Below are 144,179 nucleotides of genomic sequence, written 5' to 3' on the forward strand. Positions count from 1 at the left end.
CATTCTCCCTATCCCCGGAGTACTCTCTATCATTCCCACTCCTCCACCTAGGGGTACCGCATCGCTGAAACCCTCGTCCCACTCCTTCACCCTCGCATTCTTGGGAGTCGGAGGCCGAGGTGTCGTAGCCAACACCACCTTCGCGTGACTTCCCATAACAGATATCTTGTGGGACCCGACGCTGCACGGAATGGTGACTATTCACTGCGGCGCGCGCCTGACCGACCTGGGAAGAAGTGGTCTTCCCTGGCTGTCCCTCCCTGAGGGGAGGATATACATAAGGGTATGGGGAAGTCCCCCGAGACTGGACTACTCCCCTTGATGTCTCAATGGGATCAGCAGTCGCAGTGTCTGAAGGTAAGGACTCTTCGGCCTCTAACTGCGGACAGAACACAAATTTCGGGATGAGATCCTCGATCCCTGGGATGTCAGAGGACTCCAACAAGTCCTGAGTGACATTTCCATGCTCATTCCGGAGCTTCAAAATGTCATTGACTTGGGTTAATGACAATCCAAGACGTACAAACTCACTACAGGATAAATAATTAATGGGCATCGCCATGACTAGCACCCATGCAAACAACCTATTCACTCAGCGAATATGTTTAAAACAGGTACCAATAACTAAACTAAATCAACATGTACTAATGAAGAAAGGATCTTAAACATATACTCACTAATACTGACCAATGATATGCCAATTACCCCAATCTGTAATTATCATAATCAGCAACACATCATTTGACACACAAACTATTACTCACTTCAGATTTGCTACTCAAACACTCACAAAATACTATTCAAAACAAACACCAGATACAATTGTAAACATATATGGCTACTAATTACGAACCTAAAATGGGAAATTACAATTCGTTTCTATTGCCTGATGTCACTTGAAAAATAATCACAGCTGTTCCGATCTCACTCCTCCCTTATCACAAAAATAGGGAGGTCACAGTAACAACTCAACTTGGGTAAGAGTCAGGAGTCTAGGACCTACAAATATAAAACCAGAATAGAATATGGCAATGCTAGAGAAATAAATCTGTGCTTGCAGGAAAACAGATATTTATGAAAACACAATCTCTTTACGCTTTAAGTTACCGCACAAACACAAAAGCAGAAGCAAAACAATCAGTCACAATTAACTTTACCACCAGCACAAGTGAAAAGGGCAACACGCAATCAATGTATGCGACACACAGCAGCAATCCAGCACATGAGCAGTAAGCCTAAGCCAGATGCGGTTACGGATACAAAACTATTTTCGTATCTGCAAAGCAATCCAAAATGACAGTAACAGCATGAAGGTTTATACACTACAGATACTCAAAACAAGTAGTAATAATTTATAGTCCAAACAAACAAATCGAAAGTTAACGGAGTAATGTATCAGATACAGTGTACTCACCGGAATGATGTCCTTCAACACCGCAAAATGATACAGAATGAATGAGCCAAATTGTACACCAGTCAAAGGACAGTCACACAAACAATTAAAAATTATTGTATAGACGGTTGCAATTCCGCACAGCGAAAGGAGAAATGCAATCCAATCCTCCTAAGTAAAGGAGAAAATAATGACAGGCCCTCCTCACCAAAGAGGAGTGAATGGTGCCCACCAACTTCCTCCCTCCTTCCCAATCGAAAAGAAGGACGTAGCACTCCCTCACGTAAGGGGGGGGATACCTCCCACAAAAGGTGGGGAAATGCACAGACTTCCGCTGCCACTAACTAATCGCGGGGCAAAATACTCCCGCGAAAATAGAAAAACACGAACGTTCCACGAGTAAAGCAGCTTACAGAGAGGAGAGCACTGGAAAGGGCAAAATAGAGGTAGCAAGGAAAGTCAGAATGACAGTAGAAAATGAAAATGTCGACGCAACGAACAAAGAGAGAGTGAGCGCGACAATAGAAAACGCGATCGAGAAAGAAAGGAGATCGCGCTTCGAATCTCGCAGGTTGCGAAAAGTAGGTGAGACTAGAGAGCGCAACAGGGGAAACACGAAGAAGAACACGAATAGCCGCTCTATACGAATACACACTGAAAGGGGAACGCGATGCCAGAGAGGTCCAGCACAACAGGCGCGCAGCTCACCGCAGGGAAATACCCTCCCTCCTTACACACGATGGACGTGGAGAACTGTGCACGCCAGAGCCTGAACACAATGGAAGCTTTGACAGAACGGCTAGCGAGTGCAGTGAATACACACCGCACACACGAGCTATCCGGCAACGCTATCGCGCGAAATATCAGGCAAGTAAAAACTCGCCTGAACTGGGACACACAGGTATACACAGGGATACAACACGCAACGAATACAGTGATATCACGCAACGAATGGGGCAAGGGAGGTCCACCTACCCAAGCCACCGAGACACACGTGTGGAACGAAACACGTGAAACAAATAATGACAAATGTAGATCTAGCACGCAGACGACCACCACGCAAATACACGTAACGCGTATATAGGGCTAGACCGAGATCTAGACCTGGACCACGTTTAAAAAGAAAAACGCACCACGCAAACAATGACAATCGCACTCACAAACTGAAATCACGCCAAAGAATAATTTCAGCAAACACCATCGACAATCAAACTAACAAACGAAACACGCTTGCAACTAGAACAATCAGAAAAGATGATATTTCAATGAATTTGGAGCTCCCTGAATACAGGTGGGCCTGGTCTAGTGCAAGATGTTACAAATCACACACTGTCACTCAAACAATCGGCACACTCCTCCTCCCCAACAAACAAAATTACTAATGAAAACGATTACACCAAGACAATTAGACAAAACAAGCACAAAACAAATTACACTACAGGAACACTCGACAAACGTGGACACCGCCAAGCTCCCTCGCGCTGCCAAGAGCTCTCGCCTTGGCTCCGTCGCATGTGCTCCACCCTTCGCGTATCGGTGCGGTATAGGAGTGCAACGCCTGTTGGCGAAAATAATAGCGGCAGCGGAGTCAGCTTAAATTGCGGCTCTATGTCCACGAAAACAATGGCACAGGAAGTAGGACAATTGTCCGTGACGCCACTGTTGTAGTAACGGTATTACTTACCGGCACTACTGGTGAGTTGCAACTGTAACTTGTCTTGTAGCTCAGTCAGTATGTCTTTCAATCAGGTTCCAGGTCACAACTGAGGGATGCGCGTACAGGCAATCCCTTTTATACCTCCCCTGTGTAGACAGGGGGGTTAGGGTGAAACCGCTAGGGGGCGCTACTACTACAGTACGGTATCGGTATAGAGGTTCTAAACGTTAGATCAATTTTTACGAACTTAGCATATTGAAAGTTGATTTCATTGAATTCCCCTGCTAACTCTAATTTTCATGTATGTTTCTGCTGCTTGTTTAACTTAAAAATACCAGTCCTGATCTAGAGACAGTAACTGTACGTGTAACACTCACAGTAACACAGCTAGATAGGGCACCAACTGCACACTTTACAGTGAGTAAATAAGCCACCCAGGCTCTAACCCATGCCATTATGGGCATGCATTTTCCCTATTCTGGTCCCATAACTGGTTCTGTAGCGTAGGGGCCCACTTTTTTTTTTCAGTTGGCCTTGACAATGTTATATTTGTTGTTTTTACGTGGGCATTATTCCATTCCATTCACCATTCATTTCGTCAAAGCCGGGGACTTCTTTCTTGTAGACTTTGCACATACAATTGTATAATTATGAACACACACACAGAACGAGAGGGGACGGATATCACGATTTGGCCTTTACCTGTCATGTCAGACGAGAAATTTAACAATCTCTGAAAATTTGCTCGTGCAACCGTGGTTTTTAGGGCCTACTTATGTTCTGGGACCGTCAGACCAATGCCAGTGCAGTGTTTGCTGCGTTGTGATGTAAATGCAGCGTGTCTATGGCCATGGCTTTTTTTGGCATGCTGTCACTGTAAATGGAATTTTGGAGTAGGTGAAGTAAAGCAGATGATGGGTCTACCAATTTTGGTCATGTGGCAGTAACAACAATGAATTGTTGTCACTACTAATTTGACTTAGGTCAGGACAAGGGTGACGAGCTGGCTGATTGTCATTTAGCATTGCGCACCAAGTCACACAGTCTAGCCTCAACCAGTTCTCTATGACAGGTATATGACAAGTAGGGTTACTAATAGACAATTTATATATCACCGGAGTCTAATAGTGTAGATTAAGTGAGTTTGATTGATGAATGTTACATTCTGTCCTTTGTCTCATTATAATGACGACAGAGGAGGAGAGCTGGGTCTGGGACCCTGGCTGGAGAAACTACCGAACAGATTAAGAACAGTAGTTAAAGGGAAATGTTATCACTAATAACAGAAATGCAGCAGAGAGAAGAACATTGGTGAAGAGAATTATGGTTGAGATGAAACAAGGGAAATGTTAACAGAAATAGGAAGGATGATGAGGTAAAGGAAGTTTTTAGCCAAGTGGTGATCCCTTACAGTGTCAAAATCAAATTGTTGTCACTTCAAATTTGACTTGGGTCAGGTTGAGGATGGTAAGCTGGCTGATAGTCATCTGTCACCCAAAGTCTTACAATCTAGCCTCTACTAGTTCTCTCTGTATGTTGTGTAGTCTGTCTACACAAGTTATTGTCAACACAGTTCTTTTCAAATACAGTTTAACATCAATGTTCTGTTCTGTGTAAGGTAAACTTTCATTTCAGCATACCTTCTACATTGTATGTTTCTTATTCTCTAGTCTTATTTTTTTTGTTTGGTATCTCCTATAAGTCCTGTGTTGTTCTTTGTTTCTGGTCTAGTCCCTCTCTCTCATGCCATGAATAGTAATAACAATGATGACGACGGTGATGATAACGATAACAATAAGTTGTTATAACTATTATTATTGAATTCATTTAATTGATTGAGGCCAATTTAGGCTATTTATTCAGCAAAATAAAACACAAAAACATACAGTATAATAATAGTGGCGTTTACGATGAGAGCCAGGCAGCCTTGAAAGCATCTTGTGCTTGTACAGTAGGATGCCTACACAGGAAAATATTTGGCAACATTACAAATAATTCTGTGTGAAATCGAGTAGATAAACAAGACACCATCACATACACTCACACACACAACACATACACTCACATGCAGTATACATTAAGATAGAAGACAGGATAAAAAGTATGTTGTCTACTCAATCATGGGAAACTGTTAAAAAAAGGAGCACTTCAGTAAGCACTGAAATGTAGAAAGTACAGAGTTGTGCTATATTTCAAAGCAGTACTTTTACACCCCCCCCCCTTTACGGAATTCCTGGATCCGCTCCTGATTAACTCAGGACAGTATATTAAGTATGCTATTAAAAAGTCACACCTTCTACTGTTTTCCCTTCTGTTGTCTACAGACTTCTACAGTTCATCAGCATGCAAAATGACAAAGACTGGGAAGCTGTACAGCTATTGGGACCATATGTGACAGTGCACCTCAAAACAAACAAAAAGTCGCCAGATATGAATTTTTAGTTAAGACCATATTCTGAAAGACCAGACTCTAAGCTTCAAAATGATGTATAACTCAAATCAAATGGACTCTCCTAACCTATCTAAATATTTGAAAGAAAGCACAAACTCGGGAAAAGTGTGAACTGAGAAAAGAGGCTCTGAAGTACAGTGTCTATTCAAGCGCTTAATCTTTACCAAACCGCGCTGGCTGTGCGATGAATGGGACAAAAAACAGGAAGTAAACCACCAGAGTAACAACAATGAAGGGATTATCAGATTAAATTGAAATTAAGCATGCCTCATTAACACATTCTGTCCATAATTAATGCTAACTTTTAAAGCAGTGGCACTATTTTTTCAAAAGTTATTAGAGTTGAAAGTGAAGAGTGTGAACAAGGTTTTTCAGAAATGAAAAAGGGATTCGAAAGACGCACCTAATCACACTATTCTGCCAAAAATGTTCGAGATAAACTGCTAAAAAAGCACACTTTCCTGCCCGTTTTATGATACCAAATTTTAGCATAATGTAAAAGAAGACCCGCTCTTTCAGAAAATATGAAAAAGTCAAGTTCGGCTAGGTTGACCCATTTCACTTATATTCAGTCCTCACACAAAATCAGTGTGTGCGACTTTATGTTCGTTTTGAGGTGCACGGTCACATATTATGAGATTGTGTGCAAGAGGACAATATCGGTTTGGTGTAGGCCAATCACCAGGTGGAAAAAAAAGTGGAAGGAGGTGAAAAAGAGGATTGACGCCTGCCACCTTCATGGTTCCATCTGAAGAAGCATGCTGTTGGTGTGTTTGGAGCTGTGCTGGCCTGCAAACATCAATAGGCCCTACCACGAGGTAAGTTTTTGTTTTGTTTTGTTGTGTTTTGTTTTGTTACCTACACCAAGGGAGGAGGTTATGTTTTTGTTATGGTTTGTTTGTTTGTTAGTTTGTCAGTGTGCAACGTAACTCAAAAAGTAGTTAACGGTTTGGATGAAACTTGCAGGAAAGGTTTAGAATGACACAAGTAATAAACGATTAACTTTTGGTAGTGATCCGAGAATTATTGGGGGAATTTGTGAAGGATTTTTGATATTTTGGCAGGTACTCTGTAATTGCTACGGAGCTAATTCTAGCTCTATTTCCCGCTCCTTAGGGAGCGTGATTAGGGACCAGTCCATTTGGAGTGAAATTTGGAGCGAAAAATGTTCACTCTACCAGAGAGTGAAAATATTTCGTTTTTTAAGAGCGAAATCTACATCTTGTAAGAGTGACTTTTAGCTCCTCATTCGAGTGAAATGATTCTGATTTACAGTGGAAATTCTCACTCTTTTCAGAGTGAATTTTAGCTCTTCAAGCGACGGGTGCTAGTCTTGGTTCAAGGGCTAGGGAAATTATTTTGATTTACAGGGGAAATCCTCACTCTTTTCAGAGTGGATTTTCGCTCTTTGAAAGAGGGGTGCTAGTCTTGGTTCCAGGGGATTTTTGTTTTTATTTGTCGTACTGGTATTTACACACATCACAGCGTGCACACACACACACACACACACACACACGCATTCACGCATTCACACACACATATGCATATTCCAACGTACAGGTACATGCAAATATACATACACTCTGTCACTAACACATGTACATGAATAATACACTGCATGTACTGCATTATTTCGGTTTTGCTTTTGTTTGCTTTTTTTCATATTCAGGATTCTATACATATCATTTCAACAAAAATTAATCTTGACAAACTGATATATTCAAAGCTTGTCTGATGCTTGTTGTAGGACAACTTGTTTGTATGTCAGGGATATTGTTCAAAGTTCCTATAAGTTCCTGGAAATAAAACAGCCATAAACAATGTGAATATATTTCCAGAGTGGCCTTTTGACCAAATATGTAACTGCATGTATTTCATCTAATTTCGCCAAATATTAGACAATTGAACATGTGAAATATTGTACAATATTTAACAAATTTAATAAGATTCTGTTTTTAAGGGCAATTCCAAATTAAGAGAATAACAAATCAGATTTGATGACATTAAAGCCTGAAATGCAAATAGGATGCAGGTATATCTATGAACACACTTAAAAGCAGATCATTCGTCTTTACAAGTGCAGTATTTTAAACCCCGGAACTTTGAATACAAGTGCATGTACAAATGAATGAGTCGCTGAGTATAATAGTGACAACTGTCGAAGAGACATGGGTAAATTTCTTCCTGGCAATGATACAATACTTTAGCGAAAACTCTAATTATCATGTGAGGGGGGGGGGGTGGTGTACAAACACTAAAATTTAGCTGCTGTTTCAAAAGCCTTGTGCAAACCCTGATTTAAAAGAGCTGAAATATGTGTATGTTTTGGATCATACTATCTCTCTGATAGACAAGACTGAATTGCACAAAATGCACATTCACGAACAAGACAATTATTTTTACAGCAACAGTAACGTGTCAAATTGCCACCATTCCTCCATTGAAGCATAGGACTATATCATCTTGACTATAGCAATTAGAATAATTAATGTACACAATGTACAGGTTTTGAACTTTTTAAACAGTTTCATTTTATTTTTGTTTAACTATTTTATTTTTCTTTGGTTAGCTTAGTGGGAAATACAGAATTGAGGAAAATTTCATTAGTTCTCGTCTAGAAAGTTACCAGTAACTGTCTAAATTTATTGAACCATTATTTTGTATGATTATCCTACGGAAAAAAGTACATGAATATTCTATTTTTCCCCCTTGTATAAAAAAAAGATCATTTGCCTAAGTCAATCATATCATCCTACGAGAAGAACTTTGCCAATTTGCTGGAATTTGCAAAGGAAATCTGAAAGAAACGTTAGATTTCAAATTGATAATGACATATAAATCCATGTGAACATTATTCAAGGAATGCAATATCCTAACATTCATGTGTACAAAAATACAACAGCATACTGTAAAAATGTATAAAAATTGTACATTTTGTAAAGCATTGAGATCATCTATCTAAACATTCAGTGATCAAGGTTGAAAACCACTTTCAGAATACATATTCAGATATAAGTAAATACATGTTTGTCATCACACATTTTGTGAGTTGTCAAGTCAACTGGAAAAGAGAAATTCCAAGTAAGAAAGTCACAAGACATACATGATTATGATTACTAGTACGTGCCTTTGTTAACCTCCATTATCTGGCCGATCTGGCAGAGGCACGTTCTCAGCGGTGGCTTGATATCAGCGGGGACTCATAGCTCAAGGATATAAAAATGTCAAGAGTCTGTGATCGACAAGTCTATTGTTGGGAATTCCATATTGACAGTGAAGAAGACTTTGTGAACAGGTGATCCAAAGCCTGAAAGATGTCTTCCTCTCCAAGAAGGGTCGTATCATCAACAAAAAATAAATACCGTTGTTGTTCCCGCCCCACCAGCGAAAAAACAGCAAGAAGGGCTGGCTAAACTTTTGGTCCTCTTCTTGTGCTGCTGCATCATTATCTGTACCAGAGAAAATAATAGAGTACAACAATATAAATGAAAACATGTGAATATGCAACTCCAGAGTATGTGTTCTGATTTTTTTTTTCTCTTTCTCGTCTAAGTGTATGACAGTGGATCATCACAAGAAAGCGTACATTGTTGGATGATATTTACTTGTGTACCGGGTAATCTAAATTTAAAACACAAGCTGGGAAATTTAGTGGGCATATTCCCATGTCTTGTAAACAAACTTTTAATATTATAATTGTCTCTACCACCACGAAGAAATGTGTATAGGTAAAGATGCATTTACATTCTTACGTATCGTGCCATGACTTCACGGTATAGAAAGGTGTAACTAGAACATAATTGTAAAAACATAGAATGTGCTAATGATGTACAGTCGTCAATGTGCCTGTGAGACAGTATACTTTAAAACATCTGTAAAAATAATAGGATATTGTTAAAGAACCATACGTTTCTCATTACTTAGATCAACAGGTTAAATTTCACGGGTATTAATGTCACAGGGAAGACAGTAAATTAACTCACAGATCTTTCTTCAAAGAGTTGCAGGAGAGCACTGTCAGTTGTTGGCTCCTTACTCTTTCCTTCCTGTCTTGATGCAGGATGTTGGCAGAAATTTTGTCGACAGCACCAAGGCTCCTTGGTCTCCTAAAATTCACATAGAATGCAAAGCCTGCCAAACATTCTACTGTAATGGGTAACAGTCAATGTCGGAAGCACAATAATTTGAGAGAGGGAGATAGAAAGAAAGGCATTCATAAGATCATTTCCATGGCAAATGGACTGTGGCGGATCTAGAGGGGGGGGGGGGGGCGCAAGAGTCGCACGCCCCCCTTTATTTATCGTTAAAAACAAAAGAAATAAAAAGAAAAATGAAATGAAACCCGGAAGTGGCACCAGAAATATTAGTTACGGCCCCCCTTTACAGAATTCCTGGATCCGCCCATGGAGGAAATTTCTAATCTCCACATGAACAGAATTTGTACAGTAGAGAGGAAAGATAATAGGCAACAAGGTCAGTGTACAGTTTTCCTTGCAATAAATCATGTGGGATATTCTCTGTTTTCGTGCACATTTTTTGCTTTAGTGCATTTTTCCATGTACATGAACTCATATACACATAATGTGTTTTATCCAACAAAATAAATAGAAGTTGAACAACTCAGGTCACATTCTGCAAGAGAAGAACAAGTAGAATCTTGTATATGGGTAAGGGTGGGAAACTGATTTTCAGAATCCTCTTTCTCTTATTAAGTAAAAGTGGTTCAATAAGTTAGTTGTTTTTGTTGTGATGTTAGTGACTAAATCATATCATTTTAATTTGCCATTAGGCTACACTCACCTAGATCCATGGCATAATCAGTGAGACGAGGCCCTCAGACTGGGCTACCTGCTGGGAAGGATTCTTCAGCAATGTTAGATTCCCTGAAAGGAATTTTGAGCTGTTTCCGGGATAATCAATTCAAACTCCATACAGATCTGTGTAGCGGCACATCAGTAGACCTGTATGAAATCAAAGCTGAAGTGAAACATAAGAATATATTAAATCAATCTTTATTGTACATCACTACCCTAAATGAAATGGGTTGTCAAATGGTTGCAATCAGCAACACAGATTCAGTCAATGGGTCAATTTTGGGAAAAGTGGGTGTTTTTATCTAGGACTTTGCATTATTCCTCCTTCATTTTCAATTCCAATTACACTTTATTTTCATCAAACAAAAAGTAACACATCATACAGAGTATTTTGTCAATTCATACTGTTGAACAAATTGAAAATACAAGTCATAAAACATAATACGAAATGAATACACATATGTGACCGTGCACCTCAAAACGAACAAAAAGTCGCACACACTGATTTTGCGTGAGGACTGAAAATAACTGAAATGGGTCAACCTAGTCGAGCTTGACTTTTTCATATTTTCTGAAAGAGCGGGTCTTCTTTTACATTATGCTAAAATGTGGTAACATAAAACGGGCAGGAAAGTGTGTGTTTTTTTAGCAGTTTATCTCGAACATTTTTGGTAGAATAGTGTGATTAGGTGCGTCTATAGAATCCCTTTTTCATTTCTGAAAAACCTTGTCCTCACTCTTCACTTTAAGCTCAAATAACTTGTGAAAAGATATTGCTACTGCTTTGAAAGTTGGCATTTATTATGAACAGAATGTGTTAATGAGGCATGCTTAATTTCAGTTTAATCTGATAATCCCTTCATTGTTGTTACTCTGGTGGTTTACTTCCTGTTTTTTGTCCCATGCATCGCACAGCCAGCACGGTTTGGTAAAGATTAAGCGCTTGAATAGACACTGTACTTCAGAGCCTCTTTTCTCAGTTCACACATTTCCTGAATTTGTGCTTTCTTTCCAATAGTTAGATAGGTTAGGAGAGTCCATTTGATTTGAGTTATACATCATTTTAAAGCTTAAAGTCTGCTCTTTCAGGATATGGTCTTAACTAAAAATTCATGTCTGGCGACTTTTTGTTTGTTTTGAGGTGCAGTGTCACATATAATTCAATTCATACTGTTGAAAATTTGAAAATACAAGTAAAGCCATAAAATATAATACAAAATAAACACATAGTTAATTACATAACGAGAAAGCATAATGCAATAGTAACTAGTAATAGATAACATGATAGAGTACTGAGTATAGTGATTTTCTAAAAAGGGCCTCCTGTTAAACGATTACTTGAAAGCACGAAAAAGATCCTATAATCTGTATCATAATACCAATAAGAAAATGTACCGTATAAGCATCTGATAATTGAGATACATGTATAATTGACAACTTACCCTCTAGAATATAGATTAACTAGATCTGTACCAGAGCAGTCAGAACCAACTTTGCCGAGAAATGGCCAACACCCAATCACAAGAGGCAAAAACAAAACAATACAAAAAATATATATTTTGAGCACACGAGCACCTTGACACACACACACACAAATGGACGGGCACACACACACACACACACATGGACGGGCACACACACACATACACACAGCAGCTTCACACACAAGCAGAAGCCTACATACAGTACCCAGGTTCTATGCATCCACGGATACACATGAGTAGGTATCTAAAAATACGCACGCGGGCTGGAGCCCGTCCTGGGCCCTATGCCTTTAGGGTCCGGTAAGGCAGTCCCCTTGCAAACTACTGAGACAAGACACTCAACTGTAGGCCTAACCCTGTATTCTTGAAAGATTCGACTATTCCAAATGAGGTCTATTTTATCACTCTGAAAAAGCCCACAGTCTGTTTGAATTACACTATTCCGGTACTGGCGGTAGACTACATGTTACATGGGTCTATCATTGTAGCGATCGTGTCCAGGATCATGAACCAGGCCCGCGTAGCCGGCTGTAGGGATAAACTACGCAGACTTTATTGCGATTTTAAAGCATGACTATCTTAGTGTCTCAGAATAACGTGGCACAAAGGGGGTTTCCACCATGGCACATAAAGAGTTAAACAGAATGTATCATTTACATTATAGAAAAAAAATCAGGCAGCGGGTACTGCTTTTATTATTTTCAAATTAGGAAATTCTTCCGTCGAGATGTTTTCATTGCAAGTGATTGAAAAATTGCCCAACATCGACGTAAATAAGTACTGAATTGATCAGTGTTTTGATAGTAGCCATGATTAAAAAAAATCATAGGCGTAAATACTCGAGCAGGATCCGAACATACGACCTCATGATCTCCGGACAGGCGTGCGGAGTTGTTGGGGAATATGTCAATCATTTGCAACAAAAAAATAAATGAAAAAATCTGGTTTCGAATTTCACTCGAGAATCTTTTTTGTTGCAGTTCCTAACTTATGCAATCTTCAATCTTCCTAAAACTTGAACTTGAATATACCCTTTTTGATTATGAACTCAAGGGTATAAGTAAGAAAGTAAAGTAATTTTGATACAATACAGCCCTTGGGTTTGAATCACTTTGTAATGCTTCTGACGGACTGGACTCATAGGCATACAGAAAAAAAAAATCAGACATGATAAACATTCATCTTTTGATTGATAAAATGATAGTGACATTGTCCAATCATTACCACTTGCTCACGAGAAATGATTACTAAATTTAACTGTGTATATAGGTAGACTGTCAAGAGATTTGATATCAGGAGCAGTGAGTGTTTCGATGTATTTGCCCAACTGTCCTGGTGTGCTGTCATTTGTCACTGAAAACTGTCTTCTCAAGTGGATAATAGTTTGCGCCACTATTCACATGGATATATTAATTTGAATCACTAATTTAATGCTTCTGACGGAAATTAATGTGATGAAGTTTATTTATTTTGTTTATGGTACATCAGTCGTTGATTCATTGTTGTTGCATGGGCAATTTAAATTAAAAAATGAAAAATCATTTTCCCTGTTGACTATGTATGATGATAACCACGGGAAGCAATATACAAAATACACCATCAACATTCTTTGGACTTTCACGTTGATCGAGTCGTCACTGTATATCAAATCGTGTTGTTTCTCAATGGATAACGTTCTTGAAGGTAAAATTAAGTTAAGATATTTTTTCTAGCGATATATTGATTTTGTGGAATAACACACTAAATGCACATTACGATCGTTACTCTGTGCTTCATGAAATAAAACTGCATAAACAGTTATTGATAGATATTTTTCAACGTATTGTTTCACATTCTTGTAAAAATGCTCTTAGACACTGTTAAATTGATACTTCATATATATGTGACCTGCTACAACAAAATGATCCTAAAGTCGGGCGAGGTCGATTGTTTTGAAATTGCATGATTTAATCCCATAATCTTTCTGCTTTAAATTGATACATAACACATTTTATAAAAACAATCGGCTGCGGAGATATCGATGTTTAAAAGAGAGCATGTCGAGACGTCTGGAAAATCACTGTTTCGAGAAAAGCGCCCTAAAAGTCTTCCATTCGACGCAATCGCGATCAAGGGACACGCAAGTCAGTTTTCACCGCACGCACAAGTCGACTGGGCAGTGTGCGAGCTTCACGCTTCGGTTAGCAGCAAGCAGCAAACTGACCAATGAGATCACTCTGGTCGTTGTTAGGGGCGGAACCTATCTGTGGCGCTCAATCCAAATTTTCGAACCAGTTTCTGCTTCGTTGAAACGCCAAAAAAAAAAAAAAAAAACATGGCTCAGAAAAACGCTATTTTTTGGTGTTTCCTTTCACCATTTTGCTTCAAAATTTCAAAAGATGATAGAAGACATGTTAGACTCCAATAACAAATCAAAATCAGAAAATCGTCAGTTATGACCAATTTTAATGCTCTGACTTCAAACTCGATTTTCACGGCTTCGACCGTGCGCGACTTTAGGACCTTTTTGTTGTCACATATGGCTGAAAACGTCGAACGATGTACAATTGGCTATTTTCGGGCTTTTCGATATTCAGACCCTTGTAAAATTGTCACCTTGGGGTGCTTTTCATGGTTTTAGGTATCATTTGGTAGGGGAGGGTTGTACCTTTCAGAAAATATATACTTTGTAGTGTTCTTACTGCATTTTCTTTTAAAAAATAATGCCTCGAAGCTGAAAAAATGACAAAAATGCATATTTTGGGAAAAAATCCCAGAATCACACGTCTTAATTTTTGTTCTAATGCAATTCTACAGCTTTGTTTTTCCTTGTGAGTAAGCCCACACACTTCAACTATTTAATCAAGTACTTCTGCCATGAACGTGTGTATTATTTATCTTCTCAGGAAACGTTGTATTCGCTTATGTCTGAAAAAGAACGTCTCTGAATGAATTATCTTTTCCTTGACGCCAAAAATTCAGAATGACTATGAAAACATTTAAGGCCATATTTATTTAGCGTCTTATCCATACTACCATTCCATCAAAATTTGTGAGTGAGCTGTGTGAAATAATCGTGTGGTGGCTCATTAAAGAAAATTATACTGAATAACCATCAGAGATGTTCAATTGTTTAATGGTGTCATTAATGAAAGTGGATTATGCTTGAGATAAAAAGTGGTTATCAGTATGTCAGTGTGAGCCAGGCGACTATGATGATTGGCAACTTTAGTAGCATACTGTCCACAAAAATGAGTTCTGGTTGAAAACCCGAATTGGCTAATGTCTCTGATCAAAACGAATGTCCCTGATTGAAAGTCTCTGAAGGGATATTCCCTCATCTGACACTTTCGCACTGCATGATACTTTCTTTGCGTGCTTATTTTACGCACTGACGAGCCATCCTGGAATCGAGTCAGCACAGTTCAACGACAGATATGCCCACAAATCTTGAAAATGTGAGTAATAACAAAAACTTTCCTGGTGTTTGTGCCGATTTATTAGAATTACTATTCCGTAGATTTGCCAATCAGTATCATTTGTGAAATTATGTATTTTAATCTTTGGATTAGAGGTAAATTAAAAAAGGATAGACAGTAAATATGTAAGAATCTGCACGAAAATCAAAGACCGCACGTCTCTGGGCAAAATGAAAAACGTCTCTGAAAATTACTGTTTCATGAAATAAAGACATCCACTATACAAATTATGAGAACATTAAAGTAAATTTATGTCTGGATGGGCTCAGTTAGTACAAAAGGAACAGGTAGAACCAAGTTAACACGGACATGTTGTAATATTAAGAAAAATGAAGCTTCCTGAAAGATGTTGAAAATATGTGACCGGCGACAACGGTTTCAGGCAAAAGTCGGGCATTTTGAAAATTCATTTTTTCACTGAATCACATTGCCCATTTCCTAAGCTTTGCATTGATATAAGACACTTGCATTCTCCGGCACCATAAGTGGGCATGGAAAGCAAAATAAAATGCACTTTTTAAGTTGTTAGCCTGACAAAATTGCGAGAAAACCCTCTTTGAAGATTCACCTCTTTCTCAAGACAATCTCCGAGCGGCGATGCGAGGTGAGAATCACCCATCCGTACAATGGTGCCAATCGATGTTAAGCTCCGCCTCTAGTAACCACATCGCCTTCTGATTGGCTCACTGAGAGAGTCAAATTTCCCGGGCATCCTTCCTAGTAGCTCAGCGTATGGAGCCAAGAAAAAATGCTGTTCGCTCGGGTTTGTTTTACCATTACGTCTTTCAAGATGGCGGATACGATAATTGCACGTTATGGTGTACATGTGTATGGTGCACGCATTACGCAATGGCATCCACACGCCATGACCATGCGCATGTAACAGGGAGCGGGTGGCGCATCCAACATTTACAAATCGCGTTTTCATTGTTGATTTGATTTTATCATTGCCGACCCTTTTGAAGACAGATAAATGACAAGTTGGCAAAGGTCACGCTTCCTGTTTCTTTTGCTTTTACAAGCCATGCATATGTTGCCTTGTTTGGTGGTGTTAATTATATCAAAACAAACAAACAAACACGACTCGTTAGTTTCGTGCGATCTTGATGTGTAGTATTTGGATATAATTGGTCACATCGTTGACCGCTCCTTTCCTCTCATCTACCTTCCATTGAGTCAGTCTGCTGTCATAATTTTTACTACATGTACAAGTAGACTATTGGGTTTTTTTTTTTCTTTTCACACGATTACGTACATGATATTTGTTTCACTTCCGTTGTCGAACATTGCGGTAGAATAGTTTAAATAGAAAGGCAAACGAAGAGCACGCACTACAGCGTATAAACCACTATAGCAAGAACAACGGAGCATGAAATCACATGCACGCGTGGACAAAGCATTCCCCAAACGCTGCATGTGGTGTCTCCGAAAGCCGAATTATGTAAATGTGCGTGACGCACCAGCCAATCGCATGCGAGACCTTGCGCCGTAGCAACGCTTGGGATATTGGCGCGGCGTTCGAAAGAAGCTCGAAACTGACGAGTGCGATCCAACATAGAGTGCTTAAAATTCCATTTTCGATAGGAAAAACGTAGTCTTATGCTACGAAATTTAGTGTAGATGTAGAAAACATATGAAAGATTCGATTTCTGCAAAAAACCCAAATCGACAAAAATAATGGTAAAGATCTTTGTACCCCGCCTAGGAGGAAATTTGCTATTGCGACTTTTGCCTGAAACCGTTGTCGCGGGTCACATATGTAAAAGAGTTTCAAATATAAGATTTTCTGTTAATTGGGCAAGTGTAAACACATTGCCAGGACAGAAAATCTGTTTTATGACTAGTAGCAGGTCAATAGTCTATGATTATTATGTAGTAGTCACTTTAGTTTACGTATTTTTTGTGAGAGAGGCAAAAATGTAAGAAAAATAGGTTTAGGTCAGAGACGTGCTCTGAACAAATAGGATCTGCTCTCAAACCAATATCAATGACCCACCATGGCGAATTGGTGCCTATGTTTGTAGCACATTGGTTCCTCAATCCAAATATAATGCCAATATCTTGTAAAAATCAAACCCATTAAGTACTGATAAGCAAAGATGTTTACGTCAGAGACGTTACATTGAACGTTTTACACATTTTCAACTACTACAATATAAGGAGTAGATCTTTCATTATTCCACAGTATATGGCCCTCGTATACATACATCGTTCTAGGTAATTTACGCAATCTAAAAACAATGTTGATTTTATAATTATGATCAGAGACGTTCATTTGTGCGTACATTGTTCTTCCAGTGCATGATAGATTCATTTTAATATCATTTTAACTCTATCTTTTTTTTTTTCTTACAGCAAGATGGGAAGACCGGAAGGATTTCAAATGCTCCGAATATTAGAATTTCGTCCTGCTCAGGATCTTTAGGCTCAGTCACGTTCATGGAGCCTACAAGTTCCGGACAACGGCCGTGGTACTGTCAAGACCGGATGGACATCTTGGAGGTGCCATCTGTTTATAAAATAATGACTATCCCAACCCCTGTTTCAGGTAGCAAGCGACGCAGTGGGTACCATGCACTGATTGAGGACATGGAATACCAAGTGGAGGGGAAATACAATTCAATGTTTTAATGTGGACTCTGTATTTAAAGCACATCACTACGTTTGCTTTTGATACTGTAAAATCTGAGGCTTACACGCTAAGAGATAAATGTTCAAATTTGCACCTAATTTGTAACAATAGCAGCACACCTGTGGTGCATACTTGCACCCTTAATTGTGCTGAATTGCACCCTTAATTAACTGCCTTTTTGAAGTTTTGCTAATTTCTGCAAACATGTTCTCGTACAGTTGATAAGAATATATATGCAAATGAGTGAGCTAACCATGTCATAACCTCACAATTTTCCATTGATCGTGTACAAAAAATAAAGAAACTTCATTTTTTCTGTCTTTGAAATCTGAAACATGATGCTATTCCTGGTTGATTACCTTCGGAATAGTAATCAGATATACCCGGATTAAAGCCTCGGGCATAATTATGTCTGAATGAAAAACTGAAAATTTCAAAAGTTTATGTGCAAACATTATGGCAAGTTGTGAGGGAATGACAAGCTCAATTTTCCATTAGCATATTCATAATGACCGTTCAAAAACTGTTTCCTGAAAAATTAGCAAAACTTCAAAACGTCATAACTTCATTATTTTTTTCTTCACCCCTTAAGATTTTATTCTTTCTTATTAGCGGCTAGCTCATATTTGGGCTGAATTTCCCCTGTAATGACTCCTTTTCTCTTAGAAGTAAGGTGAGATGTTCTAGGGGTATCATTTTTGAGGTTTGTAAGCCAAATACATGAGAAAAGGAAAAATACTAACATCTATGATGAAACAAGAAAATGTCTATTAAGAATGTCCCTTTACTTAGTTTCCTCTACAACACTATATACTTATGTATCGCCTTCGAATAGAAACATGACGCAAATCTCTCGTTTGAAGAGGCTACACCCCAGTAAATAATGCCAGTGCATATCTTGGCAATCAATGACTTAAAGTCAAAGATATAAAACACCTGTTTCTTGACCCTGGCCTAATCTAAGCATCAGTCATCGCCACAGCGCCACAGGAGGGGGGGGGGGGGGCACCGCGAGAGGATGTGTGTGTGTGTGAGTGTAGACATTCAGCGTATGCAGACAGAGCATGCCTGTACTGTAGTGACCGGAACTATTGTCATTCCATTTCGCTCTCCCCTTCTCCCTCCCCCATCTCTCCCCCCTCTCCCTCCCTCTCTCCCCCTCGCTCTCCCTCTCTCTCTCTCTCTCTCCCTCTCTCTCTCTTTCTCAATGATCCAGTCAGCAGGCTGATTGTAACCAGGGAGGTAGTCTCACCTCCCCGTTGTAACTCACTGCCAAATAGCACATTGTCAGCACCGGCAAACTGGCAATGCTCTCCTTCTTATTCCTGTATTTTCGTTATTTACGGGTCGATTTTTTTTCGTTCGAAATGTAAAATGGATGACCATAGAATTTCTCAATAGAATATAGAATTGAAAACTTTAGAAAGGATAGAGAAAATTGAGTTCACTTTGAATGGTCTGCCACAGGCAGATATCCTTATCATGCTCTTACGTAATACGACAGCTGCTTTCTCAATGATCCAGTCAGCAGGCTGATTGTAACCAGGGAGGTAGTCTCACCTCCCCGTTGTAACTCACTGCCAAATAGCACATTGTCAGCACCGGCAAACTGGCAATGCTCTTCTTCTTATTCCTGTATTTTCGTTATTTACGGGTCGATTTTTTTTCGTTCGAAATGTAAAATGGATGACCATAGAATTTCTCAATAGAATATAAAATTGAAAACTTTAGAAAGGATAGAGAAAATTGAGTTCACTTTGAATGGTCTGCCACAGGCAGATATCCTTATCATGCTCTTACGTAATACGACAGCTGCTTTCTCAACGATCCAGTCAGCAGGCTGATTGTAACCAGGGAGTAGTCTCACCTCCCCGTTGTAACTCACTGCCAAATAGCACCGGCAAACTGGCAATGCTCTCCTTCTTATTCCTATATTTTCGTTATTTACGGGTCATTTTTTTTCGTTCGAAATGTAAAATGGATGACCATAGAATTTCTCAATAGAATATAAAATTGAAAACTTTAGAAAGGATAGAGAAAATTGAGTTCACTTTGAATGGTCTGCCACAGGCAGATATCCTTATCATGCTCTTACGTAATACGACAGCTGCTGGAGTCATCAAACCCTGGCTTGGCCTCCAGGTTTGTCACGCCTGAGCAGAAAGTTTATTTGCAATGGACAAGTACTTCGACTCCCAACTCCCAAACGACAAATATACGCACCCCATTTTGGGTAAACCCAGTTGGGGACTCGCCTCAAACGAGGAATTGACGGCATGGAAGGATCGATAATCCCCTACCGATGTGACAGGTAAAATGTGGTATTGTAATGTTATCATTGTCAACCTCTTGAAAGAGGTTTTCAGATCATTTTTGGTCAAGCGTTTGCTGTACCACACCGTTGATATTCTTTTTAGTTTGGCGTTTACAATTTATATCTGCCATAGTATACAAAAAAAGCACAGCGGAATTTGATGCTTCTAGGATGAGTATAGGTTAATTACAGCTTTCTGAGACGACATCATAACAGTGGCCCAGGTACGGTCCCTAATAAAAATCCGAACTGGCCTGACAAAAACATACAATCATATTTGAGGTATAGTGGTCAAATTGAAATAGTATTAGTAAATTCGTGTTTACCTTTGTTATAGATTTGGACTACATTTTAAAGACTAGAAATGTCGCTACGGCGACTGATGCCTCCGCCATAATGCATGATTCTCCCAATAGGCGTATAGTACAATGTCTTCACAATGTATGATGACAGTTTCACATAACTGGCAAAATATCGAAATAACAAGTTTGTCAGAAATATCTTGAATGTTCACTTTCCACGAATTGGGTTTGCTATAATTGTCTATTAAAGAGTGCAGGTACACATATTTGGGGAATTGAAAATTTTTACTTGACTTCTGACCGACCTTATTATAAGTTTATGCATTGAGTATAATTTTCAAGGTATGAAGAAAGAGTGTAATTACAGTACAAAACATATCTTTTTTTTCATTTAAACCTGACCTTTGACCCTTAACCTTTGACCTTTGACCTTCTGGCTGGAAATTTCCAAGAGAATCTCCATTCAGTAATACATGTACATATATTAAATTTTAAAACTAATAATGCAATCATTGCATATCCATACTAGTACATGAGGGAAATAGTAACATTTTGAGGAGTTGACTTTGACCTTTGACCCCCTGACTATTGACCCATGACCTCTAAATTCCCTAGATAATCCCTGCCAGTCAGTACATGCATATGTACCAAGTTCCATGAAGATACATTGAACCATTTGCGAGAAAAGTGATATTGCAACATTTTCACCTAACCTTTGACCTTTTGACCTTCGACCTTATGACATGGAACTCTCTCTGGAGAATCTTTATGCAGTAGTACATGTCTACACTAAGTTTCAAGAAAAGAACTGCGGGCATCGCACAGATATGGGGAAATAGCAACATTTTTAGCATTTGACCTTGACCTTTTGACCTTTGACCTCTTGTCAATGTCACTAAAATCTACTCAACTAATTGTCCCATCATACATCATCCTTGGACCAAGTTTGGTGAAAGCTGCTTCATCCAGTTTTGAGTTATCACGTAAACAGATAAATTTTAGGATTTGACCTTGATCTTTGACCTTTGACCTCTGTCCGATTTCACTGAAAAACTAATCAAGTACTTGTCCTATCATACTTCATCCTCCAACAAAGTTTGGTGAAATTTGCTCCATCCAGTCTTGAGTTATCGCGTAAACGGATACAATTTCATGATTTGACCTTGACCTTTGACCTTTGACCTTCAGCCGATTTCGCCCAAAATCTAACCAAATCATTGCCCCATCATATTTCATACTTGGACCAAGTTTGGTAAAATTCCAGCAAATATTACTCAAGTTATCGCGTAAACGAAAGCGGACGGACGTACGGACGGACGGACGTACGGACGGACGGACGGACGGACAACCCGAAAACATAATGCCTCCGGCACCACTTCGTGGCGGAGGCATAAAAACATATACAATATTGATAGCATGTGGGCACACCTTCGCATACACCGGAAGGTGAAATACAAAGTAGTGGTTATCATATAAACAAAAACATTTCTTGACATATGCCTCCGTAAATGATTTCTCAATGAATGTGGAATGTTGAGTTACGAGCATCTTTTAAAATATGGAGTTTGGTGTTTAATTCTAGTGATAACTTACAGCCGAAACGTCCCTGATGGAAAAGCAGATGTCTCTGATATAAACAAATAATTTAGGTAAGGTAGTCAAAATTGCAAGTATTTCATGTAATTTTTATTTGTCTGTCATTCAAAAGTATTGTAAGATATGAATAATATAACAAGGACAGGTTTGTTGTTGATTTTGGTGTAGAAATCGAAATTCCTCTTACAATTTGGAGGTTTGTAGTTACAATCGGTTATTATGAAAAATAATTCAAGTTGAAATAACCATTCTGAATTGTTCACAAAAGATAAACATGTGTTTAATAAAAGAATAATGTTGTTTGTTCACAAACCTCGTAATTATGGATTAAAGGACATCGTTTTTATTGTCTATGTCTGAGGAACGTCTATGAGTGAAACCTGAACGTCTCTGATCAAAACATGGCTTTCTTTCAGCATCTGTAAAGGGCTTTTATGGGGATTTGACCAAGCGAAATGCACTAAATTCATTATTAGTATCTAGCGAACATTAACATTTAAACAAATGAGACCCCTGCTATATGTTTTGTTCAAATGAGATGAAAGTGAAGATAAGAATATAAAAATCTCTGCTTACATGACAAAAACTCCACTTTACTTTAACTTCCGTGTGTATTAGCTTTTGTAAACTTCACAGGAGGTAAACAATATTTTAGGAACAAATTAACACAGTCTTCAAAAGCATGAACAAGATGAAAATATATTAATTTGAATGTTTTTCTACCCTTCATTTGAATTTTCACTAAAACGATGTTTATTTTAGTCAGAGACGTTCGCCAATATGTCGCAGTTCTATCTAATCTTGAATAAAAACAACACCCTTGGAGATATCCCAGTATAATCGGGTTTCCAAGAAAGTTGATATCAATGACATTTGACTGAGATATATTTATATCAGTGAGTGACGTTTTTTAATTTTGACCCCTGATTTGCCCAATTGTACATCGTTCAACGTTTTCGCCCATATATGTGTGGCGCTCCGTCGGAATGAGTCAAAAGTCGCAAAAAATGAAATCGAAGTTATGCCTATAAGTGAATTCTACAGACTCTAAGCTTTACACTGATATGTAATACAACTCATTTCGACATCCCTATAGATCATAAAAACGAATATTAACCACGTTTGTTATGTCAGTTGATTTTCTAAATAACGGAGAAAATCGCTCTCAAAGTTCAGGCTATGTTCATGCTCACAACCTGTTTCTTTCACGGGACGAAACAATACAACTGTCCTGCTTAGCGACGGCGTTTACGCTCCATCGCACGCACTACCGTATAAGGCGATAGCTTGGGTATGTAAGATGATCAACCAATCGCAGGACAGGTCTATCATTAACGATTCTGACCAATACGGCAGCCCGAATGTAAACTTCGGCGCGTTTGTGTCCGTGCCGCTGCCGCCGCATGAATGAGTCGGTACGCGTTGTGTGTCGGCTGCGTTGTGGTTTGCCGCAATTTTTAACTCACAAACAATAGGGAACAGTAGAAAGAAAAGAAGGCACGCAATGCGTCTTACGAGAAGCGTCTTTTAGCGAGGGCGTTGATCGCTTCCATTCTCCTCCCATACATGTTGTTGTCAATGGAAACTAAAGAGGATGCGTTTAGCAAGTACCAATACCTAAATAGAACCTGAGAACCTATTGTAGGCGGGCACGCAATGCGTCTTACGAGAAGCGTCTTTTAGCGAGGGCGTGCATCGCTTCCATTCTCCTCCCATGTTGTTGTCAATGGAAACTAAAGAGGATGCGTTTAGCAAGTACCAATACCTATTAAATAGAACCTGAGAACCTATTCTAAGCGGGGGTTCAAAAGACAGCATCGGTAGAAAAAGTCAATGAAGTTGATTAACGATAGTCGTCTTTTGAGATCGTATTCTTTGCGTGTACTTAAAACCCTCAAATTACGCACATGGTCGTAATGTTGCAGAGCATCAAAAACTGCTTTCGCGTCTTTTCTGCTGCAGCTGTATACAGCCGTAACATTATGAATTCCCGCCATATTAAAGGCACATTTCCTTTATAGGCGTTGCGTGCACAGTAATTATCGCTTATCAGAAGTATCAGAAGTATCAGAAGCAAAGGTTGATGTAGGCTTGACAGCTTCACGTTGGGTTTACAATGATTCTCAGTCACTTTTCTAATAGCATAGCATATAAAAAACAATTAACTTGTAGCTTAAGCGGAATTTTTTTTTTACATCACATGTGCAGTTACAATCTTTCTGCGTTTGAGAAGTGGATCATAAATAATAATACTGAAAAATATTCGGAATTAATACTTAGGCCTTCTTCACTTCGTTTTGTATTCACAAACCTTATCAGAAAAAAAAAAATGATTGCTTGATTACTTTCGGGTAAAGGAACTACCGGAAAGGAACCGCATTTAATTTTCTTGTTAACGAACCTAAGCTAATAGCAAACCATATTTCATTGTGTGATTAACGAACCTTCAGAATAATCAATTGTATTACCCCCCGCCTCCCCCAAGGAAAAAAAAAAAGCATTTCAATGTCATGCGTTGTCAATAGCGATAAAAGGCCCGTTTTTATTTCGTAGTGTGTCTCAGTACTCCTGTGCTTATTTCTAAGGATGTGCCTCTCTTAATGATTGCGATTGATGTTCAACTATTTCTTTCACGCGAGCTTGAACAGGAAGAAGCTAAAATTCAGGCAAGGAGACGAGTTTTCTTCCATGAGATGCAATCATTAAGACACATCTATTCACGAAAGTTGTGTGATTGCTTATGTGCTAAAGAATTGTGTCCATTACATGAATCAGGCACTATACAAAACGGTTGAAATCTACTGAAAGTCAAACTTCGTTTTGTTTTTTGTTTTTTGTTCAATTTCATTTCAATTTTAAGCGGGGATAGACTAGAAATTAGTTTGTCTATACTTGCAGGAGACATTACAGTTTTCCAGTACATGCTCCGCATTTAAACAGTCGCCATATTTTCGTGGTCAGAATCAGATAATGGACACGTGATATATTATAAAAATGAAAATAGAAAACAACGAACACGCCATATGTACAAACATTATGAACTTCATTGAATTAAACTTACCTGTGATATTCTGCATAAAAAACAAGCACGCCGATTAAATGATTTAATATAATTAATAGAGCACACAGCGATATCATGCATGGCAGATCAAATCAAGTTCAATTGGTGAGAAAGCTAAATGAAGTTAAAAAGTTGACTTCTTTTCGTTTCTCTTTCAATTCATGAAAACAGAATTACATTGTATATCTATTGAAGAGGATTGTCTCTGTTGCGAACGATCGCCATATATAGCACTGTTAGTCTCCTGCGCAAATCCGAATCCCTAAATACTTTAATTTTTGCTTGATAATGTAATAACCCTGCTCATAATTTCATAAAGGACTCGCAAATTCAAAGTTTCAAACCGTATACTAAAACATTATATTGTATACGGTGTATTTCAAAAAACATTTTGAATGCGTTGCGTGTTAGCATGTTAATAGCACCAATCTGCCTTTTATTTTCCGTATACGTAAAGCGCACAGAAACGTAACCAAATGTTACAAAATACAGTGAAATGCATTGTACGGCGTGGTACTATCATTAGAAGTATATCCCATTCCTTTTTACTTTTATTTGCTTGAACCAAACCATGTGTCATTTTCGTAGCGACATCACTAGGAATTAGAATGTATGAAGATAATCGTTACTCATTTTTTTTTTTTTGCGCTACTATTATAGCATTTACATTTTTCAACTTTTATTGACATGCAGTACTATGTTACTGTATTGTTACGATTACGAATGTTGGTTATGAATTCAAAAGACTGGTTTATTAATCGAACTACACAGGTAATAGCTGTTTCGAAAGTAGTTCGATACAAGTTCAAAACGCGATCGAAGTCATTGTCATAGGGGGAACTGATAGCTCTAGAAAACTTGTTTAGGCTAGTAGAGATTGCCGTATAGGCAATCTTTGTAGAAAGTTTTGACTTAGGCCGTCTATTGAGTATTTTGAGAAATTTAATAAAGAATTATTTGTTTTGATTATGTCAAGAATTAGTTTGAACTATGAGAATAAAAAGGCGCGGTTACCCAAACAATGTCGTAGTTCGATTAGACAGTCATGATGGGTAAAGTGAATTCATGACTTGACTAATCCTTACTGAATTGATGATCACTTCTGTAAACCATCAGTTATGTCTTGTAATCGTAGTCAAAATTCTTTTGAGCGATGAGACGAAAACCAACAAACAAAATGCCGAGTATCATCGCTCGAGATTCCAACATTTGGCGTCACCCGACCAACAATAAGTGACAAATCAAATGGAATATTATGTTGTGGGATAGCAGACTGTGTTACGATTTTTAAATGTTTCGAGCAATTGTTTAAAAAAAAAAGAGAGAAAATGAGGCAAAGTTCAAGAAATTAGAAAAAAGCACGTAAATGCAGGCGATCATGTTTGATAATCATAGTAAGAGATTACAATCGGCCGTGCGGATGTATATGATTGCCTTATTTACATGTCTGATTTCTGTAAACTATGTGATATTTAAATTTAAGTTCCCTTCCCTCCTTGATAGAAGTTTTGTTGGGTTTTCGCTATAGGCATTTATTAGGAAACGCTGTAAAAACGACAACAAATGCCTACTATACATCAAGAGATGACCTATACATACATGAAACACAAAAAAAAATCTCTACGTTCTGATATAAATCAACTGCTTGTTTGTTTGTTTGTTTGTTTATTTGTTTGTTTGTTTTGAATTACCATGGTCTTTGTCGGGGGAAAGATGAAGAAAAGTAGTAGAGTGTATCACTCTCAAATCCGGATGATTGCGATAAGTGTGTATCCCCGCCCTTTCTATACAGGTAAACGATTTAAGCTTGGTATGCTCTTATAAAAGCCTGCATGTGTCACGCGGAAGAACTGATTCCGTGATCACTTTTAGCCTTTCATAAAATTCACGTTTTAAGATGGTAACGATAGCTTGTAGGAGATAGAGTAAGTTAGCGTCACTGACTGTGGTTCTGAACACAAAAGGAGACTGAAAAATTCCTTTACAAATTAGCAGACATAATGCCGATCCTCTAACACTGTTGCTCCATTCCGTCATTGATTCTGCTATCAATGGCGAAGAAAGAATACTGGTTGCGTGATTATCCACCCCTTGATAGCAGGAAGTTTACCTTTCATTGTTTAAGGCTTCGTTGATGCGGGGTTTACTCGGATGCAAGGCGTGAACATTGCCGTCCGAGTTCTTTCATTCGAAATTCCTCAGAATACGCAATTCAATGGGCAATTAGCGCTACTACTCGGCAAAGCTGTTAGCCAACCCAATTGTCCCAATTCTTTGCAGACTTGACCTCTCACATGTCAGCTACACGCAATACACGGCAAACAGCTTTCATTACAAACATTCTGATTAAAAAACAAAACAAAATGAAGAAGCACACTTTTGAGTAGCGACACAGCTTTCTGTCCCTTTCTCAAATAGGTCCTACTTCTAAAAAAATACACAGATGACTAGAGTCAGAATATCCTCCAAAGGGAACACGAGCTATCTGGGCATTAATGTCTTCCTATTTCTCTCCATGCCGTCACGGCCCAAACCATCATAAGTAATAAGGCAATAAGTTTCATTAACCAGGGAAACAATAGTACGCATTACATACATTTGGCGAATTATCACACAAATTGTCGACTTTATAAAAACGAGAATAATTGACAACTTAGGCCCTACTATATCTCCAGAGATGAACTTTAAACAGCAAGTCACATACCAGGGAACGAAAGTTATGATTATTTGAACAAATTCATTAATGAGGCCAATTAATAACCGTTGTAAAAGTACACACACGCATAAAAAAGGTTTCGAGTTCGATATGTGATCATTGTATTAGCTCATAGATAAAGTATCATAAATTTTGCGTGATCGTTCGTTGGAATTATTTTTTTCAGTGCGATTTGTGCGTCATGTCAATCACCACTCATTGAAATGGAGTGCATGTATCAAACGAAACTCGCTGGTCATGCAATCAATAGCCTTGGTCAGCTCACTATTATTGCGTAATTCTATAGCCCTCGCCGCTTGGCCGCCGACGCCGCCGCGCGCACCATGCTTTGTTTTGTCTTCAAAGGGGTCAAGAGCAATGCCTCATTAGCATACACCCTAGCAACGGAGGCGGAGTCTCGATCTGGCAAGAACAATAGGTGCGAAACGCAACGCAAAGGCGAGCGTTCGAAAAAAATGTAACCGAAAAAAATTGTCTCAGAAAAACGGTGATTTGGGACACTTGTACTCATTTTCACACGCTGAAATTTTCTGTACAAACAGATAAAACATAAAGGAATCAAAATCCGTCATAAAAAAATTTCGACCCGAGTAATGCTTCCCCTTCATTTTCGGCTCATTACGGGAAAACTCCCCGTGCGACTTATGACTCATTTTGTCGGAGCGCCACACATATACATATTCATAAACGGACAGCAAATCACAAGTCTTGCTTATCAGTAGTTCCTCCATTTCGAACAGTTTTCTGGCGGCAGTGCCATGGCAGCCACTGTATATGCTGTTGAATAATATCCGTTCAGAGTATTTCCTTTATTACAATGTTGTCTTGATTTTGCACTACAATGTAAAGATTTGTAAATGTTTCAAAGTAATTATATTCTTATGAAGTCTAAGAAAAATAACAAATATGCGTAAATTAATAAATACACTATGTATGTAAATTTAGAATATATGAAGGGTTTGTTTGCAAAAACCGATAAGTCCATTTTTGAAGATTTTGAAGTAAGATCTCTGTCATAAAGTACAAAATAATACCTTTTAAATGATATATTGGTCACTACATATAAAGGTATATATGTATGCATATACGTATATACATTTATGTATAATTATATATAAATATATATACATATATATACGTATATACATATATACAGTATGCCCAAAAAAATTACAACGGGGCCCTCCGCAATGATATGTTTAAAAATAGTCAATAAATCTATATACAAATTCAGGGTATAAAACTATAACTCATTGCCCACATCTTACAGAAAACCCTATTCGATTTGCTTCAGTGGTCAAAGAGAAATGAGGAATTTTGTAGAGGATGTCGGATATGTCTTCTGTCCAAGTTCTGTCTATTATTCACACACAAGAGCATTGAATTGCTAAAATTGGAAGAATCAAACTCATGACATGCTTTACAACAATCCACATTTCTCTGTGACCGCATAACCAAATTGAATGGGGTTTTCTGCAAAATAGAGCTAAGATGTTATATTTTACGGCCCTGAAATACCACTTAGACGGATTGATCATATCCGGTGTTATCAATTCGAAAATTTGATTGTAATTTTTTTGGGGACTTACTGCAGTATGTCCCCCCCCAAAAAAAAAAAAAAACAAAAAACAAAACAAAACAAAACAAAAAAACAAAACTCGATTTTAGCATTGATAACGCTCAATATGATACATTTTTTTTTAAATGCTACTTCAGGGCATTGAAACATCATATTTTAGCTATATTTTGCAGAAATACCCATTCGATTTGGTTAAGCGGTCACAGTGAAATGTGCATTGTGCAATTTGGAAAATTTTTTTGTTTGTTTTTCAGTTTTTGTTCTGTACGTATATTTTGTTATGAAAACAAAAATGGTTTGTATGATATCTGAAATGAAGTATTAACAGAAATGTGTGTTTTTTTTTTTTTTTAATTCGTTTTGGAAATATCCCGTGATTCCTCACAGTGTATCGGAAAAAGACACATTTGATTCATAATGATGTAAATGTATGTATGGATTTTTTTTCGTATGTTAACGTGCAATAATTGTTTGATTGTGCACATCAGGCGTTTCAGGGCATCAGTGAAAGGAAGCAAATTTTAACTGTGTGTATGAGGGGAGGTGTGTAAGGAATACGTGCAATATGTGTTATAATTTATGGATTATGATGTTGAGATAGTTTGTATAAAGTAAGGTGTTTCAGAATTAGTGGTTATATATACCTCTTGCAGAAATTGACTCTTCCATAGTTTTCTGTGAATGTACACAAATATATTTATTTTTCCCCTCTTTGCAAGTTCAACACAGTCTGTGTCGTGATGTATTTTTAGTTCCCTGAATTTTTTGAGTATTCATTTGATGTTTCATATGTAATGTAATTTGCTATTTATCTGTTGTCAATAAATGCATTATGAATGTGTGACAAAATCAAATTTCCATGTGATGATTTTGTACATAATTTGGACAAAAAAGAAATGAAATGAAATGAAATGAAAATTGTTGTTTAGCATGTCATGAATCGGATTCTTCCGAGTTTAGCACTTCGATGATCTTGTGTGTGAATATTAGACAGAACTTCGACAGAAGAGATTCCCGACATCCTCTACAAAATTCCGTATTCTCTTTGACCACTGACGCAAATCAAATGGGATTTTCTGTAAGATGTGGGCAATGAGTTATAGTTTCATACCCTGAATTTGTCTTTATATTGATTCACTATTTCTAAAGATATCATTGCAAAGGGCCCCGTTGTAATTTTTGGGGGGACATACTGTATAACGTCAATGGCATTTAAACGCTTTATCCTCGTCAGGATAAAGCGTTTTAATGCCATTTTAGGTTTTTATCATATATTATACATGTTGAGATTTTACGTATTAGCTCAAAAAATAAAAGAGCTCAAAATTATTTACCAAAAAAAAAAATATACGTAACCGTGCATCACAAAAAGAACAAAAAGTCGCACACGCTGATTTTTGCGAGGACTGAAAATAGGTGAAATGGGTCAACCGAGCCGATCTTGAGTGTTCAATATTTTCTGGAAGAAAAGGTCTTCTTCTACATTATGCTAAAATTTAGGATCATAAAGCGGGCAGAAAAGTATGTTTTTTAGCAGTTTATCTCGAATATTTTTTTTGGCAGAATAGTGTGATTAAGTGTGTCTTTGGAGTCCTCTTTTCATTTCTTAAAAACCTTGTACATACTCTCCACTTTCCATCCTTTAACTTTGAAAAGATGAAGCTGCTGCTTTGAAAGTTGGCATTAATTAAGGACAGAGTGCGTTAAAAAGGCATGCCTAATTTCACTTAAATCTGATAATCCCTTCATTGTTGTTACTCTGGTGGTTTACTTCCTGTATTTTGTCCCATTCATCGCACAGCCAGCTCGGTTTGGTAAAGATTAAGCGCTTGAATAGACACTGTACTTCAGAGCCTCTTTTCTCAGTTCACACTTTTCCTGAGTTTGTGCTTTCTTTCCAATATTTAGATAGGTTAGGAGAGTCCATTTGATTTGATGTATACATCATTTTAAAGCTTAAAGTCTGCTCTTTCAGAATATGGTCTTAACTAAAATATCATGTCTGGCGACTTTATCTTTGTTTTGTGGTGCAGGGTCACATATGTTTATTCAAATACAATTTTCGGAATTCCAGTGATTTGTCAAGTCTTTCTGACTGTTTTAAAATACACGCTTATTTTTCTTATAATCATTCCTTTCAGTTTATTAGACTTTGAACTCCATCACGTATTTGGAAACAACTGAAACTTGAATTGGAATTTGTCAACACTGACAAATTAGGTGATCCGATGTATTTGGAAATAAATGTTATGACCTTTGCCCCTAATTTATTAACACAAGATGGTGTCCGATCAAGTGGTTGTTATTTTATGAAACAATGTACTTGAGATGAACTGAACATGTGTAAAATATTGGGTTGATAGGGCTTGTTTTTCTTGAGTTATTGCAAAGAAAGTTGCAAAAAGAAAGAAATATCTGAATATATCGTAGCTAAGCTTTGATCTTAGCGAGGTTTTTTAATGTTATTTCGACGTCGTATGAAAAAATGAAGGGGAAGTTATCGATAGCGCAAAGTCTCAGATACAACATATCAACATCTGAGGGAAATTCACCGAAGGGTAAGTGAGCTAATGCTCGATAAAGACAATGATGTCAATTTTTATATCTAGAAAAATTCCCTCCCATAGAGTTAACACGTCATAACGAAGATAAAGAAAGAAGTACATAATGATATGACCTTTGACCCAACTTTGCACAGACAAGATGGCATCTGAGCAAAAAAAGTGGTTATTTTGTGAAATGATCCTTGTAACATGGTCTTTAGGTGTGCAAAATATGGGAAAGCTAGGACATGTATTCACCAAGATACAGGATGAAACATTTGTGGCCTTGGACCCTAATTTACATACCCCAAGATGGTGTCCGATCAAGTAGTTCTTACTTTATGAAATAATGTACGTAACATGAACTAAACATGTGCAAAATATGGGGGTGATAGGGTATGTTCTTTTTTAGTAATTGCAAAGAAAGTTGCAGAAAGAAAGAAATATCTCAATACATCGAAGATAAGCTTTAAATTCAACAACGTTTTTTGACGTGATCCCGACACCGTATGCAAAACAGAGGGCTTATTTGCAATAGCGCGTAGTCTAAGCTACAACATATTAAAATCTGGGAGAAATTCACCAAAGGGTAAGTGAGCTAGTGCTCGATAAAGACAATCATGTCAATTTTCACATCTGGAAAAATTCCCTCCCATAGAGATAACACGTCATAACGAAGATACAGAAAGAAGTACATATGACCTTTCGCCCCACTTTGCACAGACAAGATGGCATCTGAGCAGAAAGTGGTTATTTTGTGAAATGATTCTTGTAACATGGTCTTCACGTGTGCAAAATATGGGAGAGATGAGATATGTATTCACCAAGATACAGGATGAAACATTTATGACCTTTGACCCTAATTTACATACTCAAGATGGCGTCTGATCAAGTAGTTGTTACTTCATGAAATAATGTACGTGACTTGAACTAAACATGTGCAAAATGTGGTGACAGGGTATGTTTTTCTTGAGTTATTGGAAAGAAAGTTGCAGAAAGAAAGAAATATTTCAATACATCGAAGATAAGCTTTAATTTTAACCAAGTTTTTTTGACGTAATTCCGACATCGTATGAAAAAACGAAGGGCATATGAACGATAGCCCCCAGTCTCAGCTACAACATATTAAAATCTGGGAGAAATTCACCGAAGCATAAGTGAGCTAATGCTCGATAAAGATAGTCATTTTACTGTTCACATCTAGAAACCATAGAGATAACACGTCATAACGAACATAAAGAAAGAAGTACATATGACCTTTGACTCCACTTTGCACAGACAAGATGGCATCTGAGCAAAAAGTGATTATTTTGTGAAATGATCCTTGTAACATGGTCTTTACGTGTGCAAAATATGGGAAAGATAGAACATGTATTCACCAAGATACAGGACGAAACATTTGTGGCCTTGGACCCTAATTTACATACCCCAAGATGGTGTCCGATCAAGTAGTTCTTACTTTATGAAATAATGTACGTGACATGAACTAAACATGTGCAAAATATGGGGGTGATAGGGTATGTTCTTTTTTAGTTATTGCAAAGAAAGTTGCAGAAAGAAAGAAATATCTCAATACATCGAAGATAAGCTTTAATTTCAACCACGTTTTTTGGCGTGATCCCGACACCGTATGCAAAACAGAGGGCTTATTTGCAATAGCGCGTAGTCTAAGCTACAACATATTAAAATCTGGAAGAAATTCACCGAAGGGTAAGTGAGCTAGTGCTCGATAAAGACAATCATGTCAATTTTCACATCTAGAAAAATTCCCTCCCATAGAGATAACACGTCATAACGAAGATACAGAAAGAAGTACATATGACCTTTCGCCCCACTTTGCACAGACAAGATGGCATCTGAGCAGAAAGTGGTTATTTTGTGAAATGATCCTTGTAACATGGTCTTTACGTGTGCAAAATATGGGAGAGATGAGATATGTATTCACCAAGATACAGGATGAAACATTTATGACCTTTGACCCTAATTTACATACCCAAGATGGCGTCTGATCAAGTAGTTGTTATTTCATGAAATAATGTACGTGACTTGAATTAAACATGTGCAAAATGTGGTGACAGGGTATGTTTTTCTTGAGTTATTGGAAAGAAAGTTGCAGAAAGAAAGAAATATTTCAATACATCGAAGATAAGCTTTAATTTCAACCAAGTTTTTTTGACGTAATCCCGAAATCGTATGAAAAAACGAAGGGCATATTAACGATAGCCCCAAGTCTCAGCTACAACATATTAAAATCTGGGAGAAATTCACCGAAGCATAAGTGAGCTAATGCTCGATAAAGATAGTCATTTTACTGTTCACATCTAGAAACCATAGAGATAACACGTCATAACGAACATAAAGAAAGAAGTACATATGACCTTTGACTCCACTTTGCACAGACAAGATGGCATCTGAGCAAAAAGTGATTATTTTGCGAAATGATCCTTGCAACATGGTCTTTACGTGTGCAAAATATGGGAAAGATAGAACATGTATTCACCAAGATACAGGATGAAACATTTGTGGCCTTGGACCCTAATTTACATACCCCAAGATGGTGTCCGATCAAGTAGTTGTTATTTCATGAAATAATGTACGTGACTTGAACTAAACATGTGCAAAATGTGGTGACAGGGTATGTTTTTCTTGAGTTATTGGAAAGAAAGTTGCAGAAAGAAAGAAATATTTCAATACATCGAAGATAAGCTTTAATTTCAACCAAGTTTTTTTGACGTAATCCCGAAATCGTATGAAAAAACGAAGGGCATATTAACGATAGCCCCAAGTCTCAGCTACAACATATTAAAATCTGGGAGAAATTCACCGAAGCATAAGTGAGCTAATGCTCGATAAAGATAGCCATTTTACTGTTCACATCTAGAAACCATAGAGATAACACGTCATAACGAACAAAAAGAAAGAAGTACATATGACCTTTGACTCCACTTTGGACAGACAAGATGGCATCTGAGCAAAAAGTGATTATTATTTTTTGTGAAATGATCCTTGTAGCATGGTCTTTACGTGTGCAAAATATGGGAAAGATAGAACATGTATTCACCAAGATACAGGATGAAACATTTGTGGCCTTGGACCCTAATTTACATACCCCAAGATGGTGTCCGATCAAGTAGTTCTTACTTTATGAAATAATGTACGTGACATGAACTAAACATGTGCAAAATATGGGGGTGATAGGGTATGTTCTTTTGTAGTTATTGCAAAGAAAGTTGCAGAAAGAAAGAAATATCTCAATACATCGAAGATAAGCTTTAAATTCAACCACGTTTTTTGACGTGATCCCGACACCGTATGCAAAACAGAGGGCTTATTTGCAATAGCGCGTAGTCTAAGCTACAACATATTAAAATCTGGGAGAAATTCACCAAAGGGTAAGTGAGCTAGTGCTCGATAAAGACAATCATGTCAATTTTCACATCTAGAAAAATTCCCTCCCATAGAGATAACACGTCATAACGAAGATACAGAAAGAAGTACATATGACCTTTCGCCCCACTTTGCACAGACAAGATGGCATCTGAGCAGAAAGTGGTTATTTTGTGAAATGATTCTTGTAACATGGTCTTTACGTGTGCAAAATATGGGAGAGATGAGATATGTATTCACCAAGATACAGGATGAAACATTTATGACCTTTGACCCTAATTTACATACTCAAGATGGCGTCTGATCAAGTAGTTGTTATTTCATGAAATAATGTACGTGACTTGAACTAAACATGTGCAAAATGTGGTGACAGGGTATGTTTTTCTTGAGTTATTGGAAAGAAAGTTGAAGAAAGAAAGAAATATTTCAATACATCGAAGATAAGCTTTAATTTCAACCAAGTTTTTTTTTTTTGACGTAATCCCGAAATCGTATGAAAAAACGAAGGGCATATTAACGATAGCCCCAAGTCTCAGCTACAACATATTAAAATCTGGGAGAAATTCACCGAAGCATAAGTGAGCTAATGCTCGATAAAGATAGTCATTTTACTGTTCACATCTAGAAACCATAGCGATAACACGTCATAACGAACATAAAGAAAGAAGTACATATGACCTTTGACTCCACTTTGCACAGACAAGATGGCATCTGAGCAAAAAGTGATTATTTTGTGAAATGATCCTTGTAACATGGTCTTTACGTGTGCAAAATATGGGAAAGATAGAACATGTATTCACCAAGATACAGGATGAAACATTTGTGGCCTTGGACCCTAATTTATATACCCCAAGATGGTGTCCGATCAAGTAGTTCTTACTTTATGAAATAATGTACGTGACATGAACTAAACATGTGCAAAATACGGGGGTGATAGGGTATGTTCTTTTTTAGTTATTGCAAAGAAAGTTGCAGAAAGAAAGAAATATCTCAATACATCGAAGATAAGCTTTAATTTCAACCACGTTTTTTGGCGTGATCCCGACACCGTATGCAATACAGAGGGCTTATTTGCAATAGCGCGTAGTCTAAGCTACAACATATTAAAATCTGGGAGAAATTCACCGAAGGGTAAGTGAGCTAGTGCTCGATAAAGACAATCATGTCAATTTTCACATCTAGAAAAATTCCCTCCCATAGAGATAACACGTCATAACGAAGATACAGAAAGAAGTACATATGACCTTTCGCCCCACTTTGCACAGACAAGATGGCATCTGAGCAGAAAGTGGTTATTTTGTGAAATGATTCTTGTAACATGGTCTTTACGTGTGCAAAATATGGGAGAGATGAGATATGTATTCACCAAGATACAGGATGAAACATTTATGACCTTTGACCCTAATTTACATACTCAAGATGGCGTCTGATCAAGTAGTTGTTATTTCATGAAATAATGTACGTGACTTGAACTAAACATGTGCAAAATGTGGTGACAGGGTATGTTTTTCTTGAGTTATTGGAAAGAAAGTTGAAGAAAGAAAGAAATATTTCAATACATCGAAGATAAGCTTTAATTTCAACCAAGTTTTTTTTTTGACGTAATCCCGAAATCGTATGAAAAAACGAAGGGCATATTAACGATAGCCCCAAGTCTCAGCTACAACATATTAAAATCTGGGAGAAATTCACCGAAGCATAAGTGAGCTAATGCTCGATAAAGATAGTCATTTTACTGTTCACATCTAGAAACCATAGCGATAACACGTCATAACGAACATAAAGAAAGAAGTACATATGACCTTTGACTCCACTTTGCACAGACAAGATGGCATCTGAGCAAAAAGTGATTATTTTGTGAAATGATCCTTGTAACATGGTCTTTACGTGTGCAAAATATGGGAAAGATAGAACATGTATTCACCAAGATACAGGATGAAACATTTGTGGCCTTGGACCCTAATTTATATACCCCAAGATGGTGTCCGATCAAGTAGTTCTTACTTTATGAAATAATGTACGTGACATGAACTAAACATGTGCAAAATACGGGGGTGATAGGGTATGTTCTTTTTTAGTTATTGCAAAGAAAGTTGCAGAAAGAAAGAAATATCTCAATACATCGAAGATAAGCTTTAATTTCAACCACGTTTTTTGGCGTGATCCCGACACCGTATGCAATACAGAGGGCTTATTTGCAATAGCGCGTAGTCTAAGCTACAACATATTAAAATCTGGGAGAAATTCACCGAAGGGTAAGTGAGCTAGTGCTCGATAAAGACAATCATGTCAATTTTCACATCTAGAAAAATTCCCTCCCATAGAGATAACACGTCATAACGAAGATACAGAAAGAAGTACATATGACCTTTCGCCCCACTTTGCACAGACAAGATGGCATCTGAGCAGAAAGTGGTTATTTTGTGAAATGATTCTTGTAACATGGTCTTTACGTGTGCAAAATATGGGAGAGATGAGATATGTATTCACCAAGATACAGGATGAAACATTTATGACCTTTGACCCTAATTTACATACTCAAGATGGGTCTGATCAAGTAGTTGTTATTTCATGAAATAATGTACGTGACTTGAACTAAACATGTGCAAAATGTGGTGACAGGGTATGTTTTTCTTGAGTTATTGGAAAGAAAGTTGCAGAAAGAAAGAAATATTTCAATACATCGAAGATAAGCTTTAATTTCAACCAAGTTTTTTTGACGTAATCCCGACATCGTATGAAAAAACGAAGGGCATATTAACGATAGCCCCAAGTCTCAGCTACAACATATTAAAATCTGGGAGAAATTCACCGAAGCATAAGTGAGCTAATGCTCGATAAAGATAGTCATTTTACTGTTCACATCTAGAAACCATAGAGATAACACGTCATAACGAACATAAAGAAAGAAGTACATATGACCTTTGACTCCACTTTGCACAGACAAGATGGCATCTGAGCAAAAAGTGATTATTTTGTGAAATGATCCTTGTAACATGGTCTTTACGTGTGCAAAATATGGGAAAGATAGAACATGTATTCACCAAGATACAGGATGAAACATTTGTGGCCTTGGACCCTAATTTACATACCCCAAGATGGTGTTCGATCAAGTAGTTCTTACTTTATGAAATAATGTACGTGACATGAACTAAACATGTGCAAAATATGGGGGTGATAGGGTATGTTCTTTTTTAGTTATTGCAAAGAAAGTTGCAGAAAGAAAGAAATATCTCAATACATTGAAGATAAGCTTTAATTTCAACCACGTTTTTTTGGCGTGATCCCGACACCGTATGCAAAACAGAGGGCTTATTTGCAATAGCGCGTAGTCTAAGCTACAACATATTAAAATCTGGAAGAAATTCACCGAAGGGTAAGTGAGCTAGTGCTCGATAAAGACAATCATGTCAATTTTCACATCTAGAAAAATTCCCTCCCATAGAGATAACACGTCATAACGAAGATACAGAAAGAAGTACATATGACCTTTCGCCCCACTTTGCACAGACAAGATGGCATCTGAGCAGAAAGTGGTTATTTTGTGAAATGATCCTTGTAACATGGTCTTTACGTGTGCAAAATATGGGAGAGATGAGATATGTATTCACCAAGATACAGGATGAAACATTTAAGACCTTTGACCCTAATTTACATACCCAAGATGGCGTCTGATCAAGTAGTTGTTATTTCATGAAATAATGTACGTGACTTGAACTAAACATGTGCAAAATGTGGTGGTGACAGGGTATGTTTTTCTTGAGTTATTGGAAAGAAAGTTGCAGAAAGAAAGAAATATTTCAATACATCGAAGATAAGCTTTAATTTCAACCAAGTTTTTTTGACGTAATCCCGAAATCGTATGAAAAAACGAAGGGCATATTAACGATAGCCCCAAGTCTCAGCTACAACATATTAAAATCTGGGAGAAATTCACCGAAGCATAAGTGAGCTAATGCTCGATAAAGATAGCCATTTTACTGTTCACATCTAGAAACCATAGAGATAACACGTCATAACGAACAAAAAGAAAGAAGTACATATGACCTTTGACTCCACTTTGCACAGACAAGATGGCATCTGAGCAAAAAGTGATTATTAATTTTTGTGAAATGATCCTTGTAGCATGGTCTTTACGTGTGCAAAATATGGGAAAGATAGAACATGTATTCACCAAGATACAGGATGAAACATTTGTGGCCTTGGACCCTAATTTACATACCCCAAGATGGTGTCCGATCAAGTAGTTCTTACTTTATGAAATAATGTACGTGACATGAACTAAACATGTGCAAAATATGGGGGTGATAGGGTATGTTCTTTTGTAGTTATTGCAAAGAAAGTTGCAGAAAGAAAGAAATATCTCAATACATCGAAGATAAGCTTTAAATTCAACCACGTTTTTTGACGTGATCCCGACACCGTATGCAAAACAGAGGGCTTATTTGCAATAGCGCGTAGTCTAAGCTACAACATATTAAAATCTGGGAGAAATTCAACAAAGGGTAAGTGAGCTAGTGCTCGATAAAGACAATCATGTCAATTTCACATCTAGAAAAATTCCCTCCCATAGAGATAACACGTCATAACGAAGATACAGAAAGAAGTACATATGTGTGGCGCTCCGACAAAATGAGTCATAAGTCGCACGGGGACTTTTCCCGTAATGAGCCGAAAATGAAGGGGAAGCACTACTCGGGTCGAAAATTTTTTATGACGGATTTTGATTCCTTGACGTTTTATCTATTTGTACAGAAAATTTCAGCGTGTAAAAATGAGGACAAGTGTCCCAAATCACAGTTTTTCTGAGACAATTTTTTTCGGTTACATTTTTTTCGAACGCTCGCCTTTGCGCTGCGTTTCGCACCTATTGTTCTTGCCCGATTGAGACTCCGCCTCCGTTGCTAGGGCGTATGCTAATGAAGCATTGCTCTTGACCCCATTGAAGACAAAGCAAAGCATGGTGCGCGCGGCGGCGTCGGCAGCGGCGAGGGCTTAATTACGCAATAACAGTGAGCTGACCAAGGCTATCGATTGCATGACCAGCGAGTTGTGTTTGATACATGCACCACATTTCATGAAGTGGTGACTGATATAACGCACAAATGGCGCTGAAAAAAAAAAAATTCCCACGAATGATCACGCAAAATTTATGATACTTTATCAATGAGTTAATACATGATCACATACTCGAACTTGAAACCTCTCCCTATGTGTGTGTGTACTTTTACAACTTTTATTGGCCTCATTAATGAATTCATTCAAATAATTATGCATAACTGTTGTTCCCTGGTATGTGACTTGCTGTTTAAAGTTCATCTTTGGAGATATAGCATGGCATAAGTTGTCAATTATTCTCGTCTTTATAAAGTCGACAATTCGCATGATAATTTAAGCCAAATGTGTGTAATGCGTAATTTTATTTCCCCGGTTAATAAAACTTATTGCCCTATTTTCTTATGATGGTTTGGGCCGCAACGGCATGGAGAGAAATCGGACGACAAACATTATCAATGCCCAAATAGCTCGTGTTCCCTTTGGAGGATATTCTGACTCTTGCCATTTGTGTACTTTTTAGAAGTAGGACCTATGTGAAAGTGACAGAAAGTTGTGTCGCTACTCAAAAGTGTTTTTCTTCATTTTTTTTTAAAAATCAGAATGTGTGTAATGATAGTTGTTTGTCGTGTCTTACGTGTAGCTGACATGTGAGAGGTCAAGTCTGCAAAGAATTTGGCTAACAGCTTTGCGAAGTAGCAGCGCTAATTGCCTATTGAATTGTGTATCGTGAGGAATTCCGAATGAAAGAACTCGGGCGACACTGTTCACGCCTTGTATCCGAGTAAACCCGGCATCAACGAAGCCTTAAACAATGAAAGGTAAACTTCCTGCTATCACGGGGTGGATAATCACGCAACCAGTTTTCTTTTTTTTTTTTTCGTCATTGATAGCAGAATTAGTGACGTAACGGAGCGACAGTGTTGGAGGATCGGCATTATGTGTGCTAATTTGTAAAAGATTTTTTCAGTCCCCTTTTGTGTTCAGAACCACAGCCAGGGACGCCAACTTACTTTATCTCCTACAAGCTATCGTTACTATCTTAAAACGTGAATTTTATGAAAGGTTGAAAGTGAACGTGGAATCAGTTCTTCTGCGTGACACAAGGCTTTTATAATAGCATACCAAGCTTAAATCGTTTACCTGTATAGAAAGGGCGGGAATACACACTTATCGCAATCATCCGGATTTGAGAATGATACACTCTACTATTTTTCTTCATCTTTCCCCCGACAAAGACCATGGTAATTCAAAACAAACAAGCAAACAAACAAACAAACAGACAAACAAGCAGTTGCATTATATCAGAACGTACAGAATTATTGTGGTTCATGCATAGGTCATCTTTTGATGTATAGTAGTCATTTGTTGTCGTTTTTATAGCGTGTCCTAATAAATGCCTTTAGCGAAAACCCAACATAACTTTTATCAAGGAGGGAAGGGAACTTAAATTTAAATATAACATAGTTTATAGAAATCAGACATGTAAATAAGGCAATCATATACATCCGCATGGCCGATTGTAATCTCTTACTTTGACTATTAAACATGATCGCCTGCATTTACGTGCTTTTTCTAATTTCTTGAACTTTGCCTCATTTTCTCTTTTTTTTTTAAAGAATTGCTCGCAACGTTTAAAAATCGTAACGCAGTCCGCTTTCCCACAATTAAATGTTCCATTTGATTCGTCACTTATTGTTGGTCGGGTGACGACAAATGTTGGAAACTCGAGCGATGATACATGGCATTTTGTTTTGTTGGTTTTCGTCTCATTGCTCAAACGAATTTTGACTACGATTACAGAGGTATCATCTACGAGACTTATCTGATGGTTTTTAATACAGAAATGATCATCAATCAGCAAGGATTAATTAACAAGTCATGAATTCACTTTACCCATCATGTCTAATCGAACTACGACATTGTTGAGGTAACCGCGCCTTTTTATTTTCATAATTCAAACTAATTCTTGGCATAATCCAAACAAATAATTCTTTATATAATTTCCCAAAATGCTCAAAAGATGGCCATAGTCAAAACTTTCTACAAAGATTGCATACGGCAATCTTTACGGGCCTAAACAAGTTTTCTAGAGCTATCAGTTCCCCCTATGACGATGATTTCGTTTGCGTTTCGAACTTGTACCGAACTACTTTCAAAACAGCTATTACCTTTATGGTTCGATTAATGAACCAGTCTTTTGAATTCATAACCAACATTCGTAATCGTAACCATACAGTACCATAATACTGTCAATAACAGTTGGAAAATGTAAATGCTATAATAATAGCATGAAATAAATGAGTAACGATTATCTTCATACATTCTAATTCCTAAGTGATGCCGCTGCGATAATGACACATGGTTTGACTACTGCTTCAAGCAAATAAAAGGAAAAAGGAATGAGATATACTTCTAATGATGATACCACCCCGTACAATGCATTCCACTGTATTTGGTAACATTTGGTTACGTTTCTGAGCGCTTTACGTACGGAAAATAAAAGGCAGATTGATTCCATTAACATGCTAACACACAACGCATTCAAAATGTTTTTTGAAATACACCGTGTACAATGTAATGTTTTAGTATACGTTTTGAAACTTTGAATTTGCGAGTCCTTTGTAAAGTTATAAGGGTTGTTACATTATCAAGCAAAAATTAAAGTGTATAGGGATTCGGATTTGCTCAGAAGACTAAAAATGCTTTATATGGCGATCGCTCGCAACAGAGACAATCCGTTTCAGTAGATATACAATGTAATTCTGTTTTCATAAAATGAAAGAGAAACGTAAAGAAGTCAACTTTTTAACTTCATTTAGCTTTCTCACCAATTGAACTTGATTTGATCTGCCACGCATGATATCGCTGTATGTTCTATTAATTCTATCAAATTATTTGATTGGCGTGCTTGTTTTTTATACGGACAATTACAGGTAAGTATTGTCACTAACTCATTGAAGTTCATAATATTTGTACGATTATGGCGTGTTAGTTGTTTTGTATTTTCATTTTTTATGATAATATCACGTGTGTATCTGATTCTGACCACGAAAATATGGCGACTATCTAAATGCGGAGTATGTACTGTAAAAGTAATGTCTCCTGCCAGTATAGACAAACTAATTTCTAGTCTATCCCCGCTTGAAATGGAATAAAAAAAAAAAAAAAAACCGAAGTTCGACTTTCAGCAGATTTCAACCGTTTTGTATAGTGCCTGATACAATAATGATTGTATCTCATGGAAGAAAACTAGTCTCCTTGCCTGAATTTTAGCTGCTTCCTTTTCAAGCTTGCGGGAAAGAAATAGCTGAACATCAATCGCAATCATAAGGAGAGGCACATCCTTAAAAATAAACACAGGAGTACTGAGACATACTACTAAATAAAAACGGGCCTTTCATCACTATTGACAACACATGACACTGAAATGTTTGTTTGTTTGTTTGGTTTTTTTTTTTTTTGGGGGGGGGGGGTAATACAATTGATTATTCTGAAGGTTCGTTAATCATACAATGAAATACATTGTATGGTTCGCTATTAGCTTAGGTTAGTTAAAAAACAACAACAAACAACACACACACATTAAATGCGGTTCCTTTTCCGGTGTTTCCTTTACCCGAAAGTAATCCAGCAATCATTTATTTTAGTAAGGTTTGTGAATACAAAACGAAATGAGGAAGGCCTAACTATCAATTTAGAATGTATGTCATTATAATTATCTATACTCAGCTTCACAAATGCAGAAAGATTGTAACTGTAAATGTGATGTTAAAAAAAAAGATAAGCTTAAGCTACAAGTTAACGAGTCTTTATATGCTATGGTATTACAAAAGTGACCGAGAATAAGAAGTATATCCATGATACAGTCATAATTATAAACCCAACGTGAAGCTGTCAGGCCTTCATCAACCTTTGCTTCTGATACGTATAGTACGTGCAACATTGGCAAGCTTGATAAGCGATAATTCTGTGGACGCAACGCCTATAAAGGATATGTGCCTAATATGGCGGGAATTCAGAATGTTACGGCTGTATACAGCTGCAGCAGAACAGACGCGAAAGCAGTCTTTGATGTTCTGCAACATTACGACCATGTGCGTAATTTGAGGGTTTTTAGTACACGCAAAGAATACGATCCCCCGCCTACAATGGGTTCTCAGGTTCTATCTAGGTATTGGTACTTGCTAAACGCATCATCTTTAGTTTCCATTGACAACAACTACATGGGAGGAGAATGGAAGCAATCAACGCCCTCGCTAAAAGACGCTTCTCATAAGACGCATTGCGTGTCCGTCTATGCTACAATAGGTACTCAGGTTCGATTTAGGTATTGGTACTTGCTAAACGCATCCTCTATAGTTTCCATTGACAACAACATGGGAGGAGAATGGAAGCGATCAACGCTCTCGCTATAGACGCTTTTCGTAATACGCATTGCGTGCCTTTTTTCTTTCTACTGTTTCCTATTGTTTGTGAGTTAAAAACTTGCGGCAAACTACACCGCAGCCGACACACAACGCGTACCGACTCATTCATGCGGCAGCAGCGGCACGGACACAAACGCACCGAAGTTTACATTGGACGACCGTATTGGTCAGAATCGTTAATGATAGACCTGTCCTGCGATTGGTTAATTATCTTACACATCCAAGCTATCGCCTTATACGGTAGTGCGTGCGATGGAGCGTAAACGCCGTCGCTAAGCAGGACTGTTGTATTGTTTCGTCCCGCGAAAGAAACAGGTTGTGAGCTTGAACCTAACCTGAACTTTGAGAGCGATTTTCTCCGTTATTTAGAAAAAGGACTGACATCGTAAGCGTAGTTAATATTCGTTTTTATGATCTACAGGGATGTCGAAATGAGTTGTATTACATATCAGTGTAAAGCTTAGAGTCTGTAGAATTCACATATAGGCATAACTACGATTTCATTTTTTGCGACTTTTGACTCATTCCGACGGAGCGCCACACATATGACCTTTCGCCCCACTTTGCACAGACAAGATGGCATCTGAGCAGAAAGTGGTTATTTTGTGAAATGATTCTTGTAACATGGTCTTTACGTGTGCAAAATATGGGAGAGATGAGATATGTATTCACCAAGATACAGGATAAAACATTTATGACCTTTGACCCTAATTTACATACTCAAGATGGCGTCTGATCAAGTAGTTGTTATTTCATGAAATAATGTACGTGACTTGAACTAAACATGTGCAAAATGTGGTGACAGGGTATGTTTTTCTTGAGTTATTGGAAAGAAAGTTGCAGAAAGAAAGAAATATTTCAATACATCGAAGATAAGCTTTAATTTCAACCAAGTTTTTTTGACGTAATCCCGACATCGTATGAAAATCGAAGGGCATACTAACGATAGCCCCAAGTCTCAGCTACAACATATTAAAATCCGGGAGAAATTCACCGAAGCATAAGTGAGCTAATGCTCGATAAAGATAGTCATTTTACTGTTCACATCTAGAAACCATAGAGATAACACGTCATAACGAACATAAAGAAAGAAGTACATATTACCTTTGACTCCACTTTGCACAGACAAGATGGCATCTGAGCAAAAAGTGATTATTTTGCGAAATGATCCTTGTAACATGGTCTTTACGTGTGCAAAATATGGGAAAGATAGAACATGTATTCACCAAGATACAGGATGAAACATTTGTGGCCTTGGACCCTCATTTACATACCCCAAGATGGTGTCCGATCAAGTAGTTCTTACTTTATGAAATAATGTACGTGACATGAACTAAACATGTGCAAAATATGGGGGTGATAGGGTATGTTCTTTTTTAGTTATTGCAAAGAAAGTTGCAGAAAGAAAGAAATATCTCAATACATCGAAGATAAGCTTTAATTTCAACCACGTTTTTTTGACGTGATCCCGACACCGTATGCAAAACAGAGGGCTTATTTGCAATAGCGCGTAGTCTAAGCTACAACATATTAAAATCTGGGAGAAATTCACCGAAGGGTAAGTGAGCTAGTGCTCGATAAAGGCAATCATGTCAATTTTCACATCTAGAAAAATTCCCTCCCATAGAGATAACACGTCATAACGAAGATACAGAAAGAAGTACATATGACCTTTCGCCCCACTTTGCACAGACAAGATGGCATCTGAGCAGAAAGTGGTTATTTTGTGAAATGATTCTTGTAACATGGTCTTTACGTGTGCAAAATATGGGAGAGATGAGATATGTATTCACCAAGATACAGGATGAAACATTTATGACCTTTGACCCAAATTTACATACTCAAGATGGCGTCTGATCAAGTAGTTGTTATTTCATGAAATAATGTACGTGACTTGAACTAAACATGTGCAAAATGTGGTGACAGGGTATGTTTTTCTTGAGTTATTGGAAAGAAAGTTGAAGAAAGAAAGAAATATTTCAATACATCGAAGATAAGCTTTAATTTCAACCAAGTTTTTTTTTGACGTAATCCCGAAATCGTATGAAAATCGAAGGGCATATTAACGATAGCCCCAAGTCTCAGCTACAACATATTAAAATCTGGGAGAAATTCACCGAAGCATAAGTGAGCTAATGCTCGATAAAGATAGTCATTTTACTGTTCACATCTAGAAACCATAGAGATAACACGTCATAACGAACATAAAGAAAGAAGTACATATGACCTTTGACTCCACTTTGCACAGACAAGATGGCATCTGAGCAAAAAGTGATTATTTTGCGAAATGATCCTTGTAACATGGTCTTTACGTGTGCAAAATATGGGAAAGATAGAACATGTATTCACCAAGATACAGGATGAAACATTTGTGGCCTTGGACCCTCATTTACATACCCCAAGATGGTGTCCGATCAAGTAGTTCTTACTTTATGAAATAATGTACGTGACATGAACTAAACATGTGCAAAATATGGGGGTGATAGGGTATGTTCTTTTTTAGTTATTGCAAAGAAAGTTGCAGAAAGAAAGAAATATCTCAATACATCGAAGATAAGCTTTAATTTCAACCACGTTTTTTTGACGTGATCCCGACACCGTATGCAAAACAGAGGGCTTATTTGCAATAGCGCGTAGTCTAAGCTACAACATATTAAAATCTGGGAGAAATTCACCGAAGGGTAAGTGAGCTAGTGCTCGATAAAGGCAATCATGTCAATTTTCACATCTAGAAAAATTCCCTCCCATAGAGATAACACGTCATAACGAAGATACAGAAAGAAGTACATATGACCTTTCGCCCCACTTTGCACAGACAAGATGGCATCTGAGCAGAAAGTGGTTATTTTGTGAAATGATTCTTGTAACATGGTCTTTACGTGTGCAAAATATGGGAGAGATGAGATATGTATTCACCAAGATACAGGATGAAACATTTATGACCTTTGACCCAAATTTACATACTCAAGATGGCGTCTGATCAAGTAGTTGTTATTTCATGAAATAATGTACGTGACTTGAACTAAACATGTGCAAAATGTGGTGACAGGGTATGTTTTTCTTGAGTTATTGGAAAGAAAGTTGAAGAAAGAAAGAAATATTTCAATACATCGAAGATAAGCTTTAATTTCAACCAAGTTTTTTTTTTTTTGACGTAATCCCGAAATCGTATGAAAAAACGAAGGGCATATTAACGATAGCCCCAAGTCTCAGCTACAACATATTAAAATCTGGGAGAAATTCACCGAAGCATAAGTGAGCTAATGCTCGATAAAGATAGTCATTTTACTGTTCACATCTAGAAACCATAGAGATAACACGTCATAACGAACATAAAGAAAGAAGTACATATGACCTTTGACTCCACTTTGCACAGACAAGATGGCATCTGAGCAAAAAGTGATTATTTTGCGAAATGATCCTTGTAACATGGTCTTTACGTGTGCAAAATATGGGAAAGATAGAACATGTATTCACCAAGATACAGGATGAAACATTTGTGGCCTTGGACCCTAATTTACATACCCCAAGATGGTGTCCGATCAAGTAGTTCTTACTTTATGAAATAATGTACGTGACATGAACTAAACATGTGCAAAATATGGGGGTGATAGGGTATGTTCTTTTTTAGTTATTGCAAAGAAAGTTGCAGAAAGAAAGAAATATCTCAATACATCGAAGATAAGCTTTAATTTCAACCACGTTTTTTGACGTGATCCCGACACCGTATGCAAAACAGAGGGCTTATTTGCAATAGCGCGTAGTCTAAGCTACAACATATTAAAATCTGGGAGAAATTCACCGAAGGGTAAGTGAGCTAGTGCTCGATAAAGACAATCATGTCAATTTTCACATCTAGAAAAATTCCCTCCCATAGAGATAACACGTCATAACGAAGATACAGAAAGAAGGGCATATGACCTTTCACCCCACTTTGCACAGACAAGATGGCATCTGAGCCAAAAGCTGTTGTTTTGTGAAATGATCCTTGTAACATGGTCTTTACGTGTGCAAAATATGGGAATTATAGGACATGTATTCACCAAGATACAGGATGAAACATTTATGACCTTTGACCCTAATTTACATACCCAAGATGGCGTCTGATCAAGTAGTTGTTATTTCATGAAATAATGTACGTGACTTGAACTAAACATGTGCAAAATGTGGTGACAGGGTATGTTTTTCTTGAGTTATTGGAAAGAAAGTTGCAGAAAGAAAGAAATATTTCAATACATCGAAGATAAGCTTTGATTTCAACCAAGTTTTTTTGACGTAATCCCGACATCGTATGAAAATCGAAGGGCATACTAACGATAGCCCCAAGTCTCAGCTACAACATATTAAAATCTGGGAGAAATTCACCGAAGCATAAGTGAGCTAATGCTCGATAAAGATAGTCATTTTACTGTTCACATCTAGAAACCATAGAGATAACACGTCATAACGAACATAAAGAAAGAAGTACATATTACCTTTGACTCCACTTTGCACAGACAAGATGGCATCTGAGCAAAAAGTGATTATTTTGCGAAATGATCCTTGTAACATGGTCTTTACGTGTGCAAAATATGGGAAAGATAGAACATGTATTCACCAAGATACAGGATGAAACATTTGTGGCCTTGGACCCTCATTTACATACCCCAAGATGGTGTCCGATCAAGTAGTTCTTACTTTATGAAATAATGTACGTGACATGAACTAAACATGTGCAAAATATGGGGGTGATAGGGTATGTTCTTTTTTAGTTATTGCGAAGAAAGTTGCAGAAAGAAAGAAATATCTCAATACATCGAAGATAAGCTTTAATTTCAACCACGTTTTTTTTTTTGACGTGATCCCGACACCGTATGCAAAACAGAGGGCTTATTTGCAATAGCGCGTAGTCTAAACTACAACATATTAAAATCTGGGAGAAATTCACCGAAGGGTAAGTGAGCTAGTGCTCGATAAAGGCAATCATGTCAATTTTCACATCTAGAAAAATTCCCTCCCATAGAGATAACACGTCATAACGAAGATACAGAAAGAAGTACATATGACCTTTCGCCCCACTTTGCACAGACAAGATGGCATCTGAGCAGAAAGTGGTTATTTTGTGAAATGATTCTTGTAACATGGTCTTTACGTGTGCAAAATATGGGAGAGATGAGATATGTATTCACCAAGATACAGGATGAAACATTTATGACCTTTGACCCTAATTTACATACTCAAGATGGCGTCTGATCAAGTAGTTGTTATTTCATGAAATAATGTACGTGACTTGAACTAAACATGTGCAAAATGTGGTGACAGGGTATGTTTTTCTTGAGTTATTGGAAAGAAAGTTGAAGAAAGAAAGAAATATTTCAATACATCGAAGATAAGCTTTAATTTCAACCAAGTTTTTTTTTGACGTAATCCCGAAATCGTATGAAAATCGAAGGGCATATTAACGATAGCCCCAAGTCTCAGCTACAACATATTAAAATCTGGGAGAAATTCACCGAAGCATAAGTGAGCTAATGCTCGATAAAGATAGTCATTTTACTGTTCACATCTAGAAACCATAGAGATAACACGTCATAACGAACATAAAGAAAGAAGTACATATGACCTTTGACTCCACTTTGCACAGACAAGATGGCATCTGAGCAAAAAGTGATTATTTTGCGAAATGATCCTTGTAACATGGTCTTTACGTGTGCAAAATATGGGAAAGATAGAACATGTATTCACCAAGATACAGGATGAAACATTTGTGGCCTTGGACCCTCATTTACATACCCCAAGATGGTGTCCGATCAAGTAGTTCTTACTTTATGAAATAATGTACGTGACATGAACTAAACATGTGCAAAATATGGGGGTGATAGGGTATGTTCTTTTTTAGTTATTGCAAAGAAAGTTGCAGAAAGAAAGAAATATCTCAATACATCGAAGATAAGCTTTAATTTCAACCACGTTTTTTTGACGTGATCCCGACACCGTATGCAAAACAGAGGGCTTATTTGCAATAGCGCGTAGTCTAAGCTACAACATATTAAAATCTGGGAGAAATTCACCGAAGGGTAAGTGAGCTAGTGCTCGATAAAGGCAATCATGTCAATTTTCACATCTAGAAAAATTCCCTCCCATAGAGATAACACGTCATAACGAAGATACAGAAAGAAGTACATATGACCTTTCGCCCCACTTTGCACAGACAAGATGGCATCTGAGCAGAAAGTGGTTATTTTGTGAAATGATTCTTGTAACATGGTCTTTACGTGTGCAAAATATGGGAGAGATGAGATATGTATTCACCAAGATACAGGATGAAACATTTATGACCTTTGACCCAAATTTACATACTCAAGATGGCGTCTGATCAAGTAGTTGTTATTTCATGAAATAATGTACGTGACTTGAACTAAACATGTGCAAAATGTGGTGACAGGGTATGTTTTTCTTGAGTTATTGGAAAGAAAGTTGAAGAAAGAAAGAAATATTTCAATACATCGAAGATAAGCTTTAATTTCAACCAAGTTTTTTTTTTTTTGACGTAATCCCGAAATCGTATGAAAAAACGAAGGGCATATTAACGATAGCCCCAAGTCTCAGCTACAACATATTAAAATCTGGGAGAAATTCACCGAAGCATAAGTGAGCTAATGCTCGATAAAGATAGTCATTTTACTGTTCACATCTAGAAACCATAGAGATAACACGTCATAACGAACATAAAGAAAGAAGTACATATGACCTTTGACTCCACTTTGCACAGACAAGATGGCATCTGAGCAAAAAGTGATTATTTTGCGAAATGATCCTTGTAACATGGTCTTTACGTGTGCAAAATATGGGAAAGATAGAACATGTATTCACCAAGATACAGGATGAAACATTTGTGGCCTTGGACCCTAATTTACATACCCCAAGATGGTGTCCGATCAAGTAGTTCTTACTTTATGAAATAATGTACGTGACATGAACTAAACATGTGCAAAATATGGGGGTGATAGGGTATGTTCTTTTTTAGTTATTGCAAAGAAAGTTGCAGAAAGAAAGAAATATCTCAATACATCGAAGATAAGCTTTAATTTCAACCACGTTTTTTGACGTGATCCCGACACCGTATGCAAAACAGAGGGCTTATTTGCAATAGAGCGTAGTCTAAGCTACAACATATTAAAATCTGGGAGAAATTCACCGAAGGGTAAGTGAGCTAGTGCTCGATAAAGACAATCATGTCAATTTTCACATCTAGAAAAATTCCCTCCCATAGAGATAACACGTCATAACGAAGATACAGAAAGAAGGGCATATGACCTTTCACCCCACTTTGCACAGACAAGATGGCATCTGAGCCAAAAGCTGTTGTTTTGTGAAATGATCCTTGTAACATGGTCTTTACGTGTGCAAAATATGGGAATTATAGGACATGTATTCACCAAGATACAGGATGAAACATTTATGACCTTTGACCCTAATTTACATACCCAAGATGGCGTCTGATCAAGTAGTTGTTATTTCATGAAATAATGTACGTGACTTGAACTAAACATGTGCAAAATGTGGTGACAGGGTATGTTTTTCTTGAGTTATTGGAAAGAAAGTTGCAGAAAGAAAGAAATATTTCAATACATCGAAGATAAGCTTTGATTTCAACCAAGTTTTTTTGACGTAATCCCGACATCGTATGAAAATCGAAGGGCATACTAACGATAGCCCCAAGTCTCAGCTACAACATATTAAAATCTGGGAGAAATTCACCGAAGCATAAGTGAGCTAATGCTCGATAAAGATAGTCATTTTACTGTTCACATCTAGAAACCATAGAGATAACACGTCATAACGAACATAAAGAAAGAAGTACATATTACCTTTGACTCCACTTTGCACAGACAAGATGGCATCTGAGCAAAAAGTGATTATTTTGCGAAATGATCCTTGTAACATGGTCTTTACGTGTGCAAAATATGGGAAAGATAGAACATGTATTCACCAAGATACAGGATGAAACATTTGTGGCCTTGGACCCTCATTTACATACCCCAAGATGGTGTCCGATCAAGTAGTTCTTACTTTATGAAATAATGTACGTGACATGAACTAAACATGTGCAAAATATGGGGGTGATAGGGTATGTTCTTTTTTAGTTATTGCGAAGAAAGTTGCAGAAAGAAAGAAATATCTCAATACATCGAAGATAAGCTTTAATTTCAACCACGTTTTTTTTTTGACGTGATCCCGACACCGTATGCAAAACAGAGGGCTTATTTGCAATAGCGCGTAGTCTAAACTACAACATATTAAAATCTGGGAGAAATTCACCGAAGGGTAAGTGAGCTAGTGCTCGATAAAGGCAATCATGTCAATTTTCACATCTAGAAAAATTCCCTCCCATAGAGATAACACGTCATAACGAAGATACAGAAAGAAGTACATATGACCTTTCGCCCCACTTTGCACAGACAAGATGGCATCTGAGCAGAAAGTGGTTATTTTGTGAAATGATTCTTGTAACATGGTCTTTACGTGTGCAAAATATGGGAGAGATGAGATATGTATTCACCAAGATACAGGATGAAACATTTATGACCTTTGACCCTAATTTACATACTCAAGATGGCGTCTGATCAAGTAGTTGTTATTTCATGAAATAATGTACGTGACTTGAACTAAACATGTGCAAAATGTGGTGACAGGGTATGTTTTTCTTGAGTTATTGGAAAGAAAGTTGAAGAAAGAAAGAAATATTTCAATACATCGAAGATAAGCTTTAATTTCAACCAAGTTTTTTTTTGACGTAATCCCGAAATCGTATGAAAATCGAAGGGCATATTAACGATAGCCCCAAGTCTCAGCTACAACATATTAAGACTGGGAGAAATTCACCGAAGCATAAGTGAGCTAATGCTCGATAAAGATAGTCATTTTACTGTTCACATCTAGAAACCATAGAGATAACACGTCATAACGAACATAAAGAAAGAAGTACATATGACCTTTGACTCCACTTTGCACAGACAAGATGGCATCTGAGCAAAAAGTGATTATTTTGCGAAATGATCCTTGTAACATGGTCTTTACGTGTGCAAAATATGGGAAAGATAGAACATGTATTCACCAAGATACAGGATGAAACATTTGTGGCCTTGGACCCTAATTTACATACCCCAAGATGGTGTCCGATCAAGTAGTTCTTACTTTATGAAATAATGTACGTGACATGAACTAAACATGTGCAAAATATGGGGGTGATAGGGTATGTTCTTTTGTAGTTATTGCAAAGAAAGTTGCAGAAAGAAAGAAATATCTCAATACATCGAAGATAAGCTTTAATTTCAACCACGTTTTTTTGACGTGATCCCGACACCGTATGCAAAACAGAGGGCTTATTTGCAATAGCGCGTAGTCTAAGCTACAACATATTAAAATCTGGGAGAAATTCACCGAAGGGTAAGTGAGCTAGTGCTCGATAAAGGCAATCATGTCAATTTTCACATCTAGAAAAATTCCCTCCCATAGAGATAACACGTCATAACGAAGATACAGAAAGAAGTACATATGACCTTTCGCCCCACTTTGCACAGACAAGATGGCATCTGAGCAGAAAGTGGTTATTTTGTGAAATGATTCTTGTAACATGGTCTTTACGTGTGCAAAATATGGGAGAGATGAGATATGTATTCACCAAGATACAGGATGAAACATTTATGACCTTTGACCCTAATTTACATACTCAAGATGGCGTCTGATCAAGTAGTTGTTATTTCATGAAATAATGTACGTGACTTGAACTAAACATGTGCAAAATGTGGTGACAGGGTATGTTTTTCTTGAGTTATTGGAAAGAAAGTTGCAGAAAGAAAGAAATATTTCAATACATCGAAGATAAGCTTTAATTTCAACCAAGTTTTTTTGACGTAATCCCGACATCGTATGAAAATCAAAGGGCATATTAACGATAGCCCCAAGTCTCAGCTACAACATATTAAAATCTGGGAGAAATTCACCGAAGCATAAGTGAGCTAATGCTCGATAAAGATAGTCATTTTACTGTTCACATCTAGAAACCATAGAGATAACACGTCATAACGAACATAAAGAAAGAAGTACATATGACCTTTGACTCCACTTTGCACAGACAAGATGGCATCTGAGCAAAAAGTGATTATTTTGCGAAATGATCCTTGTAACATGGTCTTTACGTGTGCAAAATATGGGAAAGATAGAACATGTATTCACCAAGATACAGGATGAAACATTTGTGGCCTTGGACCCTAATTTACATACCCCAAGATGGTGTCCGATCAAGTAGTTCTTACTTTATGAAATAATGTACGTGACATGAACTAAACATGTGCAAAATATGGGGGTGATAGGGTATGTTCTTTTTTAGTTATTGCAAAGAAAGTTGCAGAAAGAAAGAAATATCTCAATACATCGAAGATAAGCTTTAATTTCAACCACGTTTTTTGACGTGATCCCGACACCGTATGCAAAACAGAGGGCTTATTTGCAATAGCGCGTAGTCTAAGCTACAACATATTAAAATCTGGGAGAAATTCACCGAAGGGTAAGTGAGCTAGTGCTCGATAAAGGCAATCATGTCAATTTTCACATCTAGAAAAATTCCCTCCCATAGAGATAACACGTCATAACGAAGATACAGAAAGAAGGGCATATGACCTTTCACCCCACTTTGCACAGACAAGATGGCATCTGAGCCAAAAGCTGTTGTTTTGTGAAATGATCCTTGTAACATGGTCTTTACGTGTGCAAAATATGGGAATTATAGGACATGTATTCACCAAGATACAGGATGAAACATTTATGACCTTTGACCCTAATTTACATACTCAAGATGGCGTCTGATCAAGTAGTTGTTATTTCATGAAATAATGTACGTGACTTGAACTAAACATGTGCAAAATGTGGTGACAGGGTATGTTTTTCTTGAGTTATTGGAAAGAAAGTTGAAGAAAGAAAGAAATATTTCAATACATCGAAGATAAGCTTTAATTTCAACCAAGTTTTTTTTTGACGTAATCCCGAAATCGTATGAAAATCGAAGGGCATATTAACGATAGCCCCAAGTCTCAGCTACAACATATTAAGACTGGGAGAAATTCACCGAAGCATAAGTGAGCTAATGCTCGATAAAGATAGTCATTTTACTGTTCACATCTAGAGACCATAGAGATAACACGTCATAACGAACATAAAGAAAGAAGTACATATTACCTTTGACTCCACTTTGCACAGACAAGATGGCATCTGAGCAAAAAGTGATTATTTTGCGAAATGATCCTTGTAACATGGTCTTTACGTGTGCAAAATATGGGAAAGATAGAACATGTATTCACCAAGATACAGGATGAAACATTTGTGGCCTTGGACCCTCATTTACATACCCCAAGATGGTGTCCGATCAAGTAGTTCTTACTTTATGAAATAATGTACGTGACATGAACTAAACATGTGCAAAATATGGGGGTGATAGGGTATGTTCTTTTTTAGTTATTGCGAAGAAAGTTGCAGAAAGAAAGAAATATCTCAATACATCGAAGATAAGCTTTAATTTCAACCACGTTTTTTTTTGACGTGATCCCGACACCGTATGCAAAACAGAGGGCTTATTTGCAATAGCGCGTAGTCTAAACTACAACATATTAAAATCTGGGAGAAATTCACCGAAGGGTAAGTGAGCTAGTGCTCGATAAAGGCAATCATGTCAATTTTCACATCTAGAAAAATTCCCTCCCATAGAGATAACACGTCATAACGAAGATACAGAAAGAAATACATATGACCTTTCGCCCCACTTTGCACAGACAAGATGGCATCTGAGCAGAAAGTGGTTATTTTGTGAAATGATTCTTGTAACATGGTCTTTACGTGTGCAAAATATGGGAGAGATGAGATATGTATTCACCAAGATACAGGATGAAACATTTATGACCTTTGACCCTAATTTACATACTCAAGATGGCGTCTGATCAAGTAGTTGTTATTTCATGAAATAATGTACGTGACTTGAACTAAACATGTGCAAAATGTGGTGACAGGGTATGTTTTTCTTGAGTTATTGGAAAGAAAGTTGAAGAAAGAAAGAAATATTTCAATACATCGAAGATAAGCTTTAATTTCAACCAAGTTTTTTTTTGACGTAATCCCGAAATCGTATGAAAATCGAAGGGCATATTAACGATAGCCCCAAGTCTCAGCTACAACATATTAAGACTGGGAGAAATTCACCGAAGCATAAGTGAGCTAATGCTCGATAAAGATAGTCATTTTACTGTTCACATCTAGAAACCATAGAGATAACACGTCATAACGAACATAAAGAAAGAAGTACATATGACCTTTGACTCCACTTTGCACAGACAAGATGGCATCTGAGCAAAAAGTGATTATTTTGCGAAATGATCCTTGTAACATGGTCTTTACGTGTGCAAAATATGGGAAAGATAGAACATGTATTCACCAAGATACAGGATGAAACATTTGTGGCCTTGGACCCTAATTTACATACCCCAAGATGGTGTCCGATCAAGTAGTTCTTACTTTATGAAATAATGTACGTGACATGAACTAAACATGTGCAAAATATGGGGGTGATAGGGTATGTTCTTTTGTAGTTATTGCAAAGAAAGTTGCAGAAAGAAAGAAATATCTCAATACATCGAAGATAAGCTTTAATTTCAACCACGTTTTTTTGACGTGATCCCGACACCGTATGCAAAACAGAGGGCTTATTTGCAATAGCGCGTAGTCTAAGCTACAACATATTAAAATCTGGGAGAAATTCACCGAAGGGTAAGTGAGCTAGTGCTCGATAAAGGCAATCATGTCAATTTTCACATCTAGAAAAATTCCCTCCCATAGAGATAACACGTCATAACGAAGATACAGAAAGAAGTACATATGACCTTTCGCCCCACTTTGCACAGACAAGATGGCATCTGAGCAGAAAGTGGTTATTTTGTGAAATGATTCTTGTAACATGGTCTTTACGTGTGCAAAATATGGGAGAGATGAGATATGTATTCACCAAGATACAGGATGAAACATTTATGACCTTTGACCCTAATTTACATACTCAAGATGGCGTCTGATCAAGTAGTTGTTATTTCATGAAATAATGTACGTGACTTGAACTAAACATGTGCAAAATGTGGTGACAGGGTATGTTTTTCTTGAGTTATTGGAAAGAAAGTTGCAGAAAGAAAGAAATATTTCAATACATCGAAGATAAGCTTTAATTTCAACCAAGTTTTTTTGACGTAATCCCGACATCGTATGAAAATCAAAGGGCATATTAACGATAGCCCCAAGTCTCAGCTACAACATATTAAAATCTGGGAGAAATTCACCGAAGCATAAGTGAGCTAATGCTCGATAAAGATAGTCATTTTACTGTTCACATCTAGAAACCATAGAGATAACACGTCATAACGAACATAAAGAAAGAAGTACATATGACCTTTGACTCCACTTTGCACAGACAAGATGGCATCTGAGCAAAAAGTGATTATTTTGCGAAATGATCCTTGTAACATGGTCTTTACGTGTGCAAAATATGGGAAAGATAGAACATGTATTCACCAAGATACAGGATGAAACATTTGTGGCCTTGGACCCTCATTTACATACCCCAAGATGGTGTCCGATCAAGTAGTTCTTACTTTATGAAATAATGTACGTGACATGAACTAAACATGTGCAAAATATGGGGGTGATAGGGTATGTTCTTTTTTAGTTATTGCAAAGAAAGTTGCAGAAAGAAAGAAATATCTCAATACATCGAAGATAAGCTTTAATTTCAACCACGTTTTTTTGACGTGATCCCGACACCGTATGCAAAACAGAGGGCTTATTTGCAATAGCGCGTAGTCTAAGCTACAACATATTAAAATCTGGGAGAAATTCACCGAAGGGTAAGTGAGCTAGTGCTCGATAAAGGCAATCATGTCAATTTTCACATCTAGAAAAATTCCCTCCCATAGAGATAACACGTCATAACGAAGATACAGAAAGAAGTACATATGACCTTTCGCCCCACTTTGCACAGACAAGATGGCATCTGAGCAGAAAGTGGTTATTTTGTGAAATGATTCTTGTAACATGGTCTTTACGTGTGCAAAATATGGGAGAGATGAGATATGTATTCACCAAGATACAGGATGAAACATTTATGACCTTTGACCCTAATTTACATACTCAAGATGGCGTCTGATCAAGTAGTTGTTATTTCATGAAATAATGTACGTGACTTGAACTAAACATGTGCAAAATGTGGTGACAGGGTATGTTTTTCTTGAGTTATTGGAAAGAAAGTTGCAGAAAGAAAGAAATATTTCAATACATCGAAGATAAGCTTTAATTTCAACCAAGTTTTTTTGACGTAATCCCGACATCGTATGAAAATCAAAGGGCATATTAACGATAGCCCCAAGTCTCAGCTACAACATATTAAAATCTGGGAGAAATTCACCGAAGCATAAGTGAGCTAATGCTCGATAAAGATAGTCATTTTACTGTTCACATCTAGAAACCATAGAGATAACACGTCATAACGAACATAAAGAAAGAAGTACATATGACCTTTGACTCCACTTTGCACAGACAAGATGGCATCTGAGCAAAAAGTGATTATTTTGCGAAATGATCCTTGTAACATGGTCTTTACGTGTGCAAAATATGGGAAAGATAGAACATGTATTCACCAAGATACAGGATGAAACATTTGTGGCCTTGGACCCTCATTTACATACCCCAAGATGGTGTTCGATCAAGTAGTTCTTACTTTATGAAATAATGTACGTGACATGAGCTAAACATGTGCAAAATATGGGGGTGATAGGGTATGTTCTTTTTTAGTTATTGCAAAGAAAGTTGCAGAAAGAAAGAAATATCTCAATACATCGAAGATAAGCTTTAATTTCAACCACGTTTTTTTGACGTGATCCCGACACCGTATGCAAAACAGAGGGCTTATTTGCAATAGCGCGTAGTCTAAGCTACAACATATTAAAATCTGGGAGAAATTCACCGAAGGGTAAGTGAGCTAGTGCTCGATAAAGACAATCATGTCAATTTTCAAATCTAGAAAAATTCCCTCCCATAGAGATAACACGTCATAACGAAGATACAGAAAGAAGTACATATGACCTTTCGCCCCACTTTGCACAGACAAGATGGCATCTGAGCAGAAAGTGGTTATTTTGTGAAATGATTCTTGTAACATGGTCTTTACGTGTGCAAAATATGGGAGAGATGAGATATGTATTCACCAAGATACAGGATGAAACATTTATGACCTTTGACCCTAATTTACATACTCAAGATGGCGTCTGATCAAGTAGTTGTTATTTCATGAAATAATGTACGTGACTTGAACTAAACATGTGCAAAATGTGGTGACAGGGTATGTTTTTCTTGAGTTATTGGAAAGAAAGTTGAAGAAAGAAAGAAATATTTCAATACATCGAAGATAAGCTTTAATTTCAACCAAGTTTTTTTTTGACGTAATCCCGAAATCGTATGAAAATCGAAGGGCATATTAACGATAGCCCTAAGTCTCAGCTACAACATATTAAGACTGGGAGAAATTCACCGAAGCATAAGTGAGCTAATGCTCGATAAAGATAGTCATTTTACTGTTCACATCTAGAAACCATAGAGATAACACGTCATAACGAACATAAAGAAAGAAGTACATATGACCTTTGACTCCACTTTGCACAGACAACATGGCATCTGAGCAAAAAGTGATTATTTTGCGAAATGATCCTTGTAACATGGTCTTTACGTGTGCAAAATATGGGAAAGATAGAACATGTATTCACCAAGATACAGGATGAAACATTTGTGGCCTTGGACCCTAATTTACATACCCCAAGATGGTGTCCGATCAAGTAGTTCTTACTTTATGAAATAATGTACGTGACATGAACTAAACATGTGCAAAATATGGGGGTGATAGGGTATGTTCTTTTGTAGTTATTGCAAAGAAAGTTGCAGAAAGAAAGAAATATCTCAATACATCGAAGATAAGCTTTAATTTCAACCACGTTTTTTTGACGTGATCCCGACACCGTATGCAAAACAGAGGGCTTATTTGCAATAGCGCGTAGTCTAAGCTACAACATATTAAAATCTGGGAGAAATTCACCGAAGGGTAAGTGAGCTAGTGCTCGATAAAGGCAATCATGTCAATTTTCACATCTAGAAAAATTCCCTCCCATAGAGATAACACGTCATAACGAAGATACAGAAAGAAGTACATATGACCTTTCGCCCCACTTTGCACAGACAAGATGGCATCTGAGCAGAAAGTGGTTATTTTGTGAAATGATTCTTGTAACATGGTCTTTACGTGTGCAAAATATGGGAGAGATGAGATATGTATTCACCAAGATACAGGATGAAACATTTATGACCTTTGACCCTAATTTACATACTCAAGATGGCGTCTGATCAAGTAGTTGTTATTTCATGAAATAATGTACGTGACTTGAACTAAACATGTGCAAAATGTGGTGACAGGGTATGTTTTTCTTGAGTTATTGGAAAGAAAGTTGCAGAAAGAAAGAAATATTTCAATACATCGAAGATAAGCTTTAATTTCAACCAAGTTTTTTTGACGTAATCCCGACATCGTATGAAAATCAAAGGGCATATTAACGATAGCCCCAAGTCTGAGCTACAACATATTAAAATCTGGGAGAAATTCACCGAAGGGTAAGTGAGCTAGTGCTCGATAAAGACAATCATGTCAATTTTCACATCTAGAAAAATTCCCTCCCGTAGAGATAACACGTCATAACGAAGATACAGAAAGAAGGGCATATGACCTTTCACCCCACTTTGCACAGACAAGATGGCATCTGAGCCAAAAGCTGTTGTTTTGTGAAATGATCCTTGTAACATGGTCTTTACGTGTGCAAAATATGGGAATTATAGGACATGTATTCACCAAGATACAGGATGAAACATTTATGACCTTTGACCCTAATTTACATACCCAAGATGGCGTCTGATCAAGTAGTTGTTATTTCATGAAATAATGTACGTGACTTGAACTAAACATGTGCAAAATGTGGTGACAGGGTATGTTTTTCTTGAGTTATTGGAAAGAAAGTTGCAGAAAGAAAGAAATATTTCAATACATCGAAGATAAGCTTTGATTTCAACCAAGTTTTTTTGACGTAATCCCGACATCGTATGAAAATCGAAGGGCATACTAACGATAGCCCCAAGTCTCAGCTACAACATATTAAAATCTGGGAGAAATTCACCGAAGCATAAGTGAGCTAATGCTCGATAAAGATAGTCATTTTACTGTTCACATCTAGAAACCATAGAGATAACACGTCATAACGAACATAAAGAAAGAAGTACATATTACCTTTGACTCCACTTTGCACAGACAAGATGGCATCTGAGCAAAAAGTGATTATTTTGCGAAATGATCCTTGTAACATGGTCTTTACGTGTGCAAAATATGGGAAAGATAGAACATGTATTCACCAAGATACAGGATGAAACATTTGTGGCCTTGGACCCTCATTTACATACCCCAAGATGGTGTCCGATCAAGTGGTTCTTACTTTATGAAATAATGTACGTGACATGAACTAAACATGTGCAAAATATGGGGGTGATAGGGTATGTTCTTTTTTAGTTATTGCGAAGAAAGTTGCAGAAAGAAAGAAATATCTCAATACATCGAAGATAAGCTTTAATTTCAACCACGTTTTTTTTTGACGTGATCCCGACACCGTATGCAAAACAGAGGGCTTATTTGCAATAGCGCGTAGTCTAAACTACAACATATTAAAATCTGGGAGAAATTCACCGAAGGGTAAGTGAGCTAGTGCTCGATAAAGGCAATCATGTCAATTTTCACATCTAGAAAAATTCCCTCCCATAGAGATAACACGTCATAACGAAGATACAGAAAGAAGTACATATGACCTTTCGCCCCACTTTGCACAGACAAGATGGCATCTGAGCAGAAAGTGGTTATTTTGTGAAATGATTCTTGTAACATGGTCTTTACGTGTGCAAAATATGGGAGAGATGAGATATGTATTCACCAAGATACAGGATGAAACATTTATGACCTTTGACCCTAATTTACATACTCAAGATGGCGTCTGATCAAGTAGTTGTTATTTCATGAAATAATGTACGTGACTTGAACTAAACATGTGCAAAATGTGGTGACAGGGTATGTTTTTCTTGAGTTATTGGAAAGAAAGTTGAAGAAAGAAAGAAATATTTCAATACATCGAAGATAAGCTTTAATTTCAACCAAGTTTTTTTTTGACGTAATCCCGAAATCGTATGAAAATCGAAGGGCATATTAACGATAGCCCCAAGTCTCAGCTACAACATATTAAGACTGGGAGAAATTCACCGAAGCATAAGTGAGCTAATGCTCGATAAAGATAGTCATTTTACTGTTCACATCTAGAAACCATAGAGATAACACGTCATAACGAACATAAAGAAAGAAGTACATATGACCTTTGACTCCACTTTGCACAGACAAGATGGCATCTGAGCAAAAAGTGATTATTTTGCGAAATGATCCTTGTAACATGGTCTTTACGTGTGCAAAATATGGGAAAGATAGAACATGTATTCACCAAGATACAGGATGAAACATTTGTGGCCTTGGACCCTAATTTACATACCCCAAGATGGTGTCCGATCAAGTAGTTCTTACTTTATGAAATAATGTACGTGACATGAACTAAACATGTGCAAAATATGGGGGTGATAGGGTATGTTCTTTTGTAGTTATTGCAAAGAAAGTTGCAGAAAGAAAGAAATATCTCAATACATCGAAGATAAGCTTTAATTTCAACCACGTTTTTTTGACGTGATCCCGACACCGTATGCAAAACAGAGGGCTTATTTGCAATAGCGCGTAGTCTAAGCTACAACATATTAAAATCTGGGAGAAATTCACCGAAGGGTAAGTGAGCTAGTGCTCGATAAAGGCAATCATGTCAATTTTCACATCTAGAAAAATTCCCTCCCATAGAGATAACACGTCATAACGAAGATACAGAAAGAAGTACATATGACCTTTCGCCCCACTTTGCACAGACAAGATGGCATCTGAGCAGAAAGTGGTTATTTTGTGAAATGATTCTTGTAACATGGTCTTTACGTGTGCAAAATATGGGAGAGATGAGATATGTATTCACCAAGATACAGGATGAAACATTTATGACCTTTGACCCTAATTTACATACTCAAGATGGCGTCTGATCAAGTAGTTGTTATTTCATGAAATAATGTACGTGACTTGAACTAAACATGTGCAAAATGTGGTGACAGGGTATGTTTTTCTTGAGTTATTGGAAAGAAAGTTGCAGAAAGAAAGAAATATTTCAATACATCGAAGATAAGCTTTAATTTCAACCAAGTTTTTTTGACGTAATCCCGACATCGTATGAAAATCAAAGGGCATATTAACGATAGCCCCAAGTCTCAGCTACAACATATTAAAATCTGGGAGAAATTCACCGAAGCATAAGTGAGCTAATGCTCGATAAAGATAGTCATTTTACTGTTCACATCTAGAAACCATAGAGATAACACGTCATAACGAACATAAAGAAAGAAGTACATATGACCTTTGACTCCACTTTGCACAGACAAGATGGCATCTGAGCAAAAAGTGATTATTTTGCGAAATGATCCTTGTAACATGGTCTTTACGTGTGCAAAATATGGGAAAGATAGAACATGTATTCACCAAGATACAGGATGAAACATTTGTGGCCTTGGACCCTAATTTACATACCCCAAGATGGTGTCCGATCAAGTAGTTCTTACTTTATGAAATAATGTACGTGACATGAGCTAAACATGTGCAAAATATGGGGGTGATAGGGTATGTTCTTTTTTAGTTATTGCAAAGAAAGTTGCAGAAAGAAAGAAATATCTCAATACATCGAAGATAAGCTTTAATTTCAACCACGTTTTTTTTTGACGTGATCCCGACACCGTATGCAAAACAGAGGGCTTATTTGCAATAGCGCGTAGTCTAAACTACAACATATTAAAATCTGGGAGAAATTCACCGAAGGGTAAGTGAGCTAGTGCTCGATAAAGGCAATCATGTCAATTTTCACATCTAGAAAAATTCCCTCCCATAGAGATAACACGTCATAACGAAGATACAGAAAGAAGTACATATGACCTTTCGCCCCACTTTGCACAGACAAGATGGCATCTGAGCAGAAAGTGGTTATTTTGTGAAATGATTCTTGTAACATGGTCTTTACGTGTGCAAAATATGGGAGAGATGAGATATGTATTCACCAAGATACAGGATGAAACATTTATGACCTTTGACCCTAATTTACATACTGAAGATGGCGTCTGATCAAGTAGTTGTTATTTCATGAAATAATGTACGTGACTTGAACTAAACATGTGCAAAATGTGGTGACAGGGTATGTTTTTCTTGAGTTATTGGAAAGAAAGTTGAAGAAAGAAAGAAATATTTCAATACATCGAAGATAAGCTTTAATTTCAACCAAGTTTTTTTTTTGACGTAATCCCGAAATCGTATGAAAATCGAAGGGCATATTAACGATAGCCCCAAGTCTCAGCTACAACATATTAAAATCTGGGAGAAATTCACCGAAGCATAAGTGAGCTAATGCTCGATAAAGATAGTCATTTTACTGTTCACATCTAGAAACCATAGAGATAACACGTCATAACGAACATAAAGAAAGAAGTACATATGACCTTTGACTCCACTTTGCACAGACAAGATGGCATCTGAGCAAAAAGTGATTATTTTGCGAAATGATCCTTGTAACATGGTCTTTACGTGTGCAAAATATGGGAAAGATAGAACATGTATTCACCAAGATACAGGATGAAACATTTGTGGCCTTGGACCCTCATTTACATACCCCAAGATGGTGTCCGATCAAGTAGTTCTTACTTTATGAAATAATGTACGTGACATGAACTAAACATGTGCAAAATATGGGGGTGATAGGGTATGTTCTTTTTTAGTTATTGCAAAGAAAGTTGCAGAAAGAAAGAAATATCTCAATACATCGAAGATAAGCTTTAATTTCAACCACGTTTTTTTGACGTGATCCCGACACCGTATGCAAAACAGAGGGCTTATTTGCAATAGCGCGTAGTCTAAGCTACAACATATTAAAATCTGGGAGAAATTCACCGAAGGGTAAGTGAGCTAGTGCTCGATAAAGGCAATCATGTCAATTTTCACATCTAGAAAAATTCCCTCCCATAGAGATAACACGTCATAACGAAGATACAGAAAGAAGTACATATGACCTTTCGCCCCACTTTGCACAGACAAGATGGCATCTGAGCAGAAAGTGGTTATTTTGTGAAATGATTCTTGTAACATGGTCTTTACGTGTGCAAAATATGGGAGAGATGAGATATGTATTCACCAAGATACAGGATGAAACATTTATGACCTTTGACCCTAATTTACATACTCAAGATGGCGTCTGATCAAGTAGTTGTTATTTCATGAAATAATGTACGTGACTTGAACTAAACATGTGCAAAATGTGGTGACAGGGTATGTTTTTCTTGAGTTATTGGAAAGAAAGTTGCAGAAAGAAAGAAATATTTCAATACATCGAAGATAAGCTTTAATTTCAACCAAGTTTTTTTGACGTAATCCCGACATCGTATGAAAATCAAAGGGCATATTAACGATAGCCCCAAGTCTCAGCTACAACATATTAAAATCTGGGAGAAATTCACCGAAGCATAAGTGAGCTAATGCTCGATAAAGATAGTCATTTTACTGTTCACATCTAGAAACCATAGAGATAACACGTCATAACGAACATAAAGAAAGAAGTACATATGACCTTTGACTCCACTTTGCACAGACAAGATGGCATCTGAGCAAAAAGTGATTATTTTGCGAAATGATCCTTGTAACATGGTCTTTACGTGTGCAAAATATGGGAAAGATAGAACATGTATTCACCAAGATACAGGATGAAACATTTGTGGCCTTGGACCCTCATTTACATACCCCAAGATGGTGTTCGATCAAGTAGTTCTTACTTTATGAAATAATGTACGTGACATGAGCTAAACATGTGCAAAATATGGGGGTGATAGGGTATGTTCTTTTTTAGTTATTGCAAAGAAAGTTGCAGAAAGAAAGAAATATCTCAATACATCGAAGATAAGCTTTAATTTCAACCACGTTTTTTTGACGTGATCCCGACACCGTATGCAAAACAGAGGGCTTATTTGCAATAGCGCGTAGTCTAAGCTACAACATATTAAAATCTGGGAGAAATTCACCGAAGGGTAAGTGAGCTAGTGCTCGATAAAGACAATCATGTCAATTTTCAAATCTAGAAAAATTCCCTCCCATAGAGATAACACGTCATAACGAAGATACAGAAAGAAGTACATATGACCTTTCGCCCCACTTTGCACAGACAAGATGGCATCTGAGCAGAAAGTGGTTATTTTGTGAAATGATTCTTGTAACATGGTCTTTACGTGTGCAAAATATGGGAGAGATGAGATATGTATTCACCAAGATACAGGATGAAACATTTATGACCTTTGACCCTAATTTACATACTCAAGATGGCGTCTGATCAAGTAGTTGTTATTTCATGAAATAATGTACGTGACTTGAACTAAACATGTGCAAAATGTGGTGACAGGGTATGTTTTTCTTGAGTTATTGGAAAGAAAGTTGAAGAAAGAAAGAAATATTTCAATACATCGAAGATAAGCTTTAATTTCAACCAAGTTTTTTTTTGACGTAATCCCGAAATCGTATGAAAATCGAAGGGCATATTAACGATAGCCCTAAGTCTCAGCTACAACATATTAAGACTGGGAGAAATTCACCGAAGCATAAGTGAGCTAATGCTCGATAAAGATAGTCATTTTACTGTTCACATCTAGAAACCATAGAGATAACACGTCATAACGAACATAAAGAAAGAAGTACATATGACCTTTGACTCCACTTTGCACAGACAAGATGGCATCTGAGCAAAAAGTGATTATTTTGCGAAATGATCCTTGTAACATGGTCTTTACGTGTGCAAAATATGGGAAAGATAGAACATGTATTCACCAAGATACAGGATGAAACATTTGTGGCCTTGGACCCTAATTTACATACCCCAAGATGGTGTCCGATCAAGTAGTTCTTACTTTATGAAATAATGTACGTGACATGAACTAAACATGTGCAAAATATGGGGGTGATAGGGTATGTTCTTTTGTAGTTATTGCAAAGAAAGTTGCAGAAAGAAAGAAATATCTCAATACATCGAAGATAAGCTTTAATTTCAACCACGTTTTTTTGACGTGATCCCGACACCGTATGCAAAACAGAGGGCTTATTTGCAATAGCGCGTAGTCTAAGCTACAACATATTAAAATCTGGGAGAAATTCACCGAAGGGTAAGTGAGCTAGTGCTCGATAAAGGCAATCATGTCAATTTTCACATCTAGAAAAATTCCCTCCCATAGAGATAACACGTCATAACGAAGATACAGAAAGAAGTACATATGACCTTTCGCCCCACTTTGCACAGACAAGATGGCATCTGAGCAGAAAGTGGTTATTTTGTGAAATGATTCTTGTAACATGGTCTTTACGTGTGCAAAATATGGGAGAGATGAGATATGTATTCACCAAGATACAGGATGAAACATTTATGACCTTTGACCCTAATTTACATACTCAAGATGGCGTCTGATCAAGTAGTTGTTATTTCATGAAATAATGTACGTGACTTGAACTAAACATGTGCAAAATGTGGTGACAGGGTATGTTTTTCTTGAGTTATTGGAAAGAAAGTTGCAGAAAGAAAGAAATATTTCAATACATCGAAGATAAGCTTTAATTTCAACCAAGTTTTTTTGACGTAATCCCGACATCGTATGAAAATCAAAGGGCATATTAACGATAGCCCCAAGTCTGAGCTACAACATATTAAAATCTGGGAGAAATTCACCGAAGGGTAAGTGAGCTAGTGCTCGATAAAGACAATCATGTCAATTTTCACATCTAGAAAAATTCCCTCCCGTAGAGATAACACGTCATAACGAAGATACAGAAAGAAGGGCATATGACCTTTCACCCCACTTTGCACAGACAAGATGGCATCTGAGCCAAAAGCTGTTGTTTTGTGAAATGATCCTTGTAACATGGTCTTTACGTGTGCAAAATATGGGAATTATAGGACATGTATTCACCAAGATACAGGATGAAACATTTATGACCTTTGACCCTAATTTACATACCCAAGATGGCGTCTGATCAAGTAGTTGTTATTTCATGAAATAATGTACGTGACTTGAACTAAACATGTGCAAAATGTGGTGACAGGGTATGTTTTTCTTGAGTTATTGGAAAGAAAGTTGCAGAAAGAAAGAAATATTTCAATACATCGAAGATAAGCTTTGATTTCAACCAAGTTTTTTTGACGTAATCCCGACATCGTATGAAAATCGAAGGGCATACTAACGATAGCCCCAAGTCTCAGCTACAACATATTAAAATCTGGGAGAAATTCACCGAAGCATAAGTGAGCTAATGCTCGATAAAGATAGTCATTTTACTGTTCACATCTAGAAACCATAGAGATAACACGTCATAACGAACATAAAGAAAGAAGTACATATTACCTTTGACTCCACTTTGCACAGACAAGATGGCATCTGAGCAAAAAGTGATTATTTTGCGAAATGATCCTTGTAACATGGTCTTTACGTGTGCAAAATATGGGAAAGATAGAACATGTATTCACCAAGATACAGGATGAAACATTTGTGGCCTTGGACCCTCATTTACATACCCCAAGATGGTGTCCGATCAAGTGGTTCTTACTTTATGAAATAATGTACGTGACATGAACTAAACATGTGCAAAATATGGGGGTGATAGGGTATGTTCTTTTTTAGTTATTGCGAAGAAAGTTGCAGAAAGAAAGAAATATCTCAATACATCGAAGATAAGCTTTAATTTCAACCACGTTTTTTTTTGACGTGATCCCGACACCGTATGCAAAACAGAGGGCTTATTTGCAATAGCGCGTAGTCTAAACTACAACATATTAAAATCTGGGAGAAATTCACCGAAGGGTAAGTGAGCTAGTGCTCGATAAAGGCAATCATGTCAATTTTCACATCTAGAAAAATTCCCTCCCATAGAGATAACACGTCATAACGAAGATACAGAAAGAAGTACATATGACCTTTCGCCCCACTTTGCACAGACAAGATGGCATCTGAGCAGAAAGTGGTTATTTTGTGAAATGATTCTTGTAACATGGTCTTTACGTGTGCAAAATATGGGAGAGATGAGATATGTATTCACCAAGATACAGGATGAAACATTTATGACCTTTGACCCTAATTTACATACTCAAGATGGCGTCTGATCAAGTAGTTGTTATTTCATGAAATAATGTACGTGACTTGAACTAAACATGTGCAAAATGTGGTGACAGGGTATGTTTTTCTTGAGTTATTGGAAAGAAAGTTGAAGAAAGAAAGAAATATTTCAATACATCGAAGATAAGCTTTAATTTCAACCAAGTTTTTTTTTGACGTAATCCCGAAATCGTATGAAAATCGAAGGGCATATTAACGATAGCCCCAAGTCTCAGCTACAACATATTAAGACTGGGAGAAATTCACCGAAGCATAAGTGAGCTAATGCTCGATAAAGATAGTCATTTTACTGTTCACATCTAGAAACCATAGAGATAACACGTCATAACGAACATAAAGAAAGAAGTACATATGACCTTTGACTCCACTTTGCACAGACAAGATGGCATCTGAGCAAAAAGTGATTATTTTGCGAAATGATCCTTGTAACATGGTCTTTACGTGTGCAAAATATGGGAAAGATAGAACATGTATTCACCAAGATACAGGATGAAACATTTGTGGCCTTGGACCCTAATTTACATACCCCAAGATGGTGTCCGATCAAGTAGTTCTTACTTTATGAAATAATGTACGTGACATGAACTAAACATGTGCAAAATATGGGGGTGATAGGGTATGTTCTTTTGTAGTTATTGCAAAGAAAGTTGCAGAAAGAAAGAAATATCTCAATACATCGAAGATAAGCTTTAATTTCAACCACGTTTTTTTGACGTGATCCCGACACCGTATGCAAAACAGAGGGCTTATTTGCAATAGCGCGTAGTCTAAGCTACAACATATTAAAATCTGGGAGAAATTCACCGAAGGGTAAGTGAGCTAGTGCTCGATAAAGGCAATCATGTCAATTTTCACATCTAGAAAAATTCCCTCCCATAGAGATAACACGTCATAACGAAGATACAGAAAGAAGTACATATGACCTTTCGCCCCACTTTGCACAGACAAGATGGCATCTGAGCAGAAAGTGGTTATTTTGTGAAATGATTCTTGTAACATGGTCTTTACGTGTGCAAAATATGGGAGAGATGAGATATGTATTCACCAAGATACAGGATGAAACATTTATGACCTTTGACCCTAATTTACATACTCAAGATGGCGTCTGATCAAGTAGTTGTTATTTCATGAAATAATGTACGTGACTTGAACTAAACATGTGCAAAATGTGGTGACAGGGTATGTTTTTCTTGAGTTATTGGAAAGAAAGTTGCAGAAAGAAAGAAATATTTCAATACATCGAAGATAAGCTTTAATTTCAACCAAGTTTTTTTGACGTAATCCCGACATCGTATGAAAATCAAAGGGCATATTAACGATAGCCCCAAGTCTCAGCTACAACATATTAAAATCTGGGAGAAATTCACCGAAGCATAAGTGAGCTAATGCTCGATAAAGATAGTCATTTTACTGTTCACATCTAGAAACCATAGAGATAACACGTCATAACGAACATAAAGAAAGAAGTACATATGACCTTTGACTCCACTTTGCACAGACAAGATGGCATCTGAGCAAAAAGTGATTATTTTGCGAAATGATCCTTGTAACATGGTCTTTACGTGTGCAAAATATGGGAAAGATAGAACATGTATTCACCAAGATACAGGATGAAACATTTGTGGCCTTGGACCCTAATTTACATACCCCAAGATGGTGTCCGATCAAGTAGTTCTTACTTTATGAAATAATGTACGTGACATGAGCTAAACATGTGCAAAATATGGGGGTGATAGGGTATGTTCTTTTTTAGTTATTGCAAAGAAAGTTGCAGAAAGAAAGAAATATCTCAATACATCGAAGATAAGCTTTAATTTCAACCACGTTTTTTTTTGACGTGATCCCGACACCGTATGCAAAACAGAGGGCTTATTTGCAATAGCGCGTAGTCTAAACTACAACATATTAAAATCTGGGAGAAATTCACCGAAGGGTAAGTGAGCTAGTGCTCGATAAAGGCAATCATGTCAATTTTCACATCTAGAAAAATTCCCTCCCATAGAGATAACACGTCATAACGAAGATACAGAAAGAAGTACATATGACCTTTCGCCCCACTTTGCACAGACAAGATGGCATCTGAGCAGAAAGTGGTTATTTTGTGAAATGATTCTTGTAACATGGTCTTTACGTGTGCAAAATATGGGAGAGATGAGATATGTATTCACCAAGATACAGGATGAAACATTTATGACCTTTGACCCTAATTTACATACTGAAGATGGCGTCTGATCAAGTAGTTGTTATTTCATGAAATAATGTACGTGACTTGAACTAAACATGTGCAAAATGTGGTGACAGGGTATGTTTTTCTTGAGTTATTGGAAAGAAAGTTGAAGAAAGAAAGAAATATTTCAATACATCGAAGATAAGCTTTAATTTCAACCAAGTTTTTTTTTTGACGTAATCCCGAAATCGTATGAAAATCGAAGGGCATATTAACGATAGCCCCAAGTCTCAGCTACAACATATTAAGACTGGGAGAAATTCACCGAAGCATAAGTGAGCTAATGCTCGATAAAGATAGTCATTTTACTGTTCACATCTAGAAACCATAGAGATAACACGTCATAACGAACATAAAGAAAGAAGTACATATGACCTTTGACTCCACTTTGCACAGACAAGATGGCATCTGAGCAAAAAGTGATTATTTTGCGAAATGATCCTTGTAACATGGTCTTTACGTGTGCAAAATATGGGAAAGATAGAACATGTATTCACCAAGATACAGGATGAAACATTTGTGGCCTTGGACCCTAATTTACATACCCCAAGATGGTGTCCGATCAAGTAGTTCTTACTTTATGAAATAATGTACGTGACATGAACTAAACATGTGCAAAATATGGGGGTGATAGGGTATGTTCTTTTGTAGTTATTGCAAAGAAAGTTGCAGAAAGAAAGAAATATCTCAATACATCGAAGATAAGCTTTAATTTCAACCACGTTTTTTTGACGTGATCCCGACACCGTATGCAAAACAGAGGGCTTATTTGCAATAGCGCGTAGTCTAAGCTACAACATATTAAAATCTGGGAGAAATTCACCGAAGGGTAAGTGAGCTAGTGCTCGATAAAGGCAATCATGTCAATTTTCACATCTAGAAAAATTCCCTCCCATAGAGATAACACGTCATAACGAAGATACAGAAAGAAGTACATATGACCTTTCGCCCCACTTTGCACAGACAAGATGGCATCTGAGCAGAAAGTGGTTATTTTGTGAAATGATTCTTGTAACATGGTCTTTACGTGTGCAAAATATGGGAGAGATGAGATATGTATTCACCAAGATACAGGATGAAACATTTATGACCTTTGACCCTAATTTACATACTCAAGATGGCGTCTGATCAAGTAGTTGTTATTTCATGAAATAATGTACGTGACTTGAACTAAACATGTGCAAAATGTGGTGACAGGGTATGTTTTTCTTGAGTTATTGGAAAGAAAGTTGCAGAAAGAAAGAAATATTTCAATACATCGAAGATAAGCTTTAATTTCAACCAAGTTTTTTTGACGTAATCCCGACATCGTATGAAAATCAAAGGGCATATTAACGATAGCCCCAAGTCTCAGCTACAACATATTAAAATCTGGGAGAAATTCACCGAAGCATAAGTGAGCTAATGCTCGATAAAGATAGTCATTTTACTGTTCACATCTAGAAACCATAGAGATAACACGTCATAACGAACATAAAGAAAGAAGTACATATGACCTTTGACTCCACTTTGCACAGACAAGATGGCATCTGAGCAAAAAGTGATTATTTTGCGAAATGATCCTTGTAACATGGTCTTTACGTGTGCAAAATATGGGAAAGATAGAACATGTATTCACCAAGATACAGGATGAAACATTTGTGGCCTTGGACCCTAATTTACATACCCCAAGATGGTGTCCGATCAAGTAGTTCTTACTTTATGAAATAATGTACGTGACATGAACTAAACATGTGCAAAATATGGGGGTGATAGGGTATGTTCTTTTTTAGTTATTGCAAAGAAAGTTGCAGAAAGAAAGAAATATCTCAATACATCGAAGATAAGCTTTAATTTCAACCACGTTTTTTGACGTGATCCCGACACCGTATGCAAAACAGAGGGCTTATTTGCAATAGCGCGTAGTCTAAACTACAACATATTAAAATCTGGGAGAAATTCACCGAAGGGTAAGTGAGCTAGTGCTCGATAAAGGCAATCATGTCAATTTTCACATCTAGAAAAATTCCCTCCCATAGAGATAACACGTCATAACGAAGATACAGAAAGAAGTACATATGACCTTTCGCCCCACTTTGCACAGACAAGATGGCATCTGAGCAGAAAGTGGTTATTTTGTGAAATGATTCTTGTAACATGGTCTTTACGTGTGCAAAATATGGGAGAGATGAGATATGTATTCACCAAGATACAGGATGAAACATTTATGACCTTTGACCCTAATTTACATACTGAAGATGGCGTCTGATCAAGCAGTTGTTATTTCATGAAATAATGTACGTGACTTGAACTAAACATGTGCAAAATGTGGTGACAGGGTATGTTTTTCTTGAGTTATTGGAAAGAAAGTTGAAAAAAGAAAGAAATATTTCAATACATCGAAGATAAGCTTTAATTTCAACCAAGTTTTTTTGACGTAATCCCGACATCGTATGAAAATCGAAGGGCATACTAACGATAGCCCCAAGTCTCAGCTACAACATATTAAAATCTGGGAGAAATTCACCGAAGCATAAGTGAGCTAATGCTCGATAAAGATAGTCATTTTACTGTTCACATCTAGAAACCATAGAGATAACACGTCATAACGAACATAAAGAAAGAAGTACATATGACCTTTGACTCCACTTTGCACAGACAAGATGGCATCTGAGCAAAAAGTGATTATTTTGCGAAATGATCCTTGTAACATGGTCTTTACGTGTGCAAAATATGGGAAAGATAGAACATGTATTCACCAAGATACAGGATGAAACATTTGTGGCCTTGGACCCTCATTTGCATACCCCAAGATGGTGTCCGATCAAGTAGTTCTTACTTTATGAAATAATGTACGTGACATGAACTAAACATGTGCAAAATATGGGGGTGATAGGGTATGTTCTTTTTTAGTTATTGCAAAGAAAGTTGCAGAAAGAAAGAAATATCTCAATACATCGAAGATAAGCTTTAATTTCAACCACGTTTTTTTGACGTGATCCCGACACCGTATGCAAAACAGAGGGCTTATTTGCAATAGCGCGTAGTCTAAACTACAACATATTAAAATCTGGGAGAAATTCACCGAAGGGTAAGTGAGCTAGTGCTCGATAAAGGCAATCATGTCAATTTTCACATCTAGAAAAATTCCCTCCCATAGAGATAACACGTCATAACGAAGATACAGAAAGAAGTACATATGACCTTTCGCCCCACTTTGCACAGACAAGATGGCATCTGAGCAGAAAGTGGTTATTTTGTGAAATGATTCTTGTAACATGGTCTTTACGTGTGCAAAATATGGGAGAGATGAGATATGTATTCACCAAGATACAGGATGAAACATTTATGACCTTTGACCCTAATTTACATACTCAAGATGGCGTCTGATCAAGTAGTTGTTATTTCATGAAATAATGTACGTGACTTGAACTAAACATGTGCAAAATGTGGTGACAGGGTATGTTTTTCTTGAGTTATTGGAAAGAAAGTTGAAAAAAGAAAGAAATATTTCAATACATCGAAGATAAGCTTTAATTTCAACCAAGTTTTTTTGACGTAATCCCGACATCGTATGAAAATCGAAGGGCATACTAACGATAGCCCCAAGTCTCAGCTACAACATATTAAAATCTGGGAGAAATTCACCGAAGCATAAGTGAGCTAATGCTCGATAAAGATAGTCATTTTACTGTTCACATCTAGAAACCATAGAGATAACACGTCATAACGAACATAAAGAAAGAAGTACATATTACCTTTGACTCCACTTTGCACAGACAAGATGGCATCTGAGCAAAAAGTGATTATTTTGCGAAATGATCCTTGTAACATGGTCTTTACGTGTGCAAAATATGGGAAAGATAGAACATGTATTCACCAAGATACAGGATGAAACATTTGTGGCCTTGGACCCTCATTTACATACCCCAAGATGGTGTCCGATCAAGTAGTTCTTACTTTATGAAATAATGTACGTGACATGAACTAAACATGTGCAAAATATGGGGGTGATAGGGTATGTTCTTTTTTAGTTATTGCAAAGAAAGTTGCAGAAAGAAAGAAATATCTCAATACATCGAAGATAAGCTTTAATTTCAACCACGTTTTTTTGACGTGATCCCGACACCGTATGCAAAACAGAGGGCTTATTTGCAATAGCGCGTAGTCTAAGCTACAACATATTAAAATCTGGGAGAAATTCACCGAAGGGTAAGTGAGCTAGTGCTCGATAAAGGCAATCATGTCAATTTTCACATCTAGAAAAATTCCCTCCCATAGAGATAACACGTCATAACGAAGATACAGAAAGAAGTACATATGACCTTTCGCCCCACTTTGCACAGACAAGATGGCATCTGAGCAGAAAGTGGTTATTTTGTGAAATGATTCTTGTAACATGGTCTTTACGTGTGCAAAATATGGGAGAGATGAGATATGTATTCACCAAGATACAGGATGAAACATTTATGACCTTTGACCCTAATTTACATACTCAAGATGGCGTCTGATCAAGTAGTTGTTATTTCATGAAATAATGTACGTGACTTGAACTAAACATGTGCAAAATGTGGTGACAGGGTATGTTTTTCTTGAGTTATTGGAAAGAAAGTTGCAGAAAGAAAGAAATATTTCAATACATCGAAGATAAGCTTTAATTTCAACCAAGTTTTTTTGACGTAATCCCGACATCGTATGAAAATCAAAGGGCATATTAACGATAGCCCCAAGTCTCAGCTACAACATATTAAAATCTGGGAGAAATTCACCGAAGCATAAGTGAGCTAATGCTCGATAAAGATAGTCATTTTACTGTTCACATCTAGAAACCATAGAGATAACACGTCATAACGAACATAAAGAAAGAAGTACATATGACCTTTGACTCCACTTTGCACAGACAAGATGGCATCTGAGCAAAAAGTGATTATTTTGCGAAATGATCCTTGTAACATGGTCTTTACGTGTGCAAAATATGGGAAAGATAGAACATGTATTCACCAAGATACAGGATGAAACATTTGTGGCCTTGGACCCTCATTTACATACCCCAAGATGGTGTCCGATCAAGTAGTTCTTACTTTATGAAATAATGTACGTGACATGAGCTAAACATGTGCAAAATATGGGGGTGATAGGGTATGTTCTTTTTTAGTTATTGCAAAGAAAGTTGCAGAAAGAAAGAAATATCTCAATACATCGAAGATAAGCTTTAATTTCAACCACGTTTTTTTGACGTGATCCCGACACCGTATGCAAAACAGAGGGCTTATTTGCAATAGCGCGTAGTCTAAGCTACAACATATTAAAATCTGGGAGAAATTCACCGAAGGGTAAGTGAGCTAGTGCTCGATAAAGACAATCATGTCAATTTTCAAATCTAGAAAAATTCCCTCCCATAGAGATAACACGTCATAACGAAGATACAGAAAGAAGTACATATGACCTTTCGCCCCACTTTGCACAGACAAGATGGCATCTGAGCAGAAAGTGGTTATTTTGTGAAATGATTCTTGTAACATGGTCTTTACGTGTGCAAAATATGGGAGAGATGAGATATGTATTCACCAAGATACAGGATGAAACATTTATGACCTTTGACCCTAATTTACATACTCAAGATGGCGTCTGATCAAGTAGTTGTTATTTCATGAAATAATGTACGTGACTTGAACTAAACATGTGCAAAATGTGGTGACAGGGTATGTTTTTCTTGAGTTATTGGAAAGAAAGTTGAAGAAAGAAAGAAATATTTCAATACATCGAAGATAAGCTTTAATTTCAACCAAGTTTTTTTTTGACGTAATCCCGAAATCGTATGAAAGAACGAAGGGCATATTAACGATAGCCCCAAGTCTCAGCTACAACGTATTAAAATCTGGGAGAAATTCACCGAAGCATAAGTGAGCTAATGCTCGATAAAGATAGTCATTTTACTGTTCACATCTAGAAACCATAGAGATAACACGTCATAACGAACATAAAGAAAGAAGTACACATGACCTTTGACTCCACTTTGCACAGACAAGATGGCATCTGAGCAAAAAGTGATTATTTTGCGAAATGATCCTTGTAACATGGTCTTTACGTGTGCAAAATATGGGAAAGATAGAACATGTATTCACCAAGATACAGGATGAAACATTTGTGGCCTTGGACCCTAATTTACATACCCCAAGATGGTGTCCGATCAAGTAGTTCTTACTTTATGAAATAATGTACGTGACATGAACTAAACATGTGCAAAATATGGGGGTGATAGGGTATGTTCTTTTTTAGTTATTGCAAAGAAAGTTGCAGAAAGAAAGAAATATCTCAATACATCGAAGATAAGCTTTAATTTCAACCACGTTTTTTGACGTGATCCCGACACCGTATGCAAAACAGAGGGCTTATTTGCAATAGCGCGTAGTCTAAGCTACAACATATTAAAATCTGGGAGAAATTCACCGAAGGGTAAGTGAGCTAGTGCTCGATAAAGACAATCATGTCAATTTTCACATCTAGAAAAATTCCCTCCCATAGAGATAACACGTCATAACGAAGATACAGAAAGAAGGGCATATGACCTTTCACCCCACTTTGCACAGACAAGATGGCATCTGAGCCAAAAGCTGTTGTTTTGTGAAATGATCCTTGTAACATGGTCTTTACGTGTGCAAAATATGGGAATTATAGGACATGTATTCACCAAGATACAGGATGAAACATTTATGACCTTTGACCCTAATTTACATACCCAAGATGGCGTCTGATCAAGTAGTTGTTATTTCATGAAATAATGTACGTGACTTGAACTAAACATGTGCAAAATGTGGTGACAGGGTATGTTTTTCTTGAGTTATTGGAAAGAAAGTTGAAAAAAGAAAGAAATATTTCAATACATCGAAGATAAGCTTTAATTTCAACCAAGTTTTTTTGACGTAATCCCGACATCGTATGAAAATCGAAGGGCATACTAACGATAGCCCCAAGTCTCAGCTACAACATATTAAAATCTGGGAGAAATTCACCGAAGCATAAGTGAGCTAATGCTCGATAAAGATAGTCATTTTACTGTTCACATCTAGAAACCATAGAGATAACACGTCATAACGAACATAAAGAAAGAAGTACATATTACCTTTGACTCCACTTTGCACAGACAAGATGGCATCTGAGCAAAAAGTGATTATTTTGCGAAATGATCCTTGTAACATGGTCTTTACGTGTGCAAAATATGGGAAAGATAGAACATGTATTCACCAAGATATAGGATGAAACATTTGTGGCCTTGGACCCTCATTTACATACCCCAAGATGGTGTCCGATCAAGTAGTTCTTACTTTATGAAATAATGTACGTGACATGAACTAAACATGTGCAAAATATGGGGGTGATAGGGTATGTTCTTTTTTAGTTATTGCAAAGAAAGTTGCAGAAAGAAAGAAATATCTCAATACATCGAAGATAAGCTTTAATTTCAACCACGTTTTTTTGACGTGATCCCGACACCGTATGCAAAACAGAGGGCTTATTTGCAATAGCGCGTAGTCTAAGCTACAACATATTAAAATCTGGGAGAAATTCACCGAAGGGTAAGTGAGCTAGTGCTCGATAAAGGCAATCATGTCAATTTTCACATCTAGAAAAATTCCCTCCCATAGAGATAACACGTCATAACGAAGATACAGAAAGAAGTACATATGACCTTTCGCCCCACTTTGCACAGACAAGATGGCATCTGAGCAGAAAGTGGTTATTTTGTGAAATGATTCTTGTAACATGGTCTTTACGTGTGCAAAATATGGGAGAGATGAGATATGTATTCACCAAGATACAGGATGAAACATTTATGACCTTTGACCCTAATTTACATACTCAAGATGGCGTCTGATCAAGTAGTTGTTATTTCATGAAATAATGTACGTGACTTGAACTAAACATGTGCAAAATGTGGTGACAGGGTATGTTTTTCTTGAGTTATTGGAAAGAAAGTTGCAGAAAGAAAGAAATATTTCAATACATCGAAGATAAGCTTTAATTTCAACCAAGTTTTTTTGACGTAATCCCGACATCGTATGAAAATCAAAGGGCATATTAACGATAGCCCCAAGTCTCAGCTACAACATATTAAAATCTGGGAGAAATTCACCGAAGCATAAGTGAGCTAATGCTCGATAAAGATAGTCATTTTACTGTTCACATCTAGAAACCATAGAGATAACACGTCATAACGAACATAAAGAAAGAAGTACATATGACCTTTGACTCCACTTTGCACAGACAAGATGGCATCTGAGCAAAAAGTGATTATTTTGCGAAATGATCCTTGTAACATGGTCTTTACGTGTGCAAAATATGGGAAAGATAGAACATGTATTCACCAAGATACAGGATGAAACATTTGTGGCCTTGGACCCTAATTTACATACCCCAAGATGGTGTCCGATCAAGTAGTTCTTACTTTATGAAATAATGTACGTGACATGAGCTAAACATGTGCAAAATATGGGGGTGATAGGGTATGTTCTTTTTTAGTTATTGCAAAGAAAGTTGCAGAAAGAAAGAAATATCTCAATACATCGAAGATAAGCTTTAATTTCAACCACGTTTTTTTGACGTGATCCCGACACCGTATGCAAAACAGAGGGCTTATTTGCAATAGCGCGTAGTCTAAGCTACAACATATTAAAATCTGGGAGAAATTCACCGAAGGGTAAGTGAGCTAGTGCTCGATAAAGACAATCATGTCAATTTTCAAATCTAGAAAAATTCCCTCCCATAGAGATAACACGTCATAACGAAGATACAGAAAGAAGTACATATGACCTTTCGCCCCACTTTGCACAGACAAGATGGCATCTGAGCAGAAAGTGGTTATTTTGTGAAATGATTCTTGTAACATGGTCTTTACGTGTGCAAAATATGGGAGAGATGAGATATGTATTCACCAAGATACAGGATGAAACATTTATGACCTTTGACCCTAATTTACATACTCAAGATGGCGTCTGATCAAGTAGTTGTTATTTCATGAAATAATGTACGTGACTTGAACTAAACATGTGCAAAATGTGGTGACAGGGTATGTTTTTCTTGAGTTATTGGAAAGAAAGTTGAAGAAAGAAAGAAATATTTCAATACATCGAAGATAAGCTTTAATTTCAACCAAGTTTTTTTTTGACGTAATCCCGAAATCGTATGAAAAAACGAAGGGCATATTAACGATAGCCCCAAGTCTCAGCTACAACGTATTAAAATCTGGGAGAAATTCACCGAAGCATAAGTGAGCTAATGCTCGATAAAGATAGTCATTTTACTGTTCACATCTAGAAACCATAGAGATAACACGTCATAACGAACATAAAGAAAGAAGTACATATGACCTTTGACTCCACTTTGCACAGACAAGATGGCATCTGAGCAAAAAGTGATTATTTTGCGAAATGATCCTTGTAACATGGTCTTTACGTGTGCAAAATATGGGAAAGATAGAACATGTATTCACCAAGATACAGGATGAAACATTTGTGGCCTTGGACCCTAATTTACATACCCCAAGATGGTGTCCGATCAAGTAGTTCTTACTTTATGAAATAATGTACGTGACATGAACTAAACATGTGCAAAATATGGGGGTGATAGGGTATGTTCTTTTTTAGTTATTGCAAAGAAAGTTGCAGAAAGAAAGAAATATCTCAATACATCGAAGATAAGCTTTAATTTCAACCACGTTTTTTTGACGTGATCCCGACACCGTATGCAAAACAGAGGGCTTATTTGCAATAGCGCGTAGTCTAAGCTACAACATATTAAAATCTGGGAGAAATTCACCGAAGGGTAAGTGAGCTAGTGCTCGATAAAGACAATCATGTCAATTTTCACATCTAGAAAAATTCCCTCCCATAGAGATAACACGTCATAACGAAGATACAGAAAGAAGTACATATGACCTTTCGCCCAACTTTGCACAGACAAGATGGCACCTGAGCAGAAAGTGGTTATTTTGTGAAATGATCCTTGTAACATGGTCTTTACGTGTGCAAAATATGGGAGAGATGAGATATGTATTCACCAAGATACAGGATGAAACATTTATGACCTTTGACCCTAATTTACATACCCAAGATGGCGTCTGATCAAGTAGTTGTTATTTCATGAAATAATGTACGTGACTTGAACTAAACATGTGCAAAATGTGGTGGTGACAGGGTATGTTTTTCTTGAGTTATTGGAAAGAAAGTTGCAGAAAGAAAGAAATATTTCAATACATCGAAGATAAGCTTTAATTTCAACCAAGTTTTTTTGACGTAATCCCGAAATCGTATGAAAAAACGAAGGGCATTTTAACGATAGCCCCAAGTCTCAGCTGCAACATATTAAAATCTGGGAGAAATTCACCGAAGCAGAAGTGAGCTAATGCTCGATAAAGATAGTCATTTTACTGTTCACATCTAGAAACCATAGAGAAAACACGTCATAACGAACATAAAGAAAGAAGTACATATGACCTTTGACTCCACTTTGCACAGACAAGATGGCATCTGAGCAAAAAGTGATTATTTTGTGAAATGATCCTTGTAACATGGTCTTTACGTGTGCAAAATATGGGAAAGATAGAACATGTATTCACCAAGATACAGGATGAAACATTTGTGGCCTTGGACCCTAATTTACATACCCCAAGATGGTGTCCGATCAAGTAGTTCTTACTTTATGAAATAATGTACGTGACATGAACTAAACATGTGCAAAATATGGGGGTGATAGGGTATGTTCTTTTTTAGTTATTGCAAAGAAAGTTGCAGACAGAAAGAAATATCTCAATACATAGAAGATAAGCTTTAATTTCAACCACGTTTTTTGACGTGATCCCGACACCGTATGCAAAACATAGGGCTTATTTGCAATAGCGCGTAGTCTAAGCTACAACATATTAAAATCTGGGAGAAATTCACCGAAGGGTAAGTGAGCTAGTATTCGAAAAGACAATCATGTCAATTTTCACATCTAGAAAAATTCCCTCCCATAGAGATAACACGTCATAACGAAGATACAGAAAGAAGGGCATATGACCTGTCACCCCACTTTGCACAGACAAGATGGCATCTGAGCCAAAAGCTGTTGTTTTGTGAAATGATCCTTGTAACATGGTCTTTACCTGTGCAAAATATGGGAATTATAGGACATGTATTCACCAAGATACAGGATGAAACATTTATGACCTTTGACCCTAATTTACATACCCAAGATGGCGTCTGATCAAGTAGTTGTTATTTCATGAAATAATGTACGTGACATGAACTAAACATGTGCAAAATATGATGGTGATAGAGTATGTTTTTCGTGAGGTATTGCAAAGAAAGTTGCAGAAAGAAAGAAATATTTCAATACATCGAAGATAAGCTTTAATTTTAACCACGTCTTTTGACGTGATCCCGACATTGTATGAAAAAACGAAGGAATATTTACAATTGCCCAAAGTCTCAGCTACAACATATTTAAATCTGGGAGAAATTCACTGAAGCATAAGTGAGCTAGTGCTCGATAAAGATAGTCATGTCAATTTTCATTTCCAGAAAAACTGCACTCCCATAGAGATAACACGTAAACTTGTCAAATTTGACAAGGTTACCTTCAATCCATTTTTACGAGGTGATGCCATCATCCAATCAAAATTGTTTTATATGTTCATGAAAGAACATGTTATAAGCTACAACATACTGAAATTTGGATGAAAATGGGCAAAGGATAAGTGAGATACGCTCGAGTGAACTTGAAATTTGATGACGTCATTTTGAAAATTTACTTTTGTTTACTTTATTAAGAAATTTGATATATTTTAATCATTTTTTTCAGTATTGCCAACCCATGAAATGACATGTACAACTCATCAGTTTTCAAAATATGTAAAGAAAATGGGCGGGGGGTCACCGTCCATCCTGACGAGTAAAAGCGGATTTAAAATTGGCGGTTTTTTTTTGCATAGTTGCACTGTATATCGCCATTGACGCGCGCGCGGAATTTCAACTTTGACGGGCCCGTATGACGTCATATTGAGTCGGATTAACTTGAAACTTGGTAGAAATATTCCTTGACATTTCAGACATTCGATCAAAGTAAAAAAGCGGGAAATTTCTATTGCATATGAGCTGTGGGTGCGTATATGCCCGATCGCGTACGCGTCCGTCCGTCATTTTCAAATTTTAACAAAATTCTCCAAATGGTCTGAAGCGTGTGCAAAAAAAAAAATTGAGCTCGATTGGAGCATACAAATATTTCAACGCGCGCTTACGCGCACGTTTTAAGGGTATAGATGAATTTTGAGAACATGAGTAGAATCAGCTTGACTTGAAATATATGTGACGTAAATCTCATTGAAAAATTCCATTCCATTAATGAGATATGAATGAAAATGTGTTTTCATATAATGACGTCATAGTGACGTCACGGTCGACTGATCACTATGATTTTATCAAATCTGTCGTCTTTGGGACATGATACATATATGGTATATTTTTGAAATTGATAAGAAGAGTACTTTCTGAGCTAATCATATTATCTTTGCATAATTTGCAAAGTGGCGGTCATATGACTTGTGTATGTCATAACTCCGATTATTTCATCTGTAAGTGGGTTCCTTTGTGTCTTTTATTGCTGAATAATTCCTGCAGTACTTACCTTCAGGAGTAAGTCATCAAAAAATCTGCATAAATATATATAAATGCCCTTATTCAAATCACAATTAATTAGGATAATACATATGTGACCGTGCACCTCAAAACGAAAATAAAGTCGCACACACTGATTTTGCGTGAGGACTGAAAATAAGTGAAATGGGTCAACCTAGCCGAACTTGACTTTTTCATATTTTCTGAAAGAGCGGGTCTTCTTTTACATTATGCTAAAAAACGGGCAGGAAAGTGCGTTTTTTTGCAGTCTATCTCGAACTTTTTTGGTAGAATAGTGTGATTAGGTGTGTCTTTAGAATCCCTTTTTCATTTCTGAAAAACCTTGTCCACACTCTTCACTTTCAACTCTAATAACTTTTGAAAGGATAGTGCTACTGCTTTGAAAGTTGGCATTAATTATGGACAAAATGTTTTAATGAGGCATTCCTAATTTCACTTAAATCTGATAATCCCTTCATTGTTGTTACTCTGGTGGTTTACTTCCTGTATTTTGTCCCATTCATCGCACAGCCAGCTCGGTTTGGTAAAGATTAAGCGCTTGAATAGACACTGTACTTCAGAGCCTCTTTTCTCAGTTCACACTTTTCCTGAGTTTGTGCTTTCTTTCCAATATTTAGATAGGTTAGGAGAGTCCATTTGATTTGAGCTATACATCATTTTAAAGCTTAAAGTCTGCTCTTTCAGAATATGGTCTAAACTAAAAATTCATGTCTGGCGACTTTTTGTTTGTTTTGAGGTGCAGGGTCACATATGTGACCGTGCACCTCAAAACGCACATAAAGTCGCACACACTGATTTTGCGTGAGGACTGAAAATAAGTGAAATGGGTCAACCTAGCCGAACTTGACTTTTTCATATTTTCTGAAAGAGCGGGACTTCTTTTACATCATGCTAAAATTTGGTATCATAAAACGGGCAGGAAAGTGTGTTTTTTTTTTAGCAGTTTATATCGAACATTTTTGGTAGAATAGTGTGATTAGTTGTGTCTTTAGAATCCCTTTTTCACTTTTGAAAAACCTTGTCCACACTCTTCACTTTCAACTCTAATAACTTTTGAAAGGATAGTGCTACTGCTTTGAAAGTTGACATTAATTATGGACAGAATGTGTTGACGAGACGTGCTTAATTTCAGTTTAATCTAATAATCCCTTCATTGTTGTTACTCTAGTGGTTTACTTCCTGTTTTTTGTTCCATTCATCGCACAGCCAGCACGGTTTGGTAAAGATTAAGCGCTTGAATAGACACTGTACTTCAGAGCCTCTTTTCTCAGTTCACACTTCTCCTGAGTTTGTGCTTTCTTTCCAATATTTAGATAGGTTAGGAGAGTCCATTTGATTTGAGTTATACATCATTTTAAAGCTTAAAGTCTGCTCTTTCAGAATATGGTTTTAACTAGAAATTCATGTCTGGTGACTTTTTGTTTGTTTTGAGGTGCAGGGTCACATATGATACAACCTGCACAATGTTGATTGTGATGTCTGTGCCTATTATTTCAAGGGCAGAAAACATTTATAATTCACAACCTTAATGATTATCTTTGGATTATAGTGACCTGGTCTACAGCCACTCTGTCTACTTTCCAATTGGTCTACTCGCAAATCGTCTATTACCGATTCGTCTAATACCCGTTTGGTCTACAACTTGTTTTGTCTCGTACACATATTGTCTAATAGTCACTTTGCCCATTACCCGTACTGTCTAATACCCAACTCGTCTAAGGAGCATTTCGTCTACTGAGCAATAATTGATCTAAAAGCCAAGTCGTCTATACTCACAATATCTACTTGTCATGTCGCCTTATATCCAGTTCGCCTACTGCCACTTTGTCTAGTCCCACCTCGCCTACAAGTCATCTCGTCTACTAACATTCACTTTGTCTAGTTATCATATCGTCCAACCCTTAGTTCGTCTATACCCAACATGGTCTATACCCATCTGGTCTACACCCAACTGGTCTATACCCAATGGATCTACTCTCATCTGGTCTACTCCCAACTCGTCTTCTCCCAACTTGTCTACTCCCATCTGGTCTACTCCCAACTGGTCTACTCCCATCTAGTCTACTCCCAACTGGTTTACTCCCAACTGGTCTACACTCAACTCGTCTACTCCCATCTGGTCTACTCCCAACTCGTCTTCTCCCAACTCGTCTACTCCCATCTAGTATACTCCCAACTGGTCTACTCCCAACTCGTCTATACCCAATATTGGTCTACTCCCAACTGGTCTACTCCCAACAATCTACCCATTGCCCAAACTGATCATTCCCATCTGGTCATGCTAATAATGAATATACCACTTTGTCGGAGTAAACCAGTTGAGTGTAGACCAGCTAGTTGGGAGTAGACCAGTTGGGAGTAGACCACTTGGGAGTAGACAAGTTGGGTGTAGGCCAGGTTGGGAATAGACTAACTGGTTACTAGACTAATTGAGGATTAGACAAGGTGTATGTAGACAAAATGGCTATTACACAAAATGAGCTGTAGACTATTTCATTCATAGACGTAATGATTTATAGACGAAATGGTCAATAGAGTTAATGGGCATTAGACGAAGTGTGACTTCGACAAATTAGAGATAAGATTAAAACGTTGGTAGACGAAATGGCAATTAGACTAACTGGCATTTAGGCAAAATGATTGGTAGACGAGTTGATAGTAGACGAATCGAGGTTAGACGAGATGGCATTAGACGAGGTGAACAGTGGACAGTGTGGTTGTAGATGAGGTGCCAGTTTACTTTATCTTTACACCTAGTTGAATGAATTTGCATAAATTTGCAAATAGGCCTACTTTGCCACCAATGATTTCCTCAAATAAAGCTTCTGAACATCAGTCAATTCAAACAACATTGGACAAAAACTATTTTCAGTTAACTTTAACCTCAAATTAGCTTCCACGTGTGCTCAATAGGTACACAAAAATTGATATCTTTCAACTATTTAATGCGTATTTGAAACTATGTTACAATATTTTTGCAAGAGGGAGGGTACATCAATTCATTATGAGCATGTTTATCCAGAAGCTACGGTACAAAAGTTACATCAGTTTGGTATATATGTGACCCTGCACATCAAAACAAACAAAAAGTCGCAAGACATGAATTTTTAGTTAAGACCATATTCTGAAAGAGGAGACTTTAAACTTTAAAATGATGTATAACTCAAATCAAATGGACTCTCCTAACCTATTTAAATATTGGGAAGAAAGCACAAACTCAGGAAAAGTGTGAACTGAGAAAAGAGGTTCTGTTAAAAAGTACAGTGTCTATTCAAGCGCTTAATCTTTACCAAACCGTGCTGGCTGTGCGATGAATGGGACAAAAAACAGGAAGTAAACCACCAGAGTAACAACAATGAAGGTATTATCTTAAACTTACCAAGGTCAGGAAAACACCGCCTTTTTATTGTTTGCAGACTGATGATACACGTGTTGCTGATCTTCGAAATGTATAATTGCATGCAACAAGTAAAATGTATACAACATACAAATATATGCATGCAATTAACCACACTATGGCCTATGCACCCACTGCATGTACAATTTTTTATCACAGGTATACAGTTTCTTGTACTGTTGAACATGATCTTGCTCCACATGCATGGTAACACAGTTGAACTGTAGGATGTTGGATACAGTTGTGATTATTTCTGCCACTTGAGGTTTTATGTTACTTATATATAGTATTGTCTGCGTTATTGTTTGTATGCAAAACAACTTGAAAGGTTGAGAACACATTTGGATGAAACTTGTATGAAAAGATGATAATAACACTATTACATTTTAAAAACAGATGATAAATATAAATTTTGGTAGTGATCCGGGAATCATTATGACATTTTGATGATTTTTATCTTATGGCAGATGAGATCAACGGAATTGGGAGTTCAAGCTGCATGAATTTGAGGTTTGCATACATGCGCACTAAAGGTAAAGGCATGTGCTCAAGGTATAATGTACTACCGCAGAGCTGGAAGTTGATGGCATTTAAAAGCAAAAGGCTTTTATATGGGAAATTTGGCAGTTTTTAGCATGTGTGGATGGGTGGAAATGAGCTGCTTGGCAAAGGTCTGCACTGTTTGAGTATGTTTCTAGTGTAGATATCGATAACTCCATTCTTCTGGGGGAGGGAGTGGGATGGGGCATGTGGATATATGTACACACACAATGCTTCTGTTGTCATAACTTCATCTTAATTCAAGAAGTTCCATTTATTACTTTTTATGACACGCTCATTCATACCTCTCCAAACCGTATAGGCCTTTCACACTAAAAAATGGGGGGGGGGGTTAGCAAAGGTAGGGGATATGTTTGATTACTCTTTGTAAGTGAGATATTTTGTCAGCTTTTATCTTTGATTTTTTTTTTGCACACCTTTAGTGGGGCCTACTTTCCCCCAGCCAAATTTGATCCATGGGTGCTGTTGGCTAAATTTAACCCACGAAGAGACGTAATGGGCGGTGGTGGGGGGGGGGGGGGTGAGGGGACCTGGCAACCCCTTTCCCAACCAGATATCATGTCAGTTTTTATATTTTCATTATGTACACCCATAGTACTTTCATTGGACCAAGTTTGGTGCATGGGCTGCGTGGGGTAAATTACACCCGCCAGGGGGGGGGGGGGGGGCCCAGGGGGGGGGGACGGTCTGGCAACCCCTTTCCCGACCAGACATTTTGTCAGTCTTTATATTTTTATTATGTACACCCCTAGGCCATTCTTTTAGACCAGGTTTGGTCCATGGGCTCCATGGGGTAAATTACACCCGCCGGGGGCCATTATTGGGGGGGGGGGGGGGTCCCTAGGGGACGACCCCGCCCTCAGGTATCAGGCTGACGCCCAGTTTTGTAATGAGGGGGGTGGCCCCAGTAACTTTGAGGGGTCAAACCTTTTGGGCTTGATGGGGTAAATTGACCAGCAGCCAGCTCCTGGTCTATTACCTTTCTTGACCCCCATAGCAGAAAAAAAAAAAACAGCAAGTGAATTGACCATGCATATCGACATTGTGTTGTTCGAAGGCGGAGCATGGTCGTGCAGACCTATTATATATGTTTTGATCGAAGTTAGAGCACGAGGAGAATTTGAAGTTTGAAGAACAACAAAGACCTTCACAAGACAAGACTGAGTGATAGTGAGAGGCCGTAATTACCATCTATTAACTCTATTTCAATTTCAACTATTTTAGTTAAAAGCATATGTGATTGTGACGTGTTGATCAAACATTTCTAGAGACAAAGTGAGGGTGGATGTCCCAATACGTATCCGGGCACTTACCCCCTGGGCAACCACCCTCCGGATAACTACCACCCGGATAATTACCCACCAGGTCTATTCCCCCTTAGGGCAACTACCCCCCGGACAACTACCCTCCTAGGGCAATCACCCTCCAGGGCCATTACCCCCTAGGACAACTACCACCCGGTCATCTACCCTCCTAGGGCAACTGCCCCCAATGGCAATTACCCCTAGGACATCTACCCCCCAGATAATTACCCCCTTGGTAACTACCCCCTGGATGACTACCCCCCGGATAACTACCCCCCAGATAACTACCACCCGGATAGCTACCCCTTGGATAACTACCCCCCGGATAACTACCCCCCGGATAACTACCCCCGGATAACTACCCCCTGGGTAACTACCCCCCGGATAACTACCCCCTGGATAACTACCACCCGGATAACAACTCCCCGGATAACTACCCCCCGGATAACTACCCCCGGATAACTACCACCCGGATAATTACTCCCCGGATAACTACCCCCAGGATAACTACCACCCGGATTACTACCCCCCCCCCCCTTAACCATACCCTGAACCCCCCCCCCCCGCCCCCGAAAGTTACCACCCGTTGTAATTTTTCCATAAGTTCATAACACCATATCAGAAGATGCACCTTTCTCTTACACTGTCATCAGTTACTCTTTTGGCTTACCATTTTCTACCGTTATATCACATTAGACGATAAACATAGCAAAAGGAGAGTTGATTGCACTGCAATTCATATTCCCTTAACATTAGCGAGGGACCCTTCGATTAAAGCCATAATTTCTGATAGGATCCGGGCACGGTTTTATAAAAGTTATCAGTCCTGATAAGCTGTCAGTTCCACACAATTACCAATCGTTGTAGGTCGATCAAAGCAGGTCCATGGTAACAAGTCAGTGACTCGAGCTTATCAATCACGCAGAACCCATGGTTTTATTGAAATTATTAGAGACTAACAAGATGTCATAACTGGCAACTTTTATCAAATGGTGCCCTAATCTGTCATAAGAGTAAAATTACAGCTTGTTTTACATACAAGTAGAATTGTGCTAGTTTTCAAATTAAATGTTCTCGACACTGAAATCAAGTTCAAATATAAGTTAGTCTGATTAGAAAGAGTAAAACATTACGATTTAACGGTATTTTTTTTTTTTTTTTTTTTACAAAACACCCCTAGTTGTTAACGAAGTCTTTTGTCCTGCACCCTCTTTTTGAATAGATCTATACAGAGTTGTAGTTGACAGAATCCTTTTTGCATTATAGGGCTGCTCTGTTTTATCCCGGCCATTTCAAGAGTATTTTTTCTTTCACAAAAATTTGAAACCTTCTTGGAATAACATGCTCTTTAATATTTCGTAAGGGGTTTCTAATTATCTCACCCAAAAGATGTTTAAAACCTGAAGTTAGGTCTCGACTAAAACCAGACGATATGAAAAAATGTTGCTTTTTTTTTTCCAATTCAAATAGCAAACGTTGTTCGAAAATAACAATGAGAGACGTAATTTTCTGGGGGAGAGCTACTGTAAGAGGGGTGATTGGTTGGAGCCTAATTTTAATAAGGAGTAATTGTCAAGGGAGGTAATGCTCCGCGGTGATCATACCAAGGAGGTGACAATCTCTTCCCACATCCTTGATAAGTACTATTTGTTAATGCCCAATGATGCAGTAGGGCAATTCTGAAATGAGTGTTAACGGTATAACAGTAAAATAGTTACAAAATTGATGAAACAATGCAAAGAAAGCAAATTAAGACAGAGACGAAGTACACAAATAAAGATACAGTGAACTCCCGTTACAACGAACACGGTTATAACGAAATTTCGTTATAACGAAGCAAAACTTCTGGTCCCAAAATTATCACCATTAAAGTCTATGGTACAAAATTCGCTTATAACGAAGACGGTTATAACAAAATTTTCGTTACCACGCAGTCTTTTCTGAGCGCCACTGACAAAGAAAAACAGAAGAAATGTGCTCATTTACAACGAAATGCGGATCGCATTCGAAAATGCGTAGCGGAACAAGCATTTTTATAGCGTCTCTGCATGCATGAGCGAACGCTTCACATCATTGTATGTTCACTCCGTGTATCACGCACAGTTTCCGAGGGGAACTTGCGTTATTGTAATACAATAATCTGAATTCAGATCAGGTTTGTTTCATTGTTCCGAAGTCCTTTGATACAAAACACACAGATTTTGATACAACTAAATGTCCGTAATAGTTCGGAAATGAAATATTAAGCACATTTTGGCGTTATTCCAAAGGTTCGTTAATCCCATGATAAAATATGGTTCTTATTCTTATACGGTTCGTTAGTCCGAAAATGATAGGAATTCAAAACGTTCGTTAATCGGAACATTACAAAAAGAATCGTTAATCCATGGTGGAAAAAGGTGAGTACACTAACAAAACTTAAGAATTGCAATCCTTATAATCGTCTTAAGATAAATAAATCTTCGAAATAACTAACCTGTCTAATTTTTTTTTTCATTAACAAACTTTCTTCGGAATAACGAACCTTATTTCATTTCGGATGAAAAAGCCTTCGGAACAATGAACTTTCTGAATAGTGAACCTTTCTATATTATTTTTTTTTTTTTTTGATTTATAGTTAACCTTCAGAATGACGAACCTCATTTAATTTTCAGATCAACGAACCTTCGGAAAATGAACAATATATATATTTTAACTTAAATTATGAACTTTCGGAATAATGATTCTTCGGAAATGCGAACCTTCAGATAAACAAACCATCGGAATCCGGGAATGGCAAAACTTCGGAATAAGGAGCCTTCGGAGTAACGTAGTTAAGTAAAAAAAAAAAAAAAAAAAAAAAAAAAAAAAAAAATAACCTTTGGAATATCGAACTGTAACCAAATCCTACACCGTCATTTTCTACACATGTGTGACAACACAAACAACTTTATGCTCTTTTTAAAATGTAATATTTAAACGAAATTAAAAAGGTACTCTCCCATTTCACATAGCTTTCCAGCGTATGATGAGGATTCAACAAACAGAAATTTATTTTTATGCGTGGTTTCCTTCTTTTCGTTATACATTGCATATTATTATAACGATATTTCGCTAAAACGAAAAAACAAACAAACAAACAAACAACTGTCGGTCCTGGGCATTTCGTCCTAACGGGAGTGCACTGCACATGAACACACACGAGATAAATCCATTGTAATGAGAGAAAGAGGAAAGGTGAGTAATGAATGACAGGAATAGACTACCTTCACGGTACATGGACAGAGAAAAGCGAGAGGGAAGAGGAAGATGATGGGTCAAAACCAGGGCACGTGAGGCATGAGATATAAGCTCCTCAAAATAAAGAAGTGTTACATGGAGTTGTGGTAAACGATAGACGATTGTGGTTTAAAAAAAAATGCTAAAAGTGAAGTGTAACATTTCTTCAAAATGTCTTTAGTTCAATGGTAAAGGCATTCAAACTTAAAACTTCTTTTATACTACTATCAAGAGAAATCCGAAATTTCGGAACAGTAAAAGACAATACAGATTTAGCGAAAATAGTTTTGGTTAAAAGGCATTGACATTTACTGGATTACCGGGTAGGATATGCAGGGACAGTTTCGTTTTTGATGAACATAGAGTCAAAATACAGAAGGGAGGAATTAAGCTTGTACATAAATCGTCCTAAATGCAAACGATACATATCGTAAATCCTTAAGATGTTGTTTTCATAAGATGAAGTATAAGTATGGCATCTCCATGATTCCTGGCAAATGATACAAAGAACTTCGTTTCCTGTATTATAGTAATAATATTCTTTTTATTAAAAGTAAAAGTTGGGGGGGGGGGGCAATGACCCGGGAGGTAGTTATCCAGGGGGTAATTGATTGGTGCACTGTCCTGGGGGTAATTTTCCTTTTGATAGTTATATAGGGGAGGGGAAGTTATAGGCCTACTTATCCGGGGTAATCATTCACGGGAAGTTATCGGAGGGGGTAGTTATCGGGTGGAAGTTATGGGGTCTAGTTATCGGAGGAAGGGGTAGTTAACCTGGGGATAATTATACTGGTGGTAATCATCTGGGGGGTAGTTATCCGGAGGGTAATTATCCGGGGGGTAATTATCCGGGGGTAGTTATCCGGGGGGGGGGGGGGGTAGTTATCCAGGGGGTAGTTATCCGGGGGGTAGTTACCCAGGGGTAGTTCTCCGGGGGGTAGTTACCCAGGGGGTAGTACTCCGGGGGGTAGTTATCCAGAGGGTAGTTCTCCGAGGGGTAGTTACCCAGGGGGTAGTTCTCCGGGGGGTAGTTATCCAGGGGGTAGTTATCCGAGGGGGTAGTTATCCAGGGGTAGTTATCCGAGGGGTAGTTATCCAGGGGGTAGTTTTCCTAAGGGGGAATAGCCCTGGGGGGTGATTGCCCTAGGAGGGTAGTTGTCCGGGGGGTAGTTGTCCTAGGGGGTAATTACCCTGGAGGGTAATTGCCCTTGGAGGGTAGCTGTCCGGGGGGTAGTTGCCCTAGGGGGGAATTTTCCTGGGGGGTAATTATCCGGGTGGTAGTTATCCGGAGGGTGGTTTTCCAGGGGGTACTGTTCCTAGAACCGTCGCAATATAGTTCCCTGGTTCATTACCGTGATAGTGTACGTGTGATGTTGCAATGATCTAGATGAGGTAACCTTGTGGTTGCATGAGGCTTGTAACTTTTAACCCAGTGAGCATGATCGCAAGAGAGCAAGAAAGTATGAGGACACTGATGGTCAAGTAGCAAAAGAAAGAACCCCGGAGCTCCGGCGGTCCGCAGTTGACGTTCGACGGTTGTGCGAGAGCTCCAGCGTCATGCAACCTATTAGAACACCAACGGTGGCGGTCCTCTCTTGCTCTTTTCATTCGGACATTCCACAGAAATACGGGCAAACCAGGAGTTTAGGGGACCGGACTATCTAAGTACAATACCAGTTCTCACCAATTCTTGATCATTTGACGAAAAAATAACTGAATTGTTGATAGAAATATCGGCAAAAGCATGACAGGCTACCACAATTCCCATAGACGTTGAAGCTCGGCGGGTAACAGCGCTCACGCACTGTGCACTGTGTTAACGCGATTCATGCATAAGATTGCAGACACACACACAGTCCGTCCCTGTGTTTCGTTGAATAATCGCTGCAAAATAAGAACGCCTTGAAAGAAACTATGACACGGAGATTCAAAAAATACACTTTGGATTCGCGTTTTCATCCTTCAATTACAAATTTTCCTCACTATATGTGAATATTGATTTTTGGAGGAGATAAACTTTATTTATTCATCTTTCATTGGGTGAAATTTCAATATCAACATTAAATGAGGATTTTTTAAGGTGAATTTTTAAAGACATGCATGTCAAAACGATGCAGTGATAGCCATTGACTTTGTACGCGTCGAGCTTCGGCCAGAGACTGCGGGAAGGTCATGAATAATTCATTAAGTCCAACTTTCCCGATTATTCGCGAATATCTCCATTCCCTAAAAATCGGCTGTCTCCCTGACTGTTTAGAGACCTCCAAGGCCATGGAAGATTAGATACAAATGTAGATATAATAGACTAGAGTAGATATTTAGATACAAGTATGCATTAAACATGAAGTCAAATTCTCACATTGTATGAAATTATGAGATTTTTGTTCAATTGAAAGATTTAAAATTTCGTGTACCCATTGAGTGCACTTGGGAGCTAATTTATTTATATGTATATTTATGCAGATTTTTCAGTGACTTACTCCTGAATGCAGGTAGGGTTACGGCAGTAATTATTCCTGGCAGTGAACATAAGGGACACATAGGGACCCACCTATGGATAAAATAATCGGAGTTATGGCATGCACAAGATATATGGCGACCATTTTGCAAATAATTACAAAATGCACATTTATATAAATCATATATAAGAAATCAAAATTAAGTTCCTTGACCACACAGGTGTAGACAAAGGAATTTAATTTCTACAGGTTTTGTTTTCTTTTACAGGGATATTATCAGACCATTAAAGATTCATTTATATGCAAATTATGTACAAAGAAATACTTTTATTAGTTACTACTGATGTCATACTTGTGTTCCTTGACATAAAAAACATAGGTTTAGACACAAGAAGAGACTTTCTATGGCTTTTACGTCCCAAGATAGTAGCTTAAATAGGTTATAGCGGGTGTCCCAAAAAATGCGGAACGGTGGATTTTCAGTACTTTGCGTTCTAAAAGCGATATATTTTTTGACATCATTAGAAAAAGCATCTTCCGCAGAAGACAATGATACCTAAACGTTAAAATTTAGTTCAGTACTTTTTATTTTACGCCAATTTCTGTAAATTCAGTCACTTTCAAATTTGCCCTATTTTTGCGACTTATGAGATAATAATTTCAGTGCGACAAGCTATCCATACGGTGAATATTGTGTCAACTCGGTGATCCATGTCAACCAAAGATACAGCGTTCACATTGGGCACGGGTCAGGAAGAAAAAAAAAAACCAGTGTGTGTGTGCGTGTGAGCGCGCGCCCAATATGAAAGCATTATCTTTTGTTGACAGGGATCAACGAGCTTACACAATTCACCGTATGGAACGCTTGTCGCACCCAAATTATTATCTCATATGTCGACAAAAATTGAAGATGATTGCATTTACAGAAATTAGCGTAGAATAATAAGTACGGAATCAAATTCAATGATTTTGGTATCATGGTTTTCTGCGGAAGATGCTCTGTCTAATGATGTCAAAAAATATTTCACTTTTAGAACGCAAGGTATTGAAAATCCACCGTTCCGCTTTTTTTTTTGGGGGGGGGGGAGGGGGGACACCCGGTATAGTGGCCATTTTTAATTTATGAAAATTAGGCATCAATCCACCACTCCAATTTTAGGAAACGTTTAATATGTTATTTTGAAAGCTCTTCCAGATTAAATGCAAGTGGCATGGTTTCTGTTGCAATTTTTTGGGGGTTGACCCCTTTTTTTCATATTTTGAGTGGACTACAGGTCCCAGTGATCACTAGGATTAAACACTCACATTGTGTTAGCCTATTATCAGACACCGCTCTAAAGGCAAGTTGCTCACAAGGTCTTGTTCAAAGGCTTTTCAAAGCTACAGCAGCTAGAAGTTGACTTTGATGTTATACTTGCCTTTGAATTTATACTTGCCTTTAACATTTGCCCTTGATTTCAAACTTGCTTTGATTTTATACTTGCTTTGATTTCATATCTGCTTTTGATTTCATAATGGCCTGTGATTTCATACCAGTATATAACATACATTCCAGGCTGCGACTGCGGTTTTTCTGACCAGACCGTGGAGCTGCATGATGTGCAAAATTGCACCTTCAGACGAGCTGTCCTGGTGGCCTCAAGGGAATTAGAGACACAACTGACAACGCCTTTGCCTGTCTTAGCAGCCTGGACTTATTACTGTAAATACGCATAATGTGGCACGATATGAAGATTTCATTTTTGTCTTTGATTTCATACTTATTAAATTGCTTTTTTATTTCACATTTATATCTTTGACTTCACACTTACCTTTATGCATACTTGCCTTTGATTTCATACTTAGCTTTGATCTCATTGTTTTTAGCTATTTTTTTTTTTTTTTTTGGGGGGGGGGGTCATGTGATTTTTGTTTTGCCATCCGCAAAACCTCATTCTAAACCTAACATGATAACCATAATTGTCACTGGCTATTGTCAACAATACCTTCATAAATCAACGGAGAGCAGATCACGTTCTCCTTTAACCTAGTCATCTTAAAAGCTTTAGGTGTTGATGATTAGACTAGTATAAAGCAACAGCAAGGGTTAAACATTACAACTCCGGGAGGCAGAAAACTAGACAGGATCAACCAACTTGTAGCCTAACGTTTGGAAGATATCCTGTTAGCAAAAATTCACACGATCATGAATCTATCCAGGTGCCAATATCACCTCCATTACAAAGAAAAAAAATGAAAAGAAGACAAGGAAAAAAAACATTAAAAAGTAAAACACCGACATAATGATGCGAAACTTCGAAAGTCACGGTGAGAAAAAAAAATCTACCTTGTCCCTATCTATCACAAAATTCGGATTCCCTTTTCTAAATCTAACTTGAGATAAAATCACTCTGTGCAACCAGAAAAAAAAAAAAACAAATGAAAAAAAAACACACACACACCCCAGTTTTGAGACGTTAAATGATTATTGCAGTGCTGACTGAATTTATACCTGTCTTTCAAGTTACCCTTGTTGGCTGAGATGTAGGGCATTTTTTAGTTGTTGGCTAAATCAATTGAGTATATGAATATAAGAACGACCCAAGTCCAATTTTTGGCCAAAATCAGTTTGACATGGGAAATTGTAGCTTATGCATGGACTCATCTTGTGTGTAAATGATAAGTCCTAATTACCCCCGGAAGTGCCTGAAATAAATGAGTTAAATCTTATATGAATGTAAGAATGAAGGACTTGGGTCATTCTTACATTCATATTATAGCGCCCTCTCTCGTCCTCTCATCTCTATAGCAGAATATCATGTATATGAATCAAAGAACGACCCAAGTCCATATGAATCAAAGAACAACCCAAGTCCATCACACAAAATGGCTTCTCCACAATTATTGTTAATGTTAATTGTCATGACAATATATGTTCTAATTTGTATATACAATGTTGCCTTCCCATCACAGTTAAATAAAATATTATTGGACAAACAAAAAAAATATGAAGTTTTTTTTAGTTTACTCGAAATGGTCTTCCATGGACTTGGGTCGTTCTTATATTCATATACTCAATTATATATACTCTCAGTTTATATGTCACATTTATACGCATATACATTGTGTTTGACGTATTAAAAATGCAGGAATGATAATTGTTATCCTCCATAATAACACTTCAAAAATGCTTCGTTCTCAGAAGCCAGGAACGTCCTTCACATCACTGTCGAATAATTATACTCTTCCGTTGAGTCCTGTAAAAAATCGGCCATCTGTGCTTCACGTGATATATATTATGGTAGTACCAAACAAAACTTAACAAGAAAAAAAAAAGGAGATAATGATAGTAGTGGTCATGACAGTATGAAAATTGGTGATTAAAATGATGATATCGTTAATCAGGGTGTGATGGAAATAGATCATTTCACGTGTACGACGTTCTCCTTTCACGTCATCTGTCATCGCCTGTGTTCCAAATGAAGTGCATGCGCATTGAGGTAGTGACTTCAGTTTGGAGACTAAACGGGAGTAGAAGCCTTCCTGTGCGTGGGATTTTATGCCAGTGTGTGTAATGTACACTATTATGATTTTTATAGAGTTTTATGTGAAAATCGGCACCAAACAGAGGAATTCTAGTCCAGACTATAAGTTAGTTTATCTAGTAGGAATGATATTTTGAACTGTCTTATTTGACTGTCAGTGTCAAGACTTTTGCTACAGTCCCATCTGCTCACTTTTATGCCTGCTTTTTGGAGAGCACCTTACACTATGGACTTGATACGCCTCTAAACTGCTTTCTTCATCCTGAACAAAGCGTCTTCGGAAGGAATTCTGCCAGAGTTAATTCCCTGCTAATCCTGTCACAATAGAGCATTCAAGTTTCTTTTGAGGACAGCTTCTCATTCATCCAGCATGTCAACTGGCCCAGTTTCATCCTCTATCAAGACCAGATCACAATCTGTGGACACTGCCAATGCTGCGATTGTCCAAGAGGTGATAAAAGACATTCTTCAGAGTAAGAGCTTCCTTTCACTGGTGGAAGCTTCTGTCGCCAAAAGGTTCAAAGTGATGGAGGAAACAATTGAAAAACAAAATGCTTTCATCATGGAGTTGGAAATCAGCAACAAAGACAAGTCCCGGCAGCTCGTAGATCTTCAACAGCAGATGGACAAATACAATGACAGCCTTCGTTCACTGAACCTGAACCTCGATGCCCAGAAACAGTACTCACGGCAGAATTGTGTCCGACTCTTTGGCTGCCCAGAAAGGGCCGGGGAAAATACTGACGCCATCGCACTGAAGGTAGCAAGCGAACATCTCCAGGTAGATTTTAAGCTTGATGACATAGAACGCTCCCACAGGGTGGGTCAGAAAAAAGAGCACCCAAACAAGGACCATTCAAGAGGGATCATCATCAAGTTCAAATCCTACAGGAAAAGACAAGAGTGCCTCTCCAAGAGACGCAGACGGAAGGGCAAGAAGATGTCTATCGTCGAAGACCTCACAGCGATGAATCAAAGACTTCTCAACGAAACGCGAACACATGCCAAAGTTGACACTGCATGGAGCAAGGATGGACGAATATATGCCCTGCTCAAAGGAAAAAGACAATCAGACAAAACTGATACATAACAGTGATGATCTGAAAGAGCTATGAAATATATATTTCAATTGACAATGATTAGTGTATGACAATGTCCAATGCTTTTGATATTATGATCCCGGTGGAATCATTGTTGCATTCTGAACTCTTTGAACATTTTTAATTTGACGTTTCATCCCGTTCATACCTGTACTTCTCTTTATGAGCATTTGATTTGTTTTTTGGTTTGCTTTTTATGTATTGTGTTCTATTCTGTGAAATGTTGTATGTGGCTTTCTGTATACATTCGAGGAGATCTGTAAAAACTGTAATGATTGTTACCTTTGAATATTATTTGGCAAATATAATTACTTGTTTTCATGACCTATGGGTTGGATAAATTGATATTCCAGTTTTGTCATATCATTTTTATGGATAATAACCTATAAAACATTGACCCAGATATACATATATTCAATTCCTCCCTTTCATAAAGTTGTTACACTGCTAATGAGTTTAATGTTGAATTTGTGAATCCCACCGGTTTTAGTTTGATTCATTTTAATGCACGAAGTCTTCAATTTTTTTTTTTTTATAAAATTGAAGAACTCTTATTATCATTAAGACATTCATTTTCTATTATAGCCATCTCGGAAACCTGGAGTTCAGGAACACCACTGATTCCTTTTAAATTACCAGGATATAGTTTTTTTTTTAAACGTCAATAGATACCGTGGTCGAGGGGGTGGGGTTGGTTTATTTATATCTAATAATATAGATTTTATGATTAATACTAAAAGTAAATTGTATGATTTTTTTTAATGATACATCTTTTTTTAATGAAAATAATATAAAAGGTATAGAAATAAGGTTACAAAGTTAGTGCGTAAGGCAAAGAAGAAATATTATTGTAATATTTTTAGGGAATCTAAAAATGATATTAAAAATACTTGGAAAGTTATTAATAGTGTTTTACAAAAATCAGAGAAGAGTGTTCCAAGTTTTTTTTATGTTTGATGAAAAGAAGGTAGATGACCCACAAGTTATAGCAAATGAATTTATATTTTGACAATTGTTGTGCAACTGCTTTAGAATCAATGCTCCCACTAGAAAATTCATGTAACCACACTTTTGATATATTTCTCACAAATAGTTGTCCGCAATCCCTTTTTTCTAAATCCTATTAAAGAATGTGAAATTGATGAAATATGTAAATTATTGAAATGTAGTAATTCCTATGATTGTGATTATTTGAATGTTAATATTTTGAAGAAAATTTATTTTATTGTTAAACCATTAGTTTATATTTTTGGTAAATCTATAGAAACAGGAAATGTCCCTATCAAACTAAAAATTGCAAAAGTTGTGCATGTTTATAAAAAGGGGAACTCTCATATATTACAAAATTATCGTCCTATTTCTATCCTGCCTTGTTTTTCAAAACTGATAGAAAAAAGTGTATTTAACCGTGTATATTCTTTTTGTTGTAACAATGATATATTATCTAAAAGTCAGTACGGATTTAGAAACATTTACAATGGCATGAGCATTTTGATCATGTGAAAAATAATGTTTCAAAGTGTGTTGGCATTTTATACAAACTAAAGAATTGCTTACCCCGATCTGTTCTCCTTATTTTTGTATAATTCGTTGATATTACCCTATTTGTCATATTGTCTACCAGTCCGGGGCAATAGCAATCAGTACAAGTTAAATTCCATTTTGAAACTACAAAAGAAGGCTGTACGTATTTGCACAGGGAGTCATTATCATTCTCATTCTACACCACTGTTTAAACAACTGAACATATTACAAATTCAAGATTTACATTCCTACCATACTGCAATACTCGGTTTCTTTTATTTCAAAAACTTGCTACGAGTGCATATAATGCAAATGTTTAATGTCAATAGCAATGGTCACCATTATGAGACCCGCCAAAGTCATGATTTTCATTTGGTTAAAGTTAACCCCACTTTTATTCAAAGATCTGTCAGATTTAGCTTTCCTGTCATCTGGAACTCATTACCAAATAACATTAAGTTATGTCAAACATTAAGATTGTTTAAAAAGTCCCTCAAAAGGTCATTATTACTGAATTATTGAATCATTTATGAAAAGTTGATCTCTCTTATTTTGTATATATATATATATATCTTTGTATTTTGTGTGTGTGCGCCTGTGTGTGTTTGTATGTGTTTCCTCATTAATCTGACTTGTAACATATGCCGGTAAAATACCTGATTAGAAGGTTTAAGAGAACTTACTTCCTCACAAGGCTTCTGAAGCTTTCCTCCAAGTTCTCTTTTTTTTTTTTCATTTCACATTTAAGGCTGTACTCCTCAGTTAAATAACTAAGTGTGTTCTGTCAATTTGTTGTATCTATTATGTTATACATTCTAATCAATATTGTATGCTTTGTATTTATGTATGTATGCATTGCCTGTTTGTTTGTTTTTATCGTAGAAATTAATAAACAAATTGAACTGAAAAAAAAATTCAAACTGGGGATAACTGAGGCCGCGTTTATAAGATTTTGCGTGCCTAAAATTACTGTTTTGAAACACTGTTTCAAATCACAGTTTCGTCAGGAGAGCGTTTATAAGATTTTTCTCCGAGCGTGTTGGGGCTCTTGTTCAAACTGTGCCACTGCGCAACTCACTCTGCGCAGTTTTTCCTCGGCAAAAGGTCAAACAGGGAGCGCGTAAGGCATTGTGACGTCATTTAAACAGTGATTGAGATCGCGGTTGCGTTTATAAGATTGTTGAAACACTGTTTCTACAGAAACACTGTTTTGAAACGCACTGTTTTGTGCGTTTGAAAACAGTGTTTCAAAACACTGTTTCAAATCACGGTTAGCGTTTATAAGGTTTTTCTTTCTTGCTAGAAACACTGTTTGGCCAGAAACAGTGTTCCAAAACACTGTTTCTGGCCAGAAGAAAAATCTTATAAAGGCACCCTTAGTTCCATATATTTGGGCCAGTATACCTTATTGACTTTCTTGACAGGCTATGACGGTAAAATGTTATATACAAATAATTGTCAGAATTTCAGATTTTTCAGAGAATTTCAGTTATTATAGATAAAATGTGACCGTGCATCACAAAACGAACAAAAAGTCGCACACACTGATTTTGCATGAGGACTGAAAATAAGTGAAATGGGTCAACCTGGCCGAACTTGACTTTTTCATATTTTCTGAAAGAACAAGTCTTCTTTTACATCATCCTAAAATTTGGGGTCATAAAACGGACGGGAAAGTGTGTTTTTTCAGCAGTCTATCTTGAACATTTTTGGTAGAATAGTGTGATTAGGTGTGTCTTTAGATTCCCTTTTTCATTTCTAGAAAACCTTGTACACACTCTTCACTTTCAACTCTAATAACTTTTGAAAAGATAGTGCTACTGCTTTAAAAGTTGGCATTAGTTATGGACAGAATGTGTTAATGAGGCAGGCTTAATTTCAGTTTAATCTAATAATCCCTTCATTGTTGTTACTCGGATGGTTTACTTCCTGTTTTTTGTCCCATTCATGGCACAGCCAGCACGGTTTAAAAGATTAAGCGCCTGAATAGACACTGTACTTCAGAGCCTCTTTTCTCAGTTCACACTTTTCCTGAGTTTGTGCTTTCTTTCCAATATTTAGAAAGGTTAGGAGAGTCCATTTGATTTGAATTATACATCAATTTAAAGCTTAAAGTCTGTTCTTTCAGAATATGGTCTTAACCCGTTCTGTACTGAATTCTGGAATTCCTATAGACATAATACAAGGGCCACCAGGTTCCCGTACGGAACGGGTTAACTAAAGATTCATGTTTGGCGACTATTTGTTTGTTTTGGGGTGCAGGGTCACAGATAATCTCTTAAAACATCAGGCAGTAAATCCTCAGGAAATGTTGCCTGCAACGTATACTAATCTCCAACCTTTAAAACCTTCAGTTTCTCAAACAAAGGGTTTGTTGGATCTAAAAAGAATGTGAGTTTGAGACATAACGAACTGCACGTTTCTGTAAAACAATCAGTCTGTTCAAAACATACTTGGAGCAGTCAACCCACACAACAATACAATGTGAAAGATGTGGCAAGACCAAGGTATTATATACACTCTAAAAAACCCCGAGTCAGAACTGACCCGGAACTGGTTCCGTTGGGGTCACACTCCGTTCCGGGTCAAAAAATGACTTGGAATTTGGTCATGAAGACTCCGAATGGAGTCACCCTGACCCAATTCATGACTCTGAATGGGTAATATCTGATCCCAATCCTTGTCATTTCTGACCCGGAACGGTGTGTGACCCCAACGGACCTAGTTCCGGGTCAGTTCTGACTCGGATGTTTTAAGAGTGTAGGTTTAACATAATTCGAAGTGGAAGCAAACTCTTCAATCTGTTTAAAATACTCACTGCTTTTTTTTTTTCCTGAAATATTTTGAACTTGGTCTTTCCACGTAATATTTTCGTCAATAATGACACCAAGAAACTTAGGTTGTTTTTTTAACATTAATCATTTCTTGTTATTATTGGATAAATCGAATAAGGTTGTATCTTACTGTAATTGCTGAGGTCAGAATATTATGAAATTTGTGTGTGTGTGTTTTTTTTAATTGATAGTGAATTTATTGGATAAAAACTAGGAATACACCTATAACATAAAGCTCTGCATTGAATACAACATTCATGTCATGAATATCCTTGCCCGACAGAAAAATGTTTGTATCGTCAGCAAATATAATGGGCTTTAAAACATCACTTACAAAAGCCAAGCCATTAATATAAAGCAAGAAGAGTAATGGACTTAGCACGGACACCAACAATGATATATTGAAATTGCGAAGTACAATTGTCAATGGACACATAATATGCTTTTCTGTTTAACAAATACACAAATGAATAATAACAAATGAAACTGCGAGGACTAAGCTCCGTGCCACACAGGAGCGCATGAAACGAGACTATGTCAGAATTCATCGCGGTGAGTTCAAGGAGGGGGATAGTGTCTATTTCCTCGACACGGCCACCTTATAGGGGAAGACCGAGAGATTGCTCCCTCCCTGTGAAGGGCCGGCGATCATCGTAAAGACTCTCCCAATATCACTACCGGATATCACACCGGAACTCTTTGTTTGTAATGAGTCATGTTAGATTAAAGAAATATTAGGATGACAGCCCATTCTCCCAAACTCACCAAAGCAGCCACAATATAGTTCTGTATTGTTTCTGGAGAGAATCAGATGGTGGTACACTCATGATTCAATGCGCTGGCGGCGACCAGTGGTTCCACGATCGTTGTGTAGGCATTTCTCCTGGTGAGACAGTGAGCATAGATAAGTATTTCTGTTCTTTCTGCAAAGGAAGGAAGAGGAAGGGCAATCCACTTTCGTCTCTTATCGTGATCTGTCTTCAAGCAGGACTGACAGAGGAAATGTGCCACGGGTGTCACTAACATAGATGACTATGGACGTCGGTACGAGCGGACGTGATGAGGAGGAGCTCTGCGCAACTTGGAGCAAAATGGACTGAAATTACTCAAAATTGCGGATATTTTGTGTAACGTAGGTGGAACCTGTCATGTGTCTGTGAAATCTAGCATCTTGAGAATATTAACTGCAAAGAATAACCGAAGCTGTTGGTGGAATTCAACAAGAGAAATGACCGGGAAAACACAAAAAGGTAAACGCGGGGCGGCAGCTACCAACCAGCAACAGCCCACTGGCTCCCCCAGAGAGCCCGGGCAGGAACAACCAGCTCTCGCTAGTTGTGCACCGGACCAATCCGAAGAACCACCTGTGTGTTTAAATTCGGCGCCTCTCGACACGTACGCTGATCACGTGACTCGAAACCAGCGCGTACAGAGTACTTCGACGAATGACTAGGCACAGATACCACCCGAGACTGGTCTGAACTCCGCTATAAGACAAGTCATCGAAAACCTCCTCAAAGATGATGTCTTCGTGAACGAACTTGTTCGTACCATACAAGAAAAGTTGCTCCACAATATGAAGGAGTCCATTTGCCAAGAGGTAACCGACTCGGTTAAATTTGACATTGACGAACAGAATGATGAAATAACGTCAATGAGGAAGCAGATCCATGACTTGCAAGACGCCAATGACGAGGCTGAGCAATACTCTAGACGGACATGTCTCATCTTCAGTGGCATACCCGAGACCCCCGATGAGAATACCGACACCAAAATCATTCAATTTTGCAGAAGTGACCTCGGAGTCGATATCTGCGAGGAGGACATTGACCGTACTCATCGACTGGGCAAGCCGAGCACGCACAACCAAGCCAGTGGCGTCTCCACCAGAGGCTCGTCAACGAAAAACGCTTCACGGACACCTACCCGGAACCTGATTGTGAAATTTGCCAACTACCGCAAACGCGAAAGTGTTTATAGTGCGAGGTTCAAGCTCAAGAATGCAAACAACATAGTGTACATCAATGAGAGTCTCACTAAAAAGCGAAAAGATCTGTTCTGGAAGATCAGGAGCAAATACAAGAAAATAATCAGCAGAATATGGACCCAGGATGGACGCATTTGTGTCAAGCTACGTAATGACATGGGACGTGTGATTGTATCAAGGGAAGACGACCTCACCAAACTAGACAGGTACTTAAATTGAACTCAAGAATTTCTGCTTCAACAGCAAATTCTACAATACTCCACAGCCCATAAAAAAGAAAGTAATATATTGATAGGAATATCTGCGCAATTTTGTATACGAATATATGCCAGTTAAGCTCATAATGTTGTGATTATTCAATACATTTATTTTGTCCAAGTTCCCTGTGTTCGCATTTGTATACGACCTTATAGCGGTTAGTAAACTCTTGTATGTATTACATTTATTTTACTGTATATATCTATCTACCCTACAGATCATTTCAGGTAGATGTTAGTGTTTGTCTTTGAATGTAGAATCGTTTTTGTTTTTATTTATGGTTGAATCATATTTTTGTAACGTTTGTCAAAAACCTGTTAAATGCAATCATAAGGCCTTACTCTGTACAAATTGCACTCAATGGATACACATTAAATGTGGATGTGTCTCTCCTAGGCAGTATAATGATACATCTTATCAGTTTTTTTTTTTAAGTGGGAATGTCCCAGGTGTCTTTTTCAACAAATGCCATTTTGGAACGCTGGTATGAATACTAAATATCAGCAGCCCCACCTGGCTGATTTGTCACAAATGTCATGTGATGATGACTCCTCAGAATTTCATCTGAATTTCCAAAAAGTAAGGGATTAAAAATTTCGCATATTAATATAAGAAGTTTGAGAAATAAGGTTGATGATTTGAAATTATTTTTGGAGAATAACCCATATGAAATACTTTCAATCTCAGAAACGTGGCTCTGTGAAAGTATATCCAACTCTTTATTACACATAGATGGATATTGTTTTGAAAGGAGGGATAGAGACGAAAAAGGTGGAGGAGTTGGTTGTTTTATAAAAGCTAATATTTCATATGTAAGAAGAAGTGATCTCGAAGACAGTGAGCTAGAAATGATGTGGCCTGAAATAAGACTACAAAATCACAATTCAAAGTTACTTGGTATTGTGTATCGCCAGCCAAACAGTGGAAATACATTTTTTAATCGTTTTGAAATAAATTTAGAAAAAGTTAGTGACTTATCAAAGGACATTTTGATACTTGGTGATTTTAACTGCAATATGTTGACAAAGAATAATCTATCGCGGCAAATCTTTGATTTTTGTGATAACATGCAATTTACTCAATTGATCAAAAACCCTACAAGGATAACGCCAAACAGTAAAACTCTCATTGATTTGATTCTTGTTACAAATAATCTAAAATCATTGGAAAATGGCACACAGTCAATGGGAATTAGTGACCACTCATTGGTTTACCTTGTCTTAAAAGAAAAACCGCCAGTATCAAGATGTCCACTGATAACATTTCGTTCATATAGGCATTTTGATGAAGATGCATTTAAGCAAGACCTCGATACCATAAAGTGGGATGATCAGTTTGTGAGAAATGAAAACGTAGAACAGATGTGGTATATCTTCAAATGTAGAGTAAAAGAGGTCTGTGATCGTCATGCTCCCTACATCACTATAAAAGGAAAGTCTAAAGGGTCACCATGGATAACGAATGAGTATTTGAGTATAGCACGTGATCGTGATTATTTTAAGCGCAAATATGATAAATATAAAAGTTTGTATTATTGGGAAAAGTATAGAAATATGAGAAATGCAGCAAATGTTCTGAACAAGAAACTGAAACGAAATTATTATAAAAAATTTGTAATAAGAATTGTGATATGAAATCATCATGGAGAGTATTGAAACAATTGTTGCCTTAAAAAGATTGTAGTTCTGAAATTAAGATTGTTTTGAATAATGAAATTATAGAAGAGAAAGAAAAAGTCGCTGAACTTTTTAATAAAGGTTTTAATAATGTACAAAATGAAATTTTAGGTAATACGGACACACGAAATCTTAATGCAAATGCATTAAAGACGTTACATCAGACTGAAAATGTATTTAAGTTTGTTGAACTTAAGGAAGAATTTGTATTAAAGGAACTATCTCATCTTGATACGTCTAAAGCAGTTGGAGTTGATGATATACCTCCAAGGTTGCTTAGAATAGCTGCTCCTTACATAGCTGGTGCTTTAACAAAGCTGTTTAATTGTTCATTAGAACATGGCTGTTTTCCGAGCGAGTTTAAGATAGCAAAAATAACTCCTATTCACAAAGGAGGAAATCGAATGCAACTAGGTAATTATAGACCCATCTTCTTGCTGCCAATATTGTCCAAAATTCTTGAGAAAGCTGTGCATACGCAATTATATACATACCTGAACGAACAATCAATGTTAAGCGAATTTCAATCAGGATTTAGACCTGGTCATTCAACTGTCACATGTTTAACCCATATAGTAGAGAAAATTCTTGACAATATGGACAAAGGCAGAGTCACAGGTGCCGTTTTCCTAGATTTGAAAAGGGCCTTTGATCTTATACCTCATCATTTGATCTTTCAAAAAATGTTATGTTACGGCATTAATGGAGTTGAATTGGCGTGGTTTAAGTCATACTTCTTAAATAGGCAACATTGTACTAGCATACAAGGGACCATGAGTAACTATCTCACAGTGAGATCTGGTGTACCACAAGGTTCCATTTTGGGACCGCTGATATTTTGTTTGTACGTCAATGATATTTGTAATCTAAATCGCCATCCGGAGACAAATATCTCTCTGTATGCAGATGACACGGCATTGTTTAATCAGGCAAAGGATCAACAATCATGTGAAAACAATCTGCAAAAAGATTTCAATAATGTAGTTCAATGGTTACAATGCAATGGTATGTGCTTAAATGCAACCAAAACAAAAACGATACTTTTTGGCTCTAGGAGAAAAACTCAAAATGCTGACATTTCCATCAAATATAATAGCAATCTGTTAGAATCAGTAGATAAAATCAAGTACCTTGGTGTTACGATTGACAAGCATTTACTATGGTCTTCACACATACATGATATCGTTAAAAGGGTATCAAATACGATTGTTTGTATTCGACGAGTTCAGCATTATTTATCCAAGAGACTTTTAAGAAAGTTATATTACTCGTTGATACTGCCGCATATAGATTATTGTAACAGCGTATGGGGAAATACCTCGAAAGCAAACATCGCAAAATTGCAAAAGTAACAAAATAGGTATGCACGATTAATATTACGGGCAGATTATTCCACCCCACAAAGCAACCTTATCAGTATTTTGAATTGGCAAACAGTGCAACAAAGGATTAAGTACCAACAGTGTCTGATGGTTTTTAAAATATTGAATAATGTAGCCCCAATGTATTTGAATTCATGTATTAGTAAACGACCAGTATATTATTTACGCGATATGCTATTAATAGTCCCTTATTCATTCCAAGATGTAAGACAGATTTTAAGGTTCGCACCTTACAGTTACCGGAGCAAAACTGTTCAACAAACTACCGTTATTCGTTCAAAACTGTAAAACTTTGCAGTGTTTTAAACAGCAACTTCGGATTTTATTATTTTTGCTTTAAAGGTAGGGAATCCCATTTGCATGCCTTAAATGAAGAGTTGTATAAATACAGTGGTATGTTGAAGAGAATATCATTTTAGAAACTCCCATAAAGTATTGAAAGTGGAAGGTAACATTTAGTATATTTTTTTGACGGTTAGATTTTGAATTGAATTGTTTTCGAGGCTCACCGTAAATTCCAGTACATTACTAGGCTACCTTTGCAGACCCATGTACTGCATGTGTGTCCATCATGTATATTTTGTGAAGAAAGTTCATCAACACTTACAAACATTTCTATATATACATTCTTACCACACACTCTATATGTTATTACATCAGCTCTTGTACTTTTAGATTTGTGTTTATAGATCACAAATACAGAAGAATGCAACAAAAAGGCTTAAGTGTGGCTGACACACAGAACTACTGAGTAGTTGAGTTTTGTGCATTATTCAAATTCTAGATAACTGTTGACTTCCAAATTTCTAAGCAGTGGCCTAAGCAAGTCCCCTGAGGTTCATATTTAATGTTTTGCTGCATTTTGGGAGGTCTGTAAAAGGTATCCCGTACCTTTAAGGTTCAGGGTAAGGTGACATGGAAATCGCACATACCATATAGGTTATTTCTGTGACCCTGCACGGGAAGGAGTGCGGGTACCTCTTTTGTTTGTTTATTTTGTCTATAGCGGTGCCTTGATCATTTTTGCATGTTGAAGGTGATTTCCCCATACCACTTTGTTCTAGATGAAGGTTTTAAGTGCAGATCGTAGACGTGTGACATTTTTGTTTTTGTTTTGTTTTTAATCTTGCTATTTTATACACGCACATGAATGACTTTTATCGTACTGTATGTATAGAAAAGTATTATGTATAACACGCGAGCACGTGTATGTGTGTACGTACAGTGTAGGCGCACACATGCACACACACTTCCGCGCGCACACACACATGTACACACACACACACACATGCACGCCACACACGCACGCACACATGTATACTGTTACACACACACACACACACACACGCACACGCATATGCGCGCACACACACACACACACACAACACACACTCACTCATACATCGTCCCATACTTTCTTACACTCCACTTCCAAATGCATAGCGAAATCATGCATGATACATAGTGTACCTGCATAGGGGATGCACACACACAAGCGGGAAGGTGAGACCTCCGTGAGTACCCGTGTGTGTGTGCGTGCGTGCGTGCGTGCGCGGGAGTAATGGCAGGGTTAGATTTTCGGGTTGGTGCACCAACGTGTCTGCGCCACGTGGCCTGCATTGTGTGTGCGTACGTAGGCGTGAGGGTTTGTAATTATTAGTTTTTGTTGGGGGGAGGGGGATGGGTTATTTCACTTTTATTCTATGTAAAGACATATATCTATTGAGATGATTCTATTTCATTTTGATTGTCTGTATTATGATAAGTATTCATGTGTGTAGATTTTAATGTTTTACTGTTCAATAATGTATGAAGGTTAACTTTGTGTTACGATGAATGTTTATGTATTTTTATCATGGGCAGGGCTCTCTGGAAGAGCAGGACCTGCTAGTCTTGATGAGACTACCCTGTGGAAATAAAACTGAAATAATAATAATAAATAATAACTGTGTGTATATGTGTGGTATTTCAGCAATTTTTGTTTGTTTTCCGGGTATTCAGTAAATTTTACTTTTAGTTTTGAGATTGGCAAATGGCCTGACATGTTTTCCTTGATAAATTTAAGGATATTTGCCAATCTATTGGGCCAGGGGGTGTTGCATAACGCAACCTCGATTTATTCGCCGCGTGGTATAGTATTGCCTGGCTCAAACCGGCAACTATGCTGCACGGTACAACACCAATGCACCGGTGGTTGTAAAACACACGCACACACACTGCACACAAAAAATACCGAATACGCAACCCCCGCGCACGGCGCACCGTAAATACCCAAGCCCAGCATGGACACCCCGTACCCCGTTCAGGGCTAGCTACATGCGGGCTACCGTATATAAGCGGATGCCGCAGGTATCTCGGCGGAGAAAGACAGGGCAGACCAGAGACAAGACACAGAACCAGAAACAGAGAACACGCAACGGCAACCGGTACCGGTATCTATACATTCGCGGATTCTCCGTTAAGCAGCGTTTTACCAAAAAGCGAGGTAAGTGTTGCCAATAATTACCATGTTTCGCGAGGCGCAATCATCACAGCAGTTTTAAGCGTCCTGCGCAACAGTACATTTGCGTTTGTTTTGTTTGTTTTCATTGCTAAAACACTTCTTTGTATTGTGATTAATTATGGCTTACTTTCCTTTAAATAAAATAAATACATACTAGCTTTTGAAGGGTCACTGCTTTCAAAATACGTATTAATCATGAATTGAATACAGTGTGCAAAAGTTCGGCTTAGTCGGTAATCCCTTCACTGTGGTTATTTCGACAATAGAGTTTAACATTAAATTTTCCCACATTCGTTGTACAGAACACAGTCTGGCGAGCCTAAGCAATTTAAGAGACGCTAAACTCAAATGCCTCTTTTTTTTCAGGACACACTTCGCCTGGGTGATTTTATCCCCATTTATTCAGTCATATCAGCCCACTTGGAATCAGTTTTCCGTCATTGTAAGCCTCGAATTTGTTCCCTGGGAGTCTGTCCTTATTCAACTGTTTAGTGTTTTGTGATATATCGTCGGTGTTTTCACGAAGTGGCACGACCGGCCAAAATCGAGTAAATTTTCGATTTTAAGATTTTTGCATGTTATGATAGTAAATACCGAGATCTACAACCTGACAAATTTTTGAACCTCAATCTCAAATAATTACGTAATAATAACGACCGTGTCACTTCGTGAAAACTTCGACTGGTCGGTCTGCGATTTTCACGAAGTGGCACGATCGCGGGTTGATAGTGCGTATACGCCGGACGTCATCATAAATCATTTACTAGTTATCCGCCAAACGTCCTCGTACGCGCGCGTCTAAAATGGCTGCGCCCAGAGCAACGGAACCTAGACAGATGAAATCGGTAAAGTTACATTTCGCTCTGTATTGACACTTTAATTGTTCGAATTTTTCACATTCTTGAATGTAGATTTATGAATGAAGAATTAGAATATCAAAACAGCGTAAGTATGTATTCTTGCAGATCACATTGACTTCGTATACATGGCACTGTCCTAGGTTCGTTATCTACGTGTGCAGTCCCACATCTATTATTCGGTGTAAGTGGAGAATAGGCAGGGAAAGTGATTCCAGTTTTATTGTTTCCTGTATAACGAGCTCAAAATGCAACGACCTACTTCTTCCTAGGTGGCAGGTAGACTGATTTAACTCTCTTATCTTACTTGATTATGTCTGAATCTTCCAGGAATTTAGATCCATTAGGGAGTCTATATCTAACGTTAGGCCTACAACTTCAAGATCTAATTAAGATAGTTAACAGTGCTACAGTGTTTATAGTGTTCTTGAATACCGTTGGCGTTACCTGTCCAGGTTACTCTAAAAGTGATGTTATTTCACTGACTACCTTTGAATTCTCAATGAAAAAAAAAAATATTTTAGAGTTACTTCTGCTAAAAGTCTGACGTTAAATCAGGGAGGTCCTCTTCCCACCTCCCTGTCTAAATTCAGGCGTTACCAACTACAATGAAGAGTTTGATAATGTTGTCGAGAATACCGTAACAGAGAATTTGATTTGGATAGACAACAAGCAAAATGCAACGTTTAATATGCTCAGCACCTGAATTCATAATTGTTCTATCATGCTATATTATTAGCCTAAAAGCCTCAATGTGGTCGTAATTGGCCTATACGTGGCAAGTACTTTTGCCTTAGTTTGCAATTTTTCGTTTTGTTTGTTTTGATTTTCTACAATCTATGGTTCTTTGAAACACAGAGGGTTTTTTTTGGGGGGGGGTGGAGGCTGGGGATTCGGAGCAGGGCAAATTGTAAAATTAAACCAAAGAGATGTTCATTGTTCATAAACTTCAGACTCTGGTAAGCCGTAGAATATAGACCTGAAAGGGATGGGGGGGGGGGGGGGGCAGTGTGATGTTTTGCAAATCTGTGCATCAAGTTTATTTTCTTACAGAACTGGGTGTGATGGAGTTTCATGTGACTGACATCTTTCATTCATCTTCCATTACAAACAGATATTGAGGCCTTTGTGTGGACAACCCAACAACTTGCAGACTGGAATGAAATGAGTGCTGTCCTTCGATGATGGGCTACTTTACAGTATTGTACTCCATACCGCATTCCTGCAGATTTCTCCTATCATCTCAAGCCTGAACAAGAACCGTAAGTTACATTGCTATCTGTCAAGGATTTAGAGTAAATTAGACAGACCAGTGTGTAATAGACAGTGCAGGCACACTTCTAGTAATAATGATATTACTAATATGATTTGCCACATACTAAAATAATTGTTTTGATTACCTTTGAATTCTCAATGAAAAAAAAAAATGATTTTAGAGTTACTTCTGCTAAAAGTCTAACCTTAAATCAGGGAGGTCCTCTTCCCACCTCCCTGTCTAAATTGAGGCGGTACCAACAACAATGAAGAATTTGATAATGTTGTCAAGAATACCGTACCAGCAAATTTGATTTGGAATAATAGATAGACGAGCAAAAAAAAAAAAACCTCCTGTGCAACGTTTATGCTCAGCACCTGAATTCATAAATTGTTCTATCATGCTATATTATGAGCCTAAAAGTCTCAATGTAGACGTGATTGGCCTATACGTGGCAAGCACTTTTGCCTTAGTTTGCAATTTTTCGTTTTGTTTGTTTTGATTTTCTACAATCTATGGTTCTTTGAAACACAGAGGGTTTTTTAGGGGGATGGAGGCTAGGGATTCGGAGCTGGGCAAATTGTAAAATTAAACCAGAGAGATGTTCATAAACTTCAGATTCTGGTAAGCTGTAGAATATAGACCTGAAAGGGATGGGGGGGGGGGGCAGTGTGATGTTTTGCAAATCTGTGCATCAATTTTATGATCTTACAGAACTGGTAGTGATGGAGTTTCATGTGACTGACATCTTTCATTCATCTTCCATTACAAACAGATATTGAGGCATTTGTTTGGAGAACCCAACAACTTGCAGACTGGAATGAAATGAGTGCTGTCCTTCGATGATGGGCTAGTTTACAGTATTATACTCCATACCGCATTCCTGCAGATTTCTCCTATCATCTCAAGCTTGAACAAGAACCGTATGTTACATTGCTATCTGTCAAGGATTTAGAGTAAATTAGACTGACCAGTGTGTAATAGACAGTGCAGGAACACTACTAGTAATAATAATATTCCTAATATGATTTGCCACATACTGAAATAATTGTTTTGTCTTATTCTTTCTTTAATTACAACTGTATTTGTAGTTTTATGAATGTGAAGCACTGACATAGCGTTGAATCCAACATTTTGACATCTAATTATCTGTAGTCATGTTGCATTTTGGTATAAAGGCAATCCTGTCCCTGTCTGATTTTGATGTGGTAGCAGTATGCATTTCTCCAGTTTCATGTATCTTTCAGGACTGTTCCAACTGTAGTTTTTTATTGTTAGTTTATTTGATCATTGTTGTGTTTTTATTTTCTTATGGGGGGGGGGGGGGGGGGCAAGGGAGATGAGGAAGAACAGTTATACACTCTGTACTGATATGAGATACCATCAACTTTGCAAAAGTCAATGGCACATACTGTATGACAAATTCTTGGCAGAGACGATGAAAATGAACTGTCTCAATACATATTTATAGTTTTACTCATGTCAATGTGTTTCTTTCTTTGTACACTCAAAAGTCAAATGTCTGAGACATTACTTACATGGAATTGACTATGTCACTGATTTTCACTTGTGATGTCCTGCTTTCTTTATTCTTTACTTTAGTTCTGCTCCTGATTCTAATCTACAATGTGTTCATTCACCATTTCGTCCGGCTTAGCATCCTCTTCTTACTGCACTCAAAGGTTACATTGTGCACCATGCTAAAGGTGAGCAAGATCAATAAACAGCAATCCATGCAACACCTTTTCATGTAGTATTTGGTTTTATTTTGTCATAGACAATTAGTAAGAAAATCCAGTGTCAATGGACAATTAGGTGTAATCCTAGTACAGTCTTGTTATGCACATTTTCACATTGATTTAAACTTTATGATTAAAAAAAAAAGATGCATTAGCACTTTTGAGTAAAACATTACCAAAGTGTTGATATGAAAGGAACGTTATCATACAATTATTTTCTTAGGGAAATCGATGTAGTTTTAGAAATGTGGTAAATTAATTAAGAAGTATGTTATGACTGTTGTATCAAATGTCATCATTCCCCTCTGCAATGGACAAGTAACATTGTCTGTGAAAAACAATTGTTCCTCTTTGCACAGGGAGAGAAGCAGATAACAACTGTCTACTGGAGAAAGCCAAGAGAAACCCGAAACAGCTACAAATGACTAGGGTGGCTGAGCTGAACATCTGCACTAAAATCCAAACCATGGGATCATTATGGAAGGAGATCATAGCAATATTTCACCACAATCACAGAGTTGCTCCACACAGCAGCATCAAACTTTTCACAAGAGTGTGTGCTTTATGAATGGACAGGCAGGTTCTAGCAGAACATTATTTCGATGTTCTTTTTGATTTTCTATTCAATGACTTTGGGTATGTATGTGTGCAGAAATGGGGGAGGGGTAGTGGTGTCATAAAGTAGGACATCATTTTTAATAATGATAATAATAGTAAGAATAAGAATAATAATGATAATCATAATCATAATCATAACAATAAAAATAGTAATAATTATAATAATCAACAGTGCTTATACAGCATATGGAAACATTCTGTATTATGCCTTTTGTGCTCAAGGATAGAAATGATTGAACAAAAACATACAATTGCAATTACGATGATACCTTTTTTCACGTTTAGACTGTAATGACAGGTGTTTGCAAGGCAGACTTAGATTTGTCAACATTTGCAATTCATTTTAAATTCTGGGTAAGATTATTCCATATATGGTAGAGACATTACAAGCAAATGAATGCCATTGTTTTTTTATTCAGAATAACAAATAAGTCACTACCTTTTGAACGAAGGTTTCTCTCTGGTGTGTTTCCTATTTAAAGTAGTTCTTTCAAATAGTGTGGATTCAAAAGTTAAGATCAACATTTTGATCTGTATGTGAATTTTGACTGGAAGCTAGTGCAAGGTTCTTAGCACTGGTGAATTTTTTTGTTCATGTTTTTTTGTTTAATTTGGACACTACTCTTGCAGCACAGTTTGGAATAGCTTGTATTCTCAGTATCTGTTTGACTGACAATCCACAATTAATGACAAGATCAACATGTCACATTAAGAAACCATGAACTGAATGTACTGCTGTGCGTTTATCAGTAAAGTCTCAAATTTTCAAAATATTGTATGTGAAAGAATCAATGAGACATTAAGGGACATTAATCCTACATACTGTATCTCTCACTGTCACCTTATTCACTGACATTACTATTGATAACCATCAATCCATGGGTCTCTCCCTACAGCTTTGTCACAATGATGTCATCCTCAATTTCCACTGTATTATAATCCCCTCTCTGACTTTAAACAGTGCTTTTCACAACAAAACCATACCAATGTCAAATACCATATAGATGTCTCTTCTTTTACTTTGTTTATGAACCAGCTCTCCCATCAAACTATTCATTTTGTCTTCTTTAGCCCAGCCACCATTATGCCTAACCCATAAACAATTTTCAGTATTTTTTTAATTATGCCTACCCCAGCACTTGTGACATCCACAGCAGACGTAAACTAAAGTCAGGACCAAGTCAAGTCAAGTTGTGCAAGTTAGAAAGGTATTAGTAGACTGCAAGAGGGATATAAACAATTGGATGCTTACATTTCCTCTGCTTGCTCTCTCTCTGCAACTCAAAAATGACTAATAAACTTTGACAGAAAATATTTTCATGGATCATAGATGTACTGCAATACATAGCCATATTATGGCAGTCTGTGTCCACATCAGAAATTATGGCCTAGACATCATTATCTATGTCTTTTTATATTGTATATTTTTGTGGATTTTACTTTTGAAACAATAATGAGTAAATGCAGATCTGATAGCCACTTTTTACTGAGCTTAGATAAGGAACTTTGTATATGGTATCCTCTAGCAGTGAGAGAAAAGAAAGGGAAACATGAGGATTTTTATATCTTGCATAATAACATGGTATGCTAATGATAAAATTTCAGGCACGTACTGTGCATAATATGAGTGCTTACAAACTTTTACAAAATTAGGGAAGATCAAGACTGTTTGCAGAAGATTTATAATACACTTTATGAACTGTCACAGCAATTTAGACATCAATTAGTTGAGTCACTGTCTACGAGATTGTATTGCCTTTAATATGAAGAAGGTTATCCATACCAAATCAGTTAGTGTCTTTGTATTTATGTACTTGTATTCATATCATCAAATTCTAGATTGATTATAAAGTCAATGTTTGGTAAACAGCATTTGACCGGGTTGAAGTCAGGTGATGGGATATGGAAGGAGGTGGAACATTTTGGTCATTATTTTGTAAGATTTTGGGGCTTTAAAGGCAAAAGTCAGTCTAGTCTCATACGTCTGAATAACATTTTTAAATTTACAAAAAAAAAAAGAAATATTGTAGTACCCTGAGTGCCATAAAATATCGATATCATCAAGGTGGATGATACATACAGAGCTTGGTATAAATGTTAGAACATAACAGAAACCTTCGTTACATCTGAAAAATAAATAAAAGGTAATGTACTGTACCATAACTTCATTCAAGTTGGAATCTGCATTATATGAGTAGTATGATCCTCGTATAGTTTATTGAAAAGCCATATTTAAAACTTGTGTACACACGTGGTAATAAATCTATGAATGAGAAAAGATACCCAAATAAAGCTCATTTAGTTTTAATGTAATTTAAAAAGTTTTGTAAGGTGCCACGTGTAGGAAATAAATACACAGAGAGATTGTGTGTTTGTTTGTGTGTATGTGTGTGTTTGCGTGTGTGTGAGGGAGAGAGAGAAAGAAAGCGAAAGAAAGGGTGGAAAAGAGAGTGATATTACCAGCACAGAATTATTTTCTTTTAAAAGAATGACACATTCACAAAGCAATAGAGCAAACTGATTACATTTCATATTCGAAAACAACATGCTTCGTGGTTATAGCACGAGAGACAGTAATGCTCCGAGGAAGAGAGTGAATCTTGAAAATTATGATCCGAAATAATGTGCAGAAAGACCGATGCAATGAGCTGTGAGCAATGATCAATGTGTAATACAATGAAGAACAACTCAATAATAATGCCTTTCTGTGAATGGATGAGAGATTTAGAAGGGGGAAAGAAAAAAAAAAGTATCAAACAAAATCTTGATACCCAATTCATATCACTAGAATACAAAGGAGCATCGCTAATGCGCGCGCTCGATTATGTGCGCGCGCGGCTATGAGAAATGATGAAGATAACCTAACGCGCAGCGCGTGCGCGCCGATGGTGTCACTTCGTGAAAAATGAAATCCGCACCATGCGCGAAGAATCAAAGCGGCACGGCCGACGGTGCCGGTTCGTGAAAATATTGGAAGCGTTGTTTACGTGTTTTTGTGTTTTCACGAACCGGCACGACGGACTTTGCCCGATATTTCAACGAAACTTTTGTGTTTCACGATGAACCAAGAACATGAACACACAAACAACTCCTAATCAGTCGTGCAGTGTGATATTTAGGTAACTGGACGTGAAATATAGGCGCAATCATGGATTTTGCAAAGGCAAAAACTTCAAACGCGATTATCTCGAAACTTACTTTCGCGGCTCCGGGGCCGGCTGTGCCGGTTCGTGAAAACACCAGCGATATGGTTACATACCATTACGTCTATTAATGTGAGCGTTAACTCTAAACAAAGATTGAATTCGCCAAAAGTGATCTTCAACATTTCTTTTTAATCAGATGATATAATTGTTGTGTACATAATCATATTTTGTCGTGAGAAATATGAAATTGCAATATGTATGGGCTTGATTTATTATCTTTTTATTGAAACAATTGACTAACATACGTATAATGGAACATTGAAGTAGACCGCGCTTAGTTCAGATTCCCTAAAAATTGATGGGATTGACAAGTCGCGTACAGCTGACGTCTTCACAAATGATAATTCGTGAACCAGAGTAGAGTTTAACCTTTTAACCATGCGAAAGAACGATATAAAAGTCATGCTGAAATATCATATGCTTTGATTCATTCCATCGATTGGAATTGTGTTATTTTATTTCAGTTAAATATCTATTTATATTGATGATTTTACACTTAATTTACAGAGTCTAATAACGTTCATTGAATTGTTGTATTCAGTTGTAATTATTGCTCAATGGTTTATGTATTCTGCAACAATATACAGCTATATGTGTATAGTATTAATACAATTGTGTGTATTTTAATGTTTTTATAGTATATTTTATGCGTTGTTATTAAAAAAAGGGCCTTGCTGAAAACCAAACCTTACTGAGCAAGCAACCTTTTGAAAATGTATGAAGTGAATAAATGAATAGATAAATAGATAAATAAATAAATATTCACGTAATACCGTCATTCCAAAGCGACTTTCTCTTATCGGTCATTCATGGGAAGCAAAGTGTATCAGATCGCAGTATGATGAATCCAACTTGGTTTCCTATCGATGATGAGTGATCGATTGCAAAAAGTGTCATATGGATACTCTTTTGTATACATTCATGTTAAGGCTTTTGACACAGATTTTCTCGAATTTTGCCTGTCATTACCAATTGGGGATTCAAATTCAAGTTTATTCCGTTTTTCTTAAGTGATAGAAATAATATCAAGAAAACAAAGTGAGTTTAACAGAGTGAAACAGTATTTTTAAACTTACAGTAAAGACACATTTGAGAGCATGAAGTAAATTGAAATAAAGTTAAATATCATCGTGCACAAGGGGAAAACGGAGGGACCCACTGAAAAGACAATGCTTGTAGAGTGTCGGCCCCTCGGGAGAGAAAGAATCAGTGAAAATATTGGTAAAAATCGGCATCAGAACAGAAACAAAAATGTCTGAAGCAACAACAGCGAAAATGATTATGACAGCAAAAAAAAAAGATAAGAAAAAAGTACAGAGAAAAAATATTTCAGAAATATTGACAAAATAGGAATGGAATTGGAAGCCCATGAAGAGTGAGACGGAAAAGGAAGAAAAAACACATATTGACAGGACTAACATATAAACAGACAAAAAGCGACACTGGAACATCGACGAGGCTAGTGAAGCGCAAAAGACAGGCTACGGCAGGAAACAAGACTAGCACAACGGAGAAAACGATACACGGGGGTTTGACGATGGAAAACAAAAACAAGACAAATCGGACAGAACTCCCTCATTATCTAAAGCGTATAGAGTGGAGATCTCGAAGAAAGCCCCATCAACTGCGGGACTAACTTATACGACAACTTTATTCACGAACTTGACTGTAGTCAACCAGTACAAACATGAAATGCGAAAATGTGTAAGCGACTATGCGGATTTTACAAAAGGGTTATCAAAATGTGTAACTTGTAAAACTAGTCCGATTCATGACAGATGTCATTGTAACTTTTCAAAAGAAACTAGATTAATTTCCGTTCAAATAAATCCATAGAAGGAGCTGTTTTTTATGTCGTGGTTCAGATAATTCCAGTAGTTTGGACCAGTATTATGAGTTTTTCTCTAAAATTGTTCGAAAAGGGGGTAAATGAAATTCATTTGAACGTCGAATGGGGTAAGTGTGAAATTATTGGTATTTAAGGAGCATTGACTAAGACATAGATGGAAGTAAACTGTTATTAAACATGCGCATAAATTGACCTAAGTTGAATAAAAGACTTCCCTGTAGAACGCCACACTTGACATCTTTTATGACTGAATTGTTATCTTAAATAGCAATGGACTGTTTCCTATTACCTACATAACTCTTATACCACTCCAAGACCTTCCCTCGTATTTCATGATGCGATAGCTTATAAAGTAAAGTGTTATGATTAATTGTATCAAAGGCCTTGGAGAAGTCCAAAAAAAATACTGATTAAATGAGAGTGGTTGTCAATTGCTATCAACGAAATAAAGGATGTTTTTGCTCGAAATCCAAACTGAGACTTTATAAAAATGTTATGCAAATAAAAAAAAAATGACAATTGATTCTAATATATTTTTTTCTAATAGTTTAGACAATGAGATAATATAGAAATTGGGCGATAACTACTGACATCCAGTTTGTTGCCCTTCTTATATATTGGTATTACTTTACCCAGTTTCATTTTGTCAGGAAATATACCATGATAAATTGAAAAATAAAAAAATATGAGTCAAAGGGTCTGCAACTGAAGATATAACTCCTTTGAGAATACAATTACCATTATCATCATCACCTCAACTACGCTTGTTTTTTTTTTTTTTTTTTTTTTTTTTTTTTTACAGAAGAAACAATATTAATAATTTCATACCTATTGGTTGAAATGAAAGAAAAAATGATGTAGAATTAGGGTTACATTGACCTAAAGATTCAATGAAATGTTGTTCTGTGGCCGGGATATCTTGAGCAAGTGATTCATCTATTTAAGAAAAAAAAAAAGAGTTAAAAACATTGAAAATATTAACAGAGTTGTTAATCAAATTATCATCCGATGTAATCTGATCAATCTCTACTTTGTTTGCTCTGTATATTCATCGCCTTAAATAAAAAAACTTTCCAGGTATTTTTGATATCAGATTGAAAGTTTGACCATTGTCGTGAATAATAGCTTTTCTTTTCCAAACATTAACCAGAAGTTAATGTATTTTTATAAGATACATATTTCTTTTTTGATTGTTCAGTATTTTCCATTTTGTATTTATAAAAAAAAAACACGATTTTTTTTCTGTTGATTGAGCGAGGAACTGATTTAGTTATCCATGGTAACCTAGGAGTCTAATCAATTTTTTTTCTTTTGTTTAGGAATTATATCGTCCCAAAAACAATTCAAAATATCCATACAATTATCGAAAGACAAATTAACATCATCACTTTAATATATTCGTGACAAATCTGCATAATCAAGAGCAGCATCAGGACTGGCCAACTTTTCAGGGGAGACTCTACGTTTAAATGAAGAAGATGAAGGTTTTGAATCATTAACAAACGTTTTCAAAGTGAAGTAATTCATTATCGGAAAATGATCCGTTATATTTGAAAGATTTATAAAAGAGTCGTTGTAATGAAGAAACTAACGTAAATAATGATGCAGTGGTTATTGATACAAAGATTTCGATTAACCCATATAAAAATGGCATACTTGATGTCAAAAAAAACAACAACAACAGATTGTTTGCAAAAGTCCCGAAGTTTGAAAGGCAAAAGTTTGAAGGCAGATGGCGATAACCTGTTACGAAGATAAGAAGTGGGTGTACGTGCAGAAAGGCACATAAGCAGTTTATAGGCATTTCGATTTTATAAAACAATCCCAAACATTGACATGAGATATAGATTTCAAGCAACGAAAGCAGGAAATGTTTACAATCCATGCATATCACTTATCTTGACATTGACATTGAAAGAGACTAAGCGATTCGGCAGTGACTATATTGATGAACCATACCGCCAAGGTTTTGAATCATTAACAAACGTTTTCAAAGTGAAGTAATTCATTTCGGAAAATGATCTCAAGTCAAATTTGTCTCTAGTCAAACCTCTTGCCTCCAATATTTAACATAATATTTCGGTCAAATTCAGAGATTCACTCTTATCCAACCAGACAATCCACAAATTTACATTTATTTAACCCCAAAACCGCACTCGCGCATCATTCTATCAGACACTCCGGCCCTGACACTTGGAATTCCCTTCCTATTGAAATTAAAAACAGGAAATGTTTACAATCCATGCATATCACTTATCTTGACATTGACATTGAAAGAGACTAAGCGATTCGGCAGTGATTATATTGATGAACCATACCGCCAAGGTTTTGAATCATTAACAAACGTTTTCAAAGTGAAGTAATTCATTTCGGAAAATGATCTCAAGTCAAATTTGTCTCAAGTCAAACCTCTTGCCTCCAATATTTAACATAATATTTCGGTCAAATTCAGAGATTCACTCTTATCCAACCAGACAATCCACAAATTTACATTTATTTAACCCCAAAACCGCACTCGCGCATCATTCTATCAGACACTCCGGCCCTGACACTTGGAATTCCCTTCCTATTGAAATTAAAAACAGGAAATGTTTACAATCCATGCATATCACTTATCTTGACATTGACATTGAAAGAGACTAAGCGATTCGGCAGTGATTATATTGATGAACCATACCGCCAAGGTTTTGAATCATTAACAAACGTTTTCAAAGTGAAGTAATTCATTTCGGAAAATGATCTCAAGTCAAATTTGTCTCAAGTCAAACCTCTTGCCTCCAATATTTAACATAATATTTCGGTCAAATTCAGAGATTCACTCTTATCCAACCAGACAATCCACAAATTTACATTTATTTAACCCCAAAACCGCACTCGCGCATCATTCTATCAGACACTCCGGCCCTGACACTTGGAATTCCCTTCCTATTGAAATTGAAAACAGGAAATGTTTACAATCCATGCATATCACTTATCTTGACATTGACATTGAAAGAGACTAAGCGATTCGGCAGTGATTATATTGATGAACCATACCGCCAAGGTTTTGAATCATTAACAAACGTTTTCAAAGTGAAGTAATTCATTTCGGAAAATGATCTCAAGTCAAATTTGTCTCAAGTCAAACCTCTTGCCTCCAATATTTAACATAATATTTCGGTCAAATTCAGAGATTCACTCTTATCCAACCAGACAATCTACAAATTTACATTTATTTAACCCCAAAACCGCACTCGCGCATCATTCTATCAGACACTCCGGCCCTGACACTTGGAATGTCCTTCCTATTGAAATTAAAAACAGGAAATGTTTACAATCCATGCATATCACTTATCTTGATATTGACATTGAAAGAGACTAAGCGATTCGGCAGTGATTATATTGATGAACCATACCGCCAAGGTTTTGAATCATTAACAAACGTTTTCAAAGTGAAGTAATTCATTTCGGAAAATGATCTCAAGTCAAATTTGTCTCAAGTCAAACCTCTTGCCTCCAATATTTAACATAATATTTCGGTCAAATTCAGAGATTCACTCTTATCCAACCAGACAATCCACAAATTTACATTTATTTAACCCCAAAACCGCACTCGCGCATCATTCTATCAGACACTCCGGCCCTGACACTTGGAATTCCCTTCCTATTGAAATTAAAAACAGGAAATGTTTACAATCCATGCATATCACTTATCTTGACATTGACATTGAAAGAGACTAAGCGATTCGGCAGTGATTATATTGATGAACCATACCGCCAAGGTTTTGAATCATTGACAAACGTTTTCAAAGTGAAGTAATTCATTTCGGAAAATGATCTCAAGTCAAATTTGTCTCAAGTCAAACCTCTTGCCTCCAATATTTAACATAATATTTCGGTCAAATTCAGAGATTCACTCTTATCCAACCAGACAATCCACAAATTTACATTTATTTAACCCCAAAACCGCACTCGCGCATCATTCTATCAGACACTCCGGCCCTGACACTTGGAATTCCCTTCCTATTGAAATTAAAAACAGGAAATGTTTACAATCCATGCATATCACTTATCTTGACATTGACATTGAAAGAGACTAAGCGATTCGGCAGTGATTATATTGATGAACCATACCGCCAAGGTTTTGAATCATTAACAAACGTTTTCAAAGTGAAGTAATTCATTTCGGAAAATGATCTCAAGTCAAATTTGTCTCAAGTCAAACCTCTTGCCTCCAATATTTAACATAATATTTCGGTCAAATTCAGAGATTCACTCTTATCCAACCAGACAATCCACAAATTTACATTTATTTAACCCCAAAACCGCACTCGCGCATCATTCTATCAGACACTCCGGCCCTGACACTTGGAATTCCCTTCCTATTGAAATTAAAAACATGACCACTATGTATTCATTTAAGAAGGCTGTAAAACTTCACCTCCTTAAACAGTATTCCCCAGGATAAATTCTGATTCCTTTATTGTATTATAATCAAATGTATATGAATATGTACGTAATACATAATGCATGGATGTGTGCATACATATATGGATTTATTTATCTATCCATATTGTGAATATGAGTATGTATATGTATGTATAGGATAGGTACATCATGTATATTATATGAGCATGTATGTGTACGATGTGCCTTACCATTACTGCGTACATAAAACAAGCACGATATATTTCATTCAATGTCAGATAACAATATGTATAAGATATTTTGTATTCACACATTATTATTTTCATAGTGCATATTCGGTCATTACTCCGGCAAAGGCAACTGAACGTGTTAACTTTAATATCACTATCATATTGTATTTATCATCATTACTATTATTGTAAAGTAGTTGGAGTGGTACCCATACACTCTGTAACTTTCCCTATTCCCCCTACCCTTCCCTATTTCTCTCTTTCTCTATTCCCTATTCTATTCAGAGTAGGTAAGCTATAGTCTCCATACCGTCAAGCCTCGGCTTATTTTGGAGATCCTTCTGTTTAAGTTCCATAAGCCAGTATGTTTGTATTTGTCTTGTATAATTGTACTAAAAACTATGTGTCGATATACTGTTTGTCATAAATGACATGTACATGATCCTATCTGATGTAACGGAATTAAGCAGAAATAAATCAAATCAAATCAATAAAGTTCCCTGGATTGCAGGTGTAAAAATGGGTTGCGTAAACATTATTAGTTAATATTTGAAAATGAGGTATATTAAGTTAAACTTCTTTAACATAATGTTACGCTACATTAATCGAACCGTAGTTCATCCTTACAAACGCAATTTCCTGATTTGAACGTTATGTCCTTGTGTCTGATGATAGCGACTGCACTCATTTGCACGCTTGTTCTTGCTATTTTAATGGTTGACAAAATTAACCAAATATCGTAAGAGCCATTATGTAAGTGTTTTTACAGTGTACTTACAGCAGAGCGCCTTTTAGCCGGTCACTTTGAAACGTTCATGGGCATCACCAGGGGAGGGGGGGGGGGGGGGTGTTGAATGCGAACGCACCCCCCTTCAGACCAAAAAAAAAAAAAATCACCTTTTCAGTCTGCGAGCGACTTCAACGCCGGACGCTAAATGTTTTTGCTTTTTATTGTTTTATTTTTTTTTTCAGTTTGCACAAAAAATTCGTGGGCAAAAACAATTCTGGGGATTTGGAAGGCGAAAAAATTATAATAGTATATGGGAGAGGTATCTTGTCACCCTCCCATTGCCTTGTCCCTTTTCTATACTTAGTAAAGTATAATATGGGGAATGACAATTTCTGGATTTTCCACAAAAAGTGTGCTTCAGATCGCTTTATTTCAATTCTAAAAACTCAAAAGCTAAGTCGATAAAACACGCAAAAACCTGCATCAAATTGCACCATTTACAACATCAAAATGCAAGAAGTTCTCACCATGGGAGGGGGACACCCCCTCCCACACCCTCCCCCCAGCTCACTCCGCTCGCTCCTGCTTGGTCGCGTTCATATTCAGGTAAAATATTCAAACACGAAGTTGATTTGGATGATACTACTTTACGGACAAATTGTTCAATAATAATCTACATCAAAATATACTGCTACCTTAAACGAGTGGGACTGTTTCATGTCGATAAAGCAAGCAAAAACCTGCACAAAATTGCACCATTTACAACGTCAAAATGCAAAAAGTTCTCACATATGGAAGGGCGACACCCCCTCCCACACCCTCCCCCTCGCTCACTCCGCTCGCTCCTGCTTGGTCGCGTTCATGATATTCAGGTAAAATATTAAAACAGGAAGTTATTGGAATGATACTATTTTACAGACAAATTGTTCAATAATAATCTACATCAGAATATACTGCTACGTGAAACGAGTGGGACTGTTTCAAGTCGATAAAACAAGCAAAAGCATGCATCAAATTGCACCATTTACAACATCAAAATGCAAAAAGTTCTCACCGTGGGAGGGGGACACCCACACCCTCCCCCTCCTCCTCCCCCTCTCGCTCGCTCCGCCTTGCTCGGGCTCGGTCGCTTCGCTCCCTCGCATACTAGCACTTCCCAAATAAGATGAAATCCTAGCTACGCCGGTGCCCTTTCCCCGCTTGAAGTCTGGGGATCGAGAGCGTCCTAAATTCCAAATGTCTGTCAAAAAAAAAATCGTTACATTAAATGTCAAAACGCACCCCCCTTGAAAAAAAGCTGGTGACGCCCCTGACGTTTGTAGTACAAATCCCTCCCACGTCAAGTGTTTTTTAACTAAAATATTAAGGAAGCATATAGAAGAACCACCTTGATCAAACTCTTTTAATTCTCTATCTCTCTCTCTCTCTCTCTCTCTGTTCTTTAGTTGTGGAATCGACTTAACACAGGGTGTGACGTATGACATACAAGAATGGTTCAGTTAGAAAATGACTAAATGGATTTTACATTCCAGTGTTATAAGGCAATGCAGTTGGAATCTGGATAGGCGTATGTGTGTGTGTGTGTGTGTTTACTTTTCACTAATGCAAGGTGGAATGTAGGCCAGAAAGTACTTACTCCAGAAAGGTTCATGTGTTCAATATAAAAATGACTCTTGATATTCAATTTGGATTTCTTTACGTTACATTTTTGCAGTGCTTAATTTGAACAATTCATTTCGTAATGAGTCATTAGGAATCAAAGTATAACTCAAGAACTAATGAATCAAAAATATCATTGGTTTCGTGTGCATTATGATTAGTAATTCTGTCTCGTGTTCATAGCTTTTCGACCAATTGGGGGAAAAAAATCTTTGTTTGCTAGGTAGGAACCGATCATAATATTTATCTTAATAGCATACAAGCCCATAACCGGACCAGCGCAGCATCATTTCTCAGTTTACACTTTTCCAGAGTGTGTGCTCTATTTCCAGTATTTAGGTAGGTTAAGGGAGTCCATTTGAATGGAGTTATACATCATTTTAAACCTTAGAGTCTGGTCTTTTAGAATCTGCCCGTAACTAAAAATCCATGTCTGGCGACTTTTTGTTTGTTTTATGGTGCAGGTCACATGTAAAGACTTTTTGTTTGTTTGTTTGTTTGTTTTTTGCTTGTCAGCCGACTTTCGGCGGAAGGCTTTTTTGTTGTTGTTTTTCTCGTCTTTTGATATTCTTTCTTCTGGACGGATAGGCGATTTTCACCCCCCCCCCCCGCTTTCCAAAAACGTAGCGCAGCCCTTAATACTTACCGAAAAGATTCAATAAAAATAGGTTTCAGTTTCAGTTTATATTTTGACTGCTGGCAAAGGGGCGGGAGACCCCTGAACCCCGTAAAGTTACGCTGATGTGGGTAAAAAAAATGCGACTTTGCTTATTCTCTATGTCAACTATGCGATTGGTACATCTTTTTTAATATTGAATCTTTGACTGGAGATATGCCTCTCCAGCAATCTGATTGCAGCTTACGTTCCCTCAATATGTGTACTTGATGTATATATATATATATATACACTGTATATATATATATATATATATATATATGTATATATATATATATGATATGTATATATTATATATATATGGGGGAAAACGTCGAACGATGTACAATTGGCTATTTTCGGGCTTTTCGATATTCAAACCCTTGTAAAATTGTCATCTTGGGGTGCTTTTCATGGTTTTAGGTATCATTTGGTAGGGGAGGGTTGTACCTTTCAGAAAATATATATACTTTGTAGTGTTCTTACTGCATTTTCTTTAAAAAATAATGCCTTGAAGCTGAAAAAAATTGACAAAAATGCATATTTTGGGAAAAAATCCCAGAATCACACGTCATAATTTTTGTTCTAATGCAATTCTACAGCTTTGTTTTTTTCTTGTGAGTAAGCCCACACACTTCAACTATTTAATCAAGTACTTCTGCCATGAACGTGTGTATTATTTATCTTCTCAGGAAACGTTGTATTCACTTATGTCTGAAAAAGAACGTCTCTGAATGAATTATCTTTTCCTTGACGCCAAAAATTCAGAATGACTATGAAAACATGTAAGGCCATATTTATTTAGCGTCTTATCCATACTACCATTCCATCAAAATTTGTGAGTGAGCTGTGTGAAATGATCGTGTGGTGGCTCATTAAAGAAAATTATACTGAATAACCATCAGAGATGTTAAGTTGTTTAATGGTGTCATTAATGAAAGTGGATTATGCTTGAGATAAAAAGTGGTTATCAGTATGTCAGTGTGAGCCAGGCGACTATGATGATTGGCAACTTTAGTAGCATACTGTCCACAAAAATGAGTTCTGGTTGAAAACCCGAATTGGCGAATGTCTCTGATCAAAACGAATGTCCCTGATTGAAAGTCTCTGAAGGGATATTCCCTCATCTGACACTTTCGCACTGCATGATACTTTCTTTGCGTGCTTATTTTACGCACTGACGAGCCATCCTGGAATCGAGTCAGCACAGTTCAACGACAGATATGCCCACAAATCTTGAAAATGTGAGTAATAACAAAAACTTTCCTGGTGTTTGTGCCGATTTATTAGAATTATTATTCCGTAGATTTGCCAATCAGTATCATTTGTGAAATTATGTATTTCAATCTTTGGATTAGAGGTAAATTAAAAAAGGATAGACAGTAAATATGTAAGAATCTGCACGAAAATCAAAGACCGCACGTCTCTGAGCAAAATGAAAAACGTCTCTGAAAATTACTGTTTCATGAAATAAAGACATCCACTATACAAATTATGAGAACATTAAAGTAAATTTACGTCTGGATGGGCTCAGTTAGTACAAAAGGAACAAGTAGAACCAAGTTAACACGGGCATGTTCTAATATTAAGAAAAATGAAGCTTCCTGAAAGATGTTGAAAATATGTCAAAGAATTTCAAATTTAAGATTTTCTGTTAATTGAGCAAGTGTAAACACATTGCCAGGACAGAAAATATGTTTTATGACTAGTAATAGGTCAATAGTCTTTGATTATTATGTAGTAGTCACTTTAGTTTACGTATTTTTTGTGAGAGAGGCAAAAATGGAAGAAAAATAGGTTTTAGGTCAGAGACGTTCTCTGAACAAATAGGATCTGCTCTCAAACCAATATCAATGACCCACCATGGCGAATTGGTGCCTATGTTTGTAGCACATTGGTTCCTCAATCCAAATATAATGCCAATATCTTGTAAAAATCAAACCCATTAAGTACTGATAAGCAAAGATGTTTACGTCAGAGACGTTACATTGAACGTTTTACACATTTTCAACTACTACAATAAGGAGTAGATCTTTCATTATTCCACAGTATATGGCCCTCGTATACATACATCGTTCTAGGTAATTTACGCAATCTAAAAACAATGTTGATTTTATATTTTTTATCAGAGACGTTCATTTGTGTGTACATTGTTCTTCCAGTGCATGATAGATTCATTTTAATATCATTTTAACTCTATCTTTTTTTTTTTCTTACAGCAAGATGGGAAGACTGGAAGGATTTTAAATGCTCCGAATATTAGAATTTCGTCCTGCTCAGGATCTTTAGGCTCAGTCACGTTCAGGAAGCCTACAAGTTCCGGACAACGGCCGTGGTACTGTCAAGACCGGATGGAAATCTTGGAGGTGCCATCTGTTTATAAAATAATGACTATCCCAACCCCTGTTTCAGGTAGCAAGCGACGCAGTGGGTACCATGCACTGATTGAGGACATGGAATACCAAGTGGAGGGGAAATACAATTCAATGTTATAATGCGGACTCTGTTTTTAATGCACATCACTACGTTTGCTTTTGAGGCTGTAAAATCTGAGGCTTACACGCTAAGAGATAAATGTTCAAATTTGCACCTAATTTGTAACAATAGCAGCACACCTGCGGTGCATACTTGCACCCTTAATTGTGCTGAATTGCACCCTTAATTAACTGCCTTTTTGAAGTTTTGCTAATTTCTGCAAACAAGTTCTCGTACAGTTGATAAGAATATGCAAATGAGTGAGCTAACCATGTCATAACCTGACAATTTTCCATTGATCGTGTACAAAAAATAAAGAAAATTCAATTGTTCTGTCTTTGAAATCTGAAACATGATGCTATTCCTGGTTGATTACCTTCAGAATAGTAATCAGTTAGATATACCCGGATTAAAGCCTCGGGCATAATTATGTTTGAATGAAAAACTGAAAATTTCAAAAGTTTATGTGCAAACATTATGGCAAGTTGTGAGGGAATGACAAGCTCAATTTGCCATTAGCATATTCATAATGACCGTTCAAAAACTGTTTCCTGAAAAATAAGCGAAACTTCAAAACTTCATTATTTTTTTCTTGACCCCTTAAGATTTTATTCTTTCTTATCAGCGGCTAGCTCATATTTGGGCTTAATTTCCCCTGTAATGACTCCTTTTCTCTTAGAAGTAAGGTGAGATGTTCTAGTGGTATTATTTTTTAGGTTTGTAAGCCAAATACATGAGAAAAGGAAAAATGCTAACATCTATGATGAAACAAGAAAATGTCTATTAAGAATGTCCCTTTACTTAGTTTCCTCTACAACACTATGTACTTATGTATCGCCTTCTAGTAGAAAGAAGGATCGATAATCCCCTACCGATGTGACAGGTAAAATGTGGTATTGTAATGTTATCATTGTCAACCTCTTGAAAGAGGTTTTCAGTTCATTTTTGGTCAAACGTTTACCGTACCACACCGTTGATATTCTGTTGAGTTTGGCGTTTACAATTTGGCGTTTACAATTGTGGAAATGGAGTGAGCGCCTGTGTGGTAGCCCTCTCGTCTCTCTCCTCAACTTTCTACTATTTTATGGATTTTTGACATCTGCAATATACAAATCAACTACTACTGAATTTATTTGTGACTCTGGAATCAGCAGGACCAACTTGAAGCTGAGTGAAGCTAGAGCTGCACTGGTGTAAGTGATTGCAGTTTTTGGACTTGACTTCTATCTTGTGTGAGCCCTACACAGCCATGTTCTTCTTGTCTCTCACCTGTTCACTCAAGCCTAAAAGTCTCCCATTGTTTTGGTAAAGAAGCTGAAAAGTTCACAATGGAGTTGACCAAGCAGATAGCTATTGTGTGCTTTGTACTTCTTGCAAAAGGAATTTGCCTTGGTGTACAGCACAACTACTACAGCTTTCTTGCACAGCCCAGGTGGAAATCTAACACACTCAAGTACTGTGGACCACGTGTTAGCTATTATGCCAACACAGTAGCAACTTATCAACTGCTCCTTATGAGATCTGGGGATGTTAGTCCCAATCCTGGACCTTTGGACTCTGCGACTGCCTTGAACGTGTACTCCTCTTCTCAACGAAATCAGCATGTTTCATATGATTCGACCGCTCTCCGAAACATGAATCCTTCTGTTTGTCATGGTCCATCGTACAGACTTAGGAAGGAAGTCCATGAACGCATCAAGCTTCTGGGTATAAGGAGAAGGCGGACGCATCGAGGGAGAAGGGCAATCGGGCGTAAATCTCAACATGTTGAAAGTGCAGTCTCCTATCCCTCCTTCAGTGACGTTTTGCCTCAGGTAACAAGCCAAAGGCAAGGTGTAAAATCTTTTTGTCATCTGAAGAAAGTATCTGCTGATCAAAACATCTCTCTCTGCATGATGAACGCAAGGTCGCTGAAAAACAAAACATCTGACTTCGTCGACTTTGTGATTGACAACGATCTAGATATCGTTGGTGTTTGTGAGACATGGCTCACCACTGATGATGCAGCTCCCATTGCAGATCTTACTCCAAGAGGATTTTCATTCAAGCACATACCAAGAAAGGGTAAAAGAGGTGGAGGTGTTGCACTTCTCTACAGAAGCAATCTTGACATCAAGATGATTTCTTCAACTGATGTGAAATCTTTTGAGGTAATTCAAGTGGATATCTGTCAATCCTCTAAAACTGTACATTTGATTGTGGTATACAGACCTCCAAACTGTAATGCTTTAAAGGAGTTTCTAGAGGAGTTTTCCAATCTTCTGGATGAACAACTCTTTCGATCTTCAAGCCTTGTTATCTGTGGAGACTTTAACATCCAGATGGACTCTCTCAATGCAAACACTCACAGCTTCTCGGAAATTCTGTCAGCATATAATCTAAAGCAACATGTAAATGAGCCAACCCACATCCGAGGACACACTCTAGACTTGCTTATCACCCGTTCAGATGACGCAGCAACAATATCTGATGTTTCTGTCAATCATGGTATATCTGATCATATGGCAATCATGTGCAATCTGAACATTCCAAAGTGTGCTGCCAAAAGACAACTTATCATGTCTCGGAACATTAAGGCGATAGACCATAACAAAATCTGCAGCGATCCAATAGTTCTCTCGCTGGATGACAAGTGTACTGCTGCTGAAAGCACTGAGGGAGCTGTTACTGCATATAACTCCACACTTTCTGCCATCCTGGATGATTATGCTCCTGTAAGACGTCGCTCTGTCGTAGTTCGCCCCATGACTCAATGGTACAGTGACGAAATACGACAAGAAAAGTTAGTTCAAAGGCAGTTGGAGAGGAAATGGAGATCATCTAAACTTGAGATCCATAGACAACTGTATTGCCAGCAACGACAGCGGGTTCAGGCCTCCATCCGTGCAGCTAAAGTAGCATATCACTCAAAGAAAATTGAAGACTGTGGGAAAGACTCTAGACAGCTATTTAAAGTTGCAAACAAACTCCTGAGCAGAAAGCAAACGTCCTCTCTTCCTCAGCATGAATCAAGCAAAGATTTGTCTGATCAATTCAGCAAATACTTCGTCAGTAAGATTATGGACATTCGTTCATCTCTTCCTGTTGTCCATATGACTGACTTCACTGTGAAGACCTCTGAATGCCTGGAATATCTTTCTCCCACATCTATTAATGAGATATCTGAGATCATACAGAAATCACCATGTACGTCTTGTGAGCTGGACCCAATGCCCTCCACTCTTCTGAAGAAATGTTTGCCTGCATTTGCTCCCTGCATTGCTAAAATAGTTAATCAGAGTTTCTCAACTGGCATCATCCCACCTGCCCTGAAGACAGCTCTGATTCGTCCAACCCTCAAGAAGCCCAGTTTAGACCCTGAAATCCTGCTGAACTATCGTCCTATATCCAACTTACCTTACCTCAGTAAGATAATGGAACGTGTTGCTTTCTCACGGCTTCTTGCACATCTACAAGACAACAATCTCTTGGATTGCTTCCAGTCAGCATATAGGCCTCATCATAGTGTTGAAACGCTTCTTGCAAACCTTAGTGATCATATTTTGAAGCAGATGGATCGCGGAAACATCACAGCGCTTGTCCTCCTTGACATGTCTGCCGCCTTTGACACTGTCGATCACCGAATCCTCATTCAACGACTAAGATCTGTCGGGGTCTCTGGTACTGCATTGCGCTGGTTCACTTCCTATCTATCTGGCCGTCTCCAGTACGTCAAGATTGATGATTCAGCGTCAAAACCTGTAGCCACCGAGTTTGGAGTTCCAGAAGGATCGGTTGGCGGCCCACTCCTCTTCTCACTCTATCTTCAGCCCATTAGTCAGATCATTCGGAAGCACAATGTTCATTATCACTGCTATGCTGATGACATTCAATTGTTTGTTTCCTTCCCGCCATCTGAAACTATAGCAGCAACAGTGTTAAAACAACTTGAAATTTGTGTTGATGAAATCAAAGGTTGGATGAGCAAAAATCAACTAAAGTTGAACGACAATAAAACAGAGTTACTGGTACTTGGGTCAAGACACATGCTGACAAAGGCTAACATGAAGAAGTGTCAATTGAGAATTGGTAACAGTGTTATTAACTCTTCTGAAAAGGCACGCAATCTTGGTGTTGTTTTTGATAGTACCATGTCCTTCAAATATCATGTTGCGTATGTATCACAATCTGTAAGGTTCCAATTGCGTAATCTTGGTTTTATTCGGAAATATCTCACTAAAACAGCAGCTGAACAGATTATACATGCTCTTATTTCCTCTCGAATAGATTATTGTAACTCTTTGTTTTTCGGCATGTCACAACAACAAATTAACACTCTACAACGCCTTCAAAACTCTGCCGCAAGATTACTGACCTATAGTAGGAAAACTGCTCACATTACGCCAGTGTTACGTTCTCTCCATTGGCTTCCTGTTGAAAAGCGAATTATTTTCAAAATTGCTCTTCTTGTGTATCATGTAGTTCACTCAACTGCACCTGAGTATCTCCAGAATTCTTTATATTGTTATAACCCTCCTCGCAGACTTCGATCCTCTACTTCCTTTTCATTTCAGATACCTAAGGTTAAGCATTCATGGGGAACTCGTTCTTTCTCCCACATAGGACCTAAAGTTTGGAAAGATATCCCTGTCACTGTTCGCCAGTCATCCTCTGTGGAATCATTTAAATCATCCCTAAAAACATATCTGTTTAATATGTTGTAGGAAACAAAACAAGAGTGAATATGTCACATAATTCCTTTTCTCTCTCCCTCTCTCTTCTTTCTTTCTTTCTTCTCCTAACCTTAAGACTAAAAGCGCCATGAGCATCTTTTGATGGACTGTTGCGCTATAAAAGTATACACTATTATTATTATTATTATTATTATTATTATATCTGCCATAGTATACAAAAAAAAGCACAGCGAAATTTGATGCTTCTAGGATGAGTATAGGTTAATTACAGCTTTCTGAGACGACATCATAACAGTGGCCCAGGTACGGTCCCTAATAAAAATCCGAACTGGCCTGACAAAAACATACAATCATATTTGAGGTATAGTGGTCAAATTGAAATAGTATTAGTAAATTCGTGTTTACCTTTGTTATAGATATTGACTACATTTTAAAGAAAACATATACAATATTGATGGCATGTGGGCACACCTTCGCATACACCGGAAGGTGAAATACAAAGTAGTGGTTATCATAAACAAAAACATTTCTTGACATATGCCTCGGTAAATGATTTCTCAATGAATGTGGAATGTTGAGTTACGAGCATCTTTTAAAATAGGGAGTTTGGTGTTTAATTCTAGTGATAACTTACAGCCGAAACGTCCCTGATGGAAAAGCAGATGTCTCTGATATAAACAAATAATTTAGGTAAGGTAGTCAAAATTGCAAGTATTTCATGTAATTTTTATTTGTCTGTCATTCAAAAGTGTTGTAAGATATGAATGATATAACGAGGACAGGTTTGTTGTTGATTTTTGTTGTAGAAATCGAAATTCCTCTTACAATTTGGAGGTTTGTAGTTACAATCGGTTATTATGAAAAATAATTCAAGTTGAAATTACCATTCTGAATTGTTCACAAAAGATAAAAATGTGCTTAATAAAAGAATAATGTTGTTTGTTCACAAACCTCGTAATTATGGATCAAAGGACATCGTTTTTATTGTCTATGTCTGAGGAACGTCTATGAGTGAAACCTGAACGTCTCTGATCAAAACATGGCTTACTTTCAGCATCTGTAAAGGGCTTTTATGGGGATTTGACCAAGCGAAATGCACTAAATTCATTATTAGTATCTAGCGAACATTAACATTTAAACAAATGAGACCCCTGCTATATGTTTTGTTCAAATGAGATGAAAGTGAAGATAAGAATATAAAAATCTCTGCTTACATGACAAAAACTCCACTTTTACTTTAACTTCCGTGTGTATTAGCTTTTGTAAACTTCACAGGAGGTAAACAATATTTTAGGAACAAATTAACACAGTCTTCAAAATCATGAACAAGATGATAATACATTCATTTGAATGTTTTTCTACCCTTCATTTGAATTTTCACTAAAACAATGTTTATTTTAGTCAGAGACGTTCGCCAATATGTCACAGTTCTATCTAATCTTGAATAAAAACAACACCCTTCGAGATATCCCAGTATAATCGGGTTTCCAAGAAAGTTGATATCAAGGCGGGGGATCATCGTGACCAGATGAACAACGGTAGTCGATCATAGAAGGATATAGTTACTTTAATGTATAGAGAGAAACGTTTTCACCCATATATATATATTGTTGAGGGAACATGGGTGTTGTTGCGCTGACTGCTGGGGGTGGCAGGATGTTTACAGAGCGGGAATAATACCCCCAATAGAAAGGCACATTTCCCGCAATGGAAGAGAGTTAATTAGTTAGATATAAGGTGCATCAGGTACATTCACACAATTTATTCACCCTCACGATGAGAGGGCTGCAACACGGTTCAATCGGAAGAGCGTATGTTCCGGGCAAAAACTGTTATTTTATTGGCAGATATACTTCTTGTTGACAAACGTACATGATCAAAATGAGTTATAACAGGACTTGTCTAATTACTCTAACTGCATGACACGACGACTTTCGCTAAAGTCCTTAGATTCAAGAAGTCGGTCCTCTTAAGAAGTAAAGTTCCAGAAGTCCCCTGATTCGTCAGAGCCAGCGATATTTATACCTCTATGTTTAATGTATTTCCTTAAACTTACAAAAGTATTCGGACGATTCAGATTATGCGCAAACTACAAGGAACATAGAATATTTGGGGCGTATACCTTCATAGTAGGTAAAACATAGAATTTTTCAGAGGACTATACACAACATAGAATTCCAAACGATGTAATGCGAGGAATTGGCAGAATTCACGGAATGTGCAAGGAATGTGTACTTTATCAGAGATTCAGGCTAGAGCGGAAATCCACTTGTTTTGGAATGTGCCCTGCTTGGTACTTTATGAGGTAGAGTTTAATGCCAAAAATCCTAATGTTTTGGGACGAAGGCCGGAAAGAGGAGAAACCCGAGGAAGTGTCAACATGGAGGGGTGTGCTTGGCACGTGTGGAATGTAAACATTGACCCCACGAGAATTCGCTGCGAACGGCAAGTGGTTTTCATCTATAACAAGGCACATATTGTTCTGCATATAGCCAGTGGTTTCCTGCTTATCCACATTCGTAACAATATATATATATATATATATATATATATATATATATATATATATATAATATCAGCGCGTTTTATGCACGGAACACATATCACACTCTCGGTGCAGTGAGTTCTCGATGCACGACGTAGTTTGTAATACTTATTGTCAGCGTAGTTTGTCACAGGAACACAGAAGACATGAAAATATCAACGTTTACTGTTCACTGGTGGGAATCTGATTCATATTATATCTCTTAACTCTTTATGTGCCACGTTTGCACGTCCGACTCAGTCGACGGCGTGCCAACTTCGCATATTCTGCTCAAACAAAGCCGCCAAAACCGATCGATAAACCGCTAATTACTGCTAATCCCACGGCACAATGAAAGCGTTTCTCGTGCTTTTGTTCCTCTCATATATACGGCTTGCATTCTATGTCGTGATCGACTACCAAGCGATGTTCCCAACTAGATTTGCTCGTATATTCTAAGTTTCTGTCACGGTTTTATGTGCAAATGTCATGCCCTGGCAGTATAGTGTAACTGGTCATTCAAAAGAAAAATTGAAAATAGAGGAGTCGTCATACAATTTATATCGAAACAAAGCTTGGCATTCCTCTTTAAGTTTGGCCACTATTATGTTCATCTTAACAGAAATTTGTAGAAGTTATACAAATAGGAAAAACAGAATTCTTTCTCGAAGCAGGACTACTTTCGTGTCTCAGAATAACGTGGCACACAGGGGGTTTCCACCATGGCACATAAAGAGTTAATGTAAGAGGATTACGAAACAGAGAGAAGAGGAAAGAAATAATTCTTTGGATGATTAATCAAAAAGCTGACATTATACTGTTGCAAGAGACTTTTTGGACGAAAGATATGGAAAACGCAATAAAATCAGAATGGAAAGGTGCCTGTTACTTTAAAAATGGTACAAACCATTCGAAAGGTATGGCAATTTTGATTAATTCCAAACTTTCGGTAGATTTTATATCAGTTGTTGCGAAAGGCGATGACAGAGCTTTGGCTCTTAAACTTTTTGCAGAGAAAGATGAATATTGTATTATTAATGTGTGTTCATCAACGAAAACGTCTGATAAAGACATATTTTACAAATGTTTAACTTCCTGGGTTAACGTTTTAGATATTTCGAAAAATAAACTTATATTTGGTGGTGATTGGAATTGTGTTCAACATGGACCGTTAAATACGCAAGGTATATCCCATCCGTAGATACAAGAAAAAAAAAAATTTTTTAAATTTATGAAAATATTGGATTTGATAGATGTTTGGCGATTGGTTCATCCAATTAAGAAACACTTTACATGGCGTCAGTTATCGCTCGGTCTGTTTTCAAGATTAAAATATTGGCTTATTTCGTCATCTTTACGTGTGTTGTTCAGAATACTGATATCAGACCATCTGTTCGTTGTGATCATAACGCCATTTCGTTGAAAATTAAGATTTGTGATACTACACGGGGAAGAGGTTATTGGCAATTGAATAATTCTTTATTGTTAGATAAATTGTATAGGGAACGTATAATAAATATGATTGGTAAGATGCGTTTTGAATATCAACATTTTGATTCACAATTGAAATGGGAGATGTGTAAGATTAAGATAAGGGAATTTTCAAAAAAATATGCAAAATATAAGCAAAAAATAAGAAATCAGTATTTGTTTAAACTTCAACAAGATTTGAATATGATTGAAAAAAAAAGTTGATGAAGACCCTACAGAGATAAATGTACAAGAACTAAGAATTAAAATGAAATTAGAACAAAATATATAGAAATAAATGTAGAGGTATTTTTGTTCGATCCAGAGAGAAATGGATTGAAGAAGGAGAAAAATCAACGAATTATTTTTTGAGGTTAGAAACGCAGAATGCAAAGAGAAAGGAGATTAATGCTGTTTTGAAGAAAGACAAAGTTATTGTTGATGAGAAATGTATCTTAGAAGAGATTTATTTATATTACAGCAAATTATACCACTCAGACAAGTTACATAATTCTTGTGAATATCTGCAAAATTTGAATTTTGGTACTTTGGAAGAGAATGACAGTTTAAGTTGTGAGGGAATCCTTACAGAAAAAGAATGCTTTGAAGCCTTGATGTCGATGGAAAATAACAAATCCCCCGGCAGTGATGGCTTAAGTGCTGAATTTTACAAGATTTTTTTGGGATTATATTAAAGATTTATTGTTAGGCAGTCTAAATACAGGGTATAAGAATGGTACATTATCTGATAGCCAAAGACATTCTATATTAACACTGCTGTTTAAGAAGGATGATAAACGAAAACTTGATAATTGGCGCCCAATATCTTTGTTAAATATTGATTATAAAATAGTTAAAAGGGCGTTAGCGAGACGTTTACAAAATGTAATTCCAAAACTAATTTCTTTTGATGAAATGGGTTTTATTAAGAAAAGATCAGCAGTAGAAAATATAAGACTTGTACAAGAAAAAGTGAAACATGACGGGTTTTTTAACAGAATTAACTGGTATATTTAGAAAACAAATATTTTTTTGAGTTTATACTTAAATGTAATTAACTTCACAGATTCTTTTAGATCATTACCTAAGCTATTCCAAAATCTGGGTCCGGTATAAACAAATGTATTTTGAGTGTGTACAGTTCTAACTAAGGGAAGATGAAATTCTTTAGATTGTCTCGTGGGATAATTATGTACGTGGCTGTTTAGGTGAAATAAAGAATAAAATATTTTGGGTAGATGATTGCAGTTGTAATTAAACATAAATTGACCAAGATGAAACAAATACAACTCTTTTATTTTCAGAATTTTGTGCTCAAGGAAAAGCTTGTCAGTATGTGCTCGGATATGAAGGTTAAAAACGATTCTGAGCGCCTTTTTGTGCAGAAGAAAAAGTTTATCTAACAATGTCGAATATGTATTCCCCTAAGCAAGAATTCCGTAATTCAAGTACGGCAATACCAAACTTGAATAAAGCGTAATCAAAGCCGAAGAAGGAAGATAATATTTCAATCTATTCATTATCCCTATGTTACGTGCAATTACTTACAAATATTGTTTATGTGACACTTCCATGATAACTTATTATCAACACAAACACCTAAGAATTTAATAGACGAAACCTCTTCTAGGGGAGTAGTGTCAAATATAACATTACCTGGTAATCTATCTAAAGAATTACTGAAAAACATATACAGTACTTTGTCTTCTCAATATTCAGTGACAATTTATTTGCATATATCCATTGTGAGACGTTCTTCAATTCATAATTCACTGTACTAATTAAAGTATCAGGGTCAGGGTGGGAATAAAAAAGATTGGAATAATCCGCGAATAATATGAAAGAGACTTTATCTGAAGATCTATAAAAATCATTAATGTAAACTATAAATAACAGTGGGCCTAACAAACTTCCTTGCGGAACACCACATTCTATTTTCTTCATAGAAGAATAAAAACTGTTCACATGTACATATTGAAATCTGTCAGATAAATAACTCGTAAATCATTGCAAGGCTTTTCCGCGAATACCATAATGGGATAACTTAGAGAGAAGTATACCGTGATTAATCGTATTAAAAGCCTTTGAAAAGTCCAGGAAGATGCCTATTGTATGCGAAAATGTATCAAGTGCATGTGTAATCTTTTTCACAAAGGTAAGTAAAGCGTGGGTGGTGTGATTTTCTCTGAATCCAAATTGAAAATTCGTAAATATATTACTCATATTGAAAAATTTTACAGTTCGGATATAGACTATTCTTTCCACAAATTTTAGAAATTGAAGATAATAACGATATTGGTCTGTAATTATTGACATCATTTTTCTCCCCTTTGTTATATATAGGTATAACTTTGGCAGTCTTCATTTGACTTGGTACAAGCCCAGTACCAAGTGATAAATTAGTAATATATACTAAAGGATCTATTATTTGAAGAATTATATTTTTCAACAAATAATTATCGATTCCATCACAACCTGGGCTTTTCCCTTCTATCAAATTATAAATAATATCAATAACTTCTTCATTATACGTAGGGTCCAAAAATATAGTATTAGGATTAGGTATATCTAACAAATCATAAAACACTTTCTTAGATGAAGGGATACTTTGTGATAAATTTTTCCCAATCGATGCAAAAAAAAATCATTAAAAATTTCGGCCATACCAGCAGGTACATTGCTTGAGGTATTACCCCATCGTACTTCTGAAATACTAGATACATCATTAGATGTATTCATAACATCTTTTATTGTTTTCCAAGTATTCTTAATATCATTTTTATGTGTCACTATCTGGTTGACATAAAATTTTCTCTTTCGTAAACGCAATAAATTAATAAGCGTGTTTTTTATAAGT

General features: G+C 37.1%; 1 long non-coding RNA gene across 1 annotated transcript; it reads left to right on the forward strand.

The window, feature by feature from the left end:
• Positions 1–6,086: 6,086 nt before the first annotated feature.
• On the forward strand, positions 6,087–112,408 carry LOC140238471 (uncharacterized). The gene is made up of 3 exons (XR_011901915.1): positions 6,087–6,320; positions 97,743–97,889; positions 112,336–112,408. It is a non-coding gene; the product is annotated as an uncharacterized lncRNA (long non-coding RNA).
• Positions 112,409–144,179: the final 31,771 nt, after the last annotated feature.

This window comes from Diadema setosum, chromosome 15 (assembly GCF_964275005.1).
Source record: "Diadema setosum chromosome 15, eeDiaSeto1, whole genome shotgun sequence".
Classification (NCBI taxonomy): domain Eukaryota; kingdom Metazoa; phylum Echinodermata; class Echinoidea; order Diadematoida; family Diadematidae; genus Diadema; species Diadema setosum.